This window comes from Microtus oregoni, unplaced genomic scaffold (genome assembly GCF_018167655.1).
Source record: "Microtus oregoni isolate MIOR12 unplaced genomic scaffold, Mior012 000083F_ref0000379, whole genome shotgun sequence".
In the NCBI taxonomy this organism is placed as follows: domain Eukaryota; kingdom Metazoa; phylum Chordata; class Mammalia; order Rodentia; family Cricetidae; genus Microtus; species Microtus oregoni.
The window spans coordinates 5,065,950-5,210,128 of record NW_024544543.1 but is presented as its reverse complement, the minus strand read 5'-3'; the positions used below and the strand labels follow the sequence as shown (position 1 = coordinate 5,210,128).

At 41.3% G+C, this 144,179-nt stretch overlaps 1 protein-coding gene across 1 annotated transcript; it reads right to left on the bottom strand.

The window, feature by feature from the left end:
• Positions 1–51,467: 51,467 nt before the first annotated feature.
• Positions 51,468–140,653, bottom strand: LOC121441902 (phosphatidylinositol 3-kinase catalytic subunit type 3). The gene is made up of 25 exons (XM_041643309.1): positions 140,537–140,653; positions 138,773–138,961; positions 136,300–136,443; positions 133,179–133,308; positions 118,492–118,578; positions 116,221–116,316; positions 113,672–113,743; positions 112,939–113,043; positions 112,194–112,286; positions 106,643–106,828; positions 103,751–103,905; positions 103,276–103,366; positions 100,967–101,034; positions 94,719–94,824; positions 93,215–93,331; positions 90,486–90,617; positions 82,541–82,669; positions 81,990–82,059; positions 79,154–79,218; positions 77,586–77,670; positions 76,559–76,633; positions 67,076–67,244; positions 64,300–64,390; positions 57,423–57,548; positions 51,468–51,891 (listed from the first exon to the last, which is right to left on the bottom strand). Exons 1-25 carry the CDS (start codon positions 140,602–140,604, stop codon positions 51,877–51,879), a joined length of 2,664 nt encoding a protein of 887 aa, XP_041499243.1. The 5' UTR covers positions 140,605–140,653; the 3' UTR covers positions 51,468–51,876.
• Positions 140,654–144,179: the final 3,526 nt, after the last annotated feature.

The following is a 144,179-nucleotide window of genomic DNA, read 5'->3' as shown; positions in this document are numbered from 1 at the left end:
TCAATCCCTTGGCCACTGAGAAAACCTGCCTCAAAAAAATATCAGATGATACTGAGGCAACAGAAGTGGTGTTGACCACTAGGCTCTACATGCACATATACATAATTATATCTATATGCACACAAGAACACACATGTGTATATACAAACAAAAGATTTAGTTGTGAAAGTCAGTAATTTGGGTGTGAAATCAATTTACTTCAGGAAAAAGAAGCCTGAGTACTACTGAGTTTTAGAGTGTTGGGATTACTCAGAGCTGCCTCTTTCATAGCAACAGAGCCTAGCACAAGTTAATCTATCTGCCAGCTAGCTGTCACCTTGGAAACAGAAGCAAAATGTCTCAGGGAATGGAGCAAATAGATTTGAAGATTTAAATAATAATTCCAAAAAGGGGGAAGAAAAGAGACAGGATGAAAAAACAAGGAAACTATGGGGACCTCAGGAAGGAAAAAGGCCCCTGACTCTGGTATCTGTTTGAAGTTTCTTGCCAGCTAAAGAGCAAAACTTCCAGGACAATTTGCTGTGAATGACAGAAAGTACAGAGATAATATTTCTTTTACATAAAGATATCTTATGTTCAAATGGCAATGAGACAAACTTACAGCTTAAATGCACATGACCTTGGATAGTACCTCAATCCTCTCCCAAACATTCTTGGGGAATCTTAAATAAGACCACTAACTTTATTTATAATGATGCTATTGTACCTTCCCACACCCTGTGATCTAGAGCTTTGCCTTAACAATAACAATCCTGTCAAATGTCCCCTGGGAAACGCTCTGTGATCTCATCTAAGTTCCTTAGCAACCCTTTGATGATAATAGCTTCAAATCCCACCCAAATCCTACATATGACACTTGTAAGACAATGAAACATGAGTCTCCCTTGAGAAGCCCACACCCACGCTTTGACATGCCCTGTTCTTTTCCCCAGCTTTTTTTTCTTAACATCAATACATAAAATCTAATGGACTCTGACTCTTGTGTATGCCTACACCCATGATGCCGGGTGTATCTTTCCTTCTAAATCTCTTTCTCTCTTAATCCCCACGTTTAATGTCTGTATTGAAATATCATTAACAAAACCATAATTCAGCTTTGCATTGGCTAATCCTGGAACCTAGTATTCTTTTCTATGTCAAATTCATGAATTTTGGGTTTCCTGAATTGTAGTCCCTAAAAGATTAAGGAATTCCTCAGTTATTGAAAGTGACAGTAACTTTCTCTGTCTTTATCCCCACATCAGTCAAAATGCCACGGGTCGTTCATAACTGTCTGGACTTTAGGCAAATTGATACAATTCCATCCAGATAAGAATTTAAAGGTTGTTGCAAGGATCCATTTAGAAGATTCTGATGAATCCTGCATCAGAAACAGCCCTGCCGAAATCCTCATGTCAGTGTCAGTGAGAAACAGGGCCCTGTGAACAACCAAATAACTTGAATCTCATAACATCTCGAGTGACTTACTGTAGCCAGAATGATGGATCATCCATCACTATTACCCATGAAAGCCCTTGAATCTTTTCGAGGTCCAATGTCTAATCCCGGACTTATATCTTGCCCTGTCCTCACAACACAAACATTGGAAAAATGAGGAGCAAAGGAGGAAGCAAGAAAGAGAGTGGTTTCCACTATGGGGTCCCACACAAGAGCTATGCCTGCACTGAATAAAGAGAAAGAGAGAGAGAGAGAGAGAGAGAGAGAGAGAGAGAGAGCCTCAACTGTGTGTGTGTGTGTGCAAGACAAATGTGTCAGGAAAGTAGAGACTAGAGAGTGAGAGAGTTGCATGAAGATTAGCATATGAAAGGAGCCAGTTGTCAGAGAACTGGAAACCATTTCATACCTGAGCTACATGCAACAGAATATGTCAGGGGGAAAAAGCCTATATATACAAACATGAGAAAGGAGACTCTGCCAAACTTTTCTCCAAAGGACCCTGAGACTTGTGGCCCTGGGTTTTGAGCAGATGCTGTTTCTAAGCACAACAGCTCACTCCTATTCTTGAGAGTGCTCTTCTCTTTCTTTAACTGTCTCTGTTTGTGTTACCTTAGCACATGTCCCTGGTACAATTCTTTGTCCTGGGATACAACAATCTGAAATTTTGGGTAGGTATCTGGCACCACAGAGACTCTAGGTCACTCTTATAACACAGCTGTGCTATTTGGGCTGTAGGGGTTTTTTTGTTTTGTTTTGTTCTGTTTTGTCTAATAAAACAGTTATTTTGTTCATTTTCCTGTCCTAAGTATCTACTTTCACAGAGCTGAAGATGATGAGCTGAGTGAGTGGGCAGAATCACCTGTTGCTTGGAGCATTCACAAGTGTCAGGCTTGAGTCAAATTTGGCTCTTTCTGCATTCAGCATTTCCACGGTGAATACAGGTGTTATCCCAGGATGGCCTCATCTAGGATAGTCTGAGGTCACTAAGAGAAACTCTCTAGTCCTCCCAACTCTGCCTGCCCCAGGTCCAGAGAGAGGGTGAGAAACCCTACAACTAGTTATGCAAGCTTGTGTTTCACTCTTCCCCTTGTTGAGGTTTCCTGCCTGTCAGCTCTGTCGAAATGACAGATGACTCCAGTGCAAAAATGGAACCTCCCAAGTCATCCTTGACAAAAACGACTTTTCCCAGCCATTCCTCATGTGCTGTCTCAGCAGTAAATACAGTTCCTATCAGAGATCTTGACTATTAAATGGTAGAGAAAAGGAGCATCTCTGAGAGATTGTTTCTGGTTAAGCTGCTTAAAGGGTTTGCTTTCCTCTGCTATAACATTCTCAGCTAGCGTGGCTTAAAATGACGACTTTATTTGACTCATGCTTCTGTGGGTCAGAAACTTAGGAAGTGCTAGGCTGGGCTCATGGATTCTAAACCATGAAGAAAGCAGGACTGGCTGAGAGGCTGGGGAAGCTAATGCAGACTGTCATCCAAAACGGTGTCTTGCGTTCTTTCTCTGAAGTGTGGGTGAAAGTGCCTGGCAGTCAGCTCCATCTATGGCCTGGTCCCAGCTATGGCTCCAGACTGTAGAGCTAATACTTAGTCTTTCTATGTGGTTTGGACTTCTCACAGAAGGTGGTTAGGTTTCAGAAGGTATCCCAAGTGCCCTTGTGCCAGGCCTAAACAGATGATGTAATTCTATTCACACTAACTCCAGAAATGGTAGAACAGTGTCTCTGCCAAATTCTCCCAGGCAAGGAAATCAGACTCTGTCCCTGTATCATAAGGAGCAGAAGATATATTATCATTTAAATGTGCCACTTGGATGTGGTGATGTGCACCACATTCAGGAACAAGGACTCCCGACTTCACCCCATCTTCATATAAATATGGTGCAGAATAGACAATAAGATAAATTCACTCATTCCTTAGGCTCAGTGGAAACCAGACATTATCACACAAACATGTCATGTAACCTTTTCCCTACGTGTTTGGAAAGGTGGAACAGAAGAATCATAGATTTTAGTAAACTTAAAGATTACGGATGCAGACCATGCAAGCCAAAACCAGCCTGTTTTATACTAGATACGTTAAAGATAGAGGTACCTATGTGTCACATTAAACAGTGGGATGAAGCATCTAAAATTTTAATGAATCACAAGATTTAACACATTCTAGTATGGCAACTGTTGTCTGGAATTGATGGATCAGTGCCTTATTTGGATGAACAGATGCTAACACCACTTATGCATGTCTCTGAGCCTGCCTTTCTGTCACATGGCAAGAGGAGTGCACAGAGAATACACAGACACTTGCTTTAACAGTAAGAGTTCAAATCCTGGATGTAAAACTGAGAGTTTTAGCTCACATATCAAATCTCTGTACTGGGGATGCTGAGGCAAGAGGATCTCCCAGGAGCTCAAGGCTAGCCTGAACTTCAGATTGAAACCCTATCTTGTAAAAGAAAAAAAAAAGTATATAAAATTTTTAAAAAGTAAGTTGAAGGAAATTATTTAGCTATTTGTTGCCTTAATTTAACTGTTCATCTTGAGACAGACATAGTGACCTGCCTGCCTTACAAGGCCATTGAAAATATTAAATGCATTTATATGTATTATAAATATTAATGCATTAATAAATCAATGTATGTATAATAGTGCTTGCAGAGTATATTAATCTCCACAGTATTATCATGGCAAGAATCAGATGAAAAGGCAGATATGAAGTCATCTGAATATATGCAGGAACCGAACCAAAGTGAGATCATGACATTTCATTATGCCAGACAGAGGACTCCTGGGGAACGATTTTTTGCAGTCTTCTTTTGCTTGCCTCAGATAGAAACTTTCGTTCTATGTGATGGTGTCTCAGTTAGGGTTTCTGTTGCTGGGAAGAGACACCATGACCACAGCAAGTCTTTTAAAGGAAAGCATTTAACTGGGCTTGGCTTATAGTTTCAGGGCTTTAGTCCATTATTATCATGGTAGGAAACATGGTGACACACAGGCAGACATCGTGCTGGAGAAGAAACTGAGAGTTGTATATCTGGGTATGAAAGCAACAGGAAGAAACTGAAACACACTAGGCCTGGCTTGAGCTTCTGAGACCCCAAAGGCTTCCCCCAGTGAAACACGTCCTTCAACAACACCACACCTACTCCGACAAGGACACACCTCCCAACGGTGCCAGTCCTTATGAGCCTGTGGATCCATTGTCATTTAAACTATCCCAAATTAGCTTTATAACAATTAATTCTATAGTTTTGTGCTCTACATCAGAAAGTTCTTCTTAAACTAAAATTGTACAAATGCTGTCATCTTTCCCCACCTCCCACACACTAACAGTTCTATGTCTGAACTTCTATATCTCTGATCTGTACTTTTCCTCTTGTATCTAAAACATCTTTGTTTTATAGTATATCTTTCTTTCTTTAGTTGTTACAGGTTGGACAACTTTCAGGAATACAAGATCCCCTTCATGAGTGGCCCCCAGCTCCGGCATGGACCACTAGAGATGTGTACTATAGGTAGTGCACACACCCATGTATAAAGCAAATAGTGACAGACTTTAGCTCTCTTGTGTGATATTGATAAGATTTGGGGAGACCAGACTTGCTCTACTATAACAACCCCCTTCCTCAAGTACGAGTTCACTCCTGCAAGACCGAAACTGTCATCCAGTCTAGTACCAATCCTGTGAGGGTGTGCCCTATGACCACTTGTTACCCATAAAGACCCAGCAGTCCACACAGTTGCATTAAGGAACAACTTTACTTGGTAGCTATCTTTCTGATTGCTATGACAAATTGCCAGATAAAAATCAGTTTAAGGAAGGAAAGGATTATTTTAGATTACAGTTTAAGGAGATACATTGCATCGTGGGGATGGGGAGCAGAAATTGAGACCAGCTCAAATGTACTACATGATATTTTCAGGAAAGAATCAGAGTGTGAATACAAAATAGAGCTGGGCTATGAAACTTCATGGTCCACCTTTTGTGACCCACTTCCTTTGGCAGGGCTCAACCTCCTCCTCCTAAAAAGACTGGTTCAACAATCTTCTCAAACACTGTCACCTCCTGGAAACCAATTGTTCCAAGATACAGGTCATGGAGATTATATTTTTTTTTAAAAAAACTGCAACAAGCCTCAGCTCAAGGCCAGCTCAACTCATGCCTGTCTCTTTACAAGGCCATGGAGATCATCACTCTGAAAATATCAAGGGACAGTAGGTTCCCCTAGGAGAGGAACTGGAGCAGCACAGGAGGCAACCTCTGTGAGCATTGCCTGACAGAGGGGATGAGTGCAGTAATGACACTAAAGGAACCTCTATATCGCACATTCAAGACATGTCAACCCTGAGTCCACCTGTAATCCATGCTGGGGCTGAACTCAGTCACCAGTTATCACAATGCCAGGCCTATAAAAGGAGTGCAATAAACATTTATTTTAAAAATTATTGGCAGACAGTGCTTAAAAGATACCACAAACGTGAAAGCACATTGTAATTTACTAATGTACACGTAGAGCGACTTGAATTTGCACTCATTTACAATAAAGGCAAGTAACTTGTTACAACAGCTTTGGTTTTACTCAAATCATTCCAGAGCAACTATTCAACACATCAGACGCCTCTTCCTGAGGGAAGGCATGTACTACAACGAGCAAGAGGCTATGTTGTGAAAGGAAAACCAAACACTTGAGTAAGTTCTCCTAACACAGAGGGCAAGGTTGTCCTTGACCACCTTGGTAACCTCCGAGAGGATGGTCCCTTAGTCACCTGTGCTTTTAGACATTATCCGTGATAATTGCCAATGAGGTAAAAATGCCATCAAACAAGTTTGATTGCTCCTTCAGCTAACTGACATACTCAAACGTTCCAATTCCTGGAAACCATAAGTAATGAGATTCTTTTCTCAGCTTGCCTCCAACTTCTTCAAACTTTGCTTAGTATATTTAGAACCAGCAGTGTAGGGTTTCCTTCAAGCTTACTAGGAAATTATCAACTTAGTTTGCTTTCTAATAAATCAAACATTTTTAATAGTTCAACAGTAAAGAAGCAGACATTAAATTCTACATTTCTTAAAGTGGGGTAGGAGAAAGAAAGAAAGAAAGAAAGAGAGAGAGAAAGAAAGAAAATAAGAAAGAGGGAAAGTTAGTTTAGAACAGTAGGTTCCAAAGATCCCACTAGACTGCAGACATTTTCAAAGAAAGGACTTCAAAATTGGGTGGTGGAAACACAAGAGACTTTGAAATTCACTTTTCTACCTAAAAAAAAACGTGACAAAGCACAGAGCATCCTCTGGGGTTCCTTCTGCCTTCTCTCAGGATTATAGATGACAGACCTGTTCTCTAGCAACCCCAACGCGGGGGCTTCAGTGATTCTTACACCACAGGCTGCATGGACAGAGCTGATTTCTTCCTCTTCCTGAGCCTCGCAAACTACATCTGTAAACAGGTAAGATGGACCTCAGGGCTGATCCTTTTAGTTGGAAGGATTCCGAATCAATAAAGCTGTTCACCTGTGGGCTCTACATATTTCATTAGTGGCCAGGCTTTGCGAAACAAGTTTTCCTCTCAGTAGAAGGAGGGATGGTGGTGAATGATTTGTTCAGGAAGACTACTTCAATGTTTTAGAGTTTTTTCAAGGGAGTTTTTGCTTAATTTTAGAGTTCATGAATAGCTCTTGGTCACTATTCACTAATTTGGGGGGTTAAGGTTAAGCCTATAACTATTTAGAATGAAATTCAGTTATTATAAAGAGAGGGCAATATGCACCTAATCAACAACACAATATATAAAAGAGGATTTGAAAAACTAAGATTGCACAAGCCCCTTAAGCAGCAGAATATTCAAAAGAGTGAACTTACTCATTCAGTGATTCATGCATTCTTCCAACAATTATTGAACCCTTCTATGTGCAAATAATTAAAATGCTGAAAAACATCTTTGTGTTCAAATCGTGCTTTATAATTTCAAAGGTAGTTTTTCTTTATAGTGTCACGGAGCTGTCTTAATAGCCCTATGTAGAACATATGAGAGGTTACTCTTATTTATGATTAAAAGAGGAGAGCATATTTTGTTAAGCTTGAGTGAGTTTCATAAATATTGCAGAGATAATTCAATGAAAAGTCAAGATTAACATACAGGCTGATTTCTGTTTCTTGTGTTTTCCTTTCTTACCCTCCTCTATTAAACCACATCCGCACCCATCTGTTCCTGTAACTGGGCCGCTTGGGCCCCCACCATACTAACAATCTCTTTCCTTCACTTGGCTTTTGAGAATAAAGACCTAAAAACAAAACAAAATAAAAAAGGTCCTAGAACAATTTAGGCTTTCCTCCGTAAGAGCAGGTCCAGAGCAGTTGGATTTGGAGCCACTTCCCAAACAAAGATGAAGAGTCCAGAAGCAGCTCGAGGCTGGGACATAAGGCACAGGTGTCTTCGCAGCTTGGCGGAGCAGGAGGCTTGGCACAGATTCTCTGCTCGTGGCACTCTGCCTGGTGAACTGCATGGTCTCCACCAGGGCTGGCCGTTAGCCTCCTTCTGGCTAGGGAGATGCAGAGGAAATGCAGAGAAGGCTGTGACCACCTGTTCTCTCAGGATGTCACTTACCTCTTGCATATTTTCCTGCAAATGCTGAGGCTAAGCCAGGTGTTCAGCCAAATCGCACCACACAAAACCTTTGTCTTTACCCTCCGCCATACTGTCTATACTCTTAGTTTCTAGCCTCGCGGATCTTCTAGAGACATTCAGTAGTCTCTGGAAGCTCATGTCCTTGCCTCTGGTGATCTCCCAAATTAGCATATAGAGATATCACAGGTGCCCCAGCCATCCCTTTCCTCGCCCCTAAATGGACAGAAACTATGCAGCCCCTTTCTTGCCCTGATCTCCACAACCGCCCATGAGACAATCTAACCCAGTAAGTAGCTCACACTGAATAACGTATGAATGATGATGTAATTGAAAAACATCTCAGGCACAGTAGCATGTTTCAACATGCACCTAAATGATTTTCCTAAAGAAAGCAAAAAAGAATGCTAAACCAGCTGTGCATAAAATTGAAGATAGCTTCAGCGTTAGCAGAATGATTTTTACTGACTCTTCACTTGGTTTTTCATTTATGGGTTTTAATAAAACTCACCTTAATAAAGTAAAGTCTATAAATAACCAATATCAAATCTGAAACACACACACACTGTAATATCAGCTCTGATAACATGAAAATAAGAATGAAATGGTAAAAGATAAGTGTTCTGAGCTTTATGGAGGTCTGAGTGACGTCACAATGCTGGGTGAACATCTCTACTGATTTGTTATTCTAATGTTTTCAACAATACTATAGATCTTTATCTTGACCTAAGTAATTTCACTATGAAAGTCTTTCTCAGGCTAGCACTATGCCAAACATAGGACACATTTGGGGGTAAGAAAACAGTACTTCTCCAACCCTCTGACATACTAGGTCTGATGTAATGGCTTCAAACATATAACTCACCATAAGAAATAGTTTTAAATTACATAACAAGAAACGAGGTTTGGTCTCATTCTGTGAACCAACTTTATGATTTCGGTTTTGTTCTGTGGCATTATTTATGGTGAACACTCAGATGATTTCATGTCTGACTGCAAGGTTATAACCAGTGCTTTTAAAAATGGAATTCTTGGGGATAATCTATAAGACTTATGCATCTTTTAAATGAGCAACTCCTCCACTCTCGGATTTTCTCATCTCTGAAGTTTCTCAAAACCAGTGAACGTCTATTTAATCTTTACTTAAAGTTGAGTCTTTTGTGATCACATGAACAGACTGGCCTTCCAGTTCCATAGAGGATCTACATGTGTAAAAATTCTGGCCACAGCACATAATATTTTTTCTAACCCATTTTCTCTGTTGACTTTGATAAGCTTTGCTGTGTTAGCTTTGAAATGCCCTTACTTTTTCCATTTCAAATGTTACACTCTCTGTTTATGGTTAGAGAAAATCCATCCCCAGCTCCTCTTCTACAATGCTTTATCTGCACAAAACAAACTATAGCAGAAGAAGGCACATGAAGAATAGCGTGCAAACTCTTCCCTCCCCTGCATTGCTCCCCAGACAGAACTTTGTTTTATCTAAGAATACAGTGTTTATAGCACTGAAAGTCACTTTGGAGCTGTGTTCAGAAATGACATCTTCCTAGAAGAAGTTCTCAAGAGTGGACAAAAGAACTTTTTCAAATATTTGTTATTAGGAAGTGTATGCAGTGTCTACTCCCTTCTCCTGTATTGGACATCATATTCCATGGAAATACTACATAATCCAGGCTAGAAAATAAGTCCTGAATAACTTATGTAAGTAAGTAAGCCTCTCTTACTTATTGTTTGAGACAAACATTAACTCATGGACCTGTTTTTCTTTGGAGATGGCTCAAGGGTCAAGAGCTCTTACTATTCTTGCAGAGAACCTAAGTTCAATGGCTAGCACCCACATCAGGTGATTTCCAATCACTTATAACTATAGCTCCTGGGAATCTGAGGCATCTGGTCTCCACATCCCACCCCACCCCCCTCTCTCTCTCTCTCTCACACACACACACACACACACACACAATTTTAAAAAAAACTTCCTTTAAAATGATCTACACTCTCCACCAAAGAATTTATAAATCATGCAAAATGAATTTATTTATGTAATACTTAAGTTGATAGAATAGGAAGATTGTTTGATCAGCAAAGTGCTTGTCTTTTAGAACGAGGGCTTGGATCAAACAGCAGAACTCACAATAAGAAAAGCCAGGTTTGGTGGTACACATTAGTAATCCAGACACTGGGGAGGAGACAGGCTAATCATTGGGGCTCACTGGCTAGCCAGTCCAGACTATTAAGGCAAGCTCCAGACCAATGAGAGATACTGCAGGCATATGGCCCCTGAAGAATTACACTTGATAATCCTATAGCATCCACACACATGCACATACATGGGTATATATAAGCACTCCCTATATATACATATACATAGATACATACATGCATACAAAAATAAAAAAATAGTTGTGAAGAAGAGTTTTGTAGTTGCATAATTAATGTGAAATTTTCGTTCCTAGGGTTTACCAAGTATCAGCTCTTTCTCTGTCCACATATCAAACAGCTGGCTGAGCGAACTTATAAAACAGTGAAGACAGCATAGACAAGGGAGCCCTGGAAGCATTATCCCAGGATTCATGAAGAAGAGCTGACATTTGCCTCACTGCATAAACAGCAAAAAATAATTCAAAGTCAAAAGTAACAGTTTCAAATTTAATATCTTTCCCTCTGAATCTATGGTATTTGCCAAGTCATTTTACATGAATCTCAATCTTTTCATGTATTTTTAAGGTTAATAATACCTCCTAGGCAGTTAGTTATTCTTGGTTTTGCTAGTTCTTGTCTTGTTAGAAATAAAAATTAACAATATTTATTCGACAAGGGTGTGTGTTGACATTGTGGAGCAAAACTAGGGTTCAGAGAAATCACCTGCTTCACCCTAAACATTTCCATTGAAGGTAACTAAAAGACTAGACATATGCAAGGCTTCAGTCCAGATGTGATGTGCAGGACAGTCCCTGAAAGAGGAAAGTAGGTCACGGGAAACCAACAGAATTGGAGGGGAGACTTAAGGCAAAGCTTAGTGGATTGATGATGTATGTGTCTCAGTGGTGAAGTGCTTGGCTAACATGTGCTGGGGCCTGCACTCAACTGTCCCAGAAACAGTGGTATTTATAAACATGAGAGGTTAAGACACCTGAATTTGGTCCCCAGCACCCATATCAGGTGATTTATGATTGCTTGTAACTTCAGTACTAGGGGATCTAACACATTTTCTGGACTCCCTGGTTACCTACACATGAATGGCGCACACACACCACACACCACACACACACACACACACACACACACACACACACACACAGAGAGAGAGAGAGAGAGAGAGAGAGAGAGAGAGAGAGAGAGGCACAAATAAATACAAATTTAAAAATAGAAAATAGCTAAGAAAAGTAAGCTATAATAAGATTCTAAAAGGAGAAAAAACATGACCAAAGCTCTACCATCCTAAGAGATGGTATGCCTAGAGAGCTTGGGGTCCACAAGGAATATGGCAGAAGAGATCAACCCCTAGACAGGCACGATGCCATAGCCCACCTGCACTGAGAGCACATGTCATGGTGCTTCTGCCTTATCAGCTGATGAGGAAAAGATTAGTCAAGAGTCAGAGATGTAGATCACACTTCATCCTGAGACACCAACATGTAGGAGCTCACATGAGAACCCTAACATTCAGGAAGTGGGAAAACAGCCTGTTTAGAGGTGCTCAAATAGCCCAGTGGATCTGATTCCTGCCATACATCAATGGTGGGAAATAATGATGGTTTGAGCATTGCTTTCAGTTGAGAATTAATGAGCTTGTTCTTTATCCTCTAAGTGGGAGGGCTCGAAATAGTCCTCCAAGCAGACTGATGGGAGTGTTAGGAAGAATGGTTCTGGCAGCCATGAGCTTGGTAAACAGTGGGGAAGACTGCTTAGTCAGAGGCAGGAATAAAGCAGGCCTGAGAGAAATGGTGGTGTCCCAGACTAGAACAGCAGCTGGAGAAGTGGGAGAGATGGAGCTGCTTTTCTCACCAGTCAGATGGAGGGGAGTTCTTTGTTATTCAGTTGAAGGTAACCAAAGACTGGTTCGTTTCATTTTCAAATCCCTATTCCAAGCAATTTCTATCACTTGAGTGTGTGTCCTTCACAAAACTCACTTTCGAGTTGAATGTGCTCTGTGGTAGTGTTAAAAGGTAGGGCCTCCTGGAAAGCAATCAATCAAATCAATAGATTAAGTGTACTGTATCAATCATATATCATAGCATCTACATAATATATGTTAAGTACATATAAAATGTGTAGGCATTGAGTCAATTAATGAATTAGCATCTTATAAAAGGTCTGGTAGGACCTAATTAAGGTCACTGTTTGCTTCTCTGTCACTTCTGCCTTTTAAGGGTGCAGCTTTAGAAAAGATAGAAACAAAGTTTGCTTCTGAAGGAAATAATCTGCCCCTTAATCTTGGACTTTTCAGCTTCCACATCTGGGAAGAATAATTTTAGTTCTTTGTAAGTTATCCAGCCTCCAATATTGTTAGACAAGAGGTAATGGCCTGAGATTCTTCTGCAGATGCAATCTACACAGTCTGTAATGCCCTAGAAGTCTGATCAGTAAGTTCAGCCCAAATCAGACCAAGGATGTTGTAGCCCAGACAAGACAGAGGATCCATTCTGAAGCATCACTGCTGGAGGTACATCAAGAGCCACATTCTTGCAACTAAAGTAGTCCTGCTTCCATACCCTAGCTTCCTTTCTGTTGCTATGACAACCACAATTAGCAAAAGCAACTTAAGAGAGGAAAAGATTTATTTGACTTATGCTTCCAGGTTATGGTCTGTTACTGAGGGAAATACATGCCAGAACTCAAGGCAGAAACCATGGAGGAACACTTGCTCACAAACTGGCTCATAGGCTCATGCTTACCTAACTTTCATATACAACCCAACTAGGAGATGGTATCACCTAGCAGGTCTGACCATTCTACACCAATTAATAATCAAGACAATCACCCACAGACATGAATACAGGCTACTCGGATCTAGACAATTCCTCAATAGAGATTTTTCTCTCAGATGAATCTACACCATGTCTACTTGGCAGACAGATAAATCTAACTAAGACTTTCATGATACAGAAAAAAATGAAGCAGAGTGACCTGTGCTCTTGAGAGATAGTGAAGGCTCTTATTTCTTGGCCTATTCCTTTTTTTACAGGAAGAAGTAAAATTCCTTTACTCTTCAGGCACAGTGCTCTCTAATCACGTCACTGAGCTCTGCTGGCTGGAAATGCAGACAAATAACTGTGAAATCTGCGACAGATCTATTATTCATTCTTTACTGAAGTGAGCAGCATATCTACACGTCTAGTGGCAGTAAGATCTAGAATTATTATTCCTGAATTGTTATTGCCTGAATATCTTATTGGCATGGGTGTCTGTGTGCTCACTATAGCTAAAACATGGATATGAAATGAAGTCTGTTTTATACAAGGTCTCTAAAAGTATGGTTTGTCATCTTTTCTTCTTGAGAACTTGACCATTGCCCCCAAATCATTAGCCGTTGACTGTTCTCTTCCTCGAATCGAGACAAAATGCCTGACACAGTTCCGACTTCCAAAATCCCAAATGCTCCAACACTCTCTGAAACATTTGAGGCCCATAAAATCATTTGTATCCTGCCTGAATTAAACCTCAGTTGTCCTACATGTGTTTTAAGCATATTTACTAGAGATCACCTACAGAGAATGGATTTATCAATTTTAGTCTTAATACTGCCTGCTACAAGGTGCCCATGGGCACATGTTCTCTGTTGCAGCATCGAACTGTTAATCTACTACGAACAGTGGCCTTAGAATTGTCCTGTGTCTTCTCTGAGCCTTAGTATCCCCAATATGAATCAGGGTAGGATTACTAGACAGCCTGTTAGGGCTTTACAATCCCAGAATCTTCTTCAGAATGTAGTTCTTAAGAGAAAAATCATGCAAAAAAGTGTTATAGGCATGGGGCTATGGAAATTCCCCTAACCAAAAGTAAAGTGGCTTCTGGTACTCCCTAGACAGAGAAAGCCAAATACCAAGGAAGGAGGTGAATAAAATTGGCAGGTGCCATCAAGAGCGGTGAACCCCTGAAACCAGTAGAGCATAGACAGGGATTTTCTAGCCATTGTTTTATTTTTCTCAGGGATTATCTGATATGCCTTCAGTTGTTTCAATGAAGCTAATCTTTACCTACAGTCATCAGGTCTGTGTTTCAAACTATCACCATGGTTCTCATATGAAGATGAAAAGTTAAGTAAGCAGAAATCAACCATGTTGAACCATCAATGCAGAGTTCATCCTTTCTCTAATGAGCTACCAGCAGCCAAACAAGAGATGCCTCCATGCTGTAGCCATGGAAACATACTTAGCAACAAAGAAACCTTGACCTTTTCCCATCTGTTTGGAATCCACAGTAAGACACATTAATTTCAATATATGAAAACAAAAAAGAAGGCCATAGATTTTATTTAATCCCCAGGCAGTAACTAGTTTATTGTGGATACATTTATAAATGGATAAGAAATGCTGTGACTTGTAACCCACTACTCCAAGGCACAACCCGGGTCACATGTCACTGAGATCAAAGACCGAGCCTCAAGCATGGTCTGTGACTGACAGACCCCCCCAACAAAGTTCCCAAATGGGACCAGAAGTAGGCAGTGATAAGCAGAAGCACTAACCAGTGAACACTCTCATGGGACACAAGTAGAGACCAGCAATAACTAATCCTCTGTGGGCATGAAAGCTTTCTCCCAGTGAAGCTATTGTTAGCAGCCTCACGCTGAAGGGGACAGAGACAAATTCAGTCTGATAAATGCTTAAGGAGGCTGCCTCCATGTCACAGACAGATAAGAATTTATTTGAAATTCTGAGATGTAGGTTCTTTCTACAAAAATAATACATTTTTTTTAGAATACAGAGAGATACTCACTCATTTAAATCAATTATACAAGCCCTGAAAGGCAAGACGAGCTGCAGATGGGACAAGAGGAACTCCCACAAGTCTCTTGGGCTAAACTTGAAGGAAGGAAGTACTTCTCAAGAAGTGAAGTCTATATGAGTGGAAATATGCATCCACGTGTATTTTACCTCTTTAATGAAAGAATCAGCGGGGTGGCGAAGTTGATTTGGAAAAGGAATTGAGAAGCTGACACACATAAGTGAAATCAAAGTATAAAATTTCATAGCTGAGCATGAGGATGCATATCTGTGATTTCAGTACCTAGGAAGCAGGGGGGTCGTGAATACATGGGGAAGTGGAGAGGGGAGGACATATTTTAAGTTTGTATTGAAATTGATCAGTGTCCCCCAGAGCAGCCAAACTTCTATTTGAGCTTTGTCTGTTTTATTTAACAAAACTCATTTGCAATATACCAGACACACACAACTTGACTAAACAACTTTACAGAGCTTAATCTAAAAAATAAAATAAATAATAAACTTAAGAAACATATCTAAAGTGGGAGATGGTAGTTGGCAGGTTTCTTACGGGATACTTTAGTGTGACACTGGAAAGACACACGAGATCAGTCTATTGCAGTTCCAAGTTTTGGTTAATTTTCCTAAACAATAACAGAACATAAGGTGAGAAGAATATTAGAAACAGACATCATTAAAATTAAGAAAGAGCTAGGGTATCAATGTCATTATTCAATATTCCACTCAAGTGTAGTGTGAGAAAAACAATACCCTCATCTACGGATCACATATGAGAAAGTAAGATTATGCTCTGATCTGAACAATAGATAGGATCAGAAATACGTTAGGAATCAATTTTTTCCATTTACTAAAATCCTTGTGGGTTTCCAACAGACTAATAGTGGAGTGAGCAGTCAGAAAGAAATCCTTTCTGAGATTTACTGATGCCATAGGAAAAAAATAAATCATGAGCTGTATACAAGAAGGAACTTGATTTATTAGGTGCTGCTTCCCTAGGAGAAATATAAAATGGTCAACACATGCTGTTTTTTAATAAATAGCTAACTAATATATCCAATTGCACAAAAATATCTTCAAACCTATCTTAATTTTCAATTTCATGCTGAATAGAAGAAATGGGGGAAAGGTAAGTCAAGGTAAAGAAATGCAAGAAAAAGGAGACAGATTGGGTGTCATGAATAAACTATCAGGAAAGAGACAAAAATGAGGGTGGGGGATGAGGAGAACGGAAGCTGACAAGGAAAAAAACCATTAGAAATCAGTTTGTGATTCAACGAAGTGGAAGAAGGAAAAATCTCAGAAGAAGAAACACTGAAAGACACAGGTCAAAACACAATTCTCTAACCAAGCTATCAGAATGGTTAATCTGGAATTCAGAGTCCAGGCAGCATGGAATTCAGAAGATGTCAGGCCACAAAAGTCCTTGTTCCCTGCTGGTTGAACTCCAACATGACAGTTGCTTTGGAACAGTTTGGGAGTTTCCTGAAAACTTCTCTGGATCATGTTTCTGGGAGGAAATGCCTGAAAAAAAAAATGTGACTTTTAAAAGGAAGGACTTATTTTCTCTCATAGTTTGAGACCAACCTTGTGCAAAAGTCATGGCAACCGGCACACAAGTGTCTGATCACACCGTGCCTGCAGTCTCAGAGAGATGAATACTGCTGCTAAAGCTGCTTCCTACCCTGATTCCAAAACCACACAAAGACCCAACCAAGAAAGAGAATTACAGACCAGTCTCACTCATGAGCATCGATGCAAAAATTCTCAATAAAATTCTGTCAAACAGAATCCAAGAACACATTAAAAATATTATGTTACGATCAAGTAGGCTTCATCCCAGAGAAGCAGGGCTGGTTCAACATACGAAATCTATCAATGTAATCCAGCATATAAATAAACTGAAAGAAAATAACCATATGATCATTTCATTAGATGCGGAAAAAGCATTTGACAAAATTCAACACCCTTTTATGATAAAGGTTTTGGAGAGGTTAGGGATACAAGGATCATACCTAAATATAATAAAAGCAATATATAGCAAGCCAACAGCTAATATCAAATTAAATGGAGAGAAACACAAAGCCATTCCACTAAATTCAAAAACAAGACAAGGCTATCCACTCTCACCATATCTCTTCAACATAGTTCTGGAAGTTCTAGCAATAGCAATAAGACATCATCAGGAGATCAAGGGGATTCGAATCGGAAAGGAAGAAGTCAAACTATTTGCAGATGATATGACAGTGTATATTAGTGACCCCCCAAACCTCTACCAAAGAACTCCTAAGTTCCCCCCATTCTCCCCTTCTCCCTTTTCTCTCCCCATCTCCCCTCGGGGAAAAAGGAGGATTGGGATAAAGGAAGGTTGGATAGGGGAGCACGGAAGCACAATTCTTAGTTAAGGGAGCCACCTTAGAGTTGGCAAGAGACTTGAACCTAGAGTGGCTTCCAGATGCCCAAGCCAAGGTCCCCAGTTAGTTCCTTGGGCAGCTGAGAATAGGGAACCTGAAATGACCCTATCCTATAGCAATACTGATGAATATCTTGCATATCATCATAGAACCTTCATCTGGTGATGGATGGAGATAGAGACAGAGACCCACACTGGAGCACTGGACTGAGCTCCCAAGGTCCCAATGAGGAGCAGAAGGAGGGAGAACATGAGCAAAGAAGTCGGGACCACGAGGGGTGCACCCACCCATTGAGACAGTGGAGCTGATCTATTGGGAGCTCACCAAGGCCAGCTGGACTGTGACTGAAAAAGCATGGGATAAAACTGGACTCTCTGAGCATGGCGAACAATGAGGGCTGATGAGAAGCCAAGGACAATGGCACGGGGTTTTGAACCTACGTAATGTGCTGGCTTTGTGGGAGCCTAGCCAGTTTGGATGTTCACCTTCCTAGAAATGGACAGAGAAGGGAGGACCTAGGACTTACCACAGGGCAGGGAACCCTGACTGCTCTTTGGACTGGAGAGGGAGAGGGAGAGGAGTGGGGGGAGGGGGAGAAGGGTGGAAGGAGGGGGAGGGAAATGGGAGTCTGGGAGGAGGTGGAAACTTGTTTTTTTTCTCCTTTTCTCAATAAAAAAATGGAAAAAAAAAAGAACTCCTACAGCTGACAAATAACTTCAGTGAAGTGGTAGGCTACATGATCAACTCAAAAAAAATCAGTAGCCCTCCTATACACAAATGATAAGTCTGGGTTCTTACCCAGGGGGATGGTACCACTGACATTCAGGTCTTCCCACTTCCCACTTATCCAATCTAGAAATTCCCTCATGCACAGGCCTGGAAATTTATCCTCTGGGTGATTATAGGTTCTGTCAATTTGACACACTCTGATCATGTCAGTTTTTAATATAATGGAATGTCATAAACTGAGGTCTTGAACAGCAGTTATTTTTCACAGTTGGAAAGGCCAAGATGGACAACAGAATGCAGTCAGAACTAAAGAAATTAACAAGTAAGCCACAAAGATACAGGGAAATGCTGTCCATGCATATTGCTAAATGAAAGAAGCCACACCAAGCAGATTAATACCATGTGAATCCAACTGCATGGAATGTTAGAAAAGGCAAAGCCATGGAGATGTCCAAAGACCTGTGATAATCAGCGGCTGGGGAAAGAGAAGCATGAAATATGAGCATGGGAGACTTTTAAAGTCATGAAACAATCCTGGGACATACAGTAGCAGTGAATACTTGTCCCTCAAGAGTGGAGGAGCATGCTAACCCAGAATAGATCACTTGGGCATGAGGGATATTTTGAACTAAATGGCACGTGAAAAAAACACAGCAGGTAAGCGAGGTTACCACCCATCTTGTCCAGGAGAAAAGGATTCTTGTCACCAGAGAGAGGACCAAAGGCAGGGAAATATTTGCAGGAAACGAGACCTTGCAAAATACCGTCTAGCTTCTTTGTAAAATAATTTCCATTCATTGTGGTTTCTTTTCCTCAATGTCACTCTTTGTCTAACCTGCTTTATAAACATTTTAAGTTTTCATTTTCCATGCAGAGTCTCATGTGTGTGTAGCATTGTGTGTGCTGTTCTAAGAGTCCATTTTATATGAACTTAAACGTAAATTGATGTTAGGTGTAAGCTAATAATCAAACAAGAAAATTATTGTGTGTATATTATGCAGTTGTTGTTGTTGTGTGTGTGTATGTACAGACCACAGGACAATCTCAGATGTTGTTTGAAGGTGTTGGCCACTATTTTCTTTTATTTGAGACAAGGTCTGTCACTGACTTGGAGCTCATTGAGTAGGCTAAGCTTGCTGGCCAGTGTCCCTGCCTTCCCAGTGCTGGGATTACAAGAACATCAATATGCCAGGACAAAATATGAATATATATATATATACATATATGTATGTGTGTACGTGTGTACATATGTATACAGGTTTGGGGGAACAACATCAGATATTCCTTCTGGGGAGGCAAACACTTTACCAACTGAGCCACCTCTCCAGGCCTCAAGTAGGAAAATCAACAATACAGCCTAATAAGAGTTATTTTAATGTGGTGCCTCTCTAGGAAGAGTCAAAATAAACATATTCTTGTCATGGCTTATGGTGAGTGACTGACATTTCAGAAAGGGAATTTCACATAGAGGGAATTTGTGCCTATGCAGATGGAAGTGCAACGTTAATACAAGTAAAAGTGAGGAGAGACTCTCCACTCGCTCTTTATCGCTGACCCCGAGTCTCTCTCATATCGCTACATGGAGTCATCAGTGGCTACTATTCAAACTCTGGAGGGTATTCTAACCTTTAACTGCAAAAAGAAATACTGTTTTTCAGTCCCTAGGGATGATGCCGGACAGTGGTGGTGCACACCTTTAATAACAGCACTTGGGAGGCAGAGGGAGGTGGATCTTTGTGAGTGTGAGGCCAGCCTGGTCTACAGAGCAAGTTCCAGGACAGGCAGGACTGCTACACAGAGAAATCTTGTCTTGAAAAATTAAAAAAGAAAAAGAATAAGAAAAGAGACGAGACTACCAAGCTACCTTAAGGAATTCTCGGCTAGACGTTGAGATAGATTTCCCAAGATTAGATTTCTTCTCCCATCGAAACAGCAACTAGGATCAGAGTGGTCTGGTGACTTGTGTGGTGATACTAACATGTTTGGTATGTTACAGTGATATATCTCCAAGGAGGTGATTTGTGAGGACAATCTAAGATCTACTTCTCCAGGGTCTACTTCTACCATGTTGTAGGGACTGGGCAGTTCAGGACGGACCCTCATCCAGCAGACAGTGGCGTGGTGCTAACCCCAAGTCCTTCCTCAGACAAAAGCTGCTCCCGTGGCCTGTGCCTTACCCTTAGTTCTAGCCATATCCCTTTCAGCTTTGAAGAGGTTAACACAAGTTAGAGAGAAGGCACTCAGAAGTTTTCTGCTTTTAATTTCTGCTTAATGACTTATTGGCCAGGGCACTATCATCTCATCCAGCTAACAGCCTTTCTAGCACAATAAACTGCTGTGCTTGGAGCCCACCTCGGCCCACAAACTCTGCAATTAAGTGATCGTTTGTCCTCAGAGCTTGACAGAAGCAAGAGTCTGAGGCGGGCTGGGAGGAGCACCGATTTATTAAAGTAATAAATAACCTGGAAGCCCCCTCTTCCCCCAGCTGCTGCCTCCCTTTCTTATTTACTTCCTTGTGCAGCATCTAAGATGGGGATACAGAGAACTTAATTGTTTGGAAAGACAATTGTCTAAGAACAGCGTAACAGTCATATCCCAGAAACCATATAATAAAATTGGGGGCTCTAGGGCTCCAGCTTTGGAATGGTCCTACTTCTGGCTGCTTGACTCCTTGGCAAGTGCTCACTCACGATATTTCCTAAAGGATACATGTTCCTGCATACACGCCAGCACTCACAGGCACAGAGCTATCCTCTGGGCAGAGATAGGCTCTGCAAGGCATAGTTCTTGCTGGCCTTGCTATGGGTTCACCACCTATGTTAATTTTTATCATAATTTTAAAAAAATTATTCAATGTGTATTACTTCAGATTCAGACATTCTTATTACCTTTTAGTCAACATTTGAAAATATCACTTCCTCAGTTATGTGTTCTCCTTTGGCTGTAGTCTTTAAATTATTATCACATTAGCATGTATACAGCAGGAGTTCAGAAACTCGTTGTATAGCAGAATTCACCTCTCTCAAATCTCTTCCTACCCAAAGCCTTAATTTGCTGAAAACATTAATTAAAAGTGTTCCAGAAAGTCAAAATAGATGTCTTGTAGCCTGTTCCAGCCTGCTTTCTCTTTGTTTTCTTTTATTTTAAATTTATTTATTTATTTAAGGATTTCTGTCTCCTCCCCTCCACCGCCTCCTATTTCCCTCCCCCTCCCCCCGATCAAGTCCCCCTCCCTCATCAGCTCGAAGAGCAATCAGGGTTCCCTGACCTGTGGGAAGCCCAAGGACCGCCCACATCTCTCCAGGTCTAGTAAGGTGAGCATCCAAACTGCCTAGCCTCCCACAAAGCCAGTATGTGCAGTAGGATCAAAGACCCACTGCCATTGTTCTTGAGTTCTCAGTAGTCCTCATTGTCCGCTATGTTCAGCTAGTCCGGTTTTATCCCATGCTTTTTCAGACCCAGGCCAGCTGGCCTTGGTGAGTTCCCGTTAGAACATCCCCATTGTCTCAGTATGTGGGTGCACCCCTCGCGGTCCTGAGTTCCTTGCTCGTGCTCCCTCTCCTTCTGCTCCTGATTTGGACCTTGAGATTTCTGTCCGGTGCTCCAATGTGGGTCTCTGTCTCTGTCTCATTTCATCGCCTGATGAAGGTTAATATTCAGGAGGATGACTATATGTTTGTCTTTGGATTCACCTTCTTATTTAGCTTCTCTAGGAACGTGAATTATAAGCTCAATGTCCTTTATTTACGGCTAGAAACCAAATATGAGTGAGTACATCCCATGTTCCTCTTTTTGGGTCTGGGTTACCTCTTTATTTTCATACACAGCCTTCATAAATGTATTTATCTGCTTCCCATTCCTCAGACTAGAAAATGGTGATCCTTGCACTGGCCACTCTTAGGGACTAGCAACTCCTCTTTAGATTTTCCTTGACAAAGTTCAGGTTGTAAAATCTACATTACATGAAATTAGCTATCTTAAAGTGAATAATTCATTGTTATTTAGTACATTCATAATACTGTGCAGTTATTACTTCTGTCTCTTCAGAAACATTTTCATCATTGTAAAATCAAAGTCTTTATCAATTAGGCAGTTACTTCCCACTGCCCCTTAAATCAATAATTGGAAGCCTTTATTTCCCTGTAGATTTGCCTCTTCCATGTATATCAGAAAAATGGACTCATATGCTTTGTGATAGCTTTTTGTATCTGGATTCTTTGTTAGTATTATCAAGGTCTCTTCTGGATACTGTTGCATATATTAGTGTTTCATTTCTTTCTACAGTAAATCATATTCTGTTGTATTGACACAACACTACTCTTTAAATTTTCACATAAAGTTATATCAGAAGGACAGAAAAATAAACTAATGGTAAAAAGAGATCTTATAAACAAGGCAGATGCAAGGAGACCATGGAAGCCAGAATCATGAAGAACATGGAAACCAGAGGCATGGATGTCATGGAATCCAGGCGCATGAAGATCATGGAAGCCAAAGGCATGGAGATGATGGAAGGCAGAGGCAAAGACACCGTGGAAAACAGAGGCTTGGACACCATGGAAGGCAGAGGAATGGAGACCATAGATGCTAGAGACACGGAGACCAAGCCAGATCAGTATAGAGCAAGTTAGAAGCATGGAAAGCAATTCAAAGGCATGGACATAAAGAAAGCTAATGGGAGATGGATCATGGAGGCAGGGGCATATTGACTGTGAAGTCAGAGATATAGAAAAACAATAGCCAGAGTCACAAAGATTTTGGAAGCTGGAGGCAGAGAGATCATGGAAGTCAGAAGCATAAAGGTCTTGAAAGCCAGGATTCCAAGGACCAAGGAAGTCAGTCATGAGGATCAAGAAAGCCAGGTGGCAGGGAGGTCAGGGATGCTAGGGGCATGGAGATCATGGAAGCCAGAGGCAAAGAGACCATGGAAGCCAGGGGCAAGGAGAGCATGCAAGGCAGGGGCATAGAGACCATGGAAGCCAGGGGCAAGGAGACCATGCAAGGCAGGGGCATAGAGACCATGGAAGGCAGAGTAATAGAAATCATCTAATTCAGAGCCATGGAGAAAATGGAAGTCAGAGACATGAAGGCTATGGAAACCAGGGTCATTTTCTTAGTTGCTGTTCTATTGCTGTGAAAAGATACCATGATCAAGGTAACTCTTATAGAAGAAGCCATTTAATTTGGAGCTTGCTTTCAGTTTCAGAGTTTTGGTCCCTTATTATTATTTTTGTGAGAAGCCGACAGGCATGGCACTAGAGCAGTAGCTCAGAGCTTTACCTCCAGATCCACAGGCAGCAAGCAGAGCGGGAAACACTGGGCCTGTCATGGGCTTTTGAAACCTCAAAACTTATTCCCAGTGACATACTTCTTCCAACAAGTCCACACCTACTGCACTGAGGTCATACCTCCTAATCCTTCTTAAACTGTTCTACTCCCAAGTAACCAAGCATTCAAATATATGAGCTTATAGGGGATAATTTCACTCAAACTACTGCTTGCATGGATACCAGAGGCATCTAGACCACAGTAGCCATAAGCAAGGAGACCACGGAAGCCAGAAGTATGAAGACCATGGAAACCAGATAAAAGAAGATGACAGAAGCCAGAAGAACGAAGACCACAGAATCCAGAAGAATGGAGACCATAGAAACCAGAATAAAGGAGACTATAGACACCAAAAGGATGGGGGTGATAAAAGCCAGAGGCAAGGAGAGCATGGAAACCAGAGGCATGGTACCATAGTTTGTTTAACTGTTGCTGTGATAAAACACTAACCAAAAGCAATTCAGGAGAGGATAGGGTATATTTGACTTCCCTTGAGGGAAGTCAAGGACAGGAACCTGAAGGCAGGAACTAAAGAAAATGATAATAAGCTTAATGGCTTATCTAGTTAGGTCATCTAACTTTCTTGTGCAGCCTAAGCCCACCTGCCTAGGGATGGTACTTCTGGAAGACTGGGATCTTCTATATCAACTAGCAATTAAAGTCATGCCCCACAGATATGGCAGCAGGCCAGTATGATCAAGGCAATTCTTCATTTGAGATTCTCTCTTCCTGGTTGACTCTAGGTCTGTGTCATGTTGACAACCGAAACTAACAATGACACATGGAGACCACAGAGAGCAGCAAGGGGAAGAAAATATTTCTCAGTGTCTCACAGGCAGACAGAGAATAACACTAAATGTGCTATGAATTAAACAAGAATTTAAAGGAAAATTAAAACTATGTTGAGCTGAATGAAATGCAAAAACATGTAAACTTTTATGAGATTATGGTAAAAGGGGTACATAGAAATTTGTAGCACCAATCACCTATATTAGGAAAGAAATAAGGCTTCAAATTAATGGTGTTATCTTTAATCTTAGGACCATAAAGTAAGGATGACAAAGGAAGCACAATAAGCATAAAGGGAGGGATCAATGTATAGAGCAATGAAAGATCAAAATTCTGATATTTAACAAGCATAATGTGTTCTAAGCAAGGTACATAAAATTATTAAACATTATTAATAAGCTACAAAGTCTAAGACAGAAAAAAGAAAAATTCCAACACTTAACAAGAGAAAATGCTACTAAAAATGATAATTTGATTGGTCTTACATATTTGTATAAACAATAATAAAGTCTAGAAGAGAAAAAAAACCAATATCCCCAGAGGAATAGGAAACAACTAGCAGGACATATTCTGAAAGAAGTCGAAGCACAGAACAAAACATTTTCAGAAATACAAACCTCCACGGGCAAGCTACCCGCAAACCCTGAATAAATGACTTCATGAAAGAAATAGAAGGGGCAAATCACACTCCGGAGGAAGAAGCAGAATCCAGGAAACAACAAACAAAGCAGTAGCTTGAGGCTATAAATATATATCTAGCTTTGAAAAAGAAAAGACAATGATGAATGGAATGGAGTGAGACTTTTGGAAATGACATCACTTTGGGTATGGAAGTTGCTCAGGGTAGTGTTTGCCTAACATGTGAATGTCCTGTTTTCAATCTCTAGGACCAGTCAAAGAAAACACTAATTTTAGCCTGCTTTACATTAAGTATGCATAATTAATTAAATTAATTAATTAATTAAAACGTAATGGTTACATCTGAAGGCAAAAGCACATAGATAATTCTATACTAGTGTAAGTTTAAAAAAAAGCAATTTTGAAATCTTACGGAAGTCAAAGAAGGTGTAGAGTTGGTAAAAAGAAATAAGTTTGGGCTTTTGTTGATAGACTAGAAACTTCACCAAAGGAAGAGATAGTTGGCTGAAATTTCAATAACCAATACTCATAAGGTCTGCAAAATGTAGCTAAAGAACTGACTTGAGAGACAGTTTCCATATATTTTAAGAGGTAGGGCAAACAACCTCCAATCAAACAACTGCGATTGGCTGGCCTAGTCCAGGGGGGAAATGTGTAGAAAAGGAGAGAAAGAAGCAGGCTAAGAAAGGTAAAAGATATTAAATACCTCCTGGCTTGAAAACAGATATGTAGATACATGTGCAACTCCCCCCACAGACAATATGAAAATGGGAAAAATGGCATTGGCATCCACAAAATAAAACCTTTCCACTGAGAACTGAGGATGGGTGGGAGTGGTCAGAAGAGGAAAGCAGATGCAAGAATCAGTGTGTGTGTGTGTGTGTGTGTGTGTGTGTGTGTGTGTGTGCGCGCGCGCGCGCGCGCGCGCGCGCGTCATGGAGGGGATCAGGGAGTTGGGTGTGACCCCAGGCAAAGAGAAAACAGCAAGTTGGCACTGAGGTCAACTCCATAGAGATCCTGGAGAACCCTTCAGCGTGAAGGCCCAGGACGTCTGAATACATGGCAGATCTCCCTTTTCCTGGATGCCGCCTCTTGTCTTTTGACTTTGAAGTGTGGACTTGCTCAATCCCAAAATTCCCTGTGGGCCGGGCGGTGGTGGCGCACGCCTTTAATCCCAGCACTCAGGAGGCAGAGGCAGGCAGATCTCTGTGAGTTCGAGACCAGCCTGGTCTACAAGAGCTAGTTCCAGGACAGGCTCCAAAACCACAGAGAAACCCTGTCTCGAAAAACCAAAAAAAAAAAAAAAAAAAAAAAAGACCAAAATTCCCTGTGATCTGCAACCACAGATTCACTGGTATGATGGGCAAAAAGCCTTGTTCATTTCTTTCTAAAATGTCATGGTTGGGTGCTAATATTATCCTCCAGGTTGACTCACAGAAAATCCTCCCAACTTTAGATTTCTGGGTATCCTTGGGACTCCCCAATTCAGCCTCACTAATGCAGGTTCCATTTATTTCATTGTCTAGGTGTAATAGTTTTCTGTGCAGTGTTCTAAAAACTAACTTTTTTTTGGCAGATAACATTGTCAATATTTTGAGACTGAATGGAACCCAATACAAGGAAGACTGAGCTCTCCAGTTCCGTAATTGGTTTATGTGAAGAGTCATAAAGGTCCCCAGTGACAGCCTCCACACTGAAACTCAGTTTCTACACAGAAACCAGCCTTTATACACAGAATATCAAGTCCTGGACACAGAATCTCAGATTCCACAGACGCCATCTCTGGCTCCACATGTAGAATCTCAGGTTTTATAGAGAAACTCTGTTTCCACGCTAAAACTCAGCATCCAATGTACTAGCATGCTGAGAATCTGCAGTCGTCCGAAAGAATCATAGACACTGAAGTTGGGAGTGGCTTTAGAAATAAAGTGCCTGCTTTATCTTCAAGTCCAGATTTCTGAGATACCGGGAAGCGATGGGGGTCTAGGAAGATGGCTTGGTGGGAACACAATCACTAAGCAAGCATGAAGGGCTGACCTTGATACCCTAGCATCCATGGGAAAAGTCAAGCATCGAGCTGGTGTCTGTAACCCCAGCACTGTATGTTAGGATGGAGACAGCAGGTCGGGGGACTCTGACCACCCAGTCTCTCCAAAACAGTGAGTTCAGGTTCAGGGAGACCCTGTCACAAAAGATAAGTAAAGAGCAGTAAAAAAAACCACACACACACACACACACACACACCACATAAACACACACACACCCAAACACACAAATACATATACACCACAAACAAAATCACCACACACACAAGCACACATACACCACAAATATCATACCACACCACACACATACTCACAAAACCACAACACCCCACACACAGAGACCATATGCCACAAGCACATGCACACGTACACACGACACATCACACCATAAATACCATATACACACAGACCATACATCACAAATGCATCACACACACTACACAGATCACACAGGAACACATACACACCACATATACATTAGTATTCATCCCCCGTATCACACACATATACATACACAAACAGACACATACCACACATAGCACATACCATAAACCATAATACTACACACATGCACAGTCATGCATGCACACATACACAAAACTATAAGAAGAAAGGTAAGAAATCAACTTTTCTTGTTAGCTAGAAGATAGCTCCTAAGAAGCAAGCCCTCTAAAGAGGACTAAAAGACTGGGAAAATATTTGCAAATGACTTATCTACTAAAAGACATTATCTTAACGCTAAAAAAATGGGCATCGCAACTTGAAAAATGAACAAAAGATTTGAGATTTGTAAAGTTACCCTAGGAACCAAGAAGGATGATGTACAGGCAGCCAAAAATCAAATGGAAGGATTTTAGCTCATACATATATGTCATTCATGAGTTGACATTTAGAACAATGGAGTCAGGCCAGTGATTCCAGCTAGTCTAAAGGAAGAGGCAGGAAGATCATATATTCAAAACCTGCTTGGATTGCAGAGTTGAGTCCAAAGGTAGCCTGCAAAACTTAAAGAGACCCTGTCTCAAAGTTAATAGTGAAAAGGGGGAGGGGGATGAGGATACAGATCAGAATTTGAACACTTGCCTAGTATTTACAAGGACCTAGGTTCTATCCTCAGCATTAAAAAGTTATGTAGCCATTAACCAGTAGTAACAATGGATAGATGATAGATAGACTAGATAGATAGGTAGATAATAGATAGGTAGATAGATAAGTAGATAGATAGATAGATAGATAGACAGACAGACAGACAGACAGACAGACAGACAGCTCCCACTGTATTCTTCTCATGAGGGTGGCCACTGCTCAGCCCTGGCAACACTGAGTGCTAGTGAAGATGAGAAGCCACAAGAGCTGTCATTACTAAGGAGAATCCAAGGCACAGACACTTTGGAACACAGTTCAGCAGTTTTCTGGCAAAGCAGCACATACTGATAGAGTACAATTTGGCAATCCGCTTTCAAAATGAGTTGGAAACTTAACGTTCACTTTAACACTTGCAGATAAATGGTTACAGCTACTTTATTCAGAGTTGCTAAAAACTGGTAGCAACCGAGTTATCCTTCCATAGGTGGAAGAATAAAGAAACGGTACACAAGTCATCAATTCTGTAAAGAACTACTATCTATGAAAAGACATGAAAAATATTGAAGCCTATTGTCGATGAAGTCAGCTGATGAAGTCAGTCTATTATTCCAACTGCGTGCCAGCCTGAATAAGACAAAAGCATAGAGGTGCTAGCATAGGAGAGGTCAATATGGTTAAAGGTTGCTGCTTCGTTCTCAGAGGAAATGCAGAATGCTTTTGTGGCATGTTAAGAACTTAGGGCAGGGAAGGCAAGCTGCATGGTGCAAAGATGGCGAATATATGTAACTGTGTATTAATTAGAACCCATAAAAGCAAGCAAACAGTGAAGTCACACTTAACCTCTGAGCTTTAGTTAATGTGCATCAGTGCTCCTCTTTTATTGATTTTTGTAAGCGTAACACATTACTGTAAGGCATTTATTACTGGCATTGGGCATTATCCCGAGTAAAGAGGAAGCGGTTCAGTAGACTACACAGCTTACAACCGATGTCTGTGTTTCTCAGTGGTGGGAAAAGGCTCAGTGATGAAAGTGCTTATCTCACAAGCAAGGAGACCTGAGTTGGATACCCAGAACCAAAGTAAAAAAAAAAAAAAAAAAAAAAAAACAGGCCTGGTAGCACGTGCAGTCCTGAGAAAGCAGACAGGAGAGGATCCCTGGTCCCACTGAATCAGCCAGCTAGGCTGGTTAAGTAAGTGCCATATTCAGTGAGAACTCTATGCTCAAAATATACGGTGGAGAGCAATGGAAGAAGACACCCAATGTTGACCTCTGGCTGCCACGTGCACACGCCTGTTGGAACATACACGTTACTTCCCCACATAGGCATACAAGTTAAAATTTAAACCCTCAGTCTACCAAGGCTGTAGGGCATCTGAGAAAAGAATGAAATGCAAAGAATCAATGCTTTGAGTTAAGAGATAGAGAACATACTAACTGGCCCCAGAGAAAGCAGAAACTACATGCGATCATACTGTTCCTCCTGAATGCAAATCTGCTGTCCTCGTTATCAAAACCTTACCCAAGTGGTATGATTTTCTGATCAAGTATTACTTTCATTGCGTAGCCTTGTTTCTATGAGAGAATATTTTGCCCAGGAAGCCACATTTCTTATTCCTATATCCTCATTAATCATACAAATCAAAGGTTTTTTTGTTTTTTTTTGTTGTTGTTGTTTTTTTTTTTTTTTTTTTTTTTTTTTTAACGAATCCAATCATCAGAAGCTGTGTTGCCTCAAAAACACGGATCACCTATTTAAAACACAAAGGCTTGTCCCAGGAAGGCCAGATTCTACCCTCTGATCCCAGACTAAACTATGGCTAACAGATGATGCCATGTCCTAGAAGCTCTCAGAGCACACAACAGAGGCACAAGGAGAAGTCACTTCTGGCCTGCAATACAGAATCTGTGGGCAGTTGGCTTGACAGCCACGCTCCCGCTCTGGCTTAGTGTGCACTGCCATCTAGTGGACAAACTCTGTATCTACTCTGATTTGTCAGCTGAGCTGCTTTTCCAGATCTAACTCAGCAACAGCTGTAATAGTGAGGATGATTCTACCATTTTAGCTGTTGGGCTTAATCAAGTGACGTCACACAAAGCCTGGGGCATAGCTATTGGTCAAAGCTGCACTTCAAAGATGCAAATTAGTGTTGTTCTCAGAAAAAGCAGAAGTTTCAAGGCCCTGGGCATGGAGATACATTTGACTGAACACTATTAGGTTACTCTCTAAGTATGGTGGCGCATGCAAACCTAATTAGAGCATTTGAAAGTTTGTGAAGTGTCTAGCAGGAGCCCAACAGCCTTTATTTCATGAGGCCCACACAGGCCAATTAGGAGAGGAAGTAAGCAGAGTTCTGAGGCCATCCTCGAGTCTCTGTGGAGACTTCCATTCTCGGTGAGAAACCGGATAAAACCGGACATGGGGGTTGCACTTGGTTTCCACAGTGACTGGGGGACTGGTTTGTCTCTCCTGTCCAGGGCCCTCTAATTGCCTTTCTGCCTCTGGGCCTCCTCTGTCTGTTCCTCTCTCATTCATATTCAGGACCATGATTAGAAGCCTTGAACAGAAATGCAAAGTGCTTCTTAAATGTAGACAATTGAAATATAAATGTTCCTCTCATGCACTATTAATTATTTTATAGCCTCCCCAAGCACCCTCTGTATATCTAGCAGCCTAAATGATGACCATAAAAGAGGGAGGGTATTATCCCAGGACTTCTGTCCCTGCTCCTCTGTTCCCCACTCCATCTGTACCCAAACACCCACTCTCTGGGGATCATGTTTTACAGAGAAAAAGCTGCATCCGTGATACGTTTTGCTTTTTTTTTCTGAAGAAATAAAGAAAGAAAGACAGAACGAAAAAAAAAAACTTGACTGCTCCTAGGAATGGTGGTGGAAGAAATTTGTTGTTGATAAAAGGGAGAGCATAGCCAGAGGCAGAGACATCTGGGAGAGTTCAGAGTGTACATGACCAGACTGAGCTGGACCGTGCAGGAAGAGGGAGAGGGGAAAGGAGAGGAGACAAAAGGGAACCAAGTGCAGCAGTCAAGAGGACAAAGGTACAAAAGGATGGCTAGTCAAAATGTCTAGATTATCTAGGGAAGAGCCTCTGGAGGAAGGGCAACCCAGCCCCTGGGTTGGAGAGTTGGGATAGAAGGCAGGGTATACCAGCTATATATAGCCTGTAATACGTAGAGACTGAGGGAGCCTGGTGACCAGGCCCACTGATATATTAGGTAGACACCTCAGCCATTTGTCCCAGGATTTGAGACTTAATACTTTCTTTGTCAGCTGAGATTAGAAAGACCCCGACCTTTCTGTCACCCAAGCCCACCAATCGACCATGTGATTCTGGTTAAGTTCACCTGCACGCGAGCTGTGAGCTACAGTTTCTCCATCTGTAAAATGGAGGGAGCAACAGGAAATTGTGGTGTGGGACTTCAATCGAATGGCTGCTCAAGCATAAGAACCTAAGTTTGAATCCTCAGATCCTGTGTAAAGAGCCAGGTGTAGAAGTGTGTCGGTCTCAGTGCTGAGGAGGCAGACGGGTAGAGCCTTGGAGTCCACTGGCAAGTTAGCCTACCCCTTCACGTCCTTTCAGTTTCCTGCTTGATCAGCTAGGCATGTTAACCACTCAAAGACTATTGCCTACCCACCCTACCCACCACCTTGGAGAATGATGGCACACAGATAAACTCCTGTCCTAAACCTGAAGTCACCTCACATTTTGGGAATAACTGGCCCTTATCTGATTGACCTTCTCACAGATGAGAACAGGGTGAGGAAGATTGGAGCAGACGTGAGCATCCTGTGGGAAGCCAATTAGTCCCCTGACCCCACTGTGATCACCTTGCAGAACCCAGACTGAGATAGTCACCAACCAGACCACACTTTGACCAAGACTGGACTACTTTAAGGATACCTCTTGGTGCCCCCTTTTCTAGTTCCTTTGGTCAGTCGTCTGGAGAGGGTCTCAGGGTCATGAATATCTTTACCTGTTCTTCCCAGTTGTTTAAATGTTCTCTCTTTCCCTCCCACTGTGGCACTTCTCCTTCGTTGACATATTGTGGTGGGTGGCTGAGCCTAGCCTTTTGGGGTGCTGAAGCCTGGGGTTTTCTCTAAAATACCAGTAACATAGTGAAAGTACTTGCAATAGTCAGGAAGTGGGAATCTTTTAAAATCATAAAATCCTGCCGGTTTCCTAGGAAGGAAAATGAAGGTGTCAGAGGCAGCAGGTGATGATGCTCAGGACAGCTGCTCTTTAACAGAATTCTTTGCAGAGACCTCTGCCCAGGTGCAGATGGGGTCTTCTGCCATAGAAGAGATGAAACAGAGTCAGGATGAAACAAAGTCAGAGCTTATAATTATGAAAAGGATAGCATATATTTAGACTTAAGTGCAGGCATTAGGAAACACAGTTCTTTACAGAATTTTTGGAAGAACAAGTTTTCAGCCATGCACAGAAACACTAAAATCCCAGGACAACTAAAACAATCTTGGATAATAAAAGGACTACAGTAGGTGTCGCCATCCCTGACCTCAAATTCGACAGCATTGAAATGTTAATAAAAGCAGCATGGTATTGGCACAGAAACAGACATAGTTGATCAATGAAATCAAATTGAAGGCACAGACATAAATCCACATACCTATGGATATCTGATTTTTTTTATAAAGAAGCAATAACTTCACACTAAGGTGTAAAAGACAGCATCTTTAAAAAATGGTACTTGTAATTCTAGATGGATACATGCAGAAGAATACAAATAGATCCATATCTATCACCCTTCACAAGTTCAATTCCCAATTAATCAAAGACATCAACATGAGGCCAGACACACCGAGCTGATAGAGGAGAAAGTGGGGGAATAGCCTTGAACTCATTGGCCCAGGAGAAGACTTTATGACTAGAAACCAATAGCACAGGCACTGAGATCAACAATTAAAATATGAACTCGGGAAATTGAAAATTTCCTGTATTGCAAAGGATGCCATCATTTGTGCAAAATGGCAGGTTACAGAATGGGAAAAGATGTTCTATCAACTATACATCTGATAGAGGGATAATATCCAAAATATATAAGGAACTAAAAAAAAAGGACATCAAGAAAACAACCAACCCAATTAAAAATGGGGTACACATCTTAGCAGAGAAGCATTTCAAGGGAGATGAAACCAATCTTCTCAATTTCTTCTCTGGACATTGGCTCACTATCTGTACACTGTGTGCAGAAAACCTATTCTCCCCAGGAGACGGAGTTTTGTGATTTAGAAAACAAAGCCACAGTCAATCTTTCCTATAACATGTGAGATCCTGGATTCATCCTCAGCTTGAGGGCAAGAGAAACAGAGGAAGAGTCAGGGTGAAACAGAGAGAATATGGAAGGAGGAAGAGAAAGGGGACCAGGTGAGGGAGGAAAGGAAAGGCTGAAAGGGAGAAGGTGGAAGAAATAAGAAAATATAGAAAAACATTTTGCCGAATTTTTTTTTTATTGCCAAGACTCCAGAAGAAATCTCCACTTTTAAATTTGCATCTTTGAGGTCCTCAATGAGCTCCATTTAAAATAGATAGGATATTGGCATCTTCAAGGATATAACAGAGCACAGGATAATTTGGGGACACTGTAGACACACAAATGGGTATGATGGGGAAAAAGAAGAAAAAGCAGCCCCCTCCTCACTCATTTGACTACTTGGAACACTAACTCTAAAGGTCGCAACCCTAGGGTCAGAAGGACCCAGAACTAGTAATGAGCCAAACTTCCTCAGCTCTCATCTTACTTTAAAATATTAGTTTATTTTCTGAGTAATATCAGGACTACTAAATCAACCAAGAACATTCATCTGATAAAAGATATGCAAATATGTTTATAAATATACAGTATCATCTATAATGTTGACAAGCCAGACAAAAACACCAATTTTCACTTAAAACTAAATTCTCAGTACAGGATGCAAATACAAAGACCTCTCTCTTTCTCTCTTCTCCTCTACCTCTTCTTCCTCCTCCTCCTCCACACACACACACACACACACACACACACGTCAGACCATCTCCCTATCTCTGTCTCTCTCACACACTCTCTATCACACACACACACACAATCCATTTTATTTTCAGCTCCACAGATGGTCACAAATTGCATATATTATTCATACATACCCAACCCCAACTTACATTCATGTACAAACCAAACTTAAATATAATAGGAAGCTCCGATACTAAGACTTGAGTTTTAAAAACAAAAAGATTACCAGATTAATCTTGGAAATGTTATTAAGACACATATCATTGGATGTATTAACTAAGGTTTTTTTGGTTTTGCTTGTTTGTTTTTCAAGACACAATTTTTCTGTGTAACAGCCATAGCTGTCCTAGAACTAGCTCTGTGTAGAAGGAGCTGTGGGCTGTGTTCCTACTGCCCGGCTCTCGGCCGCCTGGCTAGCTTATGCCCCAAAATAACAACACACAAACTATATTCATATAAACACTGCCTGGCCCATTATATCTAGCCTCTTCTTGGATAACTATCATATCTTGCTTAACCCATTTCTAATAATCTGTGTAGCATCACGAGGTGATGTCTTACCGGGAAAGATTCAGCATGTCTGACCTGCGTCCATCTTGGGCTGGAGCTTCATCTCATCTAACCTCACTTCCTTCTACCCAGCATTCTGTTCTGTCTACTCCACCCACCTAAGGGCTGGCCTATCAAATGTGCCAAAACAGTTTCTTTATTAACCAATGACCTTCCTCCATCAGCTCTGTAGACCAGGCTGGCCTGAGACTCACAGAGCTCTGCCTGCCTCTGCCTCCCAAGTACTAGAATTAAAGACATGTACTACCACCACTTGGCAAAATACAACTAAAATTTAAAACAACAAAATAATCCTAATCAAGATTTGACCAGCCACAACTCACCTTTCACCAGTTGCCCACTGCTACTGTCTACTACCCAACCCCAGATATTATCAGCTATTCCTTTTGTTGCCCAGATAGGTAGTTGGGTTGTAAGATTCAGAAGGCATTATATAATATATATAATTATATATAATAACCATCTGTGACTATTAAAGGAAATAGTCCAATGCATTGTGGCAGTTTGAAACCAGGAGGTAAAGTTTAGAGCAATGCTTTCTGAAAGCCAATTTGACCTGCTATTAGCAAATTATAATTTTAATCTCCAACTTCAGGAAACACAACGGGGCAAGTGAACAGGAGATGGAGGCAGTCAGTAGCATGGCTGTTTAGAATGGATTTGACACAAGGGGCTGGCCAGGCAGCTCTTATGTGGTCTAGGCTGTGCCAGATTCCTCCGCTGGGAGTTGACACATAGCTCAGCCCTCAATTTCCAAAGGCAGGCTAACTACGGAGTATGTCCAGGTTTATAGTTCTTTGTTCTTGTTTCTGCAAGCACTGACTTCCTCTTTCCTCCTCATTTCCTCTTTCCTCCTCCTCTTCTCCTCCTGAGGCTATTCTCCACACCGCTGTACAGTACCAAGAGAGAACAAAAATAGAAAGAAAGACTGATCAGGGTCAAAGGCTCAAAGGGCTGGTGTATGATGTGTCTGGTCCATCTGAGGAGGCCTTGGGCTCCAGGATTTGCGACATCAATGATGCTAAATTAAAGGGTGTAATTCCAGAGTATGTGACAAGACATCAATGGCTCACTGTGGCTCAATTACAGCAGGGACAGCGTTATGGGGTTTACATGCAGCGATAAGGAAGAGAAGACAGCCGAACCGGTCAGCAAGACTCTGAAGCAGACCATAGGAAGCCCAGCAGAGCTGTGATGAGCTGGTCCTGCACATGAGTCGGAAGAACGGGCAAAGTAGGCAGATGTGGGCAATTGTGCTGGTGGGCTTATCTTAAACAAAGCTGCCTCTGGCTGAGAAAGCTTTATAAAACCTAGAGAAATATGAGTCCCTAAAATATGGCAGAGCTTTTGTTGAATAAGGAGAATGAGCCCCAGTATGTGACTATGAATGTCCAGTTTCATGAAGCCTTTACCAGCAGGCACTGTCAGAGTTGGCACACACTAGAAACACAGAAACATGTCTGAAACGGACAACAGCCTATGTGCTGACAAGCAGATATAGTCTGTGGGCAAATGATTCAGTGTTTTCATTCCTATTGATCTTCAAATTCCATTTTCAATCTCGGTCAAACCATTTACACATGGGCTTTAGAAGCTCACCAGCTGTGCTGACCAAAGTAGTAATTGCTGCCACTATTCAACAGGGTAGTGAAGTCCATCAACTATTTCTTTCCATTTGACCAAACCTATGGTTTCAGGATGGCCCCATCCAACCTTTCAGTGTTCCCTCTTGCTGCAATCCAATGCAAAGACCGCAGTTCTGCTGACTTCCCTCAGCCACATTCCATCAAGTAGTGAAGCTGAGAAGCAGAAGGCTGCACTCAGCATCCGACATCTTCTCTGTCTCTCCTCTGTCCAGCATCACTATGCCCATTCTATAGGACTACAGATTAGGGTGGTCAGTTGCATGGCTGTGTGTGGTAGGAGTCACATGCCACCATGTACCAAGCTCTAATCTCCTTGAGAGGACTCTGTGGTCCTCTGTTTGGAAAACTACAGCTAGGGACTGGACCTGAGATAAACTCCCAGCATCCACATGGTGGCTCACAACAGTCTATAATTCCAGTTCCAAGAGATCACACACCCTCTTTCAGGCATGCAAATAGAACCAGGCATACACATAAAGAATGCATACATGTACTTTTAATTTAAAAAACAACTATAGCTAGTCGGAGGAAATGGAGAATAATTAATTCAAGAACATTTGCTCAGAATTGAAGGCAAGCAGAGATTCTTGGCCATCTTGTGTTTCTTACTCAGAATTTCCTCAGGGGTCTACCCTGTCCCACAGAAAGGGCTACATCCCTAGATCTCTAGATCCCACAGAGCAAGGCAGTGGTCGACAGACTCCTGACTGGGAAACCTGGGGGTCATGGATAATGTGTGAGACTTTAGAGACAGTACAAGACAGTCACTTCTATTGGGGCAAAGCATCTTCTCCTGGATGAGAGAGAGAAACACAGACCAAGATAGAGATCCATGGGGAAAGGGAGCAATAGAGAAAGACAGAGAGAGACAGCGACAGAGGGACAGAGAGAGACAAAGACAGGAACAGAGACACACAGAGAGTAAAAAGGGCTGAGAGAGATGGAGATAGAGAATGGGGAGCAAGAAAGAGAGAAAGACAGGGAGAGAGACACACACACACACACAGACCGAGACCGAGAGAGACAGAGACAGGCACCTAGAGAGACAGAGACACAGAGACATAAAGAGAATGCAAGCACAAGAGAACCAGTCCAGAGACAGGTCAAACCTCATGCAGGGAAGGGTGATGGGCTCCAACAAAGAGAATCTATGATGTGGGTTGTGAAGCAGAGGCCTGGGGCAAGGGTGCAGAGTAAAAGGATTCACTGGTAGGGGCAAAGCCCACTGGAACACCTATAAGAAAAAGAACTAACTTCCAAAAACCTCTGCAGGCAAACTCACAGCAGGATCATTCAGTGTCAGCAAATCTCTTACCCTTTCTCCAGCTTGTCAACTTTTAGATTTCATAGAGAGAAGTCAGATGCAATGCTCGCTCCTACCTTTCCCTTGACTGACTGCAGTCTCTGCCAGGCAGGCAGCTCCGTGGACAGACAGCTGCTGTGACTCCAGGTGGGGATGGAACTCGGTCTGCTGGGTGCGCCTGCAAGTAGGTCTTAACTGGAAGGGAGCTGGTGCTTAGAATGTGGTGTTATTACTTAAACATGAAAACCAGGAAGATAAATCAAGTTGTCATCGAAGGATGGCAGAGAAATTAACCAGAGGGCAAGAATAGAGGGAACAACGGGGACACACAAAGCCGCCCTTTTGGTCATGCCCCGAAGTTTTGTCTGCTCAACACTGTAGTTTAGAGAACAAGGTGACAGGTCCCAAATCACACAGCAGAGACCTGCAAAGCTGGAATTAAACTCTTGCCCATGCCATTCCTTCTCCCTTTCCCTATTTACACAGAGTGCAGGAGGGGCAGGATCCTAGGCACCTGAAGTTTCTATGAAACATTCAGTCAAATGTAGAATTGGAGTAAACATGAAAAATGGATTTTGTTGTACACAAAAATACTAAAAATGGTTATTAGAGTGCAATCATTGCTTAGAGAAGGGATTAAATCAATTTTGTATTGACTAAAGCTGTGATTTCTAAAACTTATGCTAATAGAGTTTCTACGGCTGTTTAAATTAGTATGCATGCTTATCCTGTTTTCAGAGCTAAATCTAGACGTGTGAAGTTTGTTTACTTCCCGAGGCTCATAAACTGCCCACTCACCCAATCCCTGCTTCCTTGAGGAAATGTTTAAATTGGGAAGAAAGTGCCTTAGAACGAGAGCCCAGAGTCACAGAGTGAGGAGGCAGAATGACTCCACAGGCCACTCAGGGGACTGTCATCTTCTTTCCCACAATCCTACTGAACTGGTGTCTATGTGTGTGGAACTGGAAGAATGGAGACCCCTAGACAACCATGGATGCTCAGAAAACTCTCGCTAGGTCTGCCAGTGTAATCTCACTAACTGATGCTCAAAATGTCGTGTTCAGCTCCTCTAAGTCCAGGCTTGGATTAATACAAAACTTCTCCAGTTTGGCTTTATTTCTCGCAAATACTCAGTCCTCTTGGGACTGATGGATCCAGAGCGCCCTGAACTTAGCTTTCATCATTTTATCGAACTTTAGTCTCCTCTCGCTTTCTAGTACAGCACATTATGTCTTCCCTGCCTGGATCATTCCTTCTCTATCTCCGTCTCTCTTTTCTGTGTTACCGGAAATTCTTTTGTGGGAGGAAGTAGGTACTAAATAGGTGGTCATTAGTTTGTCTCTTAGTGAATTGCTAGGAAGCTGTTACACATCTTCAAGGAGTCACAGAAAATAAAGTTATGAGAGGGTGTGCAAGTGGTCTTTGGAAAAAAATTACACATGAAATATTTTTCTGGTTTTTCTGAAGGGTTTGTATAACCAAAGGTGCAGATGGTCAAGGACAGAGATCCTGACTAATTGTTGTGGTGCAGAATGTAACGGCAGGGTTCTATGAGGAACTTGGTTTATGTTGTGCTTACCTTTGCTCCAATGCAGAAGCCTGTGTGTGAGAGGAAGACCTTATTACTACTTACCTGCTGAGGGTGACCCATGACCTCTGGAATGAGTGAGGGAGAAGACTTGGCAGAATGTGAACCATAAACGTACCATTAGCCATTAGCCAGCTCAATAAAAAAAAAAAAAAAAAAAAAAAAGCAAAGGTATGACCTTCCCGAAACTGGGAATCAGTGTGGGAAGCAAGCATTTTTAAAAAGCAGGGTACCAGCCCATGAAACAGTGGGGGTGAAACAAGAGGAAACTATCCTGACTATGAACAATTAGTTCTCTGCTGTTTACAGCAGTTAGGTTCGGTCCCAACAGTTTTATTTTTCTTTCTCTTTTTGACAGAGGCTTTCATACATCCCAGGCTGCCCTGAATTTGCTATGTGACAGAAAATTACCTTGAACATCTGATCCTCTTTTCTCCACCTCTGATTGCTGGGGATTACAGGTGTGTTCCACCACACCTGGCTCTCTTCAACATATTTTTTCTGACTGAATTACTCAGTCTCTCTAAATGGTTTGATTCAAGTTCATATTAGGTACATTTCCTTCACTGTACTCAAATAGCAGGCAAGAAATAACCTGTGGGGGAGAGGTCCATTTCGGCTCATGGGTTGAGGAAGAAAGTCCATGACGGCAGCGGAGGCAGTGGAAGGGAGCTTCTGTCATGGTTGGCAAAGGCTGGATGCTTGCTCATGTCACAGGAAGCAGAAAGGAGACAGGAAACACAGCTAGACTATAAATCTCAGAGCATATCCATTAGTGACTTATTTCCTACAGCAAAACCCAACCTCTTTCCAAAGCTACCTGAAGCAGTACTGCCAATTAGGGGCCAAATGTTTAAACACACATGCATATGAGAGACATTTCATGTTCAAATACCAATAGCCACGTGGGGTTTTCCAATGGCGTGTGTGTTTGTGTGTATATGTGGGGGTTATCGATGTGGCATGTGTGCATGTGTGCACCGCAATCCAGAGCTGTGTCTTTCTAGCTATGAAGAGCAGAATAGAAGATGATACAGGAGTGCCACTAGGAAACCACATAGGGTGGCCTCCCAGTGCCCAGTAATGACGGAATGGTGACCTGAGACTGCAGTGCAGTTCTGATCTACTAGGTGAAGAAACAGACATCAGTTTATTCCCAGGGTCTTCAGAATGAATCCGGACAGACAGCAGCAATTCAAACAGAGAGAAGCCTCAAGATCATGCCCATGCACAGTAGCTTGAAATGAATTTCAGACTCCAGAGGTTTGGCCAGAGCTTCTCCTGCTGGACCATGGTGCGGTGCAGGAGAATTGTCTGTATTCTGTCAGTCATGTTTTAAATAAAAGCTGATTGGCCAGACAGGAAGTGTAGGTGGGTCAACCAGACAGGAAGTAGAGGCGGGGTGATGAGAACAGGAGTATTCTTGGTATTCTTGGAAGCAGGAAGCTCCCTCTGCAGTTCTACCCAGACCACCGAAGAAGCAAGATGTGAGCTGCCCCGCTGAGAAAGGTACCGAGCCATGTGGCTAACTTAGATAAGAATAATGGGTTGATATAAGTGACAAGAGATAATAAGTAGCCTGAGCTAATGGGCCAATCAGTTTTATAACCTAATATAGACCTCTCTGTGTGATTTTCTTTAAGACTTGCCAGCTATGGGGTACCAGGTGGGAGAGAAACCCCAACAAGCCAGCCCTCATGTAACAGAATGGTGCCCAATGTCCGACCAGCATGTTAAAGGACCAGATGCAGGTGGGCATGGCCAGGGAAAAAAGAGCTCAAACAAAACCTCTGGAGAGGACATGTTGAGTCTTAACAGTGTGGATGTCTGTGAATGGGGTCTACCTCATTTGTGATGATGTCATGTATCAGAAGGTTCAACACCCCTGACAGACATAATGTGGAAGCAATGGAAAATGAGGAGGCATCAGTAGCGGGAGGCATTGAGGTCTAGATCCCCCCAAAGTTGTAAATATGTTGGTCCTCATTAGGCCATGCTCTCAAAGATATTAACAATGGAGTCCATGATTTCAGAGTTTAGCTTCACTCCCCCCTCCCCGGCTTTCTTTGCTAGGTGGGAATGGAACTTGGAGCTTCAGTCAGCCTAGGCTCTACCTCTATCACTAAGCAATTGCCCTATGGGGCCCAGCTTTCCTCTATAAAAGAGGTAAACAAACAAACAAATCCAAAATTATTCTAAGTTGTAAGACTTCTATAGAGGTAAGGAAGATAGATAGGGCACATAGGGATACTGGGGTGGGGCATAGAGATACTGGGGTGGGGCATAGGGATACTGGGATCAGGCAAGGGATACTGGGGTAGGGCATAGGGATACTGAGGTGGGGTATAGGAATATTGGGGTGGGGCATAGGGATACTGAGGTGGGGCATAGAGATACTGAGGTGGGGCATAGGGATACATGTAACATGAAAGTAGGAGAGAATACTTGAGGTGGAAAGTTTTACTGGGGTTGGGAGTGGGAGAGGAGGAGGTAAGAGAAAACTACAATGATTATTGCATGAAAAAGTCCTACCTGTGGAAACCTACTTTGGAAGGTAACTAAAAAGTAGGATTTAAAGATGCATGATCAGAAATATGCTGGATAATGGTGCTCCAGGAAGCCCTAGTCTATTAAACAGAAATCCTGGTACCAGGTGTCAGATCTCCCTATGAGTCATTGGTTAAGGAGGCCCAAGATCCTATTGCCATTGGTTTTGCTTGCCAACCAGAATCAGACATGAAGGCCCTGCAGCTGAAGATACCACAGACCTCAGTTCCAAGACAGAGAAATTAAGCTTCTACTGATCTGGAAATATCTTCCCTGCTGGCTAGCTTTCACAGTGGGGAAGGTACCATTCAGGCTTTGTGGGGGAGAATGTTAGCAATAGTCTTTACCCAGCTGTGGAAACTGTGCTAAAATATCAGCTGCCGGGCAAGAGGCTCTCACAGGTGAAATAGTGGAATAATCAATAAAAGGGTAACTGCTTTCTCACTGGGTTTTAGGCCGGTGGCACTAGACGGAATTCATGCGTTGTACTATAAACCTGGTCCGAATCCCATGACCGGGGAGGTCCTAGGTCCTAGGTGGGAAGTTACCACTGATGTGTTGCTAAATAAACGAGGTGTCAAACTGTCCTCCACATATTTATGTTTATACACAGAGGTGAGTATTACTCTCAGTCTGGGTCAAAAAAGTCTCTCTGCGCTGAGTGACACTGAATGCAGAGACTCATAAGGGTCAAAGTGATGAGATTCAGTACCTGCCAATGCTGGATGCTAATAGGGACATTTAAAACATCCCCTCCAAGACTCAGAGAGTAAGACAAAAGAGGGTACTGAGAGAAGGTAAGAAGTGCAGGTCAGGGCTACTCAGCAGTCCAGTGATGAACAGCTCATGAGACTGGTTTTAGGGTTTCTCAATTGCTGCAATGAAACACCATGGCCAAAGAGAGAGTTGGGGAGGAAAGGGTTTGTTTGACTTAATGCTTCCATATCACTGTTCATTGTTGAAGGAAATCAGGACAGGAACTCAAACAGGACAAAATCTAGAGGCAGGACCTAATGCAGAGGTCATGAAGGAGGGCTGCTTACTGGCTTGTTTCCCATGGCTTGCTCAGCCTGCTTTCTTATAGAACCCAGGATCACCAGCCCAGGCAGGGATAGCAGCACCCACAATGGTGCGTCCCCCATCAATCAGGCTTGCCTGCAACTTGATCTTAGGGAGGCCTTTGCTCAATTGAGGTTCTCTCCTCCAGATAACAGTAGTTTGTGTGTCGAGTTGACACAGACTAGCCAGCATAAAGCCCCCACTTCTTCCTGGGGTGCTACAGGCGGTTAGCGCCTCCTTAATGAAGAGATCCCATTCCTGTGATGGAGTCACTGGTAATGTTGCTGGTTCAAGTAAATAACTGTAATCTATGTTCATGAAGCAACCTTACTGGTAAACAGTGGAAATAAAAGGGAAAGAAATGGAAGTGGGAGGGAGTGGCGGCTTGTAGGGAAGAACAGGTTTGGTAGGGAAAGAGGAATAAGAGAATATAATGATCCATACACACACGTACACACACATATGCATACACACACATATACAGATAAATGTGTAAAACTCTGGACACTCTCCAGCTCTTTCAACGACTGTTCACCTTGCCCAGATTCAGGCCACAGAATGTCACTGCTTTTCATCTTTTTTCTTTTGTTTGAACCTCCTAAGGAGCAAGCTTAAAATACTTACCTAGATTTATTTTTCTGCTCAGCAATATTAAGCAGCTTATTTAGATTCAAAAACCTCTGCTAACTCAGGCACTTTGATCCCTTCCATCCATCACATTCCGACAGATGTTCCTCTCGAGCAGCCCAGCTAATTTTTCAAGTTCCTCGCGACACACAGTTGGTATCTCAATTCCTAATGAATCCCTGCTTGTTCTTCCCATTGTTCACCACTTCCGCTTTTCGTAGTCTCCCAATGTCTTGGAAACCGGTGTTTCAAATTTTGCTCAAAGTCAAGAAGGTGACACCATTAGTAGTAACACTTTCTTCAGTTTATGACTTGCTCTTAATATAAATCAGTCTCTCTTCTGCTGCCTGAGCAGGCAACGCTTCATCTGCACCCAGAGAGTCACTGATATTTAAAAATCGACTGACTGTATCTGAAAAAATATATGCAGATACGGATGTAAAAATAAATACATAAATCTAAGTTTGCAGTCATGTTCTTCGCCCAAGGCATAGCTTTTTACTGGTACCTCCTCACTAAAATTTCCTTTCAAAATATCCATCATGTCATTGAAAAGACTAATGAGCTGAAAACAGGCCTACCACAAAGCCCTGCTGACAGGCGCTCCATCTCCCAACCACTCTAATCCCAGCATTCCACTGGGTCCACTATGGCTTCCTGGAAGATGTCTTGGTGTCTCTGCTAATCTAGCCCTTGTGCTCCTATTCAGTTTTCTAATATTGGTTTTTTTTTTTCCATGCTTAAGATTTTCTAGCTACTAGTTTCTTGTTACAAAAATTAGTTGAGGGAGGGTGGACAAAGTGTAAGAAAATATAAACAAGAAAATTAAAATGAAGATCTTCCAGGATGCTCACACCTTTGAATCCACAATGCTGTATATTTGCTTAGCTCCTTCTCTTTGGACATATACTGTTTTGGGGGGACTGTCCACTAGACCTCAACCATATGCAAAGAACCACAGGAAAATCAGGAAACCTGAGAGCAGCAGAGGTAGTCCTCCCTGAGGAGAAGCACGCTGAGGGGCTGGCTCTCCAGTGCCAAAAATCAGCCCTGAAAACTCACATACGAGTAACATTATATAAACTGAGCAGGTTTGACCTAGAAATATATATGTTTTATACATATACATGCATATATTCAATAACAATTAAGGAAAAAAGAGGTCATGAATTTGAAGGAGAAGGGGGTGCAGTCTATTGGAAAGTTTAGAGGGAAAAAATGGAACTGAAAAGTGTTGAAAATAAATTACAATCCCAAAATAACAAAATTAAAAATAGGAATTAAGCAATCTTCACACATTGCCTATCACATGCTTAGTTTTATAAACGTATGGGTTGTTGGACAAGCAGATTAAAACTACATTTTACCCAGAACAAATTCCATTAAAGGAATTTTTATTAAAAAAAAGGGAACAAAAGATTATAAACAAATTTGGAGCAGAAAGAAAAATGCTTAAAGCCTCTTAAATTAGAAACCTGGCCACTGGGACATCAATTACCTATAATAGGAAGTCCTGCTAAAGAGACACATTCCGCCCACTGAATCTTTCTAGTTGACCAAATTATTTCCACCCCAGATTCCTCAGAACTTCTCTAAATTCTCCCACTGAGTCTAAGTCTATTGTCCTCACCTTCCTAATGCTGCGACCCTTTAATATAGTTCTTCATGCTGTGGTGACTCCATCCAAAAGAGTACTTTGGCTGCTATTCCACAACCGTAATCTTCGTACTGTTATGAATTTTAATATAAATACCTGAGACTGGACTCCTTTGGAGGTCGCGCCCCACAGGTTGAGAACCATTGTGCTAAGCTGATGTCATTCAGGCATCAGCATCACCTTCTGTTGCCTTGCTTCTTGTTCTTCATCTTCTTGCTTTAACTGCCTAAGACCGTGTGATTACAGTGGAAAGGGCTTCTGATGTGATTAAGTGACAACAGCTAAGGTCACACTGAATACTCAGGGGGCTGTTCACCGGGATCCTTCAGTTTTATTTAGAGGCCTTCCTTCCTGATCTGGCTCCCGTTTCCTGCTGGGTTTAGACAATTACATTAGCCTTTCAGATAGAAGTGATGGAGAACCAATTAGCTTAAGCCTCAAGTGTCCTTTTGTCCGCTGTAATTGGGAAGACGAGGACAATCCTCCAGAACTTTATAAATTAGGGGTTCAAATGGCCTCTTTTCCTCTCCCAGGTGCTTATGAGTTTTTAAAACTTAAAATCTCAATGATATAGCAAAGGTTAAGTCCTAAATCATCTGTGGGAAAGCTTTACTCATGTGATGAATTCAGTGACTAGTTATTTTTAGCAATCATAAGTATTCTCAATTAATTAGAATATGGAAATGGACGATCTGTGTGAACTGTAGGAAAAGTACCACGGGAAGGGAAAGGTACTGGAGGCTGGGCATTTTCTGCTGTTAAAATGCCCATGAAGCCCAGGATCACATCTTCACAGGGAGACATATGAACAAGGGCAATGTGTGTTACACACTTAGGCTCCTCTCCCTTTAGGCACCATGAGCTGTGTATATGTGTTTGTCTGCACCTACCCGTGGGTGTCTGTGTGAGTGTGTGTGTCTCATTGGAAAAGGGAAAGAAAGAATGTGTCATTGCTAAAAGGAACTGTGTATGTGATAGCAAACTGGATGTGCTGGGCCCAGTTTGAGCATAGCTGCTATGCTATCTATTGAGCGAAATTGGACAGAAGGCAAAATTCATAAACCATCTGAACTTGGTGGGGGCTGACACAGTATTGAACAAGGTGCCACAAGGACACATTTTTAGTCATTCCAGTTTTCATTTTTCCACATACCCCTTGAATCTCATCTTCACTTACACAACCCCGAAGAAAGACTTGCCCAAAAGCCCCTCCTTACAACAGGAGAATTACTCTTCCTCTTGGCATGGCCCTTTCTCATCCCCAGGATTTCCCTCCTGCACTTGGCCTACACCTCGCATTACTGGCTGCATCATCACAACTATCTAGAACTGATGTGGGAGTGTCATATATCAATTTCTTGATTTCATTGGCTAAGTAATAAACAAACTGCTTGGGAACATAGGTGGGTGGAGTAAACAGAACAGAATGCTGGGAGGAAGAGGAAGTGAGCTCAGAGACTCGACAGCTCTCCTCTCGAGGGCAGACTCCTCAGAGAGATGCCATGCTGCCGGCTCCTGGGCAGACACACACGATGAAGCTCCGACCCAGGATGCACATAGGCTAGAATCTTCCCGGTAAGCGCACCTAGCTGTGCTACATAGAATATTAGAAATGGGCTAGTCCAGGTGCGAGAGTTAGCCTAGAAGAGGCTAGATAGAAATGGGCCAAGCAGTGATTAAAATAATACAGTGTCCATGTAATTATTTCAGGGCATAAGCTAGCCAGGCGGCCGGGGTGCTGGGAACGCAGCCCGTCGCTCCTATTACTACATAGAACTCTTAAGGACTCTATAATAATTGGTCTAAATAAATGATCACTTCCGGCTGTCTACCTGGTAAAAAGCCTGAGGCTCTGGAGATCCTGGTGGTGGGGTCTATTGCAATTCTGTGAAATGGTTGTTTAGACCCTTAGGTATGGACTTTCGGCCTCACCTCAATCAGGGAAATTTACCTGACAGTCAATGCACATTCAATCAGCCCAAGTGATGAGAACAAGTGACTGGGTCCTTGCTCCTAAATGGGACATCTGTATCACTGTCTCCAAAGGCTCAGAACACATTTTGGAAGAAGTGGAAAGGTTAAGAGCTGGAGTATGAGACAGAGGGCCACCTTCCTGGCATGACATGGCTGTTCTCAGTAGCTGCAACTGTCAATACAGGACCTGCCGGCCAAAACTCCATCAAAGACTGCGGTGAGGGCTCACAAGCTGAGAAGCTATTGAAAACTTGTGGGTGTTTCAGATGGGAGAGTAATTTTCTTTTGGGTTATGGCCACTGTAGGTTGCCCTTTCTCCAGTGGATAGCCAAACACCCATGCATAACATAAGACTCAGAAATACATAAAAAATAAAGGGGGGGCATCCAGAGGAGATGGAGGGGAGACTGGATATAATCAAAACATATTGTATACATGTGTGAAATTCTCAAAGAATAAAAATAGGGAAAAACAATACAAACAAACATTTCAATGAAATATAAGAGTGGTATACCCTAAGGGAAATGTGCTATGTACCTTCCACAAATTTTTAAGGGCATTATACTCATGCTACAGTTATAAATATCTCATGTAACAGTTTAATTATAAATTGCTGTCACATTAAAGAACTATAAAAAGCAAAATTAATAGTAACTGTCACCTTCATAGAAATTCCTAAAGACTAGTAACTGATTTTTCAAATTGAAAAACCCAACTGCCTTACAGGCTAATAATAAGTCACTCTGTTGCTTTAGGAATATCATTCTAGTTCTAGCAGCAAAGACCTCCCTCTACCCACCAAATACACTTGCTAGCATGGATCTTAGGTAATAGTTCAAATACTGTTTGCATATATAATTGGAGGTTCCTATCAAAATTACTTCAATCCAAGTAAGGACATGGGAACAAACCAACATGCTTTTTGGACTCTAATGTTTGCTCCACAGCTTGCATACAAACAAACCCAGAAATTTCAAGTTAATCAGTATCAAGCTTTCTTGCCATGTTATCAAACTATCTCACCAAGAAAATATGTGATCTTCTAATAGCTGATCTCTTAAGTTGTCTGAAATTTCAATTGTTAAAAATTAGTTGTGTAGGTTAGCCAGAAATTTGACTTTTTCTGAAAAGACCTTAGCATACATCCCCTTCCCCGCCCCCTGCTTTCCTTATCAAGTATCTCCCTCGCAATCACTATTGAATTTTCTACTGAAAATCCAGAAATATCTGACAGGCCAAGTCTGATCTGAACCTGGTGGTGACATCACCCCATGTGGCCTGTGTTGATTTTTTGAAGCCCTCCACAAGGGCAACTTTTCCTTTATCCCCATTTCTCTGCTCAGGACATTTAAGACTGAATAACTGAACAGATCACTGGGATCACTGGCCCCTCTTTACTCAACTGTGATTTTTTTCTTCTACAGCCTTCATCCTCTGAATGGCTTAGTGCGGCGGTGCCCTTCAGCTTTTCCAATTGTGTCAATATTCTATGACGCTCTAAATCTCAAGGCAGAGATGTGATTTTGACTCAGGACTGAATGAAGTGGAGTAGGCCAGCTGAGCACCAGCAGGTGCATTTGCTGCTTGCTGCTGACTGCAGATGCAGCGCCAGCTCTCTCTAGCTCCTGCTGCAGCTCTAGCTGTGCTGACTCCCCACCGTGACGGCCTGTGCCCTGCAGTGTGAGCTAAAACATACCTTTCCTACCTTATGCTATTTGATCACAGCAACAGAAAAGCCATGAAGACAGAGAGAAAGCCTGAGAGTGGCCCATGCTACAAAGGAGGTTACAGGCCAGCTCCAGCTAATTGTAAGGCTGTGTCTCAAAAATCTAAAACATCCAGGATTATTGATGGAATTTGTATAGCACAAGCTCTCGCTTTATTTGTGTGTGTGTGTACGTGTGTGTCTGTGTTTGCGTGTGTCGCGAAAACAAAAAAAAATAACAAAAATCTAAAACATAATCAACTGAAGGAAGGAAGTAGAAAAGAATAGACACACAAGTCCTTATGCAGACATATTTGCGTGAGAAACGAACTGCAGTACTGTATCACAAGTTTAAGTTTTAAAATTACCCAACACAGTTTTAAAATTATGTTTAAAAAGTTGTTTGGGATCTAGGAGGAAGGGTGGGTACTAAATGTGAAGGTGCAGTTTTGAAGACAGACAGTGGCTGCAGGTAGTAGGTGGTGGTAAGCCTACATCAGAGAGAAACATGACTATCCAGGTCTGGCTTACCGCATAACACGCTAGGGAGTGGAAAAGCAGTCCTCTAGCCAAGCCTAAGCAAGTCTCACTCAGCAGCATTTGCCTGCAGGGAATTTCATAATAGGGCAGAAATCATTTTCTGAGTCCTGTTTGCCACACGGTTCTATCTATACAACATTGAGTTTGCAAAGATCAGGGAGGCCGGGCGGTGGTGGCGCACGCCTTTAATCCCAGCACTCAGGAGGCAGAGGCAGGCGGATCTCTGTGAGTTCGAGACCAGCCTGGTCTACAGAGCTAGTTCCAGGACAGGCTCCAAAGCCACAGAGAAACCCTGTCTCGAAAAACAAAAACAAAACAAAGCAAAGATCAGGGAGCTGATACAATTTTATCTGAGAGTGAACTCCAAAACGCTCAGACTACAGGCCGAGCTCACTATCAGATCATGCCCACTTATTTACGTTTGTAGTCTCCTGTGTAACAGCACACACGAGGAGTCCATGAACGTCTCCAAGCTGAAGCTATTTACCACGATAGCTGGTCCTGTACAGAGAAAGCCTGACAACCCCGAGACAGGAAACACAAAAATAATGAAAATGTCCAACTCACCAACGTGCTAATTATAAAGCTATGGAAACCCTGCCCAGAAGCGGAGCCTTCATTATCAACAGTCAGAGACTGTAGGAGCCAGCAGAGAGGGCTCAGAAGCGACCACAGAAGGGTGAAGACTTTTGATGATGAAAAATGGCACTGGCACATGAAGGAGGGGAGAAGGGAGCTGGCCAATTACTTTAGGCACAGATTCTAATGACTGAAAAGATTGTTTCCTCTTTATCATTTTTCTAACCTGCACTGTGTTTTATACCAATTGTGGGAAGAGAACCTGAGGAGAAGTGGATGGGGGATGGACACAGGGGAGGTGTTGGGATGGGGCTGAGAGGAGAGCAGGAAAGAGAAACTCCATTTGGGGAAGTAAAAGAAAAAAAAATAGAAGAAATCGCGATGGTGAGGGAAATATACAGCAAGGACTCTCAGGGACACTATCTTAGCAATCATGTAATTAAGGGACGTTCCCTAACGGTATGCTTGTTCTACAGCTGTGAGAAATAACAAGTGATGGAATTCTCAGAAACTGCAGTAATTTAATGGTTATACATCTTGTTATTTGATACTTAATATTTATTGGGTCTTAAATAAGAAATACTCATTTTCCTTACAAGGTCACATGACTGTAATACATGAATGTGCAGGTACAACTGGGGGACTCTATCACTATGGATGCTCCTTTTCTTCAGAAATGCTTCAGAAAAACTGGACACATTGGTGGAAATTCTAGTCTTGAAAGGCAAACACTCTGCTTTGGCAGGATGCATTACATGCTTGAGCTATATATAAAAAAAGATTTCAAATCTCAATCTGCAAAGCAAACCAATTTCCTGGATAAGAAAGAGGGCTCACTGAGTGAAGAAAGGTGCCTGCCACCAAGCCTGGCCATCATAAGGTGGCAGAAGAGACCCAGCTGTTCAAAGCTGTCCTCTAACTTCCACAAGTGCCATGGCACGCTGCCCCATCTCTGCATGGACACAAATACGTGCAAAAACCTCTTATAACTTATTGTGTGACATGGACGTGATGGACTCTCATGCTGAATGACAGTATCGACAACTGCAGCTCACTTTCACCTCCCACTTTACATATGCAAACTCAGGAGGGCTGAGAACTGTAGTTTAGAAAACAAAACCTCTATATTTGTAGTTCTAGGAGAAATCACCCTTTCTTGAGGCGCTGTTTTTCCCTCACCACTCTCCCCAGACCTTGTACCCCTCTCCATTTGTCTATGGGCAGAAACAACTGACCGGCAACTGCTCCCATCTACCACCTCTTGTAGAGATGCTCAGTGCTGTTTGTGGAAGCAGCAGACCCGGGGCACAGAGCCCAGGACACAGGGTACTGTTGAGTCCTGCTTTCTTACTACCCTCTGCCCACAAAAAGCTTTCTAAAAAACCAACAAGACAAAACAAAAAACAATTATTCAACTGTAAAAAGAATGTATCGTAATGTATAAAACTTGGAGAAAATGTAAAAGCAAAATATTATGTAAATTACATAGAAACTAAGGAACAAAAATGGGGGCAGGGAGGAAGAGAGCAAGGGAAAGAGGAGAAGTGAAAAACCATCTTCATAACTGAAACCAGATCCACATGCATGAGAAGGAAAACCAGGCACTCCAGATTCAGGGGCTAAATGCTTTACTATTTCATAATTTTAAAACATATACACAATTCTCTTCTTATCTTTATACATTATAAGACAAATATACACAGTGATTTTTTGGCAGACCCAGAAGTCACTATGTAGCTGAGGATGGCTTCAAATTTGCAGCATATCTTCTTGCCTCATCCTCCGGAGTTCTGCAATTACAGATGTGAGCTACGATGGCCTGCCCTATACACGGTCGCTTTAAACAAACTCTCTATGCCAAGATTTAAGCAGTGGCATCCAAGGAGACAAAACTTGGCCACGATGTAACTTCTGGAGACCATCTCTTCCTTGTTCACTTCTCTGATGTCTTTAGCATACACAGCAGCACCTTCTCACATTTTCTTACTGAGCCGAGTATCATGAAGGACCAAATCCACTTTCATTTTCTCCAGTACTATTAAAATTGAAAACAAACAAAAACAATTTAGTTCACTGTTTATGAGAAAAGATTAAGAAATAATTAATAAAAGTGACTTAAACACTTTGTTAAATGTCCCGAATGAGGGTCAGGATGGAACTGTCCATGTATGGGATTCCTGAGGCTTGGAGAGAAAATAGTTTATGTGAGAGAATGTCTGGGGTGGGGGGAGTTGTTGATTCACTGTGAGCACAAGATTAAGACGACAAATTATTACGTGGGAGAGAAAAAAAATCCAACCAGCACTGGAAGGCAAACCCATCCTAAATTACACTCCCATGCTTAGCTCTCTGTGCCATGCTCTTGAGACAACTGAATTCCTGCCATTTTTTCTCAGAATGCAAGTGCTGAATTCTGCCTTGGTCTGAAAACCAAACCTAATGCAGTCCTGAAAGAACAAAGCCAGCACACAGCTGAGTCCAAGATGGACGCATCCAGTATCATTCATACCCCTCGTGCCTTTAGTGCCTATGAACTGCATCTCCCAGGAAGTGACAGAGAACTCTTCCTGCCAGGTGCTGCAGTGTGCAGAGGCTTGTGTGACTACGACACCGCCAGCATTCTGCCCAGATTCTGTGGGATACAATTTAAAGGACGAGTCTGAGTAAAAACATGGCGAAATGGTTATTTTATGCTAATGAAAGAAGTAACTTCCATTTTCAGAAGCAATTTAAGCATTTTCACTAAAGGCTCTATCAGAGAAATGAACTCTGAAGTATATCCCGATGCACACAGAACAACATACATTATCTGGATAGGTGGCAAGAACCAGGGTGGGCTCTACGGGTAATTAAGCAGACGGTTATGACCAAACAGTGGAACTAACTCCAACTCCAGAGTCCTCTAACCAATAGGAAACACGCTCCCAGCACAGCCAAGGCTGAGGTCAGGGTGACACTCTGGAAAGGGACCATTGTGAAACCTACAAGGTTCGTTATCAAAGCTTTCACATGATAAATATTGAAAAGGCTGGTAAAAGGCAAGCTGTAAAAAACCCATACTGACATGCTAACAGTCTAAGATCCTGAAAGCACTTCCGAAATCGAATTCCCATGCGTGTTTACGTATGTTTTTATGTGTGTGTGAGAAAAATCCTGTGACTGAACAGATGGTCTCAAATGATTTTTTAAAACACTTCAAACGTGTTTGTCGATTAAAAAAAAAGAAGAAAAAGAAAAGAAAAAAAAAAGACTAGGAATACTAAATATGAGAGCTGGTTCCAAACATTTCTCTCCCTATGCCCCTGAAGAACCATTTTAAGAAGGACTTAAGCAATCCCACAACTAAGGCTCAGGAAACACGCAGAAGAGGAGATGGGAAGGTTCTAAGAGCCAGAGGATGAGGGAGTTGCTTTGAGATTGTACTTCCTAGAAATATCAGATGCCATACCCATAAAGTTTCACCGAACATGAGCTGAACAAGATGGCATCAATGAACATGACAACCGACAGGAAAAGCCTAACAGGCCTCAGCCTACACAAAGAACCATATTCAGTGGAGAGATGTTGGGAAAATCCCCAGAGAAGGGCCCACCAAAACTGGCTGTCCACTGCCAAATGGTCAGCTCTGAAAAATACATACAACTAACACTATATAGACTCAACAGGTTGTGTTTAGTAATGTATGTATACAATATATACAATAACAGTTAATGAAAAAAGAGGCTATGAATTCCAAGGAGAGAAGGGGGGAAATATGGGGCGGTTTGGTGGGAAGAAAAGGAAGAGGAAAATGTAATATTATAATCTCAAAAATAAAATTAAAAGAGTTTAAGGTGGTACAAGTCTGAGGAAGAAAACAGTGAGTAGAAGCTGGTTTTAGTTGAGGAGGAAAACAGGGACAGACAAACTTTCCCCTGGGATCACATGGGAAGTGTTTAAAAAACTTTCGAATACAGGTAAATGGAATCTGTATGACAGAAAATTAATATTTTGGGAATTGTAGTTGGCACCCATCAGGCAGGCAGGAGGCTGCCATCACAATAATGAAGCAGATGGAAGACCTCAATGCCACAGCCATGTAGCAAGAGACTGGTAGCTGGACTGGGTCTGAAAAAGCATGGGATAAAACCGGACTCGCTGAACATAGCGGACAATGAGGACTGCTGAGAAGTCAAGAACAATGGCACTGGGTTTTGATCCTACTGCACGTACTGGCTTTGTGGGAGCCTAGGCAGTTTGGATGCTCACCTTACTAGACCTGGAAGGAGGAGGGAGGTCCTTGGACTCCCCATAGGGCAGGGAACCCTGACTGCTCTTAGGGCTGATAAGAGAGGGAGAATTGATTGGGGGAGGGGGAGGGAAATGGGAGGCGGTGGCGGAGAGGAGACAGAAATCTTTAATAAATAAATAAATATAAAAAAAGAAAGAAAAAAAATTTTAAGAGTCACAAGACAGAATTATTGCTGACTATGTATCCTGGATTCTTACATTCAATTGAGAAAAGAAGTGTTTAAATGTTCTGACCCTTATCTTATTTAAATGAATGCATCTATACTTCCCTTGTCAATAAATAGTTAACACTTTAAAAAAAAAAAAGAGAGAGAGAGAGAGAGAGAGACTGGTAGCCAAGCAGCAGGGCTGACTACACTCAGCAGAACAGCAGGGGCCAGAGACACTCAGGATGGCTTTGCCCAACAGGCCAATCAGTGCTGTTCCACATTCACAGAATTTGTTTCTGATTAAGTATTCCAGGAAGCTCCTTTATGTGTTACATGTTTTGGTGGCTTTTGAGCAGTTTAAAATTTTTTAACTTATTATTTTTATTTTGCTTTATTCTTTGAGACAGGGTCTCTATGTAGTGCTACTGTCCTGGTCTAGCCAGATATGCAGACTAAGTGGCTTTGCCTTCACAAAGACCTACTTGTTTCTGCCTCCCAAGTGCCCGGATTAAAGGTATGCAAATTCATGTCCAACAGATTATTTTTACTTTTGATGGCCAGAAAATTAGGGGGAAAAGATGAAAGTATTTCTTTTTTTTACAAGTAAGTAAGTAATAATAATAATAAAGATAACCCTATTCATAACAAACTTCTCATAATAAAGGCCGACAAAGTGAATCTTGAGTACATAGCCACAAAAAACCTTTAGTGACAGGTATGGATCTGGACCATGGTACCAATTGGCCTCAATTTTCCAGAAGGTGAAGGTATGTCACAGCCAAGACAACCACGTGAGGTAATGCAGCGAGCTGCCATCAGTGCTGGCTCAGACAGGTATCTAATAGGTGGCGCTGCCTCTCTTATTTCTGTTTCTCTGCAGTTATGACTGCTGTCTGTTTATTCCTCATATAAGCCAAATTCATTAGGAACACATGTGGGACACAGGCTGTCACGTGACGATTAGACCTTTTGGTATGTTATTTAAACACTGCTTAGGGAATCATCTGGCTCTCCAAAAAATTCTAAATAAAAAAAAAAAATGGGATTTTAGTGAAGAATTTCATTGGTAACAGAACCCAGTATTTTGTTTTGTTCCATGAGAAACTGTACACTGCTATTGTTCAAGCCTAATGGTGAAGTAAGGACTACATAATGGTTCTCTGAACAGCATCTACTTCTTTTCTTTAAAAGATATTTCGTATCTAGAAAAGAAGGTAGGCCGATACCTTGTGTTCCAAACAGATGGGCTATTATACACAAAACGGCCCTTTCTCTACAGAGGTGAGACAGAGGGAACTACATCTAAGAAGTCTGTGCACTGGGTATCCCGAAGGACGTCGGTGCTGTGGCTTAGGATGTGGCTAGTTAAGAACAGTCACAGCTACATGACTTCACACTTTATGGGAAACGTGAATAATACAGCCAGCAGAACTGGGTTTTACTGGCCAATATATAGACAAGGAAACTTCAAAATCAAGGAACATGAGGAAAGAGTATGGACTCTGGAGGGACTACTATGCCAAGTCACACAGTAAAAACAAACGCAACAGAAAAATCTCTGCTACTTATCACAAGAGGAACCACAAGCTCCACAGTCCAGTTACCTCTATTCCCATTTATATACGCAGCTGAAGAACAAAGGACACTGAATAGTCGTAGAAGAAAATAATAAATTCATAAAGGGCTTTTGTGGAAATGTTTATTACTTAGGGTATTTACTTATGTGCTCAAAAATTAGTGTATATTTTATTTTCTACTTATTTGTTCAAAGGCCTCAACATGGTAACACATGTCTAGGTTTAAGACTTAAAGTTTCAAAGATACAGCACTAACAATCTTGCACAGTGATTTTCTCTTCTGGATGGACAAGAGTTGACACTAGCCCTTCTACCTAAGCTGGCTTCATCAGAGAATTTTGTTAAGACCAACATGTAAAGATCATCAAGTTCATTGTTTGATGGACTCAAGTTCAGGAAATAATCAAGCATCTATATTATTACATTTGATACTGCTGCTGACGCTTAAAACCAAACACAGCAACTTTCAAACAACTGGAACAAAATAGACAGTAATTAGCAGGTCACTGCCGGATTTTTCCCTACACCGGGTATCCTGAACATGTGCATAAATCTAACACAGAAGAAGAGAACATACACAATCTTCACATATGCCAGGGAATATCTGGTCAAAATTTAGAATAAATATAAGAATGAATAGAAACAGACTTAAATACAGAGGAAAGTTTAAAAAAAAAACGGTTAGCTGGGTGGTGGTGGTGCACACCTTTAACCCCAGCATTTGGGAGGCAGAGGCAGGAGAATCTCTGAGTTCGAGTTCCAGGACAGCCAGGGCTATTACACAGAGAAACCCTGTCTCAAAACAACAACAACAACAAAAAAACTAAAAAAGACAAAAAACCCAAAAGTTGTTACTATTCAAGGTATTATCAAACCAGGAAAACCTACATTAAAACACTCTTCAGGAAAGGACTAGTAAAGAAGTAACTAAGAACTAAGGAACAGAAAGGGCTTGATGGCATACTAGATACTGCAGGATGGATCTGCACAACGACCTTGAACTTGAGAGCCAAGAACAGAGATTCAGTGAAGATGCAGAGTAAGGAAAAACTTCACAAGAGAAGGCGCCTGCCTGTTTTTGCTGACAGCCATTTTCATACTCATCTTCATTATGAAATTCTTACCAGGAACAGATTAAATCTGAAGGTCATCATCCAGGGCTGCCATGCAGAGTTTCCTTGCACACGAGAGATACTGCTAACATGAATACTGATCTGTTTCACTGATGGGTGTAGACTGCTTTCCCTGGATTCTAGCCTCCTTTCCTTATACTGCAGCGTTTACCAGAACCCAAAGTGTCTAAATTCATGTGACAAGCCTTGAAGTTTCAAAGGGAGTAAGTTGTAACAGACTACATGGGACAAAGACTCCTATGACGGGGTCTACAGTGCTCCTCTATGTAGGAATAATATGATCTCAAGATGTTCCCTTCACCCACTGCTAAGATGCCATTAAGGCTTGATGGAGAAACAAAACCAGGAAGGATAATGTCAGCCAGCAAGGAGCATCTCTAATGATTCCTTACGAGCACACAGCCCTTGGGAACTTACCTGGGCAAACTTATGGATCTGCTCCACCACTGCAGCAAACAGCGCATGCACACTCTCGTCAATCAGACTCTGCATGTAATGCACAGCCTCCTCATCTGAAAGGTCCAAACGGAACTTATCCTGAACCTAGAGGGAACCACAGACAACATCAACCTTTTAATGGAACAAGTCAGGAAATATGCTCTGCAGTGATAGGATCAAACTGACAGGCATCATCAAGATGCCAAAAGTTATGCCAATAAAGAGTTCTGAATGTATCTGTATCACTTCCAATTACAGATATGGCTTCCTTCTAAGGACAGAAATGCCATTACTTTAGCTCCAAATGCACTTTATACTTGAGCATTTCAGCTCAAGAGCTACTGAGTGACAAAAATAGACAAAACAAGGTGAGATCATATTAACAACTCCTGACACACCCATACCTTGATGGTCATAGTTCACAAGAACGTTCTGTACCAGATATGAGGCATTTTCTTTAGTAAGGCTTATATACAAGTGGTCAATTATTACTATTTCCTGACGTGTGCGAGGCCACCTGTCATTGCCCTCTGCCTTCCTCAGAGTCTGCTGATTCATCACACTTAAGCCTCTTCTCTTCAGCCTACATAACTTCTATACGCTGGCACGACACTCAACTTGCTGTTATGGCTGTGTAAGTTGGCACATTGCCTGAGGGGCCACGCTTCCAGCTCAGCTTTCCCGGGGATCCATGGAGCATGTATCACCTCAATATGCTTCCCCTTACTGCCTTTGTGTTCACTGGCTTGGTACCACATTTATCCATCTATAAACAGAGATATCAACACATGCATTCTGGACGGTATGGAACAGAGACTGTAGGTTCTGTTGTGCTGATGTAAAGATTCATCCTAGTAGGTAGGCAGTTAAATTGACTGAGGTTCCAGCGAACACTAAGCACTCACTGTTGAACAGTTGGCTCAGTTTTACTTACTTATATTTACAATCTGGAATTGCCTTGAAGCAAAAAGCCATAAGCTCAAAGTTTTATCCCGCTATTCGCCTCTCAGAGCTACACAGGCACTCTGCTTATGTATGCTGCTGGAAACGCAGTACCACTTATTCATACCCTGCCTTACAAGGGCCACCTGCACTCTTGGTCACTGTTGTCAAACAGGGTACTCTAACACTCAGTACAGACATCAGGACATCTAAAGACATCCAAACAGTCAGAGTAGTTCCCCATTTGGGAAATGCCCAAATTGCCCGATCTTGGAGATCCACTTGCAATCTTGTGCCACAGTAGCCCCGTTTCAACTGCTATATAGTCAAGAAACAAACAGCGTCTCTTTAAGGGTCACTTAGCCAGCAACAACATTCTCACAGTGGGTAATCATATTTTGAGGTGTCTACATTTCCTCTACCCAGTGATCTAAAAGCATAAATGAGCCAAAACAGGTTCAGTTATATGCTGCATGGACATCCCAGTCACCAATGGGCCACATATCAGAAGGTGTCCCTAGTGACAGTAACACTGGGAAGTCCTAGCCTTCAGACACAACCGTCTCAGGCAGGGAAAGCATAGGAGGTAGTTTCTCAAGTCTCTGCTTGCTTCTGAGTTCTGCACTCACACCCTCGTTGTAATGCACTTGACAGCCTAGTGCCTTCATCTGCATGTAATACGCACACACCCCTTTCCAAATGATGCACCCAGCAACCTCAAGACCATTCTACACCTCCCAACCTGTACCAAGCTATACAAACTTCCATCTCTGAACAATGGTACAGTAATTTTCCCTGCTCCCGTTATCAATCCAATTTAGTTTTCTATTTACAGAAAAAAATTATTAAATGTGAATTTAATAAAATAAAGTCCATAGACTGGCCTAAAGTTTCTGCACCATACGGGGATAATATAGCCTAAGTTGACTATATTCAATCATATATATATATATCTTAACAATTCTTAAGTTCCTCCAATAAAGTCCTGAAACACATTTTTTACTATGAAGCACAGTGGTTTTGTTTAAGTTGAGTATTTTTTTTAAGTTAAGCATTTTTGAGAGTTCAATTTCACATAAGTTAATAGAGCAAGACCTTCGAATAAGAATAATTTAGTGCTCAGGATCTCTCACTCAGAAGCAGCTTTCAATTAAATAAAATGTAGACTTTCCCCATTAAATTCTTCCTATTGAGAAAGCTGGATGAAACTGGATACGACTCTGGGAGATGAAGGCAGAAGAACTATGACTTGAAGGCTAGCCTCAACTACAGAGAATCCTATCTCTAAATTAAACAACAAACAAAGCAGGGAGACTGTTTTCCCTGTAGCAACTTCTTAATACTATCATCATAAAAATAACTACAACAAAGGAACAAATCTGATTCATCCAGACAAAAGGAAAAGTTCTGACTTATCATTTTCTGGAGATCATTTATTTGTGCTGTATTAAAATACAAAACCAAAATTCCTTAGTGTAAAATAGACGAGGATTTAAATGAGTAACTTTAAAAAACAGAGGAAAACCAAATCCCCACCCACCCATGGCTATAGGGGACCCACCACTGGACACTGTAAACAAGGCATACAGCTGCTGCTGAAGCAAACCGGAGTCTCATGTCTCCCATGGTGCATGGGAAACCATGCCGTCTTCAGGCTGAGCCAACAGGCGCCATGGGCAATCCAGCAGGAATCATGGGCAATTTAATTTTACAGGTTACCTCAAATACAGTCAACTATTTATAATACATATAATTTCTTTGTTTTAAAGTTTAGTAGGAAATCAATCCAAAGAAAGAATGTCTCCATTAAACTCTCCAATAGAAAGGAATGCCTTAAATTACTGAATAAACTTGGCATCAAACTTTAGAGGTTTCCTTTTAATTACTGAAATAAAGGGAACAGGAACGACAAGGCCCTGGCTGTTAAGCAGTCATGTTTATATGTGGTTCCATTAAACATCTTTACTCTATGCCCTCCCACACCGACCTTCTGAAGATGGCTATACATTTTAACAAGCCAGGAAGATTGAAAACTCCCTAGAAGATCAGATCACCTTTTCAACTCGCCATCCCTAGCCACAAAGCTACGAACTGTTAGGGAGCACGCGTTCTGTTCCGAGGGCTGTACTCTTCTATAGCCAAAAGCCTTATTTCTTGCTGCAGGTTTACAAAATGTCTCCTCCAAATTGTCTCATAAAAAGTTTCTATCTTTCCCAGTGGGGCCATTTTTTTGGCTACAGCTAACCTCACCAAGGTCACTGCCAACTCAAGATGCCACCCCCACCTTTATCATCCACCATTGCCTAATCAGTTAGAACTTTTATTCATTCACTTTGTCCCACTTTCCGTCTGTCCCTCTTACTAGTTTCTGTGCACAGGGAAATGGATTCCATTGACATCTATCCCACAAACACCAGGCACGACTTCACAGACAAGCGGCAGCTCAGACACTGTGCAGGGGACGGGGAGGTGAACGGGAAAGCAGAGTACCAGCGCAGGAGCGGGTTTTCATTTCAGAACAGCAGATCTAGAGACCACAAGTCCTTAGCATGGGCCAAACATAGGCAGCGGTTACAGATGTGCTTTATGTACTTTTAGTTTTTAATTTTCTTATTTCCCCTGAGACACTGTTTCAGTATGTAGCCCACACTGACACGTGACCCAGCTGGCCTCCTTCAGCTTCCCATGTCTATGTGTGCTCATCTGCTTATTGATTACGTAGCACGCTCCCACCTGTGTGCTGGGTGTGTCTGTGGAAGTCAGAAGATAACTTTCAGGGAACAATTTCTGCCCTCTACCATATAGGTTCTGAGATCAAATTCAGGTCAACTGTCTGGGCAATGAGAAACTTTACCTATTGAACTATCTTGCCAACCCAAAAGTGTTTATTTTCATATGATTTCAGTACTTTACACATATATTTTAATATTTATAAAACACATATTATATTTACATAATAAACTAATAGGATCGATTTGCTCAGGGCTGGATTATTTAATTCACTAAGCTCTGGTTATATTAACAACAAAATTAGTTTTATCAAAATGTAGTTTTATTGATTAAACTATCTAACATCTTCGTTTGGGTTTAAGAGAATTATGACAGTTTTGAGTGAACTTATTATATAACCGAGCTCTGTTTGACACTCTGACCCACTCTACGAGGCAACCTCTGATGTGTACAGCTGGCAATGGTACACTAGCTCCTGGCAAGCAGGGAGGGAAAGCTCCCCAGCACAGGCTTCAAGGTGGTGGCCTCCGTGCATATCCCAGGTCACACACAATTATCTGTCACATATAATGTTTATATAACAGAAAGGTGCACACCTTTATCTGTCATGAATATTTCAGTAACATTAGTTCTCCTTCAGAAAGTGAAGACCCAATGGAAGAGGGGGAACTGTGTTTATTTCATGGGGTCTGATGAAGGCGTGGAACAGCCTAAGGAAATATAACTAAACCTATTTTATGTTCCCTGTTCTAGGCAGCATTCTTGTCTGCCAGTTTTTGGCAGGCTTTTCTGAACTTAGGGTCTAAGATCAGTGAATTCTTGAAGGCCCATGCCAGAGACCTTCCTATTGCTGCTGTGGATTAAAGGCCAAGGCCCATGTTTAGGGGTTGAGCCTGCTAACAGCATTTCATATTTTAGGACAATTTTGTGCTCAAGCAGATGAATTTGAGTAACAAAATTGTTACGTGCAAGAAATCATTTCTCAAAGAATTATAAAGCTTGTTACTTACTCTACGAAGCCAAACCCAGGAAATGCTAGGGCCTACCAGGCAATCTGACCTGCATCCTTGTGAACAAACAGCCTCATGCACACTTGTGTGTTCGCCTAGCTGGCGTGTTGTCCCGTCAGCAACACGATGAAGTAATGGTGGCAACCATCACCTCACCAAAGTATAAAGTCTACTTCTTTGGAAAGAAGTAATTCAACTAATATTAGAAAAATTTCAATCAATTACAACACACATTTCAAGCACTGTTATGACAGTGCTGAGTCTATATTTAACTGGATACTTCACATTTTGATAAAGGATCAGAAAGTAAAGACATCTGTTATGAAATACAGTTTCAAAAAATATGGCAAAATGCCCTTTAAAGTTCTATTTAACAGAAATAAAGTGGTAGGAATTACTAGTCTAAAAAGGTATCTAACAAATTTGCTTTCTGGCTCATTTTTCACAAAGGAATTGCTCTGCACTTTGAAACAGTGCTTTAAGGACAGCTGGTAAGAGAGTCATGTGACTTCCTGAAATAGGTGGTGGTGCAACAGAGGATGCACAAAGACAAGAACTGGCAGAAGAAACCGGTGCCTATGGCATGGCTTACTAGGCAGAGACCACTGTCTGGAACACAGCTTAGCAGGCAAAGAAAATACTGTCCACACCCAGCAGAAGTGGCTAAAGGAAACAATGACTATGGCATGGCTTAATTGGTCAAAGAAACCGCTGTCTGTCGCAAGTCTGATCAACACTGCCAGAAATTTCCCAAATGGCTTCTGAACAGCCACACTCAGGGAAGACTGAACATGATGGAGATATGACAAATGAGTTTAAAAGAAACTACAGAAGAGATCCTTAACAGAGTGGATACAAGCGAAACACGGGAACACGTGAAGCTGGTGCAGGCATCCTTCACAGCTCAAGAGTTTTCCATCAGTCAATTATACTTCCTGATGGATGAGCTTTAGCCAGTAAAGGAAAAATAAAAAGACAAGAACAGGACACACAAACAACAACAACAACAAGAAATCATTGAATATTGCTGACTGGATAAAACAAGAAATGGAAAGGCCAATGTACCATCTGCCAGAATAAAACAAGCACCCTTTAAGAGTTTTTTGTTTGTATTTCAAGACAAGGTTTCTCTGTAGCTTTGGAGCCTGTCCTGGAACTAGCTCTCTCTGGCCTTGAACTCACAGAGATCCACCTGCCTCTGCCTCCCAAATGCTGGGATTAAAGGCGAGCACCACCACCGCCCAGCTAAGAGTTTGTTTTCTAAAAGACTGAAGAAAATAAACTCCACTCAGATACTTCTCCTAGCCTGCTAAGCCTGAGGAAAGAATTGGTCTTTTTCCTGTATAATCACTGCTGAACTTAATTTTCCAAAGTCCACTGAGCTAGACATAGATCTGCTGGTGTAAGCCGCCGTCACTAATTTTAAAGCCGGGGCAGATCTATCTTGAAAAATACTACTGTCTTTCAGAGATTTTATACTTCTGCGAGTTAAAAGCCCTTCACAATCTTCTCTGAGGACGAATACTGATCTGTATCATCATCTTTTACCTTTGGATACAAAATCTTTCTTCTATCTGCTCTCATCAGAAGCAGCTCCGAGAAGTAGATTAAAGGGAAGTATCCAAACCCACTGCCTTTTTTCTCCCATTCCTGCTCAAATTCTAGTTAGGACAGCTGACTGACTGCTTGCATGTAGCAGCTTCCACTAGTTATCACTATAGGGTGCTTACAAAGAAAACAAATGGCGGGACTCTACAGTGACACAGCAATATCCAAAACAGAGGGGACAGAAAAGAAGACGACAGGGGAGACATCTAAAAGATATGTGATCCCCAGCATGGTCCACCTGCGACCAAGTCAGGCATCTTGTTGGCAATGTTGGGAGAGTTACCCATCTGAGGATGAGGAAGAGCAGTTCTCAGTGAGCTAGCTGTCTCTCTAGACTCATGCTACAGGTACAGAGATGAGGGCAGATGGAACTGAACAGCTGTGCCAGAGAAGACTTGAGACTGCTGTGTCTGAAACATGAATAAAAGAACGCATAGGACTCTTCCTTAGATTCTGCTAATAATCTACGAGCTGGAATAAAGAGAGGGCATGCATTGTTAAAGTCTTTACCCATTTTTACTATGAAATGTAGATTGCATTACAGACAAAAAGAAGCACAAAATTACCTTTTTTACAGTTTTATCTGGTTCAAGAGCAATATCTGGGATGTTTGCATCAACCATCAAGGAGAACAAGTTCAAAATCAGATTGGAATACCTACAAGAACAAGAAAGAAAATGAAACCAGTGAGTGAGAATTTTAGGTTTCTTTGCCTTATCAAGAACACTTCCAAAAGTGTTGGCAACTGCAATCGTGTGATTCCTACTAATCCCAAGGAAGAGACAGTATGAGTACACACACAACAGTCACTGTACTTCCTGAAGCTACAGGTCGGCTCTTAAGGAGGAGACAATATGAGTACACACACAACAGTCACTGTACTTCCTGAAGCTACAGGTTGGCTCTTAAGGAGGAGACAATATGAGTACACACACAACAGTCACTGTACTTCCTGGAGCTACAGGTTGGCTCTTAAGGAGGAGACAATATGAGTACACACACAACAGTCACTGTACTTCCTGGAGCTACAGCTCGACTCTTAAGGAGGAGACAATATGAGTACACACACAACAGTACTGTACTTCCTGGAGCTACAGCTCGACTCTTAAGGAGGAGACAATATGAGTACACACACAACAGTCACTGTACTTCCTGGAGCTACAACTCGACTCCATGGAGCTGCTCCTGAGTGACACATGGGATGTTACTTCCCTTCCACTCATTTAGCCACAGCTAAATGACAACCTAGGTAGTCATAAAAAAACATACTTGTCATCTAAAAAGACAAATCTTCAATGTTACAGAACTCTAATTGAAATGACAGTGTATTCCTCTTTGTTCTTATTTATAAAAATATTTTCTGAAAAAGAGGGTAATGTCATTATTAGATGGAAATTCTAAAAAGTTAATATTCCATGGTATGAGACCCAGAAATTGTAATATGAAGGCCCCAGCTTTTCCCTCAGACATCGTGTATATTTAAATGGAGACTGCTCGTTCGTTTCCCAGCAGCCCAGACCCAAATAATCACATAGAAACTTTATTAATTACAACAGTGCTTGGCCAATAGCTTAGGCATATTCCTAGCTAGCTCTTATATCTTAAATTAACCTACTTCTATTAATCTATGTATCACCACGAGGCTGTGGCCTATCGGTAAGGTTCTAGTGATCTCTCCTTCAGCAGCTGCATGGCATCTCCCCAACTCCACCTGCACTCTCTATATAACTCTGTTCACTCTGTTCACTCTGTTTGGCTTTACTCTGTGAAGCCACTGGCCAAAACAACTTTATATATCAACCAATAAAGCAACACTTATACAGAAGGACACCCCACATCAATATTCACTCATATTGGATATTTAGTCACTCTGTGATGTTGTTTGCAGTAAGGAATGGGAACCTCAGCTTGACATTAATAATTTGCTTCTATTTTCTCACTCTTCCTTCTACTGTAGAAGGAGAGAGAAGCCATGAGTCGCTGGACACAGACGCTGGGAACTTTAGGTGGTAAGCCACAGCCACGTGGCAATACACAGATTAATAGAAATGGGTTAAATTAATATGTAAGAGTTAGCCAATAAGAAGCTAGAGCTAATGGGCCAAGCAGTGGTTTAATTAATACAGTTTCTGTGTGATTATTTCGGGGCTGAGCAGCCGGGAATCAACAAGCGGCCTCCTTACATGATTGTACCAATGTTCCACTCGCAGTTCATAAAACACGCTGTTTCCCTTCTGCTTTCAGTGAGACAGACATCCTTGGGCATGACTCCAGCTATCAATCTGCAACCTCTTGCCAGACCCCTTCCCCAGGGCACCCTGGCACAGCACTAATCACCTAAGGACCTCTCCTCTTCAAAGTCGACAAAGCCTCCCAGGAGTGCCAATCTGTGGACCGTACAGATGGTCCTATGTGAGGTAGACACAATTGAAACATCTACCAAAATCTTACAGCTAACATTGTTCTGAATTACAAAGCACTAAAGGCTATAGCAGGGTCCAAGGCAGGGAAGTCTGTTCTCACTGCTCTTATTGTATTAGATTATTATTAGCTGCTCTAGTAAACAGAATAAGGAGAAATAAATACTTACAAATCAAAACCACAACTGCTGCTCTTTGTACATGGCATAATAACCTGGTGAGGTTAGAGGTACAGACCCTGTAGGTTGGCCAAACCATCTTGACCCACCCTGGGATGGACTGCAGGCATAACTTACGCTAGGATTTCTGCTGGACTAGGAAAATTCCTTTTGCATAGTTAGGTGGAAAATACTTAAAAAGCCAGGGATCCTGTCACTTCTGATTGTCAGAACTTTGTTCATATTCAAGTACATGACTTTATCTTTTTCCTGGTAACTTAAGTCATCCAGTCTTTTTAATCAGACCATGATGAAAGAAGCACAGAGTGACATTGAAGAAGAAAGGACAAAGTAAAATAAACCTTGTTCAAAGTAGAATGAGTCACTGAAGAGACAAAAAAATGAAACCTGTGAATTATCTTGAACAGCATCCAAAACTGAGGTGGAGAAAGCATTACTAGAAAATGGCTGACTAAGAGTGTACCTAAGGCAGGGCAGTGGCTACTACGCTGCTCGCCACCACCTCCAGGGAGAAAGGATGGGTAAAACTCCTCCTGGGTAGCCTTGTCTCACAGAATGCCAGCTACTCAACTGGTAGGTTACAGATGGGATAATTAGTAGGAAAGCAAGGTATCCTTTGATGCTGGGTTCATCACTATATGTAGCAAATATTGAGAAATGCCATTATGTCTTTCAGAGAAAGGTTGAACAGTAAACACACATTTCCACACTCATCCTAGTGTTCTGAGACACACAGTCCTCACCTTCGCAGGTGGAGAAAGGCCGTGTAACACTGTTTTCGGAACTCTTGGTACTGCTCACTCTGCGTGCCTCCCATTCCTTCCACCATCTCTTTATTCAGCTTCATTGGAGGAGGAAGAGGCTTTGGATCTCGGCCCAAGATATACCCAAAATCTATGTGGAAGAGTTTGCCTGGATGTGAACAAGAACCTTGGTCATTTCTACAAGTGTCTTTACAAACGAGGAAGAAAATACTTTAATCAATTTGCGAAAGTGCCTCTGAAAAAGAATAATTCATTAAATTATTCTATACCTTCAAACATGCCCTTCAGAATACAGTGTAGTTCAACTCTTGGAAATGAAAAAAGCAAGCCTAAAACCATCCCAATTAATATTAATTTAAAATTTTTATCTTGTATATAGAATTGCAGAATCAAGGAACAAACATCTGGCCAACTCAGAGAGGAATCAGTTTCAGCATCAGCAGAGAATCTCTTGTTCCTTAAGTAAAATGAACTGCTCTTTATGAGGCAGACAGCCACTTTGATCTTAGTACTCCTAAAATGAAATACCGACTGTTATGAAATGATGACTTTCAAAAAAAAATCCTTCAAATATCAAGCTGTAGACAGGGAATCTGAACACTACATTTATGTCTAACAAGAGCTGAACACAGCTGCAATTCCTCCGAGAAGTCTTACATCATAATCTCAGAGCAGACACATAGGAATGGGATCGGTCCGCTTACGAGTACATGAAATCCAGGAAGCACCTAGTGATTGACAAGTTGCCATGAAGCAAGGATGCTCTGGACTGAATTCTTAGAGCAGAAACTTGGCACTTAGTGCTGTTAACTCCTGCCTCAGCTTTTGGCACACAGGATGCACCAACCATTAAGGGATGGAATTAACTGGCTTAAAAAGCTAACTAAAGCCGGGTAGTGGTGGTGCCTGCCTTTAATCCCAGCACTCTGGAGGCAGAGACGAGGCAGAGACACGTGGATCTCTTTGAGTTCAAGGCCAGCTTGTTCCAGGACAGGCTCCAAAGCTAGAGAAACCCTGTCTTGCTTGGGGGTGGGGAGGATAAAAGCTAAATAAATTCCCCTCTAGGGCAACCTAACTGTCCTGTTTCACATGGAAATTTATCATCCACCTTATTTTTCCCATCAAAGGTACCAGCCTTGAGGACTGAATTTACCATTCATGAGCACAAGCAACACTGTGCCAATCAATTTTCCACGCTGACTCCTGGTTAAGATGTTGGCTATGCCTTCCTGTTCTCTGCTATCCTGAGTGCTAGCAGTCACTTTGTCCCGGGGAGACATGCATCAGTGACTGGCGCAGAGACTAAGCTTGTAAACCCTGCAGGAGGAAGAGGCGGGGCCTAATAGGGAGCACAATTAACCAAAGCACTAAAGAAATTCCCATCTTTATGAAATGTTGCAGAGACCCATCCTAGTGTCACTGTGTAAATTATAATGTTGATGACCTGAGATGTAGAATCACAAGAGAATATTGTAACACAGTACTTGGAACACAGTAAATGCTCTAAAAGCCAGCTGCCCCCCCCCCCCTCTCTCTCTCTCTCTCTCTCACACACACACACACACACACACACACACACACACACGACATAAGGTCAAAAAAAACAACCAACCAAAAGCCATTAAGGGCGCATGATTAACGTCTTAACTGGTTCTAATGGGGAAAGCAATTAAAAATGATAATATTTATTCAAAATTAAATTAAGCTGTTTACCATCCAATAATCAGGTCCAATAATAAGTATTTATTTTAAATACTTTAATAACATGTAAAAATTTAAAATTTGAATGTTTCTCAAAAATAAATCCTGAGGCTGGCAAGATGATCAGCAGGAAAAGGCACCTGCTGCCAGGCTGGTGTTGTGAGTTTCATCCCAGGGCCCACCCCGAGGAAGGGGAGAGCAGGCTCGAGCACTCTGTTCTCTGACCTCCACATGCAGCCCGCCCAGATAACTAACTAAATACACAAGCAAACAAATGACAGTAAAATGTTAATAACGGCGGCTTTGAAGATGCCTGAGCATCCAGAATTCACGGTACCCAAGACTCACCGATGACAGGAATTGGTACAAGTCAACAGAGAAGCCACCTACTTTTCCGCAACTTTTAGACATCTTTATCAGAAGAAGGAACTAAATGGTTACGTTGGACATTTTAGGGGAGAGAAAGTGTGCTTAACAGCTTAGCTGCAAACACCAAGTCTGGGAAATGGACCTGCCAGCACAGGCAGCAGGCCATGGGCGAATGGATGTTTATCCTAACTGCCTAAAGACTCACACTGGAACAGCTACACATAAAAGCCAGCTTCTCTTCCATTCGGTCACTACCTTAACCTTTTCTAAATAAAGAAGTGGTTAAATCATGTAGGAGCTGGGTTTGCTTCTTCTGCTATTTCTGGTGTAGATGGTGCAAATGAAACCAAGACAAGGAGCTACAGAATGAGCCATCCGACCATCATCGACAAGGGGGCACACTCTGCATCAGCTCTCGGGGCTCCTGTAGCCTACAGAAGAGCACACGTTCCCTAAGCAGTTACTACCACACTAAAAGATGCCCACTCACCTTTCTCCCCTACTCAACCTATGATGAGCCAGTAGGAGTCACTAGAAGTCATACTCTATTGTTACTATCCCGAATCCAGGCAGTTCCGAGCACCAGGAACTCTCCATGTGTCTGCTTTGCATCTATTAAGCCAAGGACCTTCATTCTAGCTACAGCCCAGACAACGTTTAACATTGCTGAAACAGGGAACGTTCTTCTAGAGGCTGGAGAGCAAGTAGGAGTTTTAACATCCTTCTTCCCTTTCTTGATCCTGTTTTAAACAGACAACAGAGGGCATCTGAATGCCATGGTAAAGCTTACTACTTTGGCATCCTTTCATTTCTGAGTTCGTTTATTTTTTTTTCCCCCGGACAACACAGCCATTCTAAATGTTTCCAGCTAATGATAATGACAGAATGGCTGGCTATCCAGATGCTTCTGCAATTGTGATGCTGATTACGTCTCTGCAAACACACCATGAAATGACAATATGAGACATAAAATAAATTAACGCACTGAACCCAAACTTCCAAACCCCACACCATGGCAACCACAGAATGCTACAGAGGGCCAGCTGTTTATTCCCAGGGTCACACAGATGGCCGGGAGCTGTGGCCCTTCATTTCTGCCCATGAGGGAATCACACAAATAAACATTCAACATGAAGATTTTAATAACTGTGTATCACTCGCACACAGTCAGAGACAATCTGCACTTTGAAATCGTTTGGTGGCATCCAGAACAGACAGTGGGTCTATAGTTCACATGGCATATACCTAAGCATCCTCACAGGGGCAGGACAGTCCAAATTCATACCAAATCTCACACTGTGAATGGTATGTAGTTTTCATGCTATAACCATTGACACATAAATGTCATCAGATTAAATTTTACTAGTTTATATTATTTATTAAATCAATAAATCTGTTTTCATTTTATAGTTATAAAAAACTATTCATATACGAAGTCATTATCAAGTTTGTGTTATACACCATTGCCTTAGTTAAAGTTTCTATTGTTGTGAAGAGACACAAAGACCACAGCAACTCTTATAAAGGAAAACATTTAATTGAGGCTGGCTTACAATTTCAGATGTTTAGTTCATTATTATCATGGCAAGAACCATGGCAGCATGCAAGCAGATGTGGTGCTGGAGAAGGAGCTAAGAGTTTACATCTTGATTCCCAGGCAGCAGGAGATGCTGTACGACACTAGGCGTAGCTTAAGTAGATAGGTGTTGTGGAATATTATTTTAAGATGTGTTAACATTTGTTTACACATTGGAGCACTTGTTTTAATGACACAAAGATGTGTTGTATTTCTTTATGTTGCATTTGTTTAACTCTGTGAAGTTGTGTTACTCTGCCTGTCTAAAACACCTGATGGTCGATTAAAGAGCTGAATGGCCAATAGCGAGGCAGGAGAAAGAACAGGCAGCGCTGGTAGGCAGAGAAAATAAATAGAAGGAGAAATCAGAGAGCAAGAGAGACCAAGGAGTGAGAAAAGAAAGGGCCAGCCACCTAGTCAGTCACAGAGCAAGATGCAAGTAAGATTATAGAAGAAAAGGGAAAAGCCCAGAGGCAAAAGGTAGATGGGATCATTTAAAATAAGAAATGCTGGCTAGAAAAAGGCCAAGCTAAGGCCAGTCATTTAAAAGAAAGAATAAGACCCCATGTGTGATTTATTTTGGAGCTGTGTAGTAGGCCCCCTAAAGAGCCAAAAAAGCCAAAGCATAAGGCGAAATAAAAACTAACAACATATAGAACCTCAAAGCCTGCCCCAAGAGTGACACACTTCCCCCAACAAGGCTACACCTCCTAATAGTGCCACTCCCTATGGGCCAGGCATTCAAACACTTGAATCTATGGGGCCATGCCTATTCAAACCACCACAACCATGGAGCCTTCATTCCACTTGAGAGCCATCAAGCTCTTGTTAAAGCATCATTCAAAAAGCAGCAGATAAAAGGAACTGTTTAATATATTAGACATTTTCTTATCTCTGAAACTAGGAGTCCAACTAACTGTATGAGCCAGAAGAGGCATCCTTATCTCAGTCGGTAGTTCACCCTCGAGGGAAGCCCACAGTGTTGACAGAGCCATCATCCCTGGACCATGCCATATCTGTGAGCCTCACACAATAAGCAGGACAAGGGTTCTAGCCTTACTGTGTCCAGGAAAAAAGACAGAGGGTGTAAATAGCCCAGAGGCATCAGAACTTTACTTTAGAGATAAATGCCTTCATTGTTAAGTCCGTTTTTTTTTTTCCCTCAGAATTTCTAGCAAAGTTAATTACACATAAAACTACAAAGCATAATAAGGAAGTTAAGGACAGGAGATACTCTGACAAACTAACCCTTTAGGTCAGCAGTGACCAGTGTTAAACTGAGCTTTGTCAGAAGCCCCGAAGCAGGTCACTCTGATTCTCAGGAGAGGGTGGGCTGTTTTAGGAGCTACAAGTCAGTTCCCATTTAACCAAGAATGCTAGCATCCAGGGTTCATTTTTAGGTTAGTATCAAAAGCAACGAACACATACATCCCTTCAAATCTCCAGAAATAAAAATAATTCTTTATCAAAAGAGTTATGATAAATTCAAGCTTCATTTCATTTGAGTCCTGTGGTGGTATAATGAGAATCCCCCCATAGGCTGCTCATGTTTGAATGTTTGGATGCCAGTTACTTGAACTGTTTGGGAAGGACTAGAAGGTGTGGCCTTGTTGAAAGAGGAGTGTTTTGAAGTTCAAAAGCCCATGCCAGGCCCAGTCTCTATACATGCTGCCTGTAGATCAGGATATAAGCTCTCAGCTCCAGTGTCAGGCCAGTCTGCTTGCCTGCCTGCCACCACACCCCTGTTAACCCTCTAAAACTAAAGCGAGCCCCAAATTAAATGTTTTCTTTTATAAAAGGGGCTTTGGTCATGGTGTTTCACCACAGCAATAGACTAGTAACTAAAACAAGTTCTCCATGACCCATCACCGACTAAGCTATGGTTTCATCCACAGATATCAGCAGTGAATAACAAAAATCCCCTTTTCAATCTCATGCCAGTTTAAATCTGTAGCTTCCTGCTTTCTCCAGGCTGGCATAACAATTCAGTATCAAGTAAAACATCAAATCCCTTAAAAAACAAAAACCTAATTAACTAACAGGCCTTTGATAAAGGCCTACAGTTTTATGGTGGATATACAGTGCCCTCTGCTGTTCGTCTAAGGAAATACCCAACCAGCTAAAAGTACTCAAACCAAGAAATGAAAAATTAGAGAAATCTGTAATTGAATGTCATGCTTACATTATCTTTAAACACACTTTGAATTATCCATATTTACAGAAGCACCTTATTTCACACGTGCCTCGAGTCCCTCACTGGTCCTTTCCCAGCCCAGCTATATTCCCTGGGCCACTGTGAGCTAAATCTGAAGCCTTACACCTCACAACAGAGACCTTCACAGAGATAACAGGACACCTCTGACTACTCTGCATAGCCACCACCAAAGCAGACCCTCACGCTGAACTTTGTTTGCTATGCTGGCAATAAGAACAGAGCAGAGAGACATTCCGTATCAGCTCTTGAGACATGGCAGCTACATAGGAGAACCCAAAGTTCTCAACTTCTAATATGGTTTAAGATTTATGTTTATGGCATAATGGATCAAAAATGCACAAAGAAAGATGATTAAAATGAGGCACTTTAAAAATAAAAGAACGGAAATGTACTTCCTGCAGTGAACCAACAGTCAGAACTCACTCTGTTAAGGCTCAGCTATCATACTATTTATATAGAACATAACTTGAAACTGCCTTGAAACATTGCCATATGTCCTGACCTCAGCTGAGAATTTTGAAAGAATTTCTCTGGTATTGTTGTTTAATTTTTTTATGTTATTTAAAATCTTTAATGTTTTTAGACAGGCTCTCACTGTGTGCAGGCTGGCCTGGAACGGACTCTCACCAGACAGGCTAGCCTTGCCTTATAGTGATGGATTGCCTGCCTCAGTCTCCCCAGTGCTAGGAGTTTCCACCCCCAACTAGACTTACGCTTGCCTACAGGTATTGTTTAATTAATTAAGTTCCCTGGTAAAGAAGACTTATATGTTTACTGCAGGATATAACAGTATGAACCCTAGCTGGCTTGTGGTGGCACACGCTGAGGCAGGCAGATCTCTGAGTTCGAGGTCAGCCTGGTCTACAAGAGCTAGTTCCAGGGAAGCTCCAAAGCAAAACCTGGTCTCAAAATCCACAGCGCCCCCCCCCAAAAAAAAAAGAAAAAGAAAAAAACAAAACAACAAACAAAATACCTTGCTTTTCAGAAAGAAAAAGAATGTTCTTCATGAACATTTCATGGAAGTTTGTTATCTAAAGAGGAAACCTGAGGCGCCCTCTGGTGGAAACTAATGCAGGCTCACAACTAAAAATTCACAGTCTGATTTCCACAACACGAAGACCTGGGTGAAAAAAAAAATGCTATTCTATTTCATTTCAATTTTTTAAAAAATTTTTCTCTGGGTTTTCATCTAGGAGTTTCATGTCTTTTTAAAAGCCGCAGAGAAACCCTGTCTCGAAAAACCAAAAAAAAAAAAAAATTGTTTTCATACAGTACACTTTGATCATATTCTTTTCTCTCCCTTCTTTAGTTTCCTACCCACCCAACTTCTTGTGTCTCTCACCTCTGCAAAAAGTAAAAAGCAACAAAAAATTAAAATCGAGATATGAAGAAAGAAAGAAAAGAAAGAAAGAAAGAAAGTCAGTAAGTCAATAAGACAAAATGTACCAAACTAAAGGAGACATAAACCCCAGATAGCCAAGCAGCATGAGCTGCAGTGCTGGTAAGGCAGCTACTTTGCAGAGTGAATGGCTGCAGACCAGCTCAAGCCAGGAGTGGCGCGAACCACTGTAGTTCTGGAAGGAGCTAAAGAAGAGATACAAGAGAATGTCTTCAAAATGAAAATGCTCTCAAAAATGTCATGAGAATTTATAAATATCTTTTGCTAAAGTGTTAAAGTAGCCCCAAACCTCTGTGTTTACCAAAAAGTCCTTTGGTCTTAGCTACTTCAGTGTGGTCAAAACAGAAACATGGCATCTCAGACACAAATTCAATAAAATAAATACGATAATTCAAAATGAATATAGAAATTCTATTATAGTATGTGAGTTAACAGGGTTAGAATATTAGCAAGTGGTCAGATTGCATTCAACTATTCCATTAAATTCTGGCTACCATGAGAGAAATGCAAAAACACAAGAAACCATCTGCATATGAGAAAGATGCCATTAACCAGTCATTTGAAAACCTAGTTTCTCCAAGAAGCTACAGACACTTGAATTATTTGTTCAGAGAAAGGACTACACAGAAGAACAGAGCTGATTAGCTGCCCATTATTCCAACCCCGCCTTCTTGTTCCCCTAGCCAAGTGCTGCCCGCAGCTCTAGAGGAACAGGGCACAGTGTTAAATGACAGACAAGGCTCCTGCTCGCACAGGCCCTGCACCCTGACTGGGCGATGATTGATGAACAGTCAGTAAGAGCCCCAGCTCTAGCAGGTCCTTAAAAAATACCTGTTGGCGTAAATAAACACCAGCAGCCAACATGAGGAAGACAGAATGAAGCAATGAGTACAGGGTGCCACGTTGATGCCCACCTAACAATTACAGGTTTGCTAAGAGCATCCTAATTCAGCTCAGACAATAGTCAAAGTCTGTCCTGCAAGGATCTGAGTGAGTAAACTTTCTTGTGGCAGGAGTGATGTGACATGCAGATAGAAGACGAGCTTGGGAGACTTTATGTTGGTGGCTTAAAGGAGGGACACTGAAAATGCAGAACTGGCATGTTACTGATGGGTCCCGGAGCTGAGAAGAGACTTACAAACAAGGGTGATGGGCAAGGATGAGATGAGGCCAGGAAAGACATTAGTGGATAACGGTCTGGGCTGTTACCTTATGAAAGGAAAGGAGGGGAGGAGTAAGGCTGTAGGGGGGCAAAACTGTAGAGGGTAGCTGGTCCTGCGTGATTAGGATGCAAGGAAGCAGCTGGCTCTTCCAAACTGACAGGAAGGAATGGAGGGGTGTCTAGAGCTGTACTTAGAGAACAGGCAGGTGATGTAAGCTGGAACCCCGTACTGGGAGGCTGAGGAAAGAAACTCTGAGAACAAACAAACAAGCTATCATGACGAAGGGAGAAAGCAATGATCACTCCTGGTGCTCCATGGAGAAGGAAACCGGGAGACAGCTGCTAAACCGAGGAAAGCTACGGGTGAGGAGAAGGAACAACGTACCTAGGCATGCTCATGGAGTGTGGTGCCCGCACACATGGCTCTCTACAGAGGTAGAGATGGGGCTAGAGGCTTCACTCACTGGCTCCCTACTAATGGGTCCTTCTAGTGCCCCTCTTAAGGGACTTAAGAAGAATCTAGGGCAGTGACAAGGCTCAACAGCTAAAGGCACTTTCCACATGGGCCCAATGACTTCAGCTAGATCTCCTAGACCAACATGGTGGGCAGAGAGCTGGTTTCTGATAGCTGTCCTCTGACATCCATATACACCAGGGCACACGTGCAACCACATACACATATAGAAATAAAGAAATGCATTAAAAATTTTTTGATTTTTTTTAAATCATTTTATATGCCAACCACAGTTCCTCCTCCATTCCCCCCTTCCTATGCAACTTATTTTGTTAATAAGTTGATTCTAGGATAAAGGAAAAACACCACATACAAAAATACATCTTCTTTTCTCTGTCTCTCTCCCTCTCTTTGGTTTTCTGTTTTTTGAGACAGGGTTTCGGGCTGTCCTGGAACTCACTATGTAGACTAGGCTGGCCTCGAACTTACAGAACTCCATCTGCCTCTGCCTCCTGAGCTGGAATTAAAGATATGGGATACCACTGCCCGACCTAAAATATGTCTTCTAATGGTACTGATTTGTTACCTGTTTTTGTTAATAGAAGGTTATCCAGGTGCCGATCTCCGACTCCAAGAATGTACGTAATCACACAGTAGCCAGCTGGAAGACAACAGAAGTTGGGAAAGACATATCCGCACACAGGTCACACACTCCACTGACCCTGACAGTAATCTGCGCTTCTTTAGTTTACACGTGGTTTTAGCGTCTCCAATTTCTCCACTAAGAAAGCTGTGGCTCCCTGGCCCTGGCTTTGTTAATTATTATCCTGAACACTAAAGAAATTAGTTATTTGCAGCAGCAAATATTAAAGATTTTTGTCAAATTATTGAGTTTTTCTTACTCTCAGAAGCTAAATTAAGCTTTGTGAACTTTAACTTAAGTATCCATTTAGCACGTCTCATTAGAAACAGATATGCAAATGGTGACTAAATAAATACATATAAGGTAAACTGTCAGTCATTATATATATAATCTCATAATCTCGAACTAGTCTATTTAGCCAATGCTCCAGCACCAGTATCATCTTTTTAATCCCTCCTTGAAATGAAAATGAGTTCTTACGACGATAAGCTGAATGGTGACTAGCACACATGACAGGAAATGACAAATTCACCAGAAAGCATGGCCCTACTTCCTTCCAGGAGCAGACAACTTCAGAGGCCATGAGAGTCGCTCTCCAAACACAACTGTTAGTTCTGCTTAACATTAATAAAAATAATTATTTCTGACTGAGGTGTTCCCCAGACTTTACTTAATGATAATGACCCGAAACACGGAGACTTCAGCGGGAATTACAAAGCTCTACAATGGCCAAGCGGCAGAACGAGAGAGGGGAAGTCTTAACATATGGAGATCAACTGCACGCACACTTTCACCTCCAGCACTTCAAGATTCCAAGGATTTCTTTTACCACCTTATACCTTTTCCTTGTTTTCTTACAAGACATTTTGATCTTAGCTTGCTGTAATTATGAACCAATACAGTATCATCAGTATGGCTGGCTTTTCTTCACTCGTGCATCTATGAAAAAAACGCAGCTTGAAACACCTACCACAGCTTTTGACGTAAGTGTCCATGACCTCGGCACTGATGCCATTCGGTCCAGTCTCACTCGGGGCATACTTCCTAAAAAAGTTCTGAAAAGGAAGTGAACGCAAGTTTACAAACTGAGCACTTTCAACAGGTTAGGCGTTACAAAACCATGGCCAAGCGTCTCATGTAACATGAAGTCAGAGGGCAGTCTGAGGCCGAGGAAACAGCAAGGGCAGCATCCAGTAATCCAAGCTGATGCAAGAGCCTAGAGACCTTAGGGTTACTTCCTGCACATGAACAGGTGGGCCCGCCCTTCACAGTGGGAGCCTGAATACACAGGCTTCTCTTTTCAGCTTTCCCATACCTCATGAACCTGACGAAGGATCTGGATCTGGAGTATATGAGGGAATCCTATACACTGATCATCTCATACAAACACAAACAAGAGAATGGCGATGGGAAGGAGCACTTCAAGGGAGTAAGGAGCCCTCCAAAGGAGGACTAAGGAGCACATCGGAGGAGGACTTCAGAGCCCTCCACAGGAGGTCTAGGGAGCACATTGGAGGAGGACTAGGGAGCACGCCACAGAAGGATTAAGGAGTACTTCACAGTAGGGCTACCGGGTTTACTTTTAAATGTTCAACCTTGTATTCAAGCCAGAATACGCAAAGGAAAGCTACACTGAGATCCCCAAAGCTCTCATCATGGGAGCGTGCCAGACCTTCCTAATGGGTGCTACTGTGCAAGTGGGAGTAGAGCTAGAAAAAGTGAAACTGCTGTGAAAATAACTCTTAAATTCAGTTGAATCTGAAATTAGGGAAGGCACATGGCTGCTAAGCGATCTACCCACAGCAGCGATGGATGGAATCATCGGAGGAAATCTGCACGTGAGAAGCCTGTCAAAGGCAGCATACACAATCTACACCTTTATGAATAGGTGACACCCCTGGACAATCTGATGGCTGAGGGAACCACAGCCAAACTAGGCACACTCCTGTGCCACGACTAGTGTTTGCTATAGTGAAAGGGCTCACACAGGATCAGATGGAAAAATGGAGGGAAATGATGTGGAAGCTACCTCTTCGGAAGGGATAAAATAAGTGTAACTTCTTGCAAGACCAAGGTGGTTGGAGTGGAGGGAGAGAAAAAAGAAAGAAGAAAAAAACTCCCCCAAATTAAAATTTTGCCATGATATGGGCACAACCATACAAATCATGTTTAAGATAAAATTTTGGTATAGACCTGTTTTAAGAACAAAAACTGGAAATAACTAAAAATGTTCATCAATTAATGGCTAAATAAATTACAGTATTTCCATGTTTTGGAGCAGAATGCAGTTCTAAGCTTTAGTTTGTATGGTGTATAGTATGGAGGTGGTGAGCTTTATTTTATCTGTTTATAGATAATGAGCCCCAGTTAGGTGTTGCACACAGTTTAAAGGCTTGAGCACTGAAATGACTAACAATGTAGCTTTCAACTACCAAGAGTTCTTACCTCTGTAGAGAACAAAGATGCTGAAAAAAAGAGTAGAAAAGGAGACTAACAGAGTCCTTCATCATCATCTGTATTTCATATGGATGTCATTACCTGAATGCTTCCCTCTGTGTCAAGTACTTCAGCAACAGGAACTGACTGGATGAACTGCATGAAGCCTACATGGAAAGAGACACATAGCAGTAAGCACCACACTTCCGGCCCATCAGGAAGACCTGGTACACTGCAGTAAGCATCACATTGGGTACCTCAGGCTCCCATCAATCAGGAAGGTCTGACACACCGTATTCATTCCATATGGGTTGGGTAACCAGAGAAAGCTAAGGCTCTGTTGGACACACCTTCCCACTTAGTGGACATTCTATTCTGTTCCCAGAGCAAGGACAGTGGACACCGTTCTAACTTTATGCTGGTTACAGAACTACTGGGCAACTTCATTTAATTAGTTTGATTCATCTGTACATTTTCCTAGGAGAATTTCTATCAGTTAACATTTAGTGATAGACTATATTAACTTGAACTTAGCATCCTTCCATAACTTTAGAACAGCAGCACAAATGTGAAACTCTGTCTCAGAAAGTGAAGTTCTGTCCTCCCACCCCAGACAGAAAGGACGTACACACTCCTTAGATTTTGCCAAGTGCTGAGAGTAAAAAGAGAGCCAGTCAACCTGGTACAAGATCATTAAACAACAGACGTGAGAAACCTAAGCGCATGAGGCAGCAGCATTCTGATCTGGATTTGGTGGCCCTGACAGTCTAACAACTGTGGACAAAGGGTAATCCCTGCAGAGTACAAATATAGAAGAGAAAAAAGGAAAAAAGCCTACATCCATTCACTCCAACAAGCATTTATTGATTTTCTATCATGTAGTATAAACTATGTCATATGTGGGGAATAAAAGATGCTTATCCCTAACAATACATATATTTTAAAGCTCAAATTTTACTGGAATAAATATCATAAATGAAAGAGCTCCATGAAAGTCAAGGAGGGAGATGGACGTTCCACAAGAATGAAAAGCCACCAAGCACAGCAGGAAGAAATTTCATGTCTGGTACTGTAATTCTGTCAGAAGCTGGGGAAGTCAAAGTAGAACCTGTTATTGTTATTGTCTAAATGGTCACACTGTCAAATCTGCCTTCTAAATATTTGAGTCTATATCCCTAGGCTGGCTGCTCTCAACCGTGGAGTAGGCAGCAGAGGAGAGATGCAGAGCAAGTCAAAGTGCTGATAATAAGAGACTGAGGGCTCAACCATAAGTAGCACATCTATACTAAAGTCCCTACCAAGGCTCAGTGGACATCTCTGAAGAGGAGGTAGAAAGAATGTAGGAGCCGAGAGGTGGAGAGAAGTGCTGTGACATCCTGTCTTCTGGACACCACACAGCTAGTGCAATCAAGAACTCAGCAGCTGCAGTTACCTGCACAGGATCAGCTGACATGTAGGCGGATGTGAGGATGACCTCCAAGCCCTGCTCCTCGCGGGAGGGGCTATTAGCAGTGGACAGTTGCTGAGAGGGGAAAATCTTTTATTTATTTTTGAAGATGTGGCCGCAGGTACGTTTCCCATGCTCCACTGGATGGTCCACACACATTCACACATGAGAGGCACTAACTAGACTTAGTGAGTTATTGAAACAAAAACCAAAACAAAAAAACAGATATCTTAACCAGTTGGTGTTTTGGGGGGTTTGGAAGGAGTAGGAAGTAAAATGTGGGTATTTATAGGGTTGTATTTCTTTGTGTATATGTACGATATTCTCAAATATAAAGAAAAAAATTAAAAACAAAAAAGTCACCAGGTGCCGGGGCCATGTTTTTAAGAAGCAGAGCCTTCTGGGTTTTGATCCTACTGCATGTACTGGCTTTGTGGGAGCCTAGGCTGTTTGGATGCTCACCTTACTAGACCTGGAAGGAGGTGGGAGGTCCTTGGACTCCCCACAGGGCAGGGAACCCGATTCGGGCTGATGAGAGAGGGGGGCTTGATTGGGGGAGGAAAAGAGATATGGGAAGCAGTGGCGGGAAAGAGACAGAAATCTTAAATGAATAAATAAATAAATAAATAGAAGCAGAGCCTTAAAAGGTGACACTGTATAGGAAATGAATCGTCACACACTGATCATGACACCTGAAAGCCCTGAGGTGGAAGGAGCAGAGACACCCAAGGGGTCCACCACAAAGACTATGGGGGGAGGAGGGGCAGTGCCAAAGAGACAGCCAGACACAGGGCCTGCCAGCAAGTCACAACTCAGTCAGGTAGTCTCCTCTGTCTTTGTCCTGAGAGCACATAAAAGCTAGAAATAAACTTGGGTAGACAAGCTAGAAAGGCATGAAAAAGCACAATGGTGCTTTCTGGAAGATTGCTCTAGAAAATGAAATGAGGGCGACATCACCAACCGGACTTGGGAGCGGAAATGGAGAGCTGAAACAGGAGGAGTGCTGATCTATAGAATCTACAATGAGCAACAGCCAGGCTCAAACTGTCCAGCATCGCAGAGACTATGTACACACAAAGGTGCACATCTGCACACACATGGACACACTACAACATGCAGCAGGCACTTGCTGAGTGACATCTGCAAGCCGAGTGTGCTCCAAGGCCTTTCTGGGCCACAGGAACTCCCAAAAGGACCATGCAGTCAGATGCAAGAAAATCTGTGAACTGTGAAGGAGGAAATGAAAGAGGTGGGTGCGAGCATAAAAACATAGAGGAGAGAACACAGAGAAAGGGGGAAGAGGAAGAAAGGAGGAGAAGGAGGGGAGGGCAGAGGGGAGAAGAGAGGGAGATGGGAAGACATTCCAACATGGCTTCAGAGCTCTGAATAAGCTAAGTCACTCTCTAACTTTTTTAAGGATTTTCAGTTTAAAAAGGAAAAGTATACTGACTGGAAACTGAAGAAAGTGATCGTGATGTACAATGAACTCACCATGTTTGGTACTAGTGGCCAAGACCTTATAAGGTGTCAACTTCAGATCCAGATTCTCCTTCCGTAGCAGCTTTGGATTGAAAGATAAAACACAGTAAGTGAACGTAAAGACTGGAAGCAGGCTCATGGACATATCATAGCACAGACATAAAATGAAGACAAGCAGAAATCTTACGGGTGATACCTGAACTCTCAGTGTCAAAATGAACTAATTTTCACCTAATTTGAATATGTCATACGCTGTCAATAAACATCACTGTTCTTCCTAATGCTTCGTGCTGACCTTCCAGGACACAAAGTGACACAGAAGGCAGAAGCAAAGAAAAAGGGGGTCCGTCGTCCTCTAAAGGTCAGAGTCTGGGATGGCACTTGGCAAGGATCTAGCTTGTTAGTGGAAAAACCACTGCATGTGCCTTCCCACTTGCCATGAGAGCCACTCTAAAGTGACGAAGAAAAGCTTGTTGGAGGTAAAGTGGAGACTGCCGAGCTGTGTAGCACTGTAAAGAAACGACACAAATGCTTGCGTGTCTGTGCAAACGACTCACGCTCACCTTGTCCATCAGGGAGATGATCTGCAGGATCAGCTGGTCTTGACGCAAGTCGTCGCCATGCTTGAAGATGACCGGGTATTTGCCACCGTCTTCTGTCTTAAAGAACAGCTGCGCAGGCATCAGAGCGCTCTGCAACAGAAAGACACCGCTGAACACTGGGTGGAGATTAGTGAACAAAGATCGACTCCATACAGAAGGAAATGCTGACGCTCCGCTATGTGCACAGGGGCACAAGGCCTTAAGAAATGAATTGGCCGGGGGAAAGAAACTCGGGGTGCCAGGCAGGAACTACACACAAGGCAATTAGACCAGAATGGACAGGAGTGTAACCAGGTAGCAGCAGAGTGACCTAAACAGACTCTTCAAGCTGTTCCTCCTCTGTAAACCATGGTTACCCGTCTACTAAGACAGTAGGAAACCTCGGGGCCGAAGCCTGACACTTCTAGGGCCAGATACAGAGCTGGCTTTGGACAGATGTTCACCTCGTGGTGTCAGAGACCTAATGGAGCAATAATGTAAAAGAATGCCATTCAAAAATGTGCAGGATCACACAAAGTCAAGAATGCTACTTTTTTTTAAAAAAAAAATGTGTACAGTGTTCTGCCTGCAGGCCAAAAGAGAGCATCAAATCTCATTATAGGAAAGAAAGAAACGAAACAAAAACTTTTAAGAGCTCTGCAGGGCCTCTACTCCCTGGGTGCTGCCTCTTCCTTCCTGGCCCACCCAGCTTCCGTCCAGAGCCCTCCCCACTTCGCCCCCACTGCCCTCTTTTGGCGCGTGGCATCGCCCAGCCCAGCCTATCTGGGCGCTGGGTCCGAGTATCCAGGGCTCCCGGGCGGGCAGCAGTTCCTTTGTTTCTGTGGCCTGCCTGCACCAAGTGGGGTAGGCGCTTTGTCTGCGAGCTGCCCAACCAGCACGGAGGCCTGATCTTTCGGCGCCAGGAGACCCAGCATTGGGAGAGCCAACATTGGGGAGAGACAGCGTTTGGTAGGCAAGGAGACCTGATCCGGTAAAAGAAGATCCATAGGGAGCATTTGGAAGAAGAAATGGGCCAACGCCAAGGCAAGAATTCGCCCAACAAGCTGAAAAGCAACATGAAGCTACCAGAAACAAGCGACCTCACAACGGGAGGACAAGAACCCCTTAATCAAGAGGAAGGAGAAAAGATTGACTTCATGAAAGTGATTGACACCCTTAAACAGCATGTAAAAAACGCCCTTATAGAAATGGATGAGAAATATAACAGAAAGTTTGAAGAATTGAATAAATCAGTGAATGATACCCTAGAAAACCAAGGAAAAACAATCAAACAGATAATGGAAACAGTTCAAGACCTGAAAACTGAAATGGAGGCAAAGAAGAAAACACAAACAGAGGGCCGGCTGGACATGGAAAATCTAGGTAAACGAATAGAGACTACAGAAACAAGCATAACCAGCAGAATACAAGAGATAGAAGAAAGACTCTCGGATTCTGAAGATACCATAGAGAAAATAAACACACTGATCAAAGAAAACAGCAAGTCCAACAAATTCTCATCAAAAAACATTCAGGAAATATGGGACACAATAAAAAGACCAAACCTAAGAATAATAGGAGTAGAAGAAGGAGAAGAAGGGAAGCTCAATGGTCCAGAAAATATATTTAATAAAATTATAGAAGAAAACTTTCCCAACCTAAAGAAAGATTTTCCTATGAAGGTGCAAGAAGCATACAGAACACTGAATAGGCTGGATCAAAAAAAAAACATCCCCTCGCCATATAATTATCAAAACACAAAGCATACAGAATAAGGAAAGAATATTAAGAGCTGCAAAGGAAAAAGGCCAAATTACTTATAAAGGTAAACCTATCAGACTTACACCTGACTTCTCCATGGAAACCATGAAAGCCAGAAGGTCCTGGATAGATGTACTGCAGAAACTGAGAGACCATGGGTGCAAGCCCAGATTACTATACCCAGCCAAGCTTTCATTCACTATAAATGGAGAAAATAAAATTTTCCAGGATAAAAACAAATTTAAACAATACGCAGCCACAAATCCAGCCTTACAGAAAGTAATTGAAGGAAAATCACTAACCAAGGAGTCCAACAATGACCACAATAACTCAGACATCTAGAGACCCTTCACCAACACAAAACAAAGAAGGGAAACACACAAACTCTACGACTAAAAAAAAAAATGACCGGAGTTAACAACCACTGGTCATTAATATCACTTAATGTCAATGGACTCAACTCACCTATAAAAAGGCACAGGCTAAGAGATTGGATAAGAAAACAGGATCCAACATTCTGCTGTTTACAAGAAACACACCTCAACCACAAAGACAGGCACCTACTCAGAGTAAAGGGCTGGGAAAAGGCCTATCAAGCAAATGGACCTAAGAAACAGGCAGGTGTGGCCATACTAATCTCTAACAAAGTTGACTTTAAACTTAAATCAATCAGAAGAGATGGAGAGGGGCATTTTATACTCATAACAAGAACAGTTCATCAGGATGAAGTCTCAATCCTGAACATCTATGCCCCTAATATAAAAGCACCCACGTACATAAAAGAAACATTGCTAAAATTCAAGGCAGCCATCAAACCGCACACACTAATAGTAGGAGACTTCAACACTCCTCTCTCACCAATGGACAGGTCAATCAGACAGAAACCTAACAGAGAAATAAGAGAATTAATGGAGGTAATGAATCAAATGGACTTAACAGACATCTATAGAACATTCCATCCAAATAGGAAAGAATATACCTTCTTCTCTGCAGCTCATGGAACCTTCTCGAAAATCGACCACATAGTCGGTAACAAAGCAAACATCCACAGTTACAAAAAAATATTAGTAACCACCTGTGTCTTATCAGATCACCATGGATTAAAGTTAGAATTCAACAATAATGCTACCCCCAGAAAGCATACAAAGTCATGGAAACTGAACAGTCAACTATTGAACCATACCTGGATTAAGGAAGAAATAAAGAAAGAAATTAAAGTCTTCCTGGAATTCAATGAAAATAAAGAAACAACATACTCAAACTTATGGGACACTATGAAAGCAGTCCTAAGAGGAAAGTTCATAGCACTAAGTGCCCACTTAAAGAAAACAGAGAAAGCTCACATTGGAGACTTAACAGCCCACCTGAAAGCTCTAGAAAAAAAAGAAGCAGACTCACCTAGGAGGAGTAGAAGACTGGAAATAATCAAAATGAGGGCTGAAATCAACAAAATAGAAACACAGAAAACAATACAAAAAAATCAATGAAACAAAAAGCTGGTTCCTGGAGAAAATCAACAAGATTGACAAACCACTATCCAAGCTAATCAAACGGCAGAGAGAGAATTTGCAAATTAATAAGATCAGAAATGAAAAGGGGGACATAACCACAGACACAGAGGAAATTCAGAGAATCATTAGATCTTACTACAAAAGCCTATATGCCACAAAATTGGAAAATGTAAAGGAAATGGATACTTTTTTAGATAAATATCATATACCAAAGTTAAATCAGGACCTGGTGAACAATCTAAATAGACCTGTTAGTCGCGAAGAATTAGAAGAGGTTATCAAAAACCTCCCTACCAAAAAAAGCCCAGGACCAGATGGTTTCAATGCGGAATTCTACCAGATTTTCCAAGAAGATCTAATACCTATACTCCTTAATGTATTCCACAAGATAGAAACAGAAGGGTCATTACCAAACTCCTTTTATGAAGCCACAATTACTCTGATACCAAAACCACTCAAAGACTCAACCAGGAAAGAGAACTACAGGCCAATCTCACTCATGAATATTGACGCAAAAATCCTCAACAAAATACTGGCAAATCGAATCCAAGAACACATCCGAAAAATTATCCATTATGATCAAGTAGGCTTCATTCCTGAGATGCAGGGCTGGTTCAACATACGAAAATCTATCAATGTAATCCAGCATATAAATAAACTGAAAGAAAAAAACCATATGATCATTTCATTAGATGCTGAAAAAGCATTTGACAAAATTCAACATCCATTCATGTTAAAAGTCTTGGAGAGATTAGGGATACAAGGGTCATACCTAAATATAATAAAAGCTATATACAGCAAGCCGACAGCTAACATCAAATTAAACGGAGAGAAACTCAAAGCCATCCCACTTAACTCAGGAACACGACAAGGCTGTCCACTCTCGCCATACCTCTTCAATATAGTGCTTGAAGTTCTAGCAATAGCAATAAGACAACATAATGGAATCAAGGGGATTCGAATTGGAAAGGAAGAAGTTAAACTTTCGTTATTTGCAGATGATATGATAGTGTACATAAGCGACCCCAAAAACTCCACCAAAGAACTTTTACAGCTGATAAACAGCTTTAGTAATGTGGCAGGATACAAGATCAACTCCAAAAAATCAGTCGCCCTCTTATACACAAAGGATATGGAAGCAGAGAGGGAAATAAGAGAAGCTTCACCATTCACAATAGCCAAAAACAGCATAAAATATCTTGGGGTACATCTAACCAAGGAAGTGAAAGATCTATTTGACAAGAACTTTAAGGCATTGAAGAAAGAAATTGAAGAGGATACCAAAAAATGGATGGACCTCCCTTGCTCTTGGATTGGGAGGATCAACATAGTAAAAATGGCAATTCTACCAAAGGCAATTTATAGATTCAATGCAATCCCCATCAAGATCCCATCAAAATTCTTCACAGATCTGGAGAGGACAATAATCAACTTTATATGGAAAAAGAAAAAACCCAGGATAGCCAAAACAATCCTATACAATAAAGGATCTTCTGGAGGCATTACCATCCCTGACTTCAAACTCTATTACAGAGCTACAGTAATGAAAACAGTGTGGTACTGGCATAAAAACAGAGAAGTCGACCAATGGAATCGTATAGAAGACCCGGATTTTATCCCACAAACCTATGAACACCTCATTTTTGATAAAGGAGCTAAAAGTATACAATGGAAGAAAGAAAGCATCTTCAACAAACGGTGCTGGCACAACTGGATGTCATCCTGTAGAAGAATGAAAATAGACCCTTATCTATCACCGTGCACAAAACTCAAGTCCAAATGGATTAAAGACCTCAATATCAGTCCGAACACACTGAACCTGATAGAAGAGAAAGTGGGAAGTACCCTACAGGAGATGGGCACAGGAGATCGCTTCCTATGTATAACCCCAGAAGCACAGACATTAAGGGCAACATTGAATAAATGGGACCTACTTAAACTGAGAAGCTTCTGTAAAGCAAAGGACATAGTCACTAAGACACAAAGGCAACCTACTGACTGGGAGAAGATCTTCACCAACCCCACAACATACAAAGGTCTGATCTCCAAAATATATAAAGAACTCAAGAAACTAGACTTTAAATGCTAATTAACCCAATTAAAAAATGGGGCACTGAACTGAACAGAGAATTCTCAGCAGAGGAAGTTCAAATGGCCAAAAGACACTTAAAGTCGTGCTCAACTTCCTTAGCAATCAGGGAAATGCAAATCAAAACAACTTTGAGATATCATCTTACACCTGTCAGAATGGCTAAAGTCAAAAACACCAAGGATAACCTTTGCTGGAGAGGCTGTGGAGGAACGGGTACCCTCATCCATTGCTGGTGGGAATGCAATCTTGTGCAACCACTGTGGAAGTCAGTGTTTCGGTTTCTCAGGAAATTCGGGATCAACTTACCCCTGGACCCAGCAATACCACTCCTGGGAATATACCCAAGAGATGCTCTATCATATGACAAAAGCATTTGTTCAACTATGTTCATAGCAGTATTATTTGTAATAGCCAGAACCTGGAAACAACCTAGATGCCCTTCAATGGAAGAATGGATGAAGAAAGTGTGGAATATCTACACATTAGAGTACTATGCTGCGTTAAAAAACAATGACTTCTCGAATTTTGCATGCAAATGGATGGAAATAGAAAACACTATCCTGAGTGAGGTGTCCCAGACCCAAAAGGATGAACATGGGATGTACTCGCTCATAATTGGTTTCTAGCCATAAATAAGGGCCACGGAGTCTACAATAGGTGAACCTAAAGAAGCTAAGTAAGAAGGTGAACCCAAGGAAAAACATATAGTTATCCTCTTGGCTAAGGGAAGTAGACCAAATTGCCGGGGAGAAAATTAGGATCTTGGGGGTGGGGTGGGATGGGGGTAAGGGGAGATGGGGAGAGAAAAGGTAGAAGGGAAGGAGGGGGGACTTGGGGAATCAGGAGAATTGGGATAAAGGAAAGGTGGATAGGGGAGCACGGAACCACAATTCTTAGTTAAGGGAACCACTTTAGGGTGAGCAAGAGATTTGACCCTAGAGGGGCTCCCAAGTGCCCAACATGAGGTTCCCAGTTAGTTCCTTGGGCAGCTGAGGATTGGGAACCTGAAATGACCCTATCCTAGAGCAATACTGACAAATATCTTGCATATCATCATAGAACCTTCATCTGGTGATGGATAGAGATAGAGACAGAGACCCACACATGAGCACTGGACTGAACTCCCAAGGTCCCAATGAGGAGCAGAAGGAGGCAGAATATGAGCAAAGAAGTCGGGACCACGAGGCGTGCACCCACCCACTGAGACAGTGGAGCTGATCTACTGGGAGCTCACCAAGGCCAGCTGGACTGTGACCGAAAAAGCATGGGATAAAACCGGACTCTCTGAACATGGCGAACAATGAGGGCTGATGAGACGCCAAGGACAATGGCACGGGGTTTTGATCATACTTAATGTGCTGGCTTTGTGGAAGCCTAGCCAGTTTGGATGTTCACCTTCCTAGATATGGACGGAGGGGGGAGGACCTACGACTTACCACAGGGCAGGGAACCCGGACTGCTCTGTGGACTGGAGAGGGAGGGGGAGAGGAGTGGGGGGAGGGGGAGAAGGGTGGGAGGAGGGGGAGAAGGGTGGGAGGAGGGGGAGGGAAATGGGAGGCTGGGAGGAGGTGGAAACTTGTTTTTTGTTTATGATAAAAAAATAAAATAAAAAAAAAAAACTTTTAAGAGTACTTTAAAACAACAGATGCTCCAGGACGGCTATGTTGTACGCTGAAGCTCTCAGCAGCTGTGTGAGTTAGGAACAGGGTGCTGACATAGCACTAAAGGCTCCTGTTCTGCCTTAAATGATCTCATCTCCCAGGTTCGAGAAGCTCTTCCTCACCTGATATGAAAGGACGTCGGTGAAGCTTAAGGCTGTGTGCTCCCAGAACCACAAGCCTTTACCTGAGAGTCCACAGATTATCCTGGATGCCTGATTAGCTTTCTACCTGTACAGCCAGTAGCCAGTGAAAAGAACATATGAATATACAGGAATGAGTATTGTGCTATTTAAAAAAAAAAAATGGTAAATGGGCCTGATATCTAGCCACTTAAACTTACGAACTTTGAATATTTAATGTAAGCTTTGAAATTTGCCTTTTAAAAATACCCTATATGAAATATAGTAATTGTGGCTCTGACTACTTTTCAAAGTAAATATTAAAAAAATAAAGTTTCAGAGAAAAAAATGACATATTCTTATAGAAATGTCTCTCTAATTGAAACAAAAAAGATCTTAAAATACAGTAACAGGCCAGAAAGACAGCTCAGTAGTTAAGAACACTTGTAGCATTTGCAGAAGACCCAGGTTCTATCCCTAGCTCGACTTCCAGAGGATCTAAAACTCTCTTCTGACCTGAGGGCACCAGACACACAGGCAGTACACACAGATATACATGCAGGCATAACACTCATATAAATAAATCCAAAAATAAAAAAAAACACAATAATGTGAATAATAAAACATACGGATAAACAATAATGAAACAGCAGCTGTTAATCTAACATTTACAAAGAGAAATGCGGTTTCTCCCTGAAATGTTTTCACTTTCCACGGTGGCGATTCTGCTGCATTCTCAATCGTGAGCTCCAGTCGTACACGGGGATGACCTGTCAGACTTACCTTGAACAGGGTGGCTGTCTCTGGGATGATGCCTCTTATCTTCACCTGTGGCTCTAATGGCAATGGGATCAACTCCACATCCGACAAATTCATTTTCTCATTATCTCCAAGCAGCGCTTGAAGTCTCTCATTCTAGAACAAATTAGAAAGGAGTAATGAAAAATTAGTCCACAAGCACATAACGCAGGCCTAAAACCGGTTCTAGTAATATTCTTTGCAAAGAGCATAAAAGTATCTGAAAATAGGCAGCAACAAAGGCCTGCCCTCAAGGACAGAAGCAACCAGCGCCTACACTGACAACCCATATTGTTTTGGGAGTCACTTGGACAACCCTCCCTTTCACAAGGCAGTTTCTCATTCCTGGTACTGGAGTTGGTTTTTTTTTTTTTGTTTGTTTGTTTGTTTTTAAATCTATGGTTCTTGTAGAGAACACTGTCAGTCCAAGTTACTTAATTTCAAGACATACACACATATGTGTATGAGTATGTATATAAATATGGGCATACACATCTTATACATTCAATATTATATATTGTATGTAACTTTAGGTAAGTATAAAAGAGGCTTTAGTCAGCCTTACTGTTCTTTGCCCTATTGCTGGAGATATTACACACTCAGGACACATACTTGCCTTGAGATGGATCTGACCTGAGAGCCTCTTTCCTCAGGTCTGGCTTTAATGTTCCAGAAAAAACTATGTAAGCTGCCAAGGGAGAGGAGCAATCAAACAGTCCTACCCAGATGCAACACTTAGGAACCACGTTACCATCATCACATACGTGTGTGCAGTATATGTGTGTATATATATATATATATATATATATATATATATATCCATACGCAGGTATGTGTATATGTAACAATCAAAGAAAGAGCAGCTATCAGCTCAAGGGGAGGCATGAGAGGATTCAAGGGAGGGTAACTGGGAAGGACTTAAGGGAGGAAAGGGAAGTAGGAGGTGATATAACTTTATTTCACTTAGCAACATTGAAGTATATGGAAACACATGAATACGTATGTATGTATTTCACTTGAGCATGAAGTACAGGGTATACATGCAGACAACCGTCTCTATACACAACCCACTGGGTGGTAGCAGCAGCAGCAGCAGCAGCATGCCTTCAGGAGGAACCTCCTGACGAAAAGCTAGACGTCTTCAACAATGACAGGGAATGCACTTTCTTACTGCAGCTGAGGGAGAACCAGGAACGTACATTTCCTTGTCCGAAGGATTTATAGAGTCGCAGAGAAGTGCAGTTTCATTTGAAACATAATTTAGCATGACCAAATATTAGTCAAGTATGACATTATACTACCCCAGCGCATCTTTTTAACTTTAAGAAGAATATTTAATTACTTTGGAGCAAACTGCTACCTACTCCTCTGATTCTCCGTTTCATGAGCTCACAGACACGCTGGACAGAACACAGGCCTCACGAGTCGTCTTTGACAGCACTAAAGCTCACCTACCCAGCTTCAGAGCAATCCATTTTCTCCGAAGTCAACAGAATCTTGTAGTCTTTAAATAGGCAAGTCATGCTTTAAAGAGAGAAAACCTGACTTACGTCTCCAGAGCTAGAAAGTACCTCAAGTATGATTCATGTATAAGAAGTGGAAGTTCTAGAATCAGCAAGAACTAGCTGGTCAAAGAACAGTATTTAAGGACGACCAAGCACAAAATTACTTCCCTTCAGTAATGCTCCAAGGTCCCTAAATTAAAACCAATTCTTAACTGGCAGAGATCTATTTAGGTGTCTCGATAAAGGTCATGAATAATACTCCTTCCCAAAATGGATGGCAGATTGCTCACAAGGAATCCAACGCTTGCGATCACTTTGCTGCTTCCCCGGGTTTTGCCCGTCACTGTTGCATCAGACTAAGCAATGCTGCTGCTGAGATCAAAGGCCCAAGCTGTGGCCATGGCCACTGCTGGGGATACGCTAGAGACTGCTTCTCACTGTGGGGACAGGCATGGCCTACGGTGCTGGGCAAACGGCACTGGGGACTTCTTTATTTGATCATGGCCTATGATTCTTCTGAACAGCAAAGACCGCTGCTGGCCAGAGCAGACAGAAAGGCGGCACTGGCTCTGCAAGCTGCTCTGGTCCTTTGTTTTCTCAAAATGTTCACGTAAATGATCTCAGTCTCCGAACAGCTAAGTTCTAAGATGAGAGACAGTAATGCAGTACAGATGAAATTACGCTTGGAGATAAATAGTTCCAAAACTTCCTAGTTGTGTGACACTGGACCAACTGATCCCTTAATCCTATATGCCTGCCATTCCTTACAGTTAGGTCATATTAACCTATGATAACCACCACATCATATTAACATATGATAACCTACAAAACAGGACCCCAATATCATCAGTGCTTCAGGCTTCTGGGACTATAATTACCCATAAGAAGTTACTATAAGGCCAGGCATAGTGGCTAATGTCTTTAAACTAGCACTTAGGAGGCTAAGGCAGCAGGATGAATTCAAGGCTTCTTTAGGTTACACAGCAAGTAAGAAAGACACTGTTTCTAACAGGAAGCAAATAGTGTGTTTGTATAATGTGCCAAGCCGACAAGACCAGAGTCAAAACTCAAGATTTCAGGATGTGAAGCCACTCTTAGCAATTGTAAGTTTGTACAATGTGCCAAGCCGACAAGACCAGAGTCAAAACTCAAGATTTCAGGATGTGAAGCCACTCTTAGCCATCAACAGGAAGCGACCCCGTGGCTTACCTTTTTCTTCCGATTTCCACTCTCCCGCTGCACGGCCTTCATCAGGTGCACCAGCCGGTCCACGAAGGTCTGCTGTGCCGCCAGCAGGGAGCGCATGACTCGGACCGACTTGTCACCCTGAGTGAGCAAAACAAGGAAAAATCAGCTCTACCTCCACAGGGGGACCATTCCCTTCCTCTTCTAAAGCGAAAAACTTCAAAACAAAACAAGACTGAAACAGACTAGTTATTCTGACTGGGAAATAATGAGAAGCCTGCTGTCTAGGACAAGCGGCGCCAACTGGCTAGGGCAGAAAATTATCTGGGTCCTGGACAATCATTAGTCAAACCATAATATAAATGACAGTGTGACAGGACAGGATTTATCCATCCCAAAATGCTTCTACTTAAGGAGTTAATAAAGAGTCTGATTCCAAAAAATGTTTTAAGAAGAAATCTCTTTGAAAAGGGGACATACCCAAAAATGCACCAAACATTTGTTGAGCAAAATGTCTTTAAAAAAAAAAAAGACGTCACCACATAGTAATTCCAGCCCATAAAATAATATAAAATGCATTTTCCCAGCTACCTGACAAGTGAAAATATTATCATTTAAAACACATGGAATGCTCAGGCTCAGGGAGAGAGCGAGGCTATGATGGGGTGAAATGGAGGCTCACCTTTTAGTGAGCCTGATGTGACTCCGAGAGCTGTACCCAACTTAGTCTATAAGCTGTAGTTTAGCTTTTCAAGAATGTAAGACAGGAAACACAAGATACAGCAAAAAGATGCTAGGAAGCATCTCAGCAGCAGAGCTGGAGAGTACGTCAACTGCTTTTCTTTCCCCTTGCGCCCTCTGCTGGCCTGACCTGGACACTGCTTTAAAGAAGCAAAAGCAGCAAAAAATGGCCCCGTAATATCAGGCAAACTATCTACTGAGTTTAGATGAGAAAAGAGGACAGAAGTGTAAAATTAAAAGAGCAGGGATCTACTCATTGTTTTTTGTCCATGTAAAGTTTATTTAATAGAAGTCAAAACCCTGTAAGGGTCAGAGTAAATATTAGTTTTGTCCAGTTTCCTATCCAATGATTGACCCATGCATTTCAAACCGGAGCAGCCCCCCACACACTAGAAAATGAATAGCTATGTTTCAGCAGTTTATTTATAATCCCAGAACTTGGGATTTCAAATAATTTTCATATACCGCAAATATTAATCTCCTATATTTAAAAAATAGGTTTATTTACTTTCATTTTATTTGTCTAGGTGTTTTGCTTGTGTGTAAATCTGTGCTCAGCAGGCATGCCTGGTGCCCACAGAAGGCAGAAGAGGGTAGGGTGTCAGACCCCCTAGAACTGGGTTGTGGGTGGTTTTGAGCTGCTCTGTGATGCTGAGAGGTCCTCTGGAAGAACAGCCAGTGTTATTAACCAATGAGCCATCTCCATAGCAACCTCTTTTATGTTTTTCTCAGCTAACAAGATCACTGTGAACCAGATCTAGTCAGCCCCATTGCAGCTCCTGAGTACCTTCAGCAAGGCTTGGCTGAATCTCCTCATGACGTTCAGGTACATCTCATGGGTCTTTGGATCTCTCTGCTGCGTGTCCTGATCTTCACACTCCACTATCACGTACCTTCAAAACACATTTAAGATGCTCAGAGGATGAGAAATGAAAGATTCATTGAGTAAATATTTGTATTATTTCATTAAAAGGATTAAAACACAGTTGTAAGAGTTAAGTATGGAAAAGAAGTTTTTTGTCTACATCCCTTTAGAAGTGAACACTAAGCAACAATATAAGCAGCCATTAATCAACAGGGCTAGCATCACTCTGGGCTATGCCTCATGTTTCTTATGTGATGCCATGGAAACACGCTTCACTATGCAATAAAATACCTGGAAACTACTAATGCATTCCTCTGTCAATAAAGCTTGCACATCCACCAAGTAACTGTAGAATAAACACATTACTTCCCCATCTCATACTTGGCACAGAAAAGGTATTCTTACTCTGAAAACCCCCTGGAGTTATCTTTTTCTCTGACATAATTTTGCAAGATGACTAAAAGTTCAAATTGATTTTGCTCTCCCCAATTTCACTATTTCTCAAAAACTCTCTAAAATCTAGAACTTTTCTATTATAAAAGTTGCTTTAGATAGTTAACAAAACTTGCTTTCCTAAATCTAAATTCCTTGAATGATAACAAAGGTCACACATACATTAATAAGCTAAGTGAAAGGTAATTTAATGAATGTTTTAAAATGTTCTGAGGGGAACAAACCATACATATATAACATAGGTGCAGGAAGTTAAAACGCAGAACCCTATGACACTTAATAGTTCTTATACCTATATTGTTTAAATAACAACGCTAAATTGTAAATCTGCTTTAAATCACTTTCAATGGGCCATGCTAAACAACCATTCAGATCACCCTGCGAGCCTTGTCCACAGTGACCTGTGGTGGAGCAAGTCTGATTTTATCATTTGGGAAGCAGTTCTTCGTACTGGCAGGGTTACATGAGCTCAAGACTCAACACTGGGAGACTATATATATATTTCTTAGGATGGTGCATCTGGTTGATTTAGGATATAGCTTCCAAAAGAGTCCATATATTTATATCCATTCTTCCTCCTCCGCCCTGCACCCCATCCTGTGTGTGTGTACACATGTTATACGTATGTTCAGGAGCATGTTTATTAGTAGACACACATGTGCATGTATGTGAAGGTCAGAGGCAGACTGTTTTCCTCAAGAGAGGATTTCTCACTGAACCTGGAGCTCACTGATCTGTGAGGCCAACAGGCTGCAGACCTCTGGGCATTGGTCTCTGTCACCCCCTCACCTGACTTCCTATGTGTATTTGGGATCCAAACTTATGCTTGAACAGCACACACACTGCCCTGTAAGCATCTCTCTACAGCCTGGGCAGAATTCTTTCTATTCTGCTAAGTTTACTCAATTCGGTGTAGAATTGAAGTTGGAGTAAACTTCAAAACCACAAGGAACTTACAAATTCTTAAACTGGTAACATAGGTCAAATGTCAAGTCCCGGACACATACTGTTATCCGTTACACTGATACTAGAAGAATGCATTCAACCACTTAGAGGATGAACCGCCTAAGACTAGAGAGCTCATGTGTCTTGTTCTCCACCACACCCCTGCAGGCTCATCTAAGGTATAATTTCCACCTTATAATATGATTTGGTTTCATATTCATTCAGTGATTTTTTTCAAGCACCAGAACTTTAAACAAAGATACTGTAGCATTTTAAAACAAAATATATAAAATAAACTTACCAAACTGGAATCTTTTTTCTTTAACTACTGAACACCCTATCAATAAATCCCGTATGATTTAAGGTGAATTTTTTTCATGTAGTAAATAAAATTAACAAAAATTGTTTTCTCAAAAGCCAAGCAGGAGACATGTCTCAGTGACATGAATAAAAAGGGGTAAGGCGTGACACAGCCAAATCAAGGGAATGCAAGGCCAGGCTAATGCCTATGCTGCCTGTGGTCAGTGATGGTTCCCATGTCCAGAAAGGCATCTTTAGCTGTGTCCTCTACCTACCCCTACCATGCCTGTGCTCAGTTACTCGATGCAGTCTGCTAAATGCTTCCACTAAATGCTTATGATGCCTTTGCACCAGCCAGCCAGCCCGGCCCCACCAGGAATTCCAAAGTAATAGCACATTTCTTCAACTCAAACAAAAAAATTCTTATTCCTCAACTTAACCACCTTCAAATTTTCTTTAAAACACCATCCTGATGCCCCACGTCCAACAGCAGAAGCATCCGCATCCCCCTTTAAAACAGACTGTGCTTCCCTGAGCTTGCGGTGTCAGCCCCATCACCCAGTATGCACTCGTACTCCCAGACAGGTTAGTCTCCGCTGGGGCTGCTAAGCCCCAACCCTGTGATTTAGCATATATGGCAGCATCTGCCAAGGCACCTTCCTTCCCTGTCTCCCCATGTTCCCAGCCTCTGTTCTGTCATCGTTATATCCTGTCTCTCTCACGAAGTCTACGCACCTTGCTTCTGGACGTACTGTGTAAGTGAACTCTTTTAGACAACCTGTCCTGATAATAGCTCCTTGTTTGTCATTGCTCCACGTGTTTAACGCTCAGCACCTTCCTAGGTTGTGAAGGCATTGGCGGAAATGCCATACCTCAAACACTTTCAGAAACGGCTGACATAAGCTTACCAAACTGATCTCACAGACGGACAACTGTTTTAAAGAAGGTAAGAGCTGTCCTCTCTCCTCTTCTCAGAGCTAAGCTACACTGCAAAAGCAGACGTTTTTGAGGTCTAGCATTTCTAGAACAGGGCTGCAAGGAGTTGAAGCATGACTCGAAATCATACTACATCATTCTCTACAAGAGTTGTAAACTACAAATTAATAAAAGCAATAAGGACTAGCGGTGCTTTATAGAACATCTACAACATCATCAGACACAAGACTCTTTATTTTTATTTTTTATTTTTGGTTTTTCGAGACAGGGTTTCTCTGTGGTTTTGGAGCCTGTCCTGGATCTAGCCCTTGTAGACCAGGCTGGTCTTGAACTCACAGAGATCCGCCTGCCTCTGCCTCCCGAGTGCTGGGATTAAAGGCGTGCGCCACCACCGCCCGGCTCATAAGACTCTTTAGATTATAATTCCAGTATTGTAATGCATGCTTACGATTCCATCACTTGGGGGCTGAGGCAGGCAAACTTGACTTCTAGACCAGCACAGACTAAGAAACAAGATTTTGTTTCAAGAAAGAATGAAAACAACAATAAACCAGATTAGATTCAAACTTCAGTACTTCATACTGCCCACATCTCAGGTGCTCAGAGGGCAGATGAACAGCTCTGCCCTCTTATCAAGAAAGACAGTTTAGAGGATGGCTCTGTTGTAGAGGATTCAGCCAGGACCCAAAGGATATAAGCTCATATATTTTATTATGGTATTTTAGAATGTGTGGTCACTTGAGGACTACAGATAAGAATGTCAGAAGAGAAGAGTATTTTCAGACTCCAAAATCATCACTGTGATCTCACCAAACTTAAGCCTAGCTGCCTAAACTCATGGCTCCACCACTGTTATAATTTTGTTTCTTTTCCTATGCACCTAAGTAGCAAACTCATCCACAAACAAGCAAGCCCATGTCTGCAGGCCTCACCACTATGTTCACTACCTGCTAACTGCCGTGAAAACAGCTATGGCGTTTCCAGAAATTGAAGGTGCATGATCTCCATAATTAAACACCTTTCTAGGGCTTCAAGTCAACGTTCTGCTAAAAAAGAAATGAGTCATCTAGCGTGCAAATGAGCATCATCTCCACAGACAGATGGGGACAAAACACCGGCGTCGAATCATTTCACAGTTCGCTGTCATCTAAAGGGGGAAAGTGACAATCTGGCCAGGCACTCAAATAAGATGGCACCAGCAGGCTCACTCTTCCCTGGCAATTTCATTTTGCGGAGTAACTAACTTTCATTACTTTCAAAGGTCTTAGAAGCTAGAAAAAACATGTCACAGCGTCGAAAGTTTACCTTCCTTTCCACATACTGCAGTGACTATAAAAATAAAAACCTATAAGGATTTATAGATTCTGATGCCAATATTTTACAGACTCCAGACAGAACTGCCCTCTGTGGATTAAAACGTGACACTACTTGTTTTAAAGGGGCCGTCTGCACAGTTACTAGCCCCTCAAGGATTTAGCTAGAGCAGGAATCCTATTGAAACCACTGGAAAACAAAGAAACACAAACAGCAAAGTAACCCAGAGTATTCAGAAGAAAAAAAGGACATCAGCAAAACTGGAAATTTTTATTCATCTGTTAGGCTAGAAGAAGCTTGGTGAGGTTCTAAATCCTCACACTTGGTTCAAACTCAGGGGAAGCTTCATCACTTTAGAAAACTTAGAAATTATTTCTCATATAACTATCCTACACTCATAAAATAGCAGTGTCTGCCAAAGTCAGGCGTCACTATCAATCGTTTTTCTCACCAATGAATATTTCTAAATACATAATGTGTAGAGTGGGGGCTGGAGAGATGGCTCGGAGGTTACGCGTACTGATTGTTTCTCCAGAGGTCCTGAGTTCAATTCCCAGCAAGCACATGGTGGCTCACAACCATCTGTAGTGAGATCTGGTGCCCTCTTCTGGCCTGCAATCATAATGTGTAGAGTGTTACATGGAGAGCTCCGAAAATGAATTGTTCAATGAATTAGAGACAAAAGAGAGAAACCCACATGGGGTCTGAGTCGGATGCCATGCTCCAAAGAGTGAGAAGAGGGGCTGCCCATGTTTTAAGCTCCCTGTAAATTCTTTTGTCGTTTCTTTTTTAAATATTTACTTAGCTTTTCACAAGGAAATGCTTTTTGTAATAGTGTGAACAGAAGTACACTAAAGCATTCAGATAGGAATGCAAGGAACATTAACTGTAGGTTTCTATTAAATCAAAATAGCGATTTAGCAATATGAGAATTTCTAAGTAAACTCTTAAATGGAAAATAGGCAATTAAAACTAGTCAAAATGTTCTGCCATGTATTTTCAAGGGCATCCTAACATTTAGTGTGAAGGGAATATATTTTTATGAATAATACATTCAACTGCTGAAGTAGACACCTGGAGATACTTGGCTTTCCAGCAGTTCAGTCATTGGACAAGGGGAAAACTCACAGGTCCCATTGGAGAAAATTACTCATGTCATAAAAATCACTGGTATTAGTCTTTCTTTGTGGCAGAGAAAACCTTAAAGGCTTAGACAATATTGCTTATGCAGGCCAGGCATCTGTGCCTTTTACAAGCGCTCTGCTTCTCTTCCTATCTGAGAAAGGGAAAATTAGCTGAATCTTGATTCAACCCATACAACAGGGTTTTCAAACCCAGTCTAAAGTAAGATGGCATTTAAATTTCTTCAAGAAAAGGAAACTGTCTTATGATTACTAAAAAATGACAAGTTTTCAGAATGAACATGTATTAATTTGTGTTATTTAAATTAAGGCCATAAATTAAGTAGAGAATTGAATTGGAAATCATTTCTATGGTTAAAAACCCAACTTTCCGTCCAGCTCGCCCTAAGATCCTCTGCGAAAGTGGACAGGACTCATTTGTCCCCATTTAAACCCGTGATACTTCCCCACTGTTTCAATGTATTTATCAATATGGCCTCTGCCTCAAGATTCTAGAAAGAGAGGGAGCCACACTTCACACTAACTTTGGTACAGGAAGTCACCTCTCTGTACCTTTGTTTTACATTGTTTTCTTGCAAACCATGATAGCTACTCTTTAACTACTCCGGGAAGGATGGAAAACAGCTCCCGAGACCCTCTGCAAGTGGCGCACAATCTATCCTAATCAGTACCTGCCAAGCTCAGTTAGAGCATCCGTCTGCTTCAGCCCCTTCATCTTTAAAATGAGAGAATGTAATTTTTAATTTCAATTGCCATTTTTGTAGGATTCTAACTGTTTGGTAAATAATGTAAAAATATACTTCAAAAAAGTAATATTACACACTACTGAAATAACAACGACAACAAAAACAACAGACCAAACTGGGGAGGAGTCACTAGAGGCATTTATAGCATAGTTCTGAAGATTAGCCGAAGAAGAATATGATGGCACTGACTTCCATGAACACAGCCGTGATGGCGATGAGCGCCACAGGCACAGGACATTTGGTGAGGACCTTTATTGTAAGTTTTCTAGGTTTACAGCATGAGGAAAGTAGTTCAAAGGAGTGATACAAAGCAAATAAAATTATTTTCACATACCAGTATAAATAATTAGCCAGTGTTGAGTTCTTACAGGCTCTTGATATCAAGAAGGTACATAGATCTTGCTGAAAAAATTAAAAGAAACACATATCACCATCTGTTACTGACAGAAGGAAAATGAGAGGTCCTAAGTTATGGTACAGATTTTCATACCTGAAGTTATGGTAGATTTTCATACCTGAAGTTATGGTACAGATTTTCATCCAGCATCTATCTTTCCCATCCATCCTACAATCTACCCACTCCAAACTGACCACAAACCAAGACAATACATAAGAGGTGAAGGAGTTCCTTGTTCTCCTGATTAATATATTTGGTAATCATTGTCAATAAAGACAATGAAAAAGCAACCATGGAAATAGTTTCAATGGATCTGAAAAGACAATAGTAAAACCATCACATCTAGGCCAACACAAGATGACAGCGCATAAAAAGGCCCTATGCTTGGCATGAAGCTCAATCACAGTGATCTGTAAAATAACAAATCTAAGAGATAAACAATAGTCAAAATATTCAACAGCTGTTGGGTACAATATAGAGTGTGAACCGAGTATGAAAAGCAGAGAATATCCATACCCAAGAAAAGATTTTAACAGGAGTGTATGACAGGCTGACTGACATTTAGTTAGTTCGAATGTCTGAAAAGTACAGACCTGAGGTCAGTTAGGATGTTTTAAGAATAGATTAGAAAGTGAAGATGGCAAGAAAAGCAAGGTGAGAAATGTCTGAAACATAACTAAGAGGTTTGTGATGAAGAGGAAATGAGAAAGAATTGACAGTAATTTCCAAATTTCTGGATTCAGTAAAGAGGTTCCTTTTTTAGATGCATTTAATTAACAAAGAGATTAAAATATTTCAAGGAAATACCTACAAGCATGCATAAAACAAACAACAGGAACCCTCACAATTCCCCCTTCACTCTCTGTGACAGACATCACTGTCAACTTGACATAAAATCATGTGGAAAGAGTCTAAATGAGGATTTTTCTAGTTCAGGCTGAGGGCATGTCTGCGGGGGATTATCTCGGGTTATATTAAATGAGGAAGGAACTCCCATCCACTGTGGGTGGCACCATTTCCTGGGCAGGAGATCCTGAACTGACAGAGGAAGGAGGCAGGTAAGCACAAAGATGTCCGTATTAATCCACTGCTCCCTGCTCGTGGCTGTTGTTTGGCTGCTTCCAGTACCTGTTACTGACTCCACCAAAGCTGGACCTGGCATCTTCTAGCCAAGATCTCAAAAACTCGGGTTTTATCATTTTTTACATTTAGCTGATCATATAAACTGATGTCTTTCTTGGAGCAGAAAGAAACAAAGGGGAAGGCCAGAAGACACGGCTCAGGTGTGCAGAAGGAGAGACTGGGTATCTCAGTCAGGAAAAAGAGGTGTGACCAACATGAAGGTGCTGGCAGCTTATATACTGTTAATTTTCTGAGGCTAAGGAAGAGGGCTGGCCACCACTCAAAAGGATCCCACTGCTCTATGATGGACTGGATTACATGAACACTACGAGGAGCAGTCAGCCCCCCAAAAGTTGGTTTATCAGTCACAGAAAAAAAAAATGTCAGAAATAGATAAAACTGTTTAAGCTATAATTTGCTTGCTAGGTAGTAAGCAGGGTGACATTCTGAACACAACGTTTACAACCTCATCACGTCACAGCATTCCCAGCATAAGGTTCCCAAGGTGTTCACCTCAATTATTTCAACAGCTTCTAAAGAAAATCCCTGTGTTGACCTATGGGCCCGACACCAGTGACACCTGCTTCTCCCTGAGACCTCCTCTTTTCCATGCCCATGTCCTCACTCTGGACTGGCCCCCACTGTTTCTCAACATACACACAAGAGCTGGTGTAGCTTTTCAGATAACTACTAGTCAGGAGAGCTGCTTCTCTGTTTCCCTTCAACACTGAGTTCACCTGTCTGTATAAATTAAAAACATCTGCTTAGCGTATAATTCTACAGAATAATACATTTCTATGGTACAATTACAAATACTGACAATTGCATTAACATTCATTAATATATGAAAACGAACATCCTGGGTCTCTCTGATAAAATATTTGAATTAGTTTATTTTCATATTACATATAAACCTATGTATATGCTCAGAGCACCAATAAAATGAACCAAGTAATATCCAGCATATTACACGAGGGGGAAGGTCACAACACGTACCATAAAGTCAGTTACTGAACAAAGTTACAATGGTTAGTTTATTAATCAAAACAAAGTCTTAAAGAACAACACAGAACATCAATAGACAGAACCTCCTGCACCATAATTTTGCAAAGCTTTTTACTCACCTCTAGATTTTCTCCATCTGAACCTTCTTTGGATTTCGATGCAGGAGGAGGGGAGGACACCGGAGGAAGAGGGTTGCTTAGAATTTGGGAGCTGAAAATGGAACAGAAGAGATAAGCAAGATGCAAAACGCTGTGGAATCATTTTATCTACAAGCAAGGGGCTGCAACTGTTTTGGAACTTTCCAGAGGAGAAAGCAATCACATAAACGAGTGTGGAACTGTAAGGCTGCACAGCAAGGATGCCCACATGTGACTTTAACTCAGTTCTTCTGACGAGAAGGCAGGAATGGTCTCTAGGAATCTGTGCATATGTATTCTTGAGTTCACGTGGTGAGTTTTAGTTAGAAAAGCAAGAGTCTGTTTGGTACATGAGGGGAGACAGGAAAGAAGACAACAATATAAATAAAAGAGCAAGAATAGAGTGAGAAGGGACAAAAAGTCATATGTAAAAATAATCTTCCCTGAAGAGCCATACCTATCTACGTCTGCAGAACTGATTCCAGAATTTGACAGACTTTCTGACCCCGAACCCTGACTATCCTTCTTTGTAGGCTCCAAACCATTCTTTATGTCATCAAAGTTTTCGTATTTCAGAGCTTGGACCAGCTGCAGTAAGTACATCAGCAAATCCTAGAGACAAAGGAATGGAGAAGAGATTGGCATTAGAAGGTGAAAGCACACTAAGTATAGACTCACTTATTTCTAGCAGTTGGGAAAAAATGATTTGCATTTCTACCTCTTCCGTTTGTTGCCATTGGCATGTTAGTTACTAAGCTATGGAATTGCGGGATGCAGCCTTGCGTCTTTATTTATAAAAGACCAGGGCAGCAACGACTGCAGAAACCGTCACAACCATGAAATAAGCAAGAGAGGCTGGAGAGTGTGCAGCACACAGTAAGACAGGAGAGTGCGCAGCACACAGTAAGGTGGCCGGCCGATTTCTCTCCTTTTGTCATACAACAAAACAAGAAAGCAGGAAAGTATGAAAGGCTTGAAGCATCTGTGTCCCAGTCTGAGTCCCCTGATGCTTACTGCAGTCAGGAGGAGTCTGGAACTAAACACGCCCAGAGCCACTTCTCATCGGAATCTTCTCTAATGGGAAGCCTCTAAGTGATGCTCACATTCGAACACTTTTTTTTTTTTTCACTTGTAGGGGAATAAATTAACAGGAATACCAAGTAAACCACTTGCTCTTCCTTTATATAGTAACACGCTGGAAAATATAAACTTCCTCTACACATGGAAGATGGAAGCTTCTAAGTAAAATGAAGCAGAAGGAGGGGAAAAACAGATTTCTACCCAAGTCAATAAAACAACAACTTCCCAGGAAGCACAACAAATATGTGTAGCTATCACTGCCTTTCCCTAGAACAAACCAGTCCGTGCTGCAGAGAGCAGGGCTGCAGTGAGAGTGCAGGCCCCTTCCCCGAGCCTGCAGACAGCAGCCATTGTCCATGCGGCTCCTGCTCTGCCTTCCCACGCTCTTCTGCTGCCCCTGCCTTGACTCGTGCTGAGTTCTCTGTGTGGAATACAAATGGCTCCTCCAGTGTGTCTCCACCACCATCCCCAATCAGTTCTCAAACAGAACTTCCCTGTCTGAACCTCGGAAGGGTGAGAATCAGTAGTCTAAAAATTCCTAAATAGAATTATTAAAAAATTAAATTCTTATGCATATTAAGAGATATACTTTATGATTATGAGTGGTAAGGCCCTAGGAAAACATATGGCAATGCAGTTTGACATAAGAGCAAGACCCAAAGAGGATGGTTTCAAGAATCTTTCCTGACGTAAACACACACACACTTTCCTGATAGAAGTATACCCCTTCAAACACAAATATAAACAAACAAGAACCATTCTGAAGACACTAAGATTGAATAAAACTACCATGAAGAACACTTCAGAAGACATTCATAATAAAAGCAAGGCAAAGATGCACATTATTTGTGCCTAGCTGCAATGAGAGGAGAGCAAAGAGACTTGAAAGGTATATGCAGCATGTGAGAGGTCCAAAAACATGCACAGGAACCAGAAGAGGGACAGTGAGGTGACCAAAAACAAACACCATACAATGACAGCTTTTTATTTTACCTAACAAATAATGAGAAATAAATGAACATTTTGTAGCAGTAACTGTCATAACTGTCAGACAACACACTTAATTTAAACACTACAAAGGACTTTGTAAGAGCCGTGAGTAAAAATTCACACTGCCGTAGAAAGGGCTGAACTTCATAAAGCTGTCAATGGTCTCTTACTTCAGCTTAAGGTTAAGTACAGCCCCTCTGGGTGTCAGTGTGGCGATTTCTCAGAAAATTAGGAAGCAACCTTCCTCAAGACCCAGTAATACCACTTTTGGGTATATATCCAAAGGATGCTCAATTGTGCCACAAGAACATGTGCTCAACTATGTTCATAGCAGCTTTGTTTGTCATAGTCAGAATCTGGAAACAACCTAAATGCCCCTCGACCAAAGAATGGATAAGGAAAAGATGGTACATTTACACAATGGAGTACTACACAGTATAAAAAAATATAATGACATCTTGAATTTTGCAGGAATATGGATGGAGCTAGAAAACATCATTTTGAGTGAGGTAACCCAGACACAGAAAGACAATTATCACATGTACTCACTCATAGGTGGTTTTTAATCATAAAACAAAGAAACCAGCCTACAATCACAATCCCAGAGAACTTAGACAACGATGAGGACACTAAGAAAGACTTACATAGATCTAATCTACATGGGAAGTAGAAAAAGACAAGATCTTCTGAGTAAATTGGGAGAACTGGGACCTTGGGGGAGGGTTAAAGGGGAAGGGGAGAGGCAGGGAGGGGAGCAGAGAAAAATGTAGAACTCAATAAAGATCAATAAAAAATGTATATAAAAAAGATTAAGATTCTTATGAAGGTTTCGTAAAACAACAGTTATTATAAAGATTATAAAAAAAATCAATGTCCAAAAGTTAGACCTGTCTGTCCAAAAGGGCAGTTTTAGTTACCGATGGCCAATTGATACACTGATCATGCCAATGTGAGGAAGAGCCCAGATACAAAATGACAGCATGAAAATGTGTCTACACAGAGGACAAAGCTCCACCTAAAGCTCCATGGCGATGGAGACTCCGTGCTCAGGGCACCTCCCAAGGGTTCCATTAATGCCCTTTCATTAGCAAGCTCTGGTGTTAGTGGAAGCACTGGGGAAAGGGGGCCCATTATGTAACAGACCTGGAACTCAGTTTTCCTCTCACACCGGCCCTTGCAGAAATACTTTAAATACTTATGGAAACCTAACTATTATATCTGTATATATCTTCCCTTAGAAATTCTCTCTCTCAAACACTCAGGTCAGACCGTCACGCACCTCATCATCAGCCTGCCGCAAGCGGGCCACAGCGTACCGCCTCACTGTCGGGTTGGTGTAATGCGAGGAGAGCAGCTCCAAGGAATCCTCCACGTCCATGGGTTTCCACTTCCCCAGGAGCTCCAGCGCCTGCTTGGCCTCCTGGGGTAGGTCCCAGTTAACACACTTCAAGAACTTTGTCAAAGCCTAGAATCAGAAAGACTGGACATTTAGTTGGAACAATATCCTGCTGCCAGGTGAAAGGTGAAGGCAGAGATCTATGTGGCTCTGCCAGGGGAACCTGTACCACAGAAGGGACCTGGTCCTGGAGCAGCACTGCAGGACTCAGGACAGAAAGACACCTTCCCTGTAACTTGTTGTTTCCAGGATAAAAACACTGTAGGGCACTGTAAGTTTTTAAATTTGCTTTTGATGTTTAAAAATATTGGAGGCCTCAAGGCAAGGAAATAGCTGAGACAAATTGAATTAACTTTAACAAGGCTGGCAACAATCTTAGCTTTAAAACATCAATAGCATCTTACAAGAAACTTCATAAGTCAAGGTAACAGTTCCACAACAGGCTTCACTCAGTATCTGATCAAGGTGGGTTCCTTGGTTTTGCTGCATAATTTCAAATGAAGATGAAACAGAAACCAGGATGTCTCTCTGAGAAGCAACTCTTTAAAGAGACATGCAATTAAAACAAACACTAAAATCCAAACACCAAGACAGCTAGGTACAGAACCAGTCACAAGCAGTCTGTGTGGCAGGCGGCCAAATCGTCTTAGAAGCTTATTTCTTTGGCTCTGCCATGACCCCAAGTGTGCATGTGGCTGCCCGCAGGTGTCATTCCTGACTGTACATTAAACACATGCTCACTTCAGAAGGGCACGCTCCCGCTGTCCTCAAGGAAAACCCGATGCCAGGTCTCCTGGAAGCACTGCTGCAGGATGCACAGCTCTGTTAATTCTGTTACTACATCTACAGATCAAAGAAAGAAAGCTCTAATACTTTAAAACCCTGTTCCAACAAAACTCTACAATTTTCCCAAAAGTGCCAGCTCCACAAGCATGAGAGAGATAGTAGGGGAGGTGACGAAAGAAAGGTCCCTGGAACTCAAGGGCCAGTCACTGTAGACAATTGGTAAACTCCATGTTCATTGAGACCCTGTGTCAAAAAATAAGCTGGAGAGAGAGGATACATGCACACTCAACTACCCAGCGCCCCCCGCCCCCACACATGGCAATAGCAGTATGAAGATAGATCATTATTAGCTCGCTCCTTAAATCACACATAACCTCAATAAATTTAAAACTAAAATTAGTTAATCAGACTCTAAATTACAAACTGAGAGGTCTTACCAAGCAGACACTGTCATTCTGTACTTAGTGAAATTCTCCCAAATCCCCAACACTGTTCTTCTAGCCCAGGCTGGCCTCAAATCCGTGATCCTCCTGCCTCCGCCTCCTTCAGCAAGCCCTACTCTCATGCGCCACTACAATCCGTGACAATGATCTTCTAAATAAAGTTCTTCCTGCATTTCCCTTAGTCTGTTTCTCAGGATGCCACGCACCTGAAGTCTGAAAGGCTATCAAACAGCTTCTCTCTTCACTGTTTCCATCAAACTCTTCCAAGTTCAAAGGTGGTAAGTGACCTTAGCATACATTATCAGTATTTGACCCTATGACACCCCTGCTAGGAAGAGGTAGACAACAGTTATGCTATTCTAATGACCAATTTCCCCAACAGTCATAACATTTACAAAGAACTTATACATGCATGCATATAAAATATATACACAAATCCTATAATGAATCAAAAAACTAAACAAAGCAAAAAAACCTACTACACCCAACCAAAAAGCCCTCATGTCATAACTTCCTCCCATTTGTCAGTTCTCATCTGTGAAGATTTATCCAGTAAAATGTTTAGAGCAATACTCGGTGGCAATTTCCTATCAGTCATCACTAGTAACTTCGTGCTGAGCCTAGTAACAATGCTACTCTCAACACTTGCTAACAGATTTGATTAGCTGACAATGTGTTTTCTTAACTCTCCTCTGGTTTTGAGCCCTTTGCTGTGACCTACGGCTCTCATAGCCACCCGCCTCAAGCATTTGCCACACATGATTCATGCCTGAACTTCTACACAACCACTATAAAATTCTACTTTGCTGCTGTTCCAATACAGTCATTTTAAAACCCACATGCACGCACATGAGAGAGAGAGAGAAAGAGAGAGAGAGAGAAAGAGAGAGAAAGAGAGGGCTAAAATCAGTTTATTTTGAGCATTCTTCTCCCATCTCTCTCTAGCCTAACACTGTTTCATCACTATCGGAGTTTCTTAGATCTCCTAATCATGTTTCCTTTTCATCGCCAGCTCTGCTCCAATGTACCTGAGATCATCTTCCCTAAAGCCCCACATGCTAAACCACACTTCCTGACTCAGGTGCCCAGGCAGCAGTGAAATCCAATTTCCAGGTGGAAAGCCAGGCTGTTTTCACGCCACTGCTCCTGCCTGAACCTGAACACATGCTTACACCGAAACCAGATAACCAGTGCCAACCAAATCCACTCAAACTTGGTATCTTCCTCAGTCCACAGCAAGCAGGCACTGCCCCTCAAACTTTATTACAGCAATTACCTATGCTTCCTCAAGCAGTATATCACTATTCCACTTCAACTGGATGTCAACATTTTTTTGTCTAAGACAATTTTAATGTATGTAAACAGAGCCATGATATGTTAAGAGACAGCTAGGCCAAAGGCAGATAATAAATACATCTAAGCTAAATCCACTTCTGCTCTGGTTCAATACCAACTAGTTGGCAACAGAGAGATGACTTCTGCCCTGATGTGACTGTGTCAGATGCTGCCTTCTAAAAAACAAGTACATCTTCGCTATCTCACTGAGACGGGGCCTCCCTATTGCTTTTCCCCAAACAGAATCAAAGGACAAGGAATTAATAACTTCTTTAAATTACGTTTGTGTGTGTGTGTGTCTGTCTGTTTAGATCAGAGGATAACTTTTGGGAGTTGGTTCTCTCCTTCCACCATGTGGACCATGGGAATTAAACTCAGGTCAAGCACCTGTACCTGCTGGCAATTTCAACAGCCACAGCATTTATTACTAATTAACATTTTTTGAAGAAAGTTCATCATAAAAGCTAGCTTGGAAAATTATAAGATCTACACTTAGGAACCTATAAGAGTCATTTCTTGTCTGATGTAAACCAAAATAAGTATATTTCATAAACATTAGTGGTCGAATGGTTATTACTGTAAACTTTTTAGTAGCAAATAAGGTAAGGTCTTCAAGATTTTTATCCAATACTCTTTAGACAGGTCATTTAGAAAAAAAACAAATTTACTGAAAACAGTAAAAAGTGTCACTTCCTAGTAACTAATTTCCACACCAAATGTTCCTAGAGCCCTCCTGAGGTCAGGATTGACTCTCCTGAAGCCCAGGTGCCCACCAACCCCCCCGGCAATGAGAAGCAGACAGAAAGAATGTCCATGTGCTCCTTAGGGCTGTGGCACACGGACATGCGCACTCTACACAGCTATTTTACCATAGGATCCACAGGCTGCTGTGTGGTGACTACTCCCGTCACTTATATCGGTTTCCTCAACAGCCCCTCCTGAACATTAAAAACACTGTTTATTCTATGCAGTGATCTAAGATCCTTCAAGTCTGAGAACTGAGGCTCCATCTGCAGCTCTGGAAATAAGATGACATGAGCCCCACATCTTACATCGCGCCGGCACGGAGTTCTTTTGTGTGCATCTTCAAGTGACTGCATGCAGTGGGTAGTGACTTCTAAGACAAAAGGAAGGGTTTATTTATCTTACAAGCCTTTCTGTCGAGGAAAGTTCTGCTCTGAGAGGCTGACCTATCCATGACTGCAGCATTGAAGCCATGTTTCTGTGACCACATGACTGACTCTTCACTTAGCACAGCATGTTGAACTAACTCAAGCTCCACAGAATTCAGAATCAATTCCACTCGCTACTGAGGAGGAAGAACAGGTCCTCAAAGCTGGAGCAACATAAAATCCTCTGCCTCTTTTCATAGAGAGAAAGGATAAGACTCATCCACAAAGGGTTTCCCAAGCCACCAATAATGAAACAGAAGAAAAGCTAAGGATCTTAAGATGATGGCTAACTTAAGATCATTCATGGCTAACTTCATTTTTATACCTTTACCTTAGAAAAACAGATGGAATCAAGATCATTTCATGAGACTGCACCACACTGGTCCACTCTCCGCCACGAGATGACGGCTGCCTGATGCACAGCTTCCCTAGGCATCCCTGCTCTGCCCAGTGTACTCAGAAACCCTGCTGCAGATCTGCTGTCTGGTTCTCCGCATCTTCACTAAACCCTTCCCTTCTAAATCACAAACATGAGCATCTCCACAGGCAGCATGTAGACCTCTGTGGCTCTGTACTAGACTCTTATCTGTGTGAGTGATGTACATGCACATAGTCGATCTGCCGCAGGATTGAAAGGTCCCTAGCATTCACCAGCTGGTTAAGAACACACGTGGACACATACATCTGTGCAGGTCAAACATCCATACACATAAAATAAGTGAATCTGCCTTTTATTTTTAAAGAATTAATCTCTGACCTTCAACCGAAGATAGAATACTTCAAGAGCTGCAAGAGATACAAAATTTATTATCATGGAATCACCCCGTATTACACACAGTAAACTAAAGCTTCAATCCTACAGTTACAAAGCTGCTCAGCGCTAACAGTGTAAACACAAGAAGCCTTCAGACTGGGGCCTAGTCCTGGAAGTTCATCACTATTCTCTCTCCAGTTCCTCACGGCACCTCCTTCCTGCAAACCAGCCATTTGACACTAACTTAATTCTCATATAAGCTACACTCCTCCATTCTTCCTCTATTCCCATCATCTCCAGAATTTACCTGCTCTCCTTATCAGTGTAACTACATTCCTGGTCACCAAGGAGTGCAGAGACAAAGAGGATAAGAGAGAAAGGAGTCAGGATTCACTCTGCCCAGCTGTGGAAGAGGGACTTCATCTATGATGAAAAGCTGTCTCCATTAGAACAAGAGGAAATAAAGTAGGACACCCTATCTGTGTCCTTGTGTCATGTATACAAACTTCAGAGGCAGACACAGACCCCCAACTCCACCTCCAAAGTTCACTCAGGCATTTTCTAGGAGCTGATACACGGAAATATGGGCCTTGGTGTATACATCATTCTAGGAGTTGATACACGGAAATATGGGCCTTGGTGTATACATCATTCTAGGAGTTGATACACGGAAATATGGGCCTTGGTGTAGTCACCTTTCTAGGAATTGATACACAGAAATATGTGCCTCGGTGTATATGCCTTTCTGGGAGTTGATACACAGGAATATGGGCCTGGCTATATATGCCTTTTACTATGTTTTTAAACACCGTGTAGCAAGTATACTGCTGGCTAGCATGTTTACTTGACCACAGCTGCATTTTTAGGGTGGTTTTATTTTCCCTTGATCATTAGTAAAAATGTCTAGAGGTTAATTTAATACATAACCTATTCAACATACTTACTTTTTCTTGATTAGTAAGATAATATCTAAATTTCCAAACAAGATCTTGTTCTTCGTATGTGAGCTGCTTGGTTGGTGGATAACTCACAATAATCTAAAACAAAAGATAAAGAACTACATTTAATGCACCTAATACACATTTCTATTTCATTTAATTTTTCATTTGCTTAATATTTGTGTAACATAATTATTCTGCAGGAGAAGGCCCGCAGAGTCAACTATGGCAAGAATGTGCTGAGGCATCCATCCAGACAGCAAGTCATTAGGACACAGGAGCAAAGACGAGAAACCGTGTTCCACATGAACATCTGATTTCAGAGCTTATTTAACCCAACCAGATAGTAAGGAGGGCAAAGTGGCAATGCCCTCTGCCATAAAATCGGTGGAAACAAAATGAACCCTCCTCTTGTCAAATTAACACTTAATCCTGTGAGCTTAGATACTAGTCTTCTTAAGGAACCCCAGGAATCATTTAAAAGAACACTAATGTCTGGGAATGTTTACAGTTTCCTAGTTTGTCTCTACAGTGACAGAATTACTGAAAACCCTGAATAGCTTAAAGAAAAAAAAAAAGCCTGTAACAACTACAACAGCAACAACAGCAAAAAAAAAACTAACATTCTGTAGACAACATGAAACTGTTGAAGTCGTGAGGTTACATAATTCAAACTCTAAAATCACTTGTAATAGTGGCCATAATAAAATGCCCATGTAGCTGTTTTTATACAGTCCATAAAATCTCTTACATTTAGCTGATCTCTTGTGGCAGCATTGGGTTTGAGATCGTGGTCAGATGGTCCACTTCTTAAACTTCGAGCAAGCTTGTGGTGTTTGCTCTCCACTAGATTCTCCTGTAAATTATTTAGATACACAGAGAATGTAAACCTTACAAAGACAAGTGTCACAAGTCAGAAATAGCAAAGTCCTTTCTTAAAGCCATGTTATGAAGTCCAGCTATAGCCAAATAAATTCTTTCTTCCTCAAGTTGCTACTGTTCCTGTGTTTGTCACAGAAAAAGCAAACTGGGACCATGCAACCCTTACTCAACAACCCCATCCACTAGCTCTTCGTAGTTTAAGCACAGTAGTTGCCCTGTCCTGCATCAATCAACCTTACTTTTAGGATGTAAATGTTTCTTAAGTACCCCATGGATTTCAATTCAAATAGCTGAAGTGTACTTACTACAAATCACGTCTCGATAGTTGAATTATGTCTATTACTATTTTAAAATACAATGCATGGGTCTAAGTTGTGTTTATTCTAGGGAAAAATACATTCTTAAAAGCTTTGCACAAGGGGCAGTGGTGGCGCACGCCTTTAATCCCAGCACTCAGGAGGCAGAGGCAGGCGGATCTCTGTGAGTTCGAGGCCAGCCTGGTCTAGAAGAGCTAGCTCCAGGACAGGAACCAAAAACCACAGAGAAACCCTGTCTCGAAAAAAAAAAAAAAAAAAAAAAAAAAGCTTTGCACAATAGCTTACCATAGACATTTGAGGATCAGGAACTTTTACTAACTCAAAACTTGTTAAAATTGGAGACGACTCATCACCATCCTAGAATATAGTGCAGGGTTAAAAGATAAAAAGGAGAGATTTTACCCGTGGACATGATATTATAAAATGCTTATATTTAAAGTCTATTTTTAAAACATCACTGTTCCATTTATAACTCTTATTTTCTTTAAATTCCATTTTTTAATCTCTATCACTAATAAAAGATTTTGGCAAATAAAAAGAAAAATTATTACAGTTAGAAAGATTTGAAATCTGGAAACAAATTGTTTGTTTTTTATTGTCTGTGGCTACAATTTCAGAACTTGGTTTATTATATATATGGACAAGAAAACACCCCAGTTTTTTTTTTTTTAACTTAAATGGGTCCAGGTGGGCTGGAGAGATGGCTCAGAGGTTAAGAGCATTGCCTGCTCTTCCAAAGGTCCTGAGTTCGGTTCCCAGCAGCCACATGGTGGCTCACAGCCATCCATAATGGGGTCTGGTGCCCTCTTCTGGCGTGCAGGCATACACACAGAATATTGTACACATAATAAATAAATAAATATTTAAAAAATAAATAAATAAATAAATAAATAAATAAATAAATGGGTCCAGGTGTCACCACCAGGTCTTATTCAAAAACTCAAGCATCGATCACATTTTTGAACAATCAGAGACAGCAGCAACACAGCTTCTCAGGGGACAATACAAGCCATCACAGAGACAAAAGCACAGCACTAATTCTTGACACACATCAAGAATTAAAGCTGGCTTATCTTATTGGTGTCACCATGCTTGAGAAGGGAGCTTTTGTTTTAAATTGAACTCAGCATAATACTGCTATAGGCTAATTATTGTAAAAATGTATTCCCTTGGGACTGTGTACCTAGCTTTACGTTTTGCTATTTCCTGGGGTTAGTGCAATCTCAGTTTTACATATATGCAAGAGAATCAAGGGGGACTAAAGAAGTTTACTTCTACAACTTCACTTCAGTAATTGAGTCTTATAGGAAACAACAAATTCCCAAAGCTGTTGTTTAACAGGCTTGTTTGCGGTCACAACACCAGAAAACACATTTATCAGCCCAACTGTGACAGGTAATCTTCACTAAGGCTATCTGTCTCCGGAGACAGGTGACAAGAAAGTCTGTTTCCAGGAGACTGTTATGCACTGGCCCTGCAATCCTTACTCTGAGTGGGAATATGACAGGATGGGCAGACAGACATTAATTCAGGAACAACTACCTATTTCTAGCCTGTTATTATTCTATCTATTATCCAAGCTGTCTTTTAAAGATCGCTCAGTCTTTGAAAGAATCACCCAATTAGCAGGTTCTTCACACAGAAGCCCCATCCGAGCAGCAGTATGGCTTTAATAAACATTTATAGCACAAAATAGAAAGTAAATTTAAAACACATTGGTAAAAATTTTGCTCAATAACCTTTTCCTTTCTTTTTATAATAAACTAACGTATAATATTAAAAATCCTTCATTTCCACCCTTCCCAGTCTTCCTCATATATATTAAGGCTGGAATCAGTTAAATTATCCCAGTGTTTTACCACAGTGAAAAGAACAAATAAGTAAGACATTAACTGGAGAAGGATCACAAAGTAATGATAAATTAGCAATGCAAACACAGATCCTTATGAAAATCTTACAAGCAACCATCTTCAAAGTGTATAAGTCCCTGGAGGCAGCACCAGTAAGTGATATTAACATGAAAATGTAATTTACTACTTCTAACGAACAAAGATGCATGAATAAACTATATTGTGTGTTACAAGTGTTCATCTGTCAAATATAAAAATTTTGTTCTCATTTAATTGATTTAACACTATTTCCATAATAATGAAAGAAACTTCACTAAATTATAAAGATAAAAGTATACTATACATACAAGTATATAAGTATACATTTATATATATGAGTATAAACTTACCTATATAACTAAACATGTCTATAAGTATTCGTTTACATATGTAAGCATTTCAACATGAATTTAAAGCGAAAAAATCTGAAATAGCTACCTCCTGATCACGAGGCTAATTCTTCCCTAATGAGTAAACATGAACAACACGCAACTCTTAATTCACTCTAGTAGAAACACCGTCTCCTAACTGAGAATAAACTATATAAATGCATGTCAATGAAGACTTTCATAAGCATATATAGTTCTAACACATTAGATACAGGTTAAATAACTGACATCAGAACTTTCAATGTCTTGCCAAGGAAACCATGATCTCCTACTTTATTGTGCAAGTGGACCACTGTAACTAATGTGTCCGACTCACTAACTTGCAGAACAATTAATCAAAATGCTTGACTCACTCGCACACTTATTGAATTTTGTGACCCAGGACGGCATGAGCCAAACGGGCGGGCTGCAACTATGTGATATGACTGTGCAGAAGCAGATGGGGCTGGAAGCTACTGATTGCTCTCCTGCAACCAAACACTGCGTCTCAGCAGGAGAGCCGTCATCTGTACCCAGCCCTTGATGCTAGGAAGCTCAAAAATTCCGAGGGAAATACCTTCTCATAGTAAACAATGCCATACTCCTTATCATCACACTTGACACAGCGAAACTCAACCATCAAGTACATGAAATTAGAGCTGCGTTTCTCACTCTAAAAAAGAAAACACAGACAGAAATGACCATTTTCAACCTTAATACGAGTTTTCACCACAATTGAGCAACATATAAAATCAATCAGCTGCTACTTAAAATACAACTTTTGCCGCTATCCACATGCAGCAGCCCATGAGAATCACTGTTTTCTTCAGGAGAGTATGCACTCGGCAGGCGACACCCAAACTCCATAAAACTCCGGGTTCAATTGGCATTGTGGATTTCATGATTTCAAAACCTGAGGGCATTTTGAGAACTATTTTATTTCAAAAATAAAGATGACAATTTTTGCTTGTAACAACTTTCAGCAATTTCACCTCAAACTACATAATTAACCTACTTCAGCAATTATTAAGTACACAGAAAAATAACCTTGTTTTATTTTCTTTTTTTTTTTAACCAAAGAACTTAAATGATTTTTATCAAATTTTCACAACTTCTGAATGTTCATAAGATAACTTGTCATTAATGACTTTTTATCAACACTGTATATGTACTGGGGGATATTTACTTTTCTTAACATGAACAAAAGTAGATTCGTTCTCTCTGTTGTTTATATGTGTGTGCACATACATATATATGTATATATGCATTTTCAAAAACATAAACTAAAATGATTTGACTAATCTTTCCAAAATACTTTCACTGATGTCTCTAGGGCCAGCGCATAAAATGACAATGTATAAACAGGTTACTTAAAGGAGAGATGGTTCAGGGATTAAGAGAACCAACTGCTCTGCCAAAGGACCAGTGTTCGATTCCCAGCACCTGTAAATGGTCTGATGACGCTCTCTGCTGGTCTCTACTACATACACGGTGCACTGATATAAGCGGGCACAATGCTAACATCACTGAAATTGTTCATCTCCATAAAGTGCAGTCTACTGTCTGGTAGAAAGCAGAAAGGAAAACAGACACAGCCCAGTGCTACATTTCCACATACAAAGAACCGACATGGAAGAAAACATACATGTTTTGAATGAACTATTTATTTTAATGGAACTACTATTAAAAGTACAAAATTTTCTAGTAGTTTCTGTTGAGAACACATGAATTCATTTTTAAAAGATTTAAAAGTCACAATCAATATAAATGTTAAGAACTCCAAGATTCATTTAAAACAAGAACAGTGGGTGCCGGGCAGTGGTGGCATACAATTTTTTTTAATCCCAGCACTCGGGAGGCAGAGGCAGGTGGATCTCTGTGAGTTCAAGGCCAGCCTGGTCTACAAAAGCTAGTTCCAGGACAGGCTCCAAAGTTACAGAGAAACCCTGTCTCGAAAAACAAAAACAAAACAAAACAAAACAAAACAAAAAAAAAACCAAGAACAGTGGTTCTTCACACCTGATCTCTATCATCTTTCTCTCTTTCCTTCTCCACTGCTGAGAATCCTTCAAGATAAGTCATGTAATGTGCATATCACAGTTGTCATTATCATGATCAGGTATTCTCCTCTTGGAATGTGATTCATAAAGTTGTTTCCATTCTCTAGACACGAATTCTTACATCAAACATGGTATTCTTAAAACAAATACACATAATACTCAAATATAACTTTTTTATTAACTTTTTTATTTTTCGAGACAGAGTTTCTTTGTCTAATAATCCTAGCTGTCTGGGAACTAGGAATTAGCTCTTATAGACCAGGCTAGCCTCAAACTCACACAGATCTGCCTACTTCTGCCTCATGAGTGCTGGGATTAAAGGCATGCACAACCACAGCCAGGCTCAATTCTTCTGAATATAACTTTTGAAAAGACTCACTGAAGTCATCTTTTAACTAGATATTTACAATGGCCTGACACACAAGGTCAAGAAAATGTAAATTATGTAAATGGAGTATGACTGAGGGGCCAACATCCAGTAAGTTGTTAATGAATCAGGTGTGTGCTGGATGTCACATGGCAACCTGGGGGAGGAGACAGTACTGCTGCAACACTCACAAGCAATGGCAGGACTTGAACAACCTGAGTGATAACACTACACACGAGGCACTGAGCCTTACATATGACAGCTAGTCCCTGCTAATGATCCAAGTTACTTTAAGAAAAACTCACAGCTAGGAAGTAAGGGCTTACTTACTAGCCAGCTGTCTAGCAAATACGAATTCTTTAAAAAAAAATTAACTTAGTAATCTACACTATTTTCTGACATAGGAAAGAAGACAACTCACCTCATTAATCATTTCTATCTCTCTGAATGTTAATCTGTCCAACCAATCCACCTTGACCATGTGTCCTTGCCGATGAGCCTTGGTCAGCTGCAGAAAGTAAAACAGGGTTAATCTCAACAGAGACAAACAAAATGGAAATGAAGGGTAGCAACTGATCACTCAATCCTGACTTGAAAATCAAGAATCTATAACACTATGAGACCCAAAGCCTCACAGGATTGTTCACTGCATACAGTGTATTAAAATGATTATTACACTATTAAGACAATATAATATAGATTACATTAAGTGAATTCTGTCCTTCTATTTGGGATCTACACTAAAGATAATCTTATCAAGTTGTACAAATACTTCAAATTCTTAAATGATCCAAAATTCAAAACACTTTGGGCTCTAAATATCTAATCCTGAGCCTGCCCTAAGAAGCCCTTCTACATATTCAATTCCACATACAAAGAGTTCCACTCATCAGAATACATGCATGAACACTCCTACACATTAGAGTCTATGTGTGTAAATCTACACATTAGAACATCAGATTCCACATCTACTCCTCAGACTCCCACATACAAAGCTAGACACAAATTCTTACATAAATCATGGTATTCTTAAAACAAATATACATAATACTCAAATATATGTATCAAAGCCACATACAATATCAGATATGTAAAAAATTAGGCAAGAGACATTTTTCTAAAAATGGAAAAAAAATCATTAAAAAGAAGTTTTTAAAATCAAGTCTGCTCAAAAAAACCAAAAAATAATAAATAAGTAAATAAAATCAAGCCTGCAATCTTAGTAAGCAAGAGAAGAACACAGCCCTTCCTGAATGTTATCTAGATGTTCTATAGCTCTTATATTTTATTATCATACATAAAATCACAATAAAAGATCCTCTAAAGGAGAATAAAACACCTTTTCCCTATTCTTCTCATTTGTAATGTAACAAACATTCTGAAGAAATGAATTATACACAGAAAGGCAATTCTCGGGGCCCAACAAATCATTACTCTAAGATTTACGTGCATACACACGTGTGCCTTTATTTTAGGAGACAACAACAAAGGATTTAAAATTCAAACATTACTGACGCTTGAGTACCCTGAGGTCTTACACACTATCTTGCCCGAGTTTCTTAAGTTATATCACAGTGGCTTCAGGTTCATAGAGAAGTCAAGATAAGCTACAAACAAGGTCCTCAGATTAGAACTGGCTTTGACATTGACTGTGTAAATTTTAAACATCAGCTTTACTTATATATCAAAACTCTTAACCAACAAATTCATAGAATGAAGGAACGCTGGGCATCAAAACCTTATATCACCACTTCTCTTAGCTCATCGATTTCCTCTTCACTGTCTAAGACACAGCAGTATTCCCATAAAGACATCAAACCGTGCCATTAACTGTTACGTCACTCAGAACTGAAAGCCAGAACCACTAATATTCTTAATCTTCCCTGACACCATCACTGAGTTCACAGTATTTCAGAAAAAAAAAAAAGTGACAACCTTATGTAAAAGGTCTGAAGCTCAGGGGCTAGAGAGATGATTCAGAGGTGAAAAACATTTGCAGCTATTGCTGAAGACCAGGGTTCAGCTTGCAGCACCCACATACTGACAGCACTTGTAACTACAGTTCCAAGGATTTCAGTGCCCTCCCCTGGTCTCTGTAAGCAGGAGGCGCACAAGTGGTGCATTTATGTATAAGGAGGCAAAACAGTCACACATTTATAATAAAACCTTTTTTAAAAAGATTTGAGGTCCACTGAAATAGGAAAGGACTAATTAGGAAATAATAACTTTTTATAAATAGCAAATAGTACCTGTTCCCCCACAGTAACCTCTAAATGAAAATAGACATAGAGATCTTAGTGACTACTACTCATGTTTATAAAGAAATGGAACCAGCCTAGCAGTCCATCAAAGATGGATAAAGAAAATGTGGCACATATTATATGCACAGAAATTTTATTTAGCCATAAAGAATGAAACCACATCTGAGAGAAAACAATGGAACTGAACAAAGATCATTATCTTACAAGAAATATGACAGACACAGATAAATACTGCGTTTTTCTCATAGACTAAATCTAGATGTGAACTCTGTGTGTGTGTGTGTGTGTGTGTGAGAGAGAGAGAGAGAGAGAGAGAGAGAGAGAGAGAGAGAGAATGTGTTTGTGCATATAAAACGTAGAAGTAAAAAGTGGATTAAACTAGAAAGAGATCTTTAAAAGGGGAAAGGACAAGAGAACCAAAGGGAGGATAATGGACTATGTGGGACATGAAAGCAAATAGGATACTTGGGAGAAGGAAGGGGATTAGTAAATCAGAGGTGGGAAGTGGAAGCGAGGGTAGAGTAGGAACAAAGTTTGACATAATGACGGACTGTAGCATGATTTTGATGCTAAATTAAACAGTTAATAGAGGGAGAACACCAGTGGGTGAACAGTATAATTACACACAGCTAGGGCTAGCTAGAACATCACACAGATGTCTGAGCTCCATCAATGAGAATAAGAAACATCCAGAGGACCAGAGACCAAGCAGTGTGGCTTAGAGACCAAAGAGAGTGTCACACTGCAGCTGGAGGCTTGGTTCTACACTGACAACTCTTCAAAATCTGTCACTTTTGAGCCGATGCCAATAAATATCATTTTCTATCTATGCCCTAACATGCAGGTAGATGCAAAACATGGCGAGCAGTATCATCCCATATAGCTACTAAAGGCTGATATGAGTAATGTTTTCTTTCCATTACATAGCATATAAATTCTTACAGATATTTACTACTACTTTGTTCATATGAAAAAAATGTTTATATAACTTCAGTATTTTCTACTGTAAAAGCCAGTTTGGAACAATGTGGCTCTCAGGCACCCCCACCTGCCTGTCTTTGCTATCTGCTCTGTTGGTACATGGTAATTACACAACTTGAGGTCCTCCAGCTTCTGTTATTTACTCGACATTCGGTCTGTGTTTGTGATCTAACAGTTGCTCCCCACAATGATTTGCTATGAGGAAAGCACTGACCATGGTGAGCGGTTTCCTGATAGGAAAATGCAGTGAGGTTTCCGTCTTCTCCATGATACACATCCAGACACATTGGGAACTTTCTGGAGCCGTCTGTACCGGCTGAGTCTATGTCACTGGTAACACATGTCACTCCCTACACAGGCGAGGCCTTGCTTTCAAAGCAACCACAAAGGTCAAGCATAAATTATGTTACAGATTTCAATTGTAGGAGCTGTTCAGGAAGCGATGGGAACACAGACTCTAAGAGCTGCAATCAGAAATAGTGTGTAATGTCTGTATGCCTCTACAGAGAAAAATAATGAGGAATTCAACCATGAATGGAAAATCAGGAGTCATTTACATATGTTATGATGACTGTTCAAGAGCTCCTACATTGCACCTTGACATTTAAAGAAATTCTAGATATTTCTCAACTTAGCTACAGAAGTTCTGCAGAACTGAAAATGTCTCCCAGGAATCTGCCCTACTGACCTACCAGTATAAAACACACCCAGCTAGAGGCCCATGGCATTTACTTCATTATTTCCCAGCATTCCTGAAGAAGCTATCCTCCTTAGAAACACGGAGCTGGAGTTGGGGCATCCAGAACGACTTCTCTCAAGGTTGCGCACCATGGTAGGAATGGTGGACGGGGTAGAAAACTCTTCTAGATAATTCACCCAAATTCAATACAACAAATAACAAACACACTTCAGCTACCGAGGTCCCTTTTACATTCTTCAGACCATCACGGCTTTTATTTTTAGCTCAAGGCACATGAAATAATAATTATAAATAATTAAATATTAATTTGTATTTACATGTATGGAATTCACACAGCTATAATCATTACGCACAATGAAAGGTCCCCAGAGCCGTTATTTCATTTCTTGTTGCCGATAACAACATAGCAAACAGGAATAGTCCTCCAATCTACAGCAGTTTCTAGTTCCCTCCACTTCTACCAATGCTGAGGATCAAAGGCGACTTCTGTCAACATAGGTGAGTGTAGACAACTTATATGTGGTGCTGGGATAAGCTTCCATTTCATTCTGAGTCTGAAATGTCAGTGACCTACATCTTTCCAACAAGATCTGCACCCTGCTAAGCAGCAGGGTGAGAAATCCGATCTATTAAAAATGCTTGTGAAGAAATCATCCTTGCTAGGTATCCATTCTAGGAAGAGTCAGCAAGTGGCACTCTTTGTCAGGTACAGAGGATTCTAAAGAATTCACAACAGCCATACAGAGTTGAAGAAGGTCAGTGTCCTCCAAACAATGGAATAATTATTATGCCCTAACTTCATCCAGAGTTAAACAGGAGTTGCAAAGGCCATTTAAGTAAAAGAATCAACTAGAACCAACAGCAACATGGCCAGGAAAGTTCTTGGATTCCTAATCATACATTTTCAGATATTGTGGACGATGTCATGATGAAGGACAATCTCACAGATCAGTGGGTGTGGATAAAAGTACAAAGGACAGGGACTACAGAAGCTCAGCTTGCCACACAGCATCCAGAGCAGGAGCAGCAGGTGGGGTCCTATCAAACAGCAGCCCTTGGAGACAGATGAGCTCCCTGATTGGCCCAGCCTGCTGTGAGCACCTCAAGTGCTAAAGCCATGACTCTGGCAGAGCCAGCACTTATGGCTCACTTACATCGAGTGAGATGAGCTATGTAGGAGGATGATAACCAGGAAGGAGAATAAAAATCTGTCAACTTTTGACCCTGCCCAGGACCTGTTCTAGCTTAGAAGTAGAAGAAGGGACTAATAAAAAAAAAAAATCATAGAAATAAAGTAATAGAAACATTCAACTGGAAGCTCAAGGACAAAAACAAACCAAACAGAACAGCAGAATGGCATGATCAAACAAAACTGGACTTAGCCAGTTCACACTGCTGCCCTCAAACATGTAACAGAAAGTGCCTGACAATGAAACTCATGCATCGTGGCCCACACCAACTACCAGAGAACATGTCCCAACCGGAACTGCCCTCATTTGCAGAGTGACAATTACATGCCTGAAAACTGCAGGGGTTGGTCATAATGTAAGATCTATGTGAAAATGGAACCCGCAAAACCCACTGCCACAGTTAGATGGTACTTCAGACACAACCATAATTACTACACTTTGCTCTATCCTATATAAACCTGCTTTCTTTCCATTCTGGTCTAAAGTGTTCATTATTTCACTAGCTTGCCAAATCCCCCTATCCAAAACTGTTCACATGAGCCAGCAAACTGGGCCAGAGCAGGCCTGGGACGATGAACTCCACAGAAGTAGGCACATATCCAGACTAGGGATATTTGTGAATTCAGGACTGAGTCAGCGACCTGGGCTGGAGCAGACCTGAGACAGCAAACTCCACAGAAGCAGGTACAGGGGAGCAACTGCTGAGCCAGAGCCAGAGCCTGCTGTGGGTCAGGGCATGAATCTGGGACTTTTGAGGGAGTAAGCCTGAGCCAGGTCCTCTGTGGGTCTGGACTCAATGGAATATGGGACCTCTGAGGGAGTAAATCAGAGCCAGACCGTTACAGGACCGACTCCAAGACAAGGACCTCTGCAGGAGCAGCAGATCCACACCAGGGACATTTACAGCTGGCAGTCTAGATCAGAGCAGGCCTGAGAAAGCACACTCCATAGGAGCAAAGCAAACCCTAGGAGCGCAGAGTAACCTCCTGGAACACAGAATGAAAAACGGGGTAACTAGATCAGTGGTACTGACTGTACCGTGAGGAACAACCATCTGAGCACCTAGAAGACTGATCACCAGAGTCACAGACAGCCCCAACCACACCTATTAGAGGAACAGATGAGTAGACAAAGTAAGAACACACGCAACACCACAAAGAGCAACACGAATCCAGTGAAACCTAAAGATCCTACAACAGCAAGACTTGAACAACCAAATACAGATGAAGCAGAAGAAAAAGACATAACAAATAACTTCAGGAGAATGTTTGAAACTCTAAAAGAGGAAATGAGAAAGTCCCTCAAAGAAATGGAGGAAAAGAAACAAAAAATTGGAAGCCATCAGCAAATCCTTTAAAGAAAACCAAGAAAAGGCAATCAAACATATGAAAGAAACTATTCAAGACTTAAAAACTGAAATAGAGACAATAAAGAAAACACAAGAGGAGGAATTATAGAAACAGAAATAATGAAAAAGATGATCAGGAATAACAAACGCAAGCATAAACTGTAGACTACAAGAGATGGAAGGGAAAATCTCAAGCATTGAAGATACAATAGAGGGAATAGACTCATCAGTCAAAGAAAACATTAAATTTAACAAAAGCCAAAGGATCCAGGAAATATGGGACACCATGAAAGGGAGAAATTAAACACTTCCTAAAATTCAATGAAAATGACGATACAACATACCCAAATTTATGGGGCACAATGAAAGCAGTGTTAACAGGAAAGTTCATAGCACTAAATGACTATATAAAGAAGCTGGAAAAATCCCATACTAGTGAATTAACAGAACATTTGAAAACTTTATAACAGAAAGAAACAAACTCCCCCAAGAGAACTAGATGGCAGGAAATAAATTGAGAGCTGAAATCAACAAAATAGGAACAAAGAAAACAACACAAAGAATCAATGAGACAAAGAGTTGGTTCTTCGAGAAAAATCAACAAATAGACAAATCTTTATCCAAACTAACCAAAAGGTAGAGAGAGAATATCCAAATTAACAAAATCGGAAATGAAAAGAGGGACACAACAAAAGACATGGAGGAAATACAGAGAATCATCAGGTCATATTTTGAAAACCTATACTCCACAAAGTTGGGAAACTTAAAGGAAATGGTCAACTTTCTGGATAAATATCATTTTCCAAAATTAAATCAAGACCAGATAAGCAAATAAAACGGACCTATAACTGCTGAAGAAATAGAAAAAGTCATCAAAAGTCTCCCATCCAAAAAATGCCCAGGACCAGATGGTTTCAGTTCAGAATTCTCTAAAATTTTCAAGGAAAAACTCTTTTTATAAAGCTAAAATTACACTGATACCCAAACTACATACAGACATTACTAAGAAAGAGAATTAAAGACCAATCTCACTCATAAATATTGATGCAAAAACACTCAATAAAATACTGGCAAATCGAATCCAAGAACACATCAGAACCATCATCCACCATGATCAAATTGGCTTCAAAGAGAAGCAGGGATGGTTCAACATATGAAAATCTGTCAACGTAATCCACCATATAAATAAACTAAAAAGTAAAAACCCCATGATCATCTCATTAGATGCTGAAAATCTTTCGACAAAATACAACATCCCTTCATGATATAGGTCTTGGAGAGAGCAGGGAGACAAGGAACTTATCTAAGCATAATAAAGGCAATATACAGCAAGACAACAGCCACCATCAAACTAAATGGAAACTAACAGTGATCCCACTGAAATCAGGAACAAGACAAGGTTGTCCACTCTCCGTATCTATTCAATACATTTCTTGAGGTCCTAGCTAGAGCAATGAGACAACAAAAGGAGATCAAGGGGATACAAATCGGAAAAGAAGAAGTCAAACTCTCACTATTTGCGATGAAATGATAGTTTATATAAGCGACCCCAAAAATTCTATCAAGGAACTTCTATAACTCATAAACACTTTTAGTAATATAGAAGGATACAAGATTAACTCAAAAACAAATCAGTAGCTTCCTGTACACAGATGATAAATGGGCTGAAAAAGAAATCAGAGAAACATCACCCTTCACAATAGCCACAAATAGCATAAGATATTTCAGAGTAACTCTAATCAAACAAGTGGAAGACTTGTATGACAAGAACTTTAAATCTTTGATGAAAGAAATTGAAGAAGACACCAGAAAGTGGAAAGATCTCCCATGCTCTTGGGTAGGCAGAATTAACATAGTAAAAATGACAATCTTACCAAAAGCAATCTACAGATTCAATGCAATGCCCATCAAAATCCCAGTAAAATTCTTCACAAACCTCGAAAGAACAGTACTCAACTTCATATGGAAAAGCAAAAAACCCAGGATAGCCAAAACAATCCTGTACAATAAAAGAATTTCTGGAGGCATCACAATCCCTGACTTCAAACTCTACTACAGAGCTACAGTACTGAAAACAGCCTGGTATTGGCATAAGAACAGACAGGAGGCCGGGCGGTGGTGGCACACGCCTTTAATCCCAGCACTAGGGAGGCAGAGGCAGGTGGATCTCTGGGAGTTCGAGGCCAACCTGGTCTACAAGAGCTAGTTCCGGGACAGGCACCAAAGCTACAGAGAAACCCTGTCTCAAAAAAAAAAAAAAAAAACCAGACAGGAGGACCAATGGAACTGAATCGAAGACCCAGATATTAATCCACACACTTTTGAACACCTAATTTTTTACAAAAAAGCAAAAATATCAAATGGAAAAAATGTATATTTAACAAATGGTGTGGGTATAACCGGATATCAACATGCAGAAGAATGAAAATAGATCCATACCTATCACCACGTACAAAACTCAAGTCCAAATAGATCAAAGACCTTAACATAAAGCCAGCCACACTGAACCTCATGGAAGAAAAAGTGGGAGGTACACTTGAACACATTGGCACATAAGACTACTTCCTAAATATAACCTCAGTAGCAGAGACACTGAGAGATCAATTAATAAATGGGACATCCTGAAACTAAAAAGCTTCTGCAAAGCAAAGGACACGGTCAACAAGACAAAACAACAGCCTACAGAATGGGAAAAGATCTTCACTAACCCCACATCAGACAGAGGTCTGATCTCCAAAATATACAAAGAACTCAAGAAATTGGACACCAAAAGATCACATAATCCAATAAAAAAATGGAGTACAGACCTCAACAGATGAATCTAAAATGGCTGAAAGACACTTAAGGAAATGCTCAACATCCTTAGTCATCAGAGAAATGCAAATCAAAACAACTCTGAGATTCCATCTTACACCTGTAAGAATGGCCAAGATCAAAAACACTGATGACAACTTATGTTGGAGAGGATGTGGGGTAAAGGGAACACTTCTGCATTGCTGGTGGGAATGCAAGCTGGTACAGCCCCTTTGGATATCAGTGTGGCAATTTCTCAGAAATGATCTTTCTCAAGACCCAGTAATACCACTTTTGGGTATATATCCAAAGCATGCTCAATCTGCCACAAGGACATGTGCTCAACTATGTTCATAGCAGCATTGTTTGTCATAGCCAGAACCTGGAAACAATCTAAATGACCCTCGACTAAAGAACGGATAACAAAAATATGGTACATTTACACAATGGAGTACTATACAGCCAAAAAATCTTGAAATTTACAGGCAAATGGATGGAGCTAGAAAACATCATTTTGAGTAAGGTAACTCAGACCCATGTATGTGCTCATTCATAAGTGGTTTTTAAACATAAAGCAAAGAAACCAGCCTACAAATCATAATCCCAGAGAACCTAGACAACAATGAGGACACCAAAAGACATACACGGATCTCATCTACAAGGAAAGTAAAAAGACAAGATCTCCTGAGTAAACTGGGAGCATGAGGACCATGAGAGAGGATTGAAGGGGATGGAGCAGAGAAAAATGTAGAGCTCAATAAAAATCAATAAAAAAATATTAAAAAAAACTGTTTACATAGCCCCACAGGTAATTAAAAGCACGCATCTGTTTTGTTTTGCCTCTTTTCTCCGACACTTAAGAAATTTTCTTTTTCAGCAGACAGCAAACCCTTCAAATCCCCAGAAGCTACGCGCATGCAGCCATGCTGGCCAGGCCCCACTGTTGTTCACCATAGGCCTTTTTAGCATAGGTGTATCGCGATTTTCTGCTACTGTACTCTACACTTACTCAGTTAAAACGTCATTACTTTACTCTTTCATCTCTAGTACCTTTCTTTTTTTTTCCTTTTTGTTTTTGTCTGTTTCTTTGATTGAAACAGGGTCTCACCATGTAGCTCTGGCTAACCCAGAACTTACTATACAGACCAGGCTGGCCTTGAGCTCACAGATCTGTCTCCCAAGTGCTGGTATTAAAGACATGTTCCACTGTTCCTGGTCTAACACTTTTCTTAAGACTGAAATAAATGGACATAAATAAATACTGACAAAAAATTTTATTCCTTGCCCTAACATATGAAAAGTGTCAGCGGCAGACAAGGCAGACAATCAGACAGACAAACTAAGGCTGTTTCACAGATTTCTACTATCTAAAGATGTATCTCTGAAATAAACAAAAATAATGAGTTTCATATATATATATCTAAATATATATATTAAAATCCAACTTAAACTATGAAATAATTTGTAAGTAAGACACACTACAGCCATACATGAACTTCGTCTAAACAACTAACACGTGCATGTCAGAGTCCACCTAGGCATATATATTTAATTCTTAGCTAGCAAAGAAGTTCCATCTAAATTTTTCTGTCTTCTTGATTAATGAAATCTCGTCCACAATTCTTCAATTTTACTTTTAAACATTCCTCATAAATCTCATTATTCAGGAAGAGTAGTAGTTGACATATAAAAGTGCCATTTAGTTAAACTTCTCACAGATTAATCTAGTTATAAAAGCATGTTACTTTTTTCCCCTCGGGCAGAAACTATAGCTGTAAAGACAGAGAATTGATTTCTCAGAACATCAATCAATAACGTTTTAGGGCTCAATATCACACTGGCATCAACAGAGTCTACTCAGGGCCACTAATTTTAAGACAAGTCTAAAGGCTTTAACAATATTGGAGAACTGTGAGCAAACCAATGAATTATCGAAAAGATGCCACTCAGCAAAATGAGGAAAAAAGCGAAAAAATCCCCCAAACCCTGGCTGTAACACTAAACAGTGGCGATAAGTAATCAAATGAAACAAGCTGTTCATAAAAGGTATGCTATCTAGAACAAAAATCATTCTTCATGAACTTCACACAAAATATTTTCCGTAACGTTACTGGCACCACTGAACAAGCCTGACAGCCTTGAATAATCTCAGCAATCGCCTTAGTTACTTTTCCATGCTGTCTTCAGACACAATGAAGAGAGCAACTTAGACAAGAAAGCACTTAACAGAGCTTACAGTTTCAGAGGACAGGAGCTCATGATGGTGAGAGCTGACATTTTGATCTGCAAGGAGTTAAAGAGAGCTAACTAGGAACGGTGTGGGCTTTTGAAATCTCTAAGCCTGCCCCAGTGGCAGACACACTTCCTACCCCTTCCCAAACTGTTCCTCCAACTGGGAACCAAGTATTCAAACACAAGAGACTATGGGGACCATTCTCACTCAAATCACAACAGTCGTTATCATATCTAGTTTTTAAATTATTGTCACTTTAAAAACATCTAAAGGGATAAATGAAACAAGATGAGACACTTTCACCCAACCCAAATGTAATGGCCAGGAGTGTGCTTTTCCGATTTATAGAGTAATGAGTTTCTCTATAAACTCTAATTAGTCAAAAATTCTTTCTCTGTAAGATAAGCATTTTTTTTAGTTTGTGTGTTTTTTATTTTGATTACATAAATCCTATTTATATTAAGAGAAAAATTGTGGCTTTTGGAATATTTCATAAATTAAAATATAATTACACACTTTCCCCTTTCCCTTTACTCCCTTCAATTCCTCCCATGCCTCCAACTCCCTTTCAAATTCCTGGCCCCTTTTCTTTTCTTTTTTTTTTTTAAATTTATTTATTTATTAAGGATTTCTGCCTCCTCCCCGCAACCGCTTCCCATTTCCCTCCCCCTCCCCCGATCAAGTCCCCCTCCCTCATCTGCTCGAAGAGCAATCAGGGTTCCCTGACCTGTGTGAAGCCCAAGGACCGCCCACCTCTATCCAGGTCTAGTAAGGTGAGCATCCAAACTGCCTAGGCTCCCCCAAAGCCAGTACGTGTAGCAGGATCAAAAACCCACTGCGATTGTTCTTGAGTTCTCAGTATTCCTCATTGTCCACTATGTTCAGCTAGTCCGGATTTATCCCATGCTTTTTCAGACCTAGGCCAGCTAGCCTTGGTGAGTTCCCATTAGAACATCCTCATTGTCTCAGTGTGTGGGTGCACCCCTCGCGGTCCTGAGTTCCTTGCTCATTCTCTGTCTCCTTCTGCTCCTGATTTTTTTTTTTTTTTTTTTTTTTTTTTTTGGTTTTTCGAGACAGGGTTTCTCTGTGGCTTTGGAGCCTGTCCTGGAACTCGCTCTGTAGACCAGGCTGGTCTCGAACTCACAGAGATCCGCCTGTCTCTGCCTCCTTTAATCTGCTGGGATTAAAGGCGTGTGCCACCACCGCCCAGCTTAAGATAAGCATTTTAAAAGCAGAAGCTTTGCTTGCTCGTTGGGATTAAAATCCACTAGGACAGTCAAAATATGTGAACTGTGAACAGGGGCGTCACTGCTTCAAGGCAGAGAGTATCTGCGGTGCACTCCATACTGCAGGCTGTCAAGTCTCAACTGTTTCCCCATTAGGACTAACTCCCTAAAAGTATGACTGGGTTCTTCTCGGTGTCTATGCTATCCTTAAGAATGTATGTATTCTTTCAAGGAAATAGCTGTGCTTCATTAAGTCTTTTCACTTGTTAGACAGTTCACAATTCGAGCTACCATTCTTCTATTGTATTTTCTCTTAATGACTTAGATTATAGTTGAGCAGCTTGATTGAAGGCAGATTGCCTTCCATTCAGTTTTTACAAACTACCATGTAAATGATGGGAACAGCATGTGCAGTGCAGTCCTACTGTTAATTACAGACAGCACTTAAGAAAAAGAGTATTCGCCCCATAATCTGCAACCCCGTCTAGGCAGCATACAGCAGGGTAGCTTGTTTGTCCTGCTTCTGTTGTCCCCTGGTTCATGCTGCAGTAAGCCTGAGATCCAGACCCTGACCCCGTGACCAGACGCGGCTCTGTCAAGTCCACGGTTCCCCTCTTCAGTGCTGGCGTGCACAGTTCCCCACCCTCCCCAACATCCCCGCACAGACCATGAAACGTTTTTCATCTGCTTGTACTTTCTTTGCCTCCTCTTAATCAAACTGTCAGAAAGGAAAGCACACGGCAAAGCATCACGCAGAGCTGCTAAATGAGGGAGGGCGGAAGCTGCTTCTGCACTATCCTTTCACGTCCAAAGACACAGGCTCAACATAAATCAGACACCGGAGCCCAGGGGTCACAGCCAAAGCCCCTGGAGGACATGCCTCCTATCAAAATTCTTACAGTATGACAAGCTGAAAAATAGAGATGAAGGGAACAGTGGACACACTGGGCCATCATTACCAAGAAGCTGGTCCAGACCGTGAAAGTCAACAGACAGCCCTGAAGTATCATCTCTTACTATGTTCACAAATCAGCTGAAACAGAAGCAAGCATTAACTATAAAAGTTTAAAGATGGAAGAGAGGAAAATGAGCAAGATGTAGGGTGCTGCATATTTTAATACATACTTTTTTTCTATTCCCTATTAAAACTCTAGGATATTCAAATTATTAAAAAGAAAAAAAAAATGAAGCCAGGCAGTGGTGGGGCACGCCTTTAAACCCAGCACTTGGGACGCAGAGGCAGACGGATCTCTGTGAGCTGGAGGCCAGGTTGGTCTACAGAGCTAGTGCCAGGACAGGCTCCAAAACTAGAGAAACCCTGTCTTGAAAAACCAAAAAAATGATACCTAACCTGAGCACTATAAAGATTACTTCTTTTTCTCATATACATTTTTCCCCAAAGGAAAACTAGACAGATTTATAAAACAGTCTAAATCATTATAGAGATTTATTCCATTAAAATTACTATAAAAGGACTGTTTAAAATAAAACAGACTTAGATAGTTAATCATATTATAGTTAGAATTTCACTCCATAGTTAAGCAGAAGTCAGAGTAAAAGCATTATTCCAGGTCGGAGTTGCCAGTGCCTGCTTAGTAATTACCCAAGACCGTGTTTTCATGGGCTACTTAATGGCTGCTCTTCATTTAACAGTCCCCAGTATCCTTTGGTAGCCAGACTGAAACTATGTTCTTGTGACCCTTAAAAACCGAATCTTTCAAATTTTAGTAGCCCACAGAGTACATACGCGATGATTCTAATAAAATATCTATGTGTAAATCACGAAAAGTAACCAAATCCAAGTTCGCTGCTGATAAACTCTTAAAGAGAGGGCGGACCATAGAGAGGCTTGTGAACTGTCCTACACCCCCAGGAAGAACACGGGTGGACCTGAAAAGGAGCAGCTGAAATGAGTTTTTACTCACCTGGAGAAAGAAAGGAGATAAAGACTATTCCAGGGGTGTTACCCTTTTCACCCCAAACAGCAATGTAGGAAAGAGACATAATGATGGAAATACAGGAGACCTGCACTTCCAAATCTCATGCACATCTAGATAAACGGCCATACAGTACGTGATTTCACGCATGCAGAAGTCCACAGACAAAAAGTGGACCAGCAGCCATCAGGAAGTAAGGGAGGATGGAATAAGGGGTGACAGCTGAGTACATGGAGCTTTTAGAGGTGAAAAGGTCCTCAAGCCACACAGAGAGGAGGATCATGGAGCATATGCCTTTCAAGAGCGAAGGCTCATGAATCATATCAAAACTGTTACTAACATTTACTTTAAACTAAGATGACAACTGACAGGATTCACAATAAAAAGGCACACGAATCCACACCAGTCAGAGTTCGCCTCGTCTCAGAAGCCCATGTACCTTAGCGAGGCGGCTCATCTGATCTTCGGAGAGCGTGCTGCTGGTTCTGCCAGGAGTTCTTGTGGGTTCAGAGCCATCTGCCTCCACATTAGGCCACACCTTCAAGTCATGCATTCCTTGGCGAAACATGCTGTAGGGAAAGGAGTTCAGAGTAGAAATAAACCGAGGCAGCTCATCATAATGAAATGTGTGTCAAGCTTGTCCGGCTCCAAAGTCCCTATGGTTCGTGCAGCACTGAGCTAAGCTACTAAAAACCGCAAATGTCTCCTCAAGCTACTCTTTCTCCCTGAGATTATCAGAAATGGGAGACGTATATAGAAATGACCTAAATAAATCCAATGCATATGTTACCAGTGTGGAGGGAATTCCTTCCGGAGCAGACTTAAGCAAATGTGCACCTTTCGTATATGGGTCCAGTGGCAAACCAAGGTAAAATCCAAAGTGTAAGTGAGCAGTTACTTACAGGAACTTAAGTGACCATAAGGCAGCCAGACATGGGTCTGTCTCATCCCAGAACAGACTTCCCCATGGTCAAACAAATGCAGCCCGCTTCAGTTAGCCTTCCACAGTCTACATAAGACCCCCGGATACAACGAGGACACACAGTCAGGACAGACATGCATACAAATAAATGGCTGGAAGATGCGTGAGGGGACAGTGTAAATCCCAGGTGAGGGTCCCGTGACTCCCTACACCCTCCTCCTACGAAGAGTGGCAAGTCAGCATGGCCAATCAACGGGGATCCCTCTCTGGAAGTATTCGTAGTTGTTATGAGAAAAATGGTGTCAGCCAGACTTGGAGGCCAGCACTCAACAAGCACCTCAGCAGACATCTTAGAAGAGCAGATACCAACTTTCCAGCCAATAGAACATCACATTTACAGGATGGAAATGAAACTAAGTGACATCATTTTTCTGTAAGCTTGCCTGGGTCTGGTACCAACTGTGCCATCTATGGCATGCATGGCTGTGACTATGAATAAATAATGTTCATTCCTTAGTATACATCTTCTCATTAATAAAAATATCATATTACAGACTTTCTTGTTATTACAAAAACACATAAACACGGCCTCTTATACAGTGAAATTTTTTTCTCTTTTCATCTCAAACAGACCAGATAGCCGAGACAGGGGGATCACAGATTCTAGAGTAACACAGACAGTCTAATGAGAACTTGTCCGAAATGAAACAAAACGCAGTACAACCTTGAAGCAGGCCCTGAGGAACTGGTTGCAGTGTAGTATCTAAAGCACTAGTAAAAGGGGGATCCTCACATACACCTTCAGAAAGAGCATGTGGCAGCTCTTCCTGCTCTCTACCGCTCCACTCCTCAGCAAATACTCTGGCTGAATTTAACTAGAAACAAAAAGCCACATTTTGCAGGAAGAAAGTTGGTTTACTAAATGATTTAGGCACCTTGGGACAGATCTAGAAAAGAGTTTAAAATGGGGAGTTTGTGAGGGGAATGCTAAGTGCTGGTAATTAAGTGATCACACCACTTTCTTTGGACACTAATGAAAACTTGCCTAAAACTACACTGTTCCCACCCCCCAATCTCCCGGTGGTGAGGCAGAGGATGCGCACTGCCTTACATCCACTTGGGAAATCAAGCCAAACGAACGAGACAGGGGATCAGCACAGCAGGCCCTTCTTCAGCTCCATCGGAGGCCCAATACCAGCTGTGGATACGGCTCAAGCTGGCAGGGCCAGGCCACTGTAGCAGCCACTGCCAGGACCACAGAATTCACACCCACCTGCACATCACCTGCAGTGTGCCTGCGCTTTTACCAATGCAAGTAATAACCAATCTGCTCTGAAGCTACTCAGAAGTCTCTGAAGTTAGATGCTCAAGTTAGAGGCAGTTGGCTTTGGCGGAACTACTGCACAAGATCAGTCTTTAATAATTTATTAGCACTCACTAAGAATTCCCCCTTAATGACTCGCACAGACAAAACAGATGTTGGCAAAGAGCACCAGCTGGTAGTCACTGTGCTACCTACCATTGGAAGCTTCAAGAGCCACTTTACTAAGTGCATACTAGGGTCCTTTGGAGAAAGAGGCCACTGAAGACATCTGAGAAAACTATGGCCCAAAGCAGTGATGCTCAAAAATCGCACAACTGCGGCAGAGGGTATGGACAAACAGCATGAACAGGTTTCCTAAGACTTAATCTTAACTCATGGCAAGCGAACAAACAAACTGAACTCCTAGTTATTACCACTAACTTTATGGAGAATTTTACGATTTAATTTGCCTTTCAGGCACCTGTCTCAACAACATCACCAAAAAAGGAAGTCTTGCTGTGTGAACAACTGTATTTTAAAAAATGGACAAAAGATAGCATTAAATTAATTTACAGAAAATTGTCAAAACCTTTTAAGATAATTCTTATTTATTGATGTCTAAATTAACGTTTTTAAACTTTAAGGACCAAAACTAAGGCATATGGCAAGAGCCAGACAGTTCAAGTCCCTAGGACTTTCCACTGAAAGGCACGACATCTTCAGTGTCCAGATCTGGACCCGAAGCTCTCACTCCCAATGACTTTAGAAATGGTCCTCGCATTCACTCAACAGTAGAGCAGTACAAATTGTGTCTTGGTTCATTTAGCTGCTGGGATGGTTACTTCTGATTGACAAATCTGTAGGGTGTAGAACCTCCTAAGAGACAAATTTGGGGGCATACCTGTGAGGCTGTGTCTAGATGGGGTTAAGTCTGGCGGCCCACCCCAGTGTAGGCAGCAACATTCTACGAGCTGCTATTCCAGACTACATGAACAGAGGGAAAGTAAACTGATCCTCAGCTTTCATCTCTTTGTTTCTGACAACAGATGCAATGGGACCAGCTGCCTCACACTCCTGCAGCCACGCCTTCTCCACCCATGATGCACTGAGCCCTCGAACTTGGGTACCCTTGGGTTGCTTCTGTCGGGAACTGTGTCCCTGATAAAGCAGTGAGAGGAGTAACAAATACAGCGCATCCTGTAGGAAATGCCTTCCAGACCCTCTCTCGGAAGGCTGGAAGGCCTATGTACCTAACTGGTTTCGGTGTAAACAATCAAAGTTCTCTAGGAAAGAAAAAGAAACAGCCCTTTGTGGACTAGTGGGCAGAATGCTTACCCGTATTTTCCAAAGAGCGACACAGTTGTTCCTCCCACTGGCACAGCTTTTCCTGGTCCATACACGTCCCATATAGTCAAGGCCACTTGGGCATTCCTGGGCAGGTCAGGGTATTTCACAGGGAGTTTTAGCCATTCATTCCAACTATGGAAACAAAGTCAACAGAATAAACATGTATCTTTCTTTCAAATTAGCCCATTAAAAAAATGGTTCAATCAGAGGAGAAAGCTCCAGAAAGATTAGGTTTATATGCTAAAAAATAATGTGGAATAATTAAAATCACCTCAATTTTGCTTGTTCAAATATAAACACAGGAATTTTGAATATAGCTCCTGAAATAAGTATATCAAGACATTTAATCAGGACACTCAAGCTGAGCAGTGTGACGTTTGCCCACATGAGGCAGGACTGTTAGTTCAAGGCCAGTCTAGAGAGATTCATGAGTTTGTCTGAGTCCAGCCTACACTATAAAGTGATACCCACCCCCACCTCCAAAAAAAATCTAACGGAAAGCCAGGCGGCAGTGGTACACGCCTTTAATCCCAGTGGGGCATGCCTTTAATCCCAGTTCTAGAGGGATTTTAAAACAGGAGGAGACAGCTCTCAGACACAGTCTCATTCTAAGATTCCTAAAGGCAGGATCACCATTTCAGATTAAAGTCAAGATAAGAGCTGCTTTGCTTGTCTAGTCTTCAGGTTGAACCCAAATCGAATCCTCTTGCTGAATTTTTAATCAACTGTGCATTATGTTTACTCACCATTTCCGTTCTGGTGGGTTGGGCAAAAAATTCATCTTTCAAATACTAATAGCAGACTTCATAAAAGCTGTTTTTCCCCAATTTCAGTCTATTTTTTTAAACGCCAACTCTCTTATTACATACCCCAAATATTTTCTCAATCTATTTTCTACAGTTGTTTTAGATCTTTGACTGATCTATGTTTTTTTTTTTAATTTTACAACCTTGCAAACATATAATAGCAAAACAATGAATGAAAGAGCTAACAAATGAGAGGAGGCAAAGTTGGTTTTGTTCTAAGTTCTTTTGGGCAGTGCGAGGAATAGAGAATAAAATTTTTCCATAACAAAAGAAAAAGGGAAAAGTAGCATTAACCAAAGATGATGACATTCTATATTCAAATATATTTTAAATTGCAGAATTTTGGTTGTTTTAGATGTAATGATGGTACTATAAAATGTTTCTGTTCTTGTGCTTTGTTTTTGGTTTTTTGAGTCAGACTGGCCTCAAATTCACAGAGATCCATCTGCTAGAGCCTCCTGGGTGCTGGGATTAAAGATATGCATCACCTTGCCTGGGCATATTATTTTCTATATTTCTATATAGATGAAATTTTCCAGAATAAAATGTATTAAATATGTGTGTGTGTTGTGTGGATATAAATATTTATACATATTTGACACCAAAATGAACACTAGAGAATTTAGACTACTGAAATCGTTGATTTGGATGTAGTCTGACCAGCAATGTTTAAGCTTCCTCGCTCTGAAAGCCTTTCCCAGGTTCCGGTACAGCAACAGAGCCATGTGACTGTGCACGTGGCCATGCCTTGTCTTCCGTGACACTCTGAGCATAGCTAACTTCTATGGGCACACACTTGGGGCTGCAGAGATAACTCTGTGGTCAAGAATACTCATTATGCTTACAGATGATCTGGGTTCAGTTCCCAGTATCCATGTGGTAGCTCACAGCTATCTGTAACTACAGTTCCAGGGGACTGAACACCCTTTTCATGGTATAAATACATATATACAGGCAAAACCCTTTGCACACACACATTTAAAAAAAAAAAAGTACCAAGTACCTATGCATCTGTCATTCCACGTGACTGCAGAATAAAACTGACTGCACACTAGAAATGCCACCGTGAAGTCTCTGAGATAATAAGCATCAGGAGATTAAAGATCCACAATACTATTGGAAAAACAGAGTTTTCTGTTACCTTATGCTGGCCCTCCGTGCCAACAATGAACTGCTAGTATAACATGTAAATACATAAATAAACTACAAACTTAAAACTAAAGTTTCATTTGGAAAACAAATAAAGACTATAAATCTTACCTGAACCTATGATATAAGATCTACTTCTAAAGATCTAAACAACAAGATGGCCATTTCAAACTATCTAAAGCATTTGCATTAAAGGCCACGGAACAGCAGAGAGTCCAGACATGGTTGTACTCTGATTGATGGTGTAAAAGAGTAAAATGCTTAGTTTCCAAAATGTCAACATACTAAACACAAACATGAAGTAATTACACACCAACACAACTATCTTTACATGCTCTCAATAGTCTAACTAATATTTATAGTTTCACAGGTATACAGTTAAGAAACTCCTTGGTAATCCCTGCTAAACTGTCTCTACTTAGAACATTATTAAAGCTATGGAAGAACAGTATACAATCTTTCACATGGCAAATGAAAAAAGAGCAACAGCAAAGAGAACAACTTACTTCCATCGTGTACTAAATGCCTTGTAGGATGTCCTGACTGGTAAGGCCAGAGGTTTCCCTTCAGCAAAAACTTGACAAGTCACATACAGGTCAGAGCACGTCTCTTGGTAGAGCCCAGAGAACTTTAGCATCGGATCTTCGAGGACAGCTTTGTAACTCTTCTGCTCTCTCTTCCCTTCCAAACTTCCTCTGGAAGCACAAACAGATTGTTTCAGATGTGCAGTTTTAAAGTATGCAGGGGTATATAAAAAGATAAGAAGTTTATGTATGCTAAAGTAACTATAAACTATCTAACGACAACTTCCTATTTCTAAAGTAACATCACTTTTATAAATGGTAAGGAACTCTGAAAACCCTAACATTGCGAGGCTTATTCTAATTTCCTGAAAAGATTTCTCTTCTTCGGGCTTCATTTTAAACCTTGTCACCTAATCTTAATCCAGGCTTTAGGATTAATTTCACTGATTCTAGCACCTGGGGCCAGAGGCAGGGGCGTCTCTGAGTTCAAGGCCAGCCTGGTCTACAAAGGAAGTTCCTGGAGAGCCTGGACTACACAGAGAAACCCTGTCTCAAAAGCAAAAAAGCAAAGCAAAACAAAACTTTACTGATTTCAAATTGACAACTTATTTACCCCACCTTTAAACAAACATTTAATTTATAGGCATAGATACTAGAAACATAAGAAAATATACACAATGCTCTACTGAAAAACTGTTAAGCCCACATATGCTAGTGTGCACTTTTAATTCCAGCACTCAGGAGGCAGAGGTAGGCAGATCTACATAGTGTGGTATAGGTCAGAGACACATAGCGAGAATCTGTCTTCAAACTTACTTTTACCTGGGCATTATTTTTATTCTCTTTTCCATACTATGTATTCATACTATCTCACCACTTCAAAATAAAAAAAAAAAACCCTCAGTGTTGTAAGCCATACTGGATACGCCAAAGCCAATCGTCTTCCCTTCATAAGAGAAACTGACATGGCCGCTCTGTCTCTTAGACAGATGTCTGCAATAAGCCTAATCATTGACGCGTAGGAGATAGGAACGAAAGAGTTAAAGAACAGCATGTACAATTTGTTCTCTCCACGCAGGAATCTGAAGTCTTCACCCTCAAGAAGGCTCTCACTAGGCACGGACCTCACATTTCTCTACTCAAGAAATGGCACTGGGCAAAGTTCTGACAAAATATAAAGTACACAGCAAAACTGCGCTTGCCCGGAAAGGTGAGCTTCCCTACTTATCCAAAGGTTTCTACGGTGCTGAAGTTACCTTCTCTGGGGTCTTTTCTTTCCCAGTAGGGTTCTCATTTCAAGATGTCATGCCCTTGACCTGTATTTTAAAACTGCTGCCACAAGATTTTATTTAAAGACTCGACTCCCTCTCAATGTCTCTACCTTTAAAAATGCAAACTGTCCAAAGGGTAAATCTATGTCTCTGTTATCTCGCATGTAGTTAAAACTGCACCTATATTCTCATTTATCCCATCCTCAAGATTTCCGAATGCCCCATTCCACCTTTCAGCCCTGCTCTAAAGGAAAAATCTGCTCCCTCCCTCTTTCTTAGGTGGGGAGAGTTGTTTCCTACGGTTTGATTTCTTCTGCGTAAAAATAGATTGCAGTACTCCCGCAAAAGCTGAAAATGCAAACTGCTCCGTGCCCCTCTGGGGAAGCGCTGGTTACTGCCGATTTCCTCCTAGGACCAGCCCCTCTCCCGGGCTGTTGCCCGCCCCTCACCGCCCTCACTCCCCCGGGGCTCTCACATCTTCAGCTGCACGTTGATGTCCAGGTCACAGCTGTAGATGTAGTGGAACTTCTCTGCCTCCCCCATGGCCAGCACGGAGACCAGAAGCCGCAGAGACAGCCAGGGACGCGAAAGACTACAGAAAGAAGCCGCCGGTGCCTCAAAACACGGAGACTTCCTGTCCCGCCCCTACGCACGTAACCTAGCAATCCCTGTCCCCAACGCAATACAAGCGACGGAAGAAGCCCGCGGCGGGCTGCAGTACGCATGTGCAGGAGGAGCCTGCCATCTTGCTTAAGGGCAAGTGGGAGGCCAGGAAGCGTGGCTTATGTGGTTACATACCAGTCTTCCTGTTTTGACAAAACTTTTTTTTTTTCTTACTTGAGTCAGAAGAGATATTCGGCTCAAAAATAATGTAGTAACGTTCACCTGGTTCAAACCAAATAGAGAAGATGCACAAAACTATTTTGATTAATTTATATTCCAGTTTCCATTTAAAAAGATTTAATTATTAATTGGCTGTTTCCAGCCATAGGTTATTTTGTTTGCTTAGTTGAGTTTTTTTTGTTTTTGTTTTGTGTGTGTGTGTGTGTGTGTGTGTGTGTGTGTGTGTGTGTGTGTGTGTGTGGAGAAGACAACCAAAAGGACTAGACAAAGGCCGAAAACATCTGGGTTTCATTTTGACAGCCTCAATATTTGTGCTTCAGTGCTTTGTATTGGATATATTCTGATCTAATTAGCAGTTCAGGACCAAATTCTACAGCTATAGCCTAGAAACCGCCAATAATAATTGGAACTGAGTTTCTGAACCTTCTGCATTCCCATAACTTATTCTAGTAATATTTAATACACTCTAACACTTTGGTCTTTGTTTACAATTATATTTAAAAATTTGTTGAGGGCCGGGAGGTGGTGGCACAGCTTTTTAATTCCAGCACTTGGGAGGCAGAGGCAGGCGGATCTCTGTGAGTTTGAGGCCAGCCTGGTCTACAAGAGCAAGTTCCAGGACAGGCTCCAAAAACTACAGAGAAACCCTGTCTTGAAAAACCAAAATAAATAAATAAATAAATAAATAAATAAATAAATAAATAAATATCTTTGAAATAGTTTGCTAGATGCTTCTGTTTTCTGTACCTTCTGGGTGTAATATGTATAAGCTTAAAATAGAGGCCGGAGTCTCAGTAGTTCACCCTGAGGCAATACCTGGTTGCAGGAAAGACCACAAATTGAGATTACCCAGGTACCACCCAGGAACAGACCATCCAAAGGTAATTCCTAACATTCCAACTCTTGTAGATAGGTTCACCTGCCAGTCAATCTGGGGTCCTAAAACTTAGAAATCCCTCACCCCCACCTTTACTACTATAAAAACCAATTCTAACTGAGCTTGGGGCTCTCAGATCATTCTAATATGTTGGACACACGGAGAGTCTAAATTTGCAAACTTGTGTAGAATAAGGCTCTTTGCTTTGACATAAGGGACTGGGTCTCCTTGTTGGTTTTGGGGGAACTTTGCAGTTCTAGGCATAACATAATACACTACTGATTTTAATAACTCCTGTTTATTTCTACAGGGTCCATTGAAAAGTCTACTCTTCTGGATGTCTCTCACACACACAGCACGAATACATGCACGGCACCCACATGTGTTGTTGTGTCAGAAACAGTGCTGTTGCAAGCACACCCAGTGGACTGGAGGCAAGAAGACCACTCTCTGGGAAGCTGGATTTCTCCTTCTGCTTGTGGGTTCTGGGAATCAGAACTCAAGTTGTCAGTCCTAGTAGAAAAAGCCTTTACCTACTGAATCTTCTTGCTGGCCTTGCATATTTATTTCTAGGTACCACATTTTAAGACAATAACACCAGTAATCACAAATACAAGTTATTTAGAATTTTTAGTGGTCAAATAATAAAAGACCAAAGAAATTTCGAGTGGAATGAGGCTATTCAGATTAGAAGAGGGAAAAATGGTAAATGCATAGTATTGTTCCCAATGTAAATTCTAAAAGTTAGTCTTTGGTGAAATAAAGACCACATGTATATTATCAAAGATCATGATGGCTATCCTTCTATATAATTGAATACTTAAACAAACAAACACAAATTTGAGTTGTGTCTACATGTAACTATCACCAAATAGAACATAGAGAAATTATGTTTTCAACAATAAAATAAGAAATTTATAAACATCAGAGCTCTGCAACAGTAAACAAATTGTGGCAAGTATTCTGTTTTTTACATACTTTGGGCAGACACTGTGAAGCTGGAACTAAATCAGGTTTTTGAAACATTAGTAATTTTTTGGAAACTGTGTGCATGTGTCTGTGTGAGGTTCTGTCACGTATATACGGTGCCTATGGAGGCTGGACCCTGCAGCTGGAGTTATACAATGTTGTGAAGGACCCATGAGCATCTGGGAGCTGAACTCAGGTCCTCTAGAAAGAGCAACAAATGCTTTTAACCATTGGACCACCTCTCTAACTCTGTGAAATCCTGACATGTGAAAGTAATTAAAATGTCTGGTTCTAGAGTGTAAATTGATTTGGGAATAATTCAACTTAACTTATAAATTTAAGCATATATATATATATATCATACACATATATATTACCAAATAAGTGTATGAATTAAATATATACACCTTGAATAGGAATTTAATAAATTAGAATTTTTTGTTGGAACTCTACAGCATCCAAAACTAACTTCTTCCTGAACTAGCTCTTTGAAATTTAGCAAATCTATACTGTATTAACAGGGCAAGTTCACTTTTCTATCCTCTCTTTTCTATCTAGAACAACATGCCATATTTGGTAGTTCAACTATCATGACATTATTTGACTTTAACTTGGCTCCAAAATATCTTTATATTTTACTCTAACTCCATTCTGCCACGAGCTTATAACAATTAAAATAATAGTAATTGAACCCCAAGAAATCATGAAGCACAATATAAATGTATTAATAATTCAAGAAAAGCAAAGGCACCATTAGGGATTGTCTTGGTAATCTGTGTGTGCATGATAAGAGTCCCATAAACTCATGCTGATAGTGTTTTTCCTAGATGACACATAAGTCAGATTATTGGTGGATTTTAGTATTAGCATCTAATTGGCAAGAAGCATCCATAGGGACTATGGGAGCCTCAGGCATCTTCACTCTGAAAAGAATGATTTTTTTTATCCTTTTCACTCATGAATATAATACACACTAATAATAATGCAACACTATTTGTACTGAAAACAGCCACAATTGCCTGTCTGTAGAAAAACAGCTAACAGCTGTGGGTGCTTTCTTTGTTTAATGGCATGTTCCACTGACTATGTGATCTGGCATTTAATTTTCCTTTGGAGGTGCAATTTGTATTTTGTTTTTGTTTTCCATTTCATTTCCATTTCATGTTTAATTATTCTAATAGCAGTTTTTAATAATGGTTTAGAAATGTGTTCATTTTGATCTCTTCTTCCAATTGCTCGTGACTCACAGTGATAATCAGTTTAGCTTTTGCCCATTTCTAAGATCCAATTTATTCTCTCTAGCTTGTAATTTAAGAAAAATGCAATTAGAGCTTTAAAAGCAACTGTCTATTATTGGGCTTCCATCATGAACAAATTATGATACTGTAAGATTAAGAGTGCCTCACAAATCCTTTTTCTCTAATTAAAA

What these genes read in the sequence shown, in the direction of transcription:
- LOC121441902 (XM_041643309.1), bottom strand. Translation starts at nt 140,604, where the DNA reads ATGGGGGAGGCAGAGAAGTTCCACTACATCTACAGCTGTGACCTGGAC. An exon ending in CTGGCTAATTATTTATACTG is followed by an intron (nt 94,825 to 100,966) that starts GTATGTGAAAAT and finishes TGTGTTTTGAAG; the next exon opens with GTACGTGATAGTGGAGTGTG. An exon ending in AGACAGCCACCCTGTTCAAG is followed by an intron (nt 82,670 to 90,485) that starts GTAAGTCTGACA and finishes TTTCTGTTGCAG; the next exon opens with AGCGCTCTGATGCCTGCGCA.